The sequence below is a fragment of the Barbus barbus genome (assembly GCF_936440315.1).
Source record: "Barbus barbus genome assembly, chromosome: 4".
Lineage (NCBI taxonomy): Eukaryota > Metazoa > Chordata > Actinopteri > Cypriniformes > Cyprinidae > Barbus > Barbus barbus.
This window is the reverse complement of record NC_136732.1, coordinates 30,029,232-30,132,314: the sequence shown is the minus strand read 5'-3', so window position 1 is coordinate 30,132,314 and position 103,083 is coordinate 30,029,232. Positions and strand designations below refer to the sequence as shown.

Here is a 103,083-nt window from a genome sequence, read left to right as displayed (position 1 = left end):
TTAAAGCCTCTGATAATAAACTCCATGCACCTCAAAACGTTAGCCGTAAACTGATAATAGGCACAGCGGTAGCTTAGGTAATATTTCACAGTAAATATACTCTGTTGCCTACAATAGGTTCACTTCAGGCAAATTTCTGCAACACTAATATGGCTGGGATTTTATATCATATGTTGACGCTACACAGCAATATGCTCCAGCATTAATTGCATACTTCTGTCTCTAAAATACCCATTCATTTATGTCCTTTTAATCATTCCCTGCTGGTTCACAGTAGATCACATACTCAGGCTCAGTGGCCAAAGCCAGAACTCTTGTTTGCTCATTGTTCATTCCAGTGATCATGACACAGCTAATAGAGGCCGGATTAGTGTGCAGGAACAGAGTGGGCAAACACACAGAGACTAATGATGGAGACCAGCCAGTCTGCACCACTTTCTCATGCTCTAACACCACCTCGTATCATATTTGCCCATGACATTAGTTTGTGCATATTATGTTTACTAAGGTATTGGCATGCACTACATTTACACCCATCCTTCTTCCCCCACTGATAACCATAGCTTTGGATGAATGTATGCTTGTGAACAAAAACAAATGTCCTATATGCTATATTTTTCTTTTCTGAAAGTCTGAAATCACACTCCCCAATTCCCTGCTTCAGTAAATCTACTACCCTATATATTCCTGTCCCCTTCCTCTCTGTATCTGTCAGTGTGCTCTCCTCATCTGTCGTCTGCGCTTTGAATCCGGAGTGGTCCAGCACTGTACCAGACTAGAATTTTAAGCATGTCCTTTGGTCAGGAGAAGGGGCGGTAGAGTTGGTTGCTGTATGCATGAAACTTAAAAGGGTTTTAAAGGAGGCTCTAGCACGGTAAGGTGCTATATTATGCGGCGATGCATTCCTTTGCCTTTGCACAGGAGTCGATGCATATTAGGGAATAAGCCTTTTTCTCACTTTTGTTTTTCATAGACAAAGCTATTCTGATATAGTGTGTTATTTTCATCAGATAACTGATTTATTGTAAACCATTGAACTAACTGATGACATGAGAGACATGTATGCTTTATGAAGTGGGCAATGGGACGATGCATAAAGATGATATATTAATAGCATACAATCAATATGAATAGCAAATAAGCCAATAAAAATGTGTTGCTGGAGGTTCAGGAGGCGATAGCATCGAATAGAAATGGCTTATAATAATGCATTGTGCGAACTGCATTAAAAATGCTGGAAAAGCAAGGACGACCGTCTTTAAACTATAAATTTATGTCATTTCATGTCAATTTATTAGCTCAAAGGTTTCAGCAATTAAGTGCAAATACGTTAGATTGCAATATGTTAAAAGAGTGCGCTGACGCTCTGAGCTGGTAACCATGGCAACAGTACGGTTATAGAGCGCTTTTCGTTAAGATTAGAATCATTCAAAATAGAACTCCTACCATCATCTATATATTTTTTATATTAACAATTTTTGTTTAATAATTTGTTTCATATTATTTACAAATGACAAACAAATAACCAAAAAATGTGTTTTTAAAACGTCTTTATAATGGTTAATGATCAGCTACATGGTCGAGTGTAGATTTAAAATGTAGCGTAGACTATTATACTAATAAAAGGATCTTGATTTTTGTAAGGAAAGAAAAAAAAACCTGATTACATAATCCACATGACATGCAGTCTGCTACAACCCAGCATGTAAGCATCGTTTCAAAAGCACTATATTAATTCGAGAACGCGAGTTCATATCCGTATGTTTCGCTCTGTCCAAATAAGAGTTTTAACTGCACCCTTTCTGTCGCCGCACATCCCTTCTCTGTTGTATAATTTTCTCTCTCTCGTTCTCTCTCTCTCTCCCTCCCTCTTTCTGAGCCACAGCACGCACGCCTGCCTACATCCCTCTCCCAAATCTTCACTAGCACACAAGCAAAGGGGACAGAAGCAAACCCGTATCCTCCTTTCCCAGCACACCACGTTCCTCATTCTCAGGTCTTTTTGTCTTTTACATGGCGCAAGGGCTCTGCAAGCGGGACGGTTCTGGGTGCGAGAAAGCCAGCGCGGATCTGGATAAGCGAGCATCAGTGGCGGGTGTTAGTTCCGGCGCCTCCGCCTTCTCGGTCTCCTCTAGCCGGCTCTATGACTAGTAATGGTCGGCTCGTTCTGCTGGATGCTCCCTGCTCTAACCGGATCTTCGACGGCACCATATTCAACAGCAGATTGCCATTTTCGGAAGAGACCTTCAAAGAGCTAGGAGATACATATGGAAACTGGGGATCAGAATTTTAGGAAAAAGGATATATAGTAGTGATTTGTTTTATTATTCCATTTTGCTCATTTATGTTTCGTTCTCGGTGAATTCTCTCATTCCATCGTTGACTTGATTTGTCAAATTGATACGAGAGCGGCAGCAGATTTAGATTCGCCTGGACATTCTTTTTGTTGGTTTTGAACTGGACTATCCTGCCCATCCATCCATCTATCCTATATTTTTTCTGTATCTCCTGCACTTCAATAGAGCTTTCCCTGTCCTTTCTGGGGGGTTTTCTTCCTCTCTGCGTCTTTCCCTCTTGATTAGAATAGACTAGGATTTGCTCAGCCATATTAAGAGAGGACAGCGTGTTTGTTAAGCAGCTTCGTAGGTCAACAGTTGTTGTAACGCATCGAATTGTTTAGATATATTCCGATCCGAAGCCTTCCATTACTCCATCAACGCCAGTCTATACTCCACATCCTTCCTAAACCAGTATTTATCCTCAATTCCTAACACATCAAATCTACGCGCCTAAATTGACATAATTAAAACAGAGCATTGTCCAACATTGGCTTAATTGCTGTGGCGTTTGAATGACATGCTCAGGCCATTATTAAAGGCCTTGGCAATTAATTATTATCTTTGATTAGTGGCTTTGCAGCGTGAATGTTCGTGTAAGTTTAAGCTGTAGCACTAGCTGCTGCATATCTTTCCTGGTTTAGAAAAAAAAAGACAAGGACAAACGATAGTACGGTAAAATTGCTCTTTGTTGGAACAGTGCGGAAAGCGTACCGTTCCACTCCAAAAACAAACGAAAAAGCCAGAAAGGCTCACCTATTTCTTCCTTAATCGGTTCTCACCCAAACGCAACCATAAGGTTCCTACCGCATCCTCCCCCTTCCCCCTCCTTTCGCTCAAATATATCCCATTTTTTTAATTTGGTTTGGTCCCGTAAATTTTCAAATATTTATTTCCTATACATCAAAAGGAAAGGGGGTCCCCCTTTCATGGAATGCGGAAACATGGGTGTGTTTGACCGCGGAGTTCAGATGTTATTGACCACGGTGGGCGCGTTCGCCGCCTTCAGTCTCATGACCATCGCGGTGGGCACGGACTACTGGCTGTACTCGCGCGGCGTGTGTAAGGTCAAGAGCAACAACGAGAACGAGACCAGCAAGAAGAACGAAGAGGTGATGACCCACTCGGGACTGTGGAGGACATGTTGCTTGGAAGGTAAGACGACTCTCATCATGCTCTCGCTTATCCACCCGATGACGTTTAGCGGTCCCCCATTTGCATTAGAGGGTCCATCTCAGCATGTGTACACGTGTTCCTGTCGGTTGTTACGGAAACGCATCTTAGGCCTGCTTCTTTAGTGATGGTTTAACAGCTCCGTATTCAGAACCACGGACAGCGACAGCGGCGCTCAATACTAAAACTGATGCGTAAAGATGCTAAACAGGGTCTACCTTGCCAGATTGCCCAATGCTGTCCCTTAGTATGAGGTGTTGTAATAAGACAGAAGTTGTTAACTAGTTTCTTGTTGGTCTAAGATGGTCATGTTCTAAAAACCGGTTTGAACACGAATTATTATTATTAACTTGTGTAATATATTCTTGCTGCATCAGCTCATTACCAAATTGGACCAGCGAATGGCCACCTTAGGCCAGACACTTTTTTTTGTAAAAATGTTGCCATCATATGCTTACCCAAATGACTTTCTTTCATCCGTGGAACACAAAAGAAGATATTTTGAAAAATGTTTTGTCCATACAATGATAGCCCAAAGCAACACCATTGATGTTTATAGTATGGACAAAAAAAATAACTTTTTCCAAAATATCTTTTTTTTTTTGGTGTGTTCTACAGAAGAAAGTCAGTCATACCGGTTTAAAATGAAGACTTAAAAAAGGTTCTTTATTGGCAACTATGGTTCCATGAAAAATAATTTTCAAGGTTCTTTACAGTCTAAAAAGGTTCTAAAAGGTTCTAAGTGGAACCAGAAAAAACCCTCTTTTGGAACCATTATTTCTAAGAATGGATGAGAAAATTATGACAAAATTTACATTTTAGGGTTAACTATCCCTTTAAGATGGATTTTCCCACAGGGGAAAGTTATGGATGTAAAAGGAGATAAATGCATGTGTGCACTACTGGGACTTCCACTAGGTAACACCTGGAAAAGAAATCGCTACTCGCATGCACCATGTTTAGAAACGCTCTCTGTATGTCAGGTCAACATACACAGACTGTTGATTTCTTGTCGTGCTTCAGTGGCTGCACTGACTGCTGACTTTGGCCAAGCAATGTCACCTTGCGAGGTCACAGAGCATAACAAATCCTCATCCTCACCAGGGCTCAGAGGAGGCACAGAAGATGGCCTGGGTCTCTGATGCACATGGCCATATGCTATCTGTTCACATCCTCTGCTGCTTCTAAAGCACAGGAAGATCTGTCAAGGAAAATCCATGTAGCATTATATACAGTCAAATTAGTTAAATTACAAAGCATATTGACAGGGGAGACTGGATGTTGATCTTGATCATCATCATGACAGCATGAGTTCTCATAGCCATATGTTGTCTAAGGCAAGACGAGTGAATTTGACCACATCTGTGAGTGTGTCCTTAGCATCTGCTTTTTAAATTTGCCTGTCAGTTTAGCCTTAAGGTTCATCTGTCAAATGACCTGAAAGACTCAAGGCGTACAACCTTGATGTGTAGGAATCTCTTGGATCAAAAGATGCTTCATGAGAACCATCCAAGTGGGGCCTGATGAACATTTCAGTGTAAAATATTTCTTAATAGCTTCTTTTGTATTGCATCTTTGTGTCACTGGCACCACAAAATTCCACAAGGTAGTCAGTCAGTTGGAATTTGTGATTCATCTTAGTTCTCAGTTATACAGATATTGCACACCGAGGTCAAATTTTTTGGAATAGCAATCGCATTTGATTCGGTTCAGCTAATAAACTGCCAGCAGAATTGAACCCTGAAGAATGAAACATTTGCCTTTCTGTGTGTGTGTCACAAAATAAATCCTACAGTTTTTGAACAGGCAAAGTGATCACTGGATAAACAACACACTTAAATAGTTGAACATACACTTAAATTGTTGATTACAGTCAGCTCATTTGCAAAATTAGGTGTGGGTCTATGATAAGTCTTAATTAGAAGAGGATTGTGCTGCTTAAATGTGAAACGTCTCTATTCCTTCTGTTCTCAGTTCAGGCTCATACAGATCTCACGCTCAGACTATGACAAAAGCAATTAGCTGCAACAGTAAATAACACTTATCCCTCAACCTACACAGTTGTATCCATCAACCAGATGCTGCCTCTTAGACTGTGTGTAGGCAGGCCAGGATGTAAATCTCAGTGGTCAGTGCAGAAGATGATTTGCTGGGGAGGAATAGATTTACAGCATGCAGGTGGGCAAGTGTGTTAGTGTAATCTGTCCCTGGAGTGCTCCAAAGTGATGAGAGAGGGGAAACACCCTCACTGGACTGTCCTCAGCAATATTAGCATTGCTTCAGATATTTAACATCTACTCTCACACCCACCCACGTATGAAGTACACTACACTGTAAAAAATGATCGTGGTTTTAATGGTAAAAGACTGTAAAAATGCCACAGTAAAAACCTGTTAAATGATTAACAGTAAGTTTTCTTACTATATACGGTGAATAACTTTAATAGATCTAACCTTTGTTTTCGAGAAAATAGCCTCAGAGTTGACACTCATAGACTGTGTCTGAAACCACACCCTAAACCCTCATTCACTAGTTCCTACATTAGTTCACTATATAGTCCACTAGACAGAGTGATTGAGAACATATGAGTGAATTCAGACACTGATGAGCACCTGCTGTTTACAAACACAATCACTGAAGGAAAGAACAAGAAACCAAACTACAACTGACATACAGCCACAGCCTTAAATGAAATCAACTGAAATAAAACAGCAGAATATGATTAAACAACTCCACAAACAGCATCACCAGCTCCACCAGTTTGACCTCATTTCTCTCATATATCTACAAATTAACAGAGGTTTATATTTTATTTCAAATGTTTTGTTTGACCTCATAATTTTGGTGATCGGTGTTTGCTTTAGTTATGCTCTTGACCCTTAACTCTTCAATGGCAGTTTTTTGGCTGTTATAACTGTGTTTGTGATGCATATTTCTATGATGAGAAAAGCCAAGAGAAATTATTACGTAGTTTTGATTAACTGCTGATGGTCATCACCAACTAATGACCTGATTCACTGATCTTAGTTAGTGTCAAATGATATGGGTGATTTGTAATTAATTTCATATCATTTATGGTAGTATTACTCTACAAGATAAGTTGACAAACCATTATGAAAGAATTTTAAAAGATTTTATGCACAAAACCTTAAGAGCTACAGCACCATTTAGACACACAGACAATCAGCACATGAACCTCAACAATGGTGACTATTAATAATAAAAAAAAAACAATTCATGCCGCAAAGCATGCTGGGTGCCAGTACAAAACTCCCAGCATGCATTGCAGCATGAATAAATTATGCAGCTGAATGTTCTTACCATTTTCTTTATTTGCTTTTATTTTGGTGTTGTTTTGGTTGTGACTTCTCAATAGACTGTTTTGTGATGTTCAGAGTTGAACCAATTTTTTTGTTGTTGTTATAATTAGTTTTTTATCATTTTTGATTGTCACCAGTTTGGAGTTTGGAGATTCATACGCTGATTGTTGATGTCTGTGTGCGTCTCAATACATTTTTTTGTGCATATTGTGCTTAGAACCGTTTCACAACATTTGATTGCTGTAGTATCAGTGGTGCAATTTAAGTGTATTAACATATCACATATTTAATAACAGATTAAACACTGGGTAAGATCAGTGAACTAGATTAGATCACGATGGTTCTGACACCACAAACATCTGCATCATCTGACCATAGACTTAACTGTGTTTATTAAGTACAGTTTTTAAAGCAAGAAAATGCAATTAAAGCAACCAAATAAAAACTAACTTTAAAAAGTCACGGTTCAAGAGCCCAACTAAAGCAACCACTGATCGCCAATACGGTGACTTCAAATGAAAGTACAACACCTAAAAGAGCTAGACAGAAATAAAGTCAAAGTGTTTTGTAATAAGAAGCTGGTGATGCTGTTTGTGGAGTTGTTTAATCACTCTCTTCTGAGATCTTGAGAGATTTAATGTGCTTTATTTCAGTTGATTTAATCTTTGGCTTTGGCTGTAAGTTGTGTTTCTCTGCTCTTGTTTCTCTTTCCTTCAGTGATTCTACTTATTAACAGCAGCTGTTCATCACTAAATCTCAATCCTCATTTAATTAGTCACTTCTTTCTCTCATTAACTTCAGTGTTACTTCAACACTATGTAGTGTGGACATATAAGTGCTCTTTAAAACCGAGGATTTTGCTGCAGGAGTAAAGGGGTTAAATGTGTGAGATGAAAAAAAATAATACACAAATGTAATTTTAACAGAAATACACCGTGAATTAAAAAAAACAGTAGATTACTGGCAACCACAGCTGCCCGTATTTCACCGTAAAATCAAGAAAAAAAACAGCAAAATACTGTAAAACCTAACAGTCAACTTCCTGTTGTGTTTTGTGGGTCACCATTGTGTTGGAGAGTAGAACCTGTGTTTAAGTCAAGGACGGACAGAGAAACACTGATGTTATGCTGCATGTTGCTTTATTTAAAGGCAGTAACTGTGTTGTTACTGATGCAGTGAGAGTCTCTTTGTTAACTTTAAACACACATGCCACAGCCATATCACCCTGCAGCCCAAGACCAGTTGCTCACTGAAGCTAAGCAGGGTTGAGCCTGGTCAGTACCTGAATGGGAGACCTCCGGTGAAAAACTAGGTTGCTGTTGGAAGAGGTGTTAGTGAGGACAGCAGGGGGTGCTCACCCTGTGGTCTGTGTGGGTCCTAACGTCCCGGTATAGTGACGGGGACACTATACTGTCAAAAAGCACCATCTTTCGGATGAGACGTTAAACCGAGGTCCTGACTCTCTGTGGTCATTAAAAATCCCATGGCACTTCTCGTAAAGAGTAGGGGTGTAACCCCGGTGTCCTGGCCAAATTCCCTCCACTGGGCCTTGTCTATCATGGCCTCCTAATAATCCCCATACACTTGATTGGCTCTATGACTCTCTCTCCTCTCCACCTGTAGCTGGTGTGTGGTGAGCGCACTGGCGCCGTTGTGCTGTGGCTGCCGTCGCATCATCCAAGTGGATGCTGCACACTGGCGATGGTAGAGGAGAGACCCCCCCACATGATTGTAAAGTGCTTTGGGTGTATAGCAATACACAATAAAGCGCTATATAAATGCATCATTCATTCATTCATTCATTCATGTGTGCTGCTGTTATCTGCAAGATATTTGAGTTGAACTGATGCTTTTATTGACTTTGCATAAATTGGTAGGTTTTTCTTCATGTACTTAAGCAAAATAGTTCTCAGTACCTTTATGCTCACTTTACTTAAACATTATAAATAGTAGTTTATAAACAAATGGCAGTTGGACAATTTAAGTGAAGTCAGTTTCTGCAAATAAAATGAGTTAACTGAAAAGTTTGTATATTAACATTGTATCAGTTAATGAAATACGTTTTTTCACTGTAAATTTAAACAGTTCTGTAAATCCTAAAATGTTGCTACCGTATTTTTCACGGTAAAATTCTGGCAACCACAGCTGCAGGTATTTTACCGTAAATTTAACAGATTTTGTTTTACAGTGTATAGACCAATCCAGAGGATCACACCTACAAAAAGACTTGCATATCTTGTACAGCTTGGCACAATCAGATGGATTATAACTTCCTGAGCAACAGAAAAGAACCAATGTATATTACATTATCTACATGAAATGGATATTTTCAATTGGTGCCAGTATTTGGAAAGCATAAGCATCTTTATACTTACTGTACAGTAATTAAAAAAAAAATGGGGTAGGTAAGATTTTTTTAATGTTTTTGAAAAATGTCTCTTATGATCAATTGTGAATTATTACAATGTAAAACAACAGTTTTATATTTTAATTTATATGTTAAAATGTAAATTACTCCACAGTGTCACATGATCCTTTAAAAATCATTCTAATTTGCTGATTTTGGTGCTCAAGAAGCATTTCTTATTATCATTGCTGAAAACAGCTGTGCTGCTTAATATTTTTGTGGATAACCTTTTTTCAGGATTCTTTGATGAATGGAAAGTTAAAAAGAACAGCATTTATTTGAAATGAATTTTTAATAAATGTCACATTTTATAAATTTAATGCATGCTTGCTAAATAAAAGTAATACTTTCTTTTTCTTTTCTTTTTTTAATCTTAGTATTGTATATCCATTAGATTAATATCAAATTCTTACAATTCTTAAAATAAAGCTAGTGTCAATAATGGAGGTATACACCAGTCTGCTTTGAGCAAATAATTTATAGAGAGCCCTGTTTATAGAGAATCTTAAAGCTATACTTGTAACTGCATGAATACATTCACTTTTTATTCTCATATATTTCAGTACATTTGCATTTATTTCTAATGTCAGCAGATCTACTTTGTTCTTAATGAACTTGCAATGTTTCAACACCTTAAAGGCATACTTAAAAACATATGGATGTCATTAGACAAAAACCAAGAGGCATTTATTAAAATAAATAGTACTAGCACATTTTAAGAAAAAATATGTAGTTTGAGGTTTGTTTTAAATTATAATATAATAGACAAAAATGAGGACAAAATGTTAAAATTATCAGTACATTTTCTGTTACGTTTACAGGCATTTCCTTCAAGCCCAAAACACACTATGCACTGCATATTACAAACACAGGTAAAACACCAGTGAAACATCCATGCATACAATTCCTTTATAATAACACAGTACAATGGGCCTTTTCTTTTGAGTGTCAAAGTTTAGTTGTCAAACTACACCTGTGGTTAATCTTGAGCTAAACTGACTGAAAAATCATAAATGACCATGAAACCAGCTGATTAAAAGTCATTTTTATAGTAAGAAATGTGAAGTAACTTCTGCAAAAAAAAGTCTAGCAACTTTTGTTCGCAGATGCCACTTAGTTCAACATCTTATCTAATTCAAACATTTAAACTAGGCTTAAATGTCCAAATACTTTTAATGGCCACTGCACATTTTCAACTTATAACTTTTTTTATTTCCATCCTCAATCACAAAGCAAAAAGTGTCGAACCAGATAATTAGGGCAAAGTTACTATTTTTACAACACAAAAGCAAAGCACAATGCACTTTCTGTTAGCGCACCTCTCAGTGAAAGATGACAGCTTGTTAAGGTCTTGTTCTGGACACCCACGGAGCCATTATAGTGCCACTGCAGATTAGAATGTGTCCCTATAGTGAGTGGAAGCAAATATGAATCAGCATGACATTGCAGTGCATGCATGTACACATGAACAAACATTGCCATGATAGAACACAAGCCAGTATAAGGTGGGCCGCCATTACCGTAGTGATTCAGACCCAAGTGTACTTCAGCAGAACTACAGGTAATCTGCGTTATTAATCTTCATTACACTAACAATGGATGTGAGGGTACAGCACAGCGAGAGCACAGAAACAGCGCAGCAAACTACAATGACAGGATGCGCAGTTATATTCCTCGCATACCCAACACTTATCATTCCGAATCTCTGTGACAGCAACTTTCCCAAAAAGACAGATCATTCTCCTGAATGCTTCGAGTTGCTGTGAATATTTTCTGGGCCACGGGGGCTGCTGCTAATGAATGGACTTCATGCGCAAGTTGTCCAGCCAAAGCATGTGTTTGAAGAGATAACCAGCGCCGTATCAGCAGGAGGGGTAAAAAAATACTCATGCATTTTTCTCATCTCTCGCTAGTTCATACTCACAAATCTGCTCTTTGTAAGCAAGTGTGTGTGAGGTCTCATCCAGGTTGGCTGAACCAGTGTGACCGTATTGTGCTAGTATTTTTGAATCATGTGATAAAAATGGTCATGTGTAAGACTTTTTGGTTTCAAAAGGTCATATTTTTATGTATATGTGATATAGACAGACAAGCCGTGGGTCTTAGCCGTGCCTGGCACTGCTGTAGAGAGGGATTACGCTCATAAACTCATCAGATAAGGATTACCAGTCTGGCATGGATCTGCCCAGCTAATGACCCAGGTCCAGAGTGGCATTACACAGTATTACAACACTACTGCATGCTTCAGTTCACTCACACAGGCCACTTGCCCCAAAACAATCATCCCAGTTCAGCTTTACACTTACCAAAGGAAAAGTCCAACCATATTTTCTTTGGCATGCCTACTCACTATAACACTTCAATACTATGATCCACTTATCCTATAAACACCAGTGATGTGATGAACAGTAGGAGAAAAAAACCATCCTGGAAGAGCAGCATATATACTGCCAAAGCATCCTGTCATGTTAACCTGTACGAGAAGAGCTGTTTCATTCAATGCCTTTTCTCATTGCCTTGTCAAATGATCATTACAGTTTCGAGGTGTCATATTTCTAGCTTGATATATTCAGCTGTGACATTAAAGGGAGAACCAAAGTGAGTAAATGATGACAGTTGATAAAATGAAAAAAGTTATTACTGGAAGATCACAAAATTTCATTAGGTAGATAGATAGCAAGGATGCATTTAATTGAACAATGTGACAGTAAAGACATTTACATTGTTAAAAAAATTCTAGGATCACGTAACACTGAGGACTACAATAACGAAAATTGAGCTTTGTGGAAATGAATTGCATTTTAAAATATTACTATAGAAAACAGCTATTTTAAATGGTAATAATATTTCACAGCATTATTTCACTGTTTGTACTGTATTTTGTTGGTCAAATAAATGCATCTTTCAAAAACATAAAAAAATATCCTATGGACCCAATGTTTAAACAGTAGTGTATCTTTTTCTACATTTTAAAGGGGTAGTTCCAAATTGTGACATCATTTAGAAAGTCATTCTAAACCTGACTTTCAAAATAAAAAATAAATAAAAAAAATAACCAAAAGTTTCCAAATGTTCCAAGTTTTTTGAAGCCTTATGACAGTTTTTGAGGAACAGATTTACATTTGCAATTATTCACTAAGAAATTAGATAACTGTAGCTTAAACAGCTATAAATATATCTTTCTGAGTTTCACAGAAAAAAGAAAGTCATATGGGTGACATAAGGGTGAGTAAATGATGACAGAAATTTCATTTTTGGGTGCACTGTCCATTTAAACAATGACAGAAGCCATTTGTTTAGAAGAATAATGATCTAATTTAGAACTAATGTACTGCCAAGCCGGTCCTCATTGTGAACTTCTCAAATGCAGGAAACGCAGACGAAACAGCAGATCTTTATTTTTTTTGTGACATCTAGACAACCTCTGCCAATATCAGAGGACAAAATTCTCCTCTGCCGCTCAGACAGGAGGGAACATAATGAGGGTCTCAGGGGCATTATTAATATTGGATTGGGAGACGGCCCGGGTGGAATACCACTTGAATCATACTCATTCTGATTCAGCTCTGAAAGCAGGTTGAATGTGCCGGCAGTGATTAGAGTGCAACAGAACAGTCTGTTCCACATCTCATTTCTCGCCTTCTCTCTTCTCTATCGCTTGCTTTCTCTCTCCTGCTTTTGCTTCTTTCTACCTGATGGATGGCAGGTGCATGTGTAGGAGTACTCATGCTATTCTGGAACTTCTGTCTCCCCCACTTTGTAGACCCTCTACTGGGGAAGCACATCTGCATGAGCAAAATGTTGCTCATTGCATATGACGTTGCTAAAAAGAACATTATTTTGTGTATTTGGTACAATGCAATGTGTTTATGTGGTTTAGGGTTCAAAAAACACATTATTTTCCACACACTGTACATTATTGTTACTGCTCTATGCTCCGCCTTTCTGAAACGCGTCGATTTTTACAAAGAAAAGCGAGGTGTGCTCTGATTGGCCAGCTATCCAGTGCGTTGTGATTGGCCGAATACCTCAAGCGTGAGACGGAAATGTTACGCCCCTTACCATATTGTGATGCCGTGTCCCGGCACGATGACACAAAAACAATAAAACCCATTATAAACAAGCCATTCGTTGCATCCAGTGGGTGTCAGGGTTCTGTCACTTCGGTCTAGTTTATTCATGGTTTTGTGACGGAGCTCTGGCGCTCTCTCGTCTATGTGCTCTGCTTCATGTTGGGGCATGGTGTTCGGATCCCGGCACTCTTGTCTTGTTCAGACTCAGTTCTGGTTTCGTGTCGGGGTTCGGACACTCACGCTCCAGGTTTGTTCTTGCTGTAGGAGTGTGCGGTCTCGAGTTCGCTCGGGCTGTGCGCTCTTCTGTGAGTGTTGTGTGTTTTGTTCAGCACGCGGTTCAGTTTCGGCCTGCTTTTTCGTTGTGTTGTTGCATGCAGCTCGTTCTTCGGCTGCGTGCAACACAGAACAAGACAAAACAAGAGAAAGCACGCAGCCGAAGAACGAGCTGCATGCAACAATACAACGAAAAGAAACTGAACCGCGTGCTGAACAAAAAGCTTGTGTTTTTTTCACTGGCTGCGTGCTTTCATGATATCATGATTTGTGAACATGCAGCTTATGAGTCTCCTCATTAGCTGCATGTTCATGTCCTGTTTTGCACATGGCTAGTGATTTTGTTTTGCTGGCCATGTGCTTGTGTTTTTGTTTTGTGTGAGCACATGGCTTGTCTTGTTTGGTTCTATGTGCCATGTGCTCTCATGTCAATTGTCTTGACCCCACCCACCTTGTTTCCTGATTATTGATTAATTTGCCCCACCTGTGTTATCTCGTTACCCTCATCATTTGCTCCCTTTATAATCTCCTTGTGTTTGCAGTCCTGTGCCGGTTCGTCGTCGATGTTACCTTGTTTGAAGTCCTGTCCTACCTTGCCTTGCCTGTTTTTTTTGTTGTTGTTGTTTATTTCATTTTTTTGTATTAATAAAGCCCTTTTGCCTCCTGCAATTGAGTCTTTGCTCTATCCCTTCACCCACACCTGACAGTGGGGACATAATTACTGATGATAATAACTTATACTGTCTTTTTACGCTTTGAGTTGCATCTCGCCGTGTAAACATTACCATGTCTGCATTTGTGATCAGAGAAACGACAAACAACAAGTGCTACTCTACACAGCTCAAAACTCATATTTGAATAGTCAGTGCCAAATTTTTTAAATAAAAGAACGTACTTACAGGCTGTGAGTCAGAATCGCCAGACTGCCCTTGCAAAGTTGGAATTGCCCCACTTTATAGAAACAGCCTTTGTGCAAACCAGCTTTGTAGGCTACTCTTCCAGGTTCAGAAAACAGTCCTCCGTAAAATGCGCTGCACACACTCTAAAATCTGGGTTGAACTGTTCTGGAACAGTGTTGTAAATACAACTTAACCACTGATTTCTAGTTGTGTCCTCTTTTGGAAGCCCAAACAAAGTACTTTCGCTTTCACAACGAAACACACAGCATCTCCAGGACATGGCGCCGGCGGCAGCTACAATACTACAGCGAGAATAAAAATCACGCCCTCTTTCTTTGTGTATACATTTGGACGGTGTTTTGCAAATCTTCCCACACTGTGACGAAGACATGTGGGGGCGTGTTTGAATGAGCCGTTTTAGGAGGGCGTGGTGGAGTCTTAACTTCTATAAAGAATATCTCTTTGGTTTTGAGACTTTAGTCTTTGCAACTTCAGGGATCTTATCTATGCACAATCAGCTTGTAACACTCCAAAGAGAAAGGAAAACTTGAAATCGCATCATATGACCCCTTTAAGAGCTTTTCTGCATTCATTTTGCTTTGCTTCCTTTATTTTCAAACTATAAGGAAAGTGAAGTGACATACATAAGTGAAGTGAAGTGACATACGGCCAAGTATGGTGACCCATACTCAGAATTCGTGCTCTGCGTTTAACCCATCCAACGTGCAGACACACAGCAGTGAACACACACACACCGTGAACACACACCCGGAGCAGTGGGCAGCCATTTATGCTGCGGCACCCAGGGAGCAGTTGGGGGTTCGGTGCCTTGCTCAAGGGCACCTCAGTTGTGGTATTGAGGGTGGAGAGAGCGCTGGACATTCAATCCCCCCACCTACAAACCCTGCCGGCCCGAAACTCAAACCCACAACCTTTGGATTACGATTCTGACTCTCTAACCATTAGGCCAAGACTTCCCCTGGAAAGGAAAGGGTAAATGATCATAGAGTCCTTGTAATAAACTATACATCTCTCTTTCCTAGCGTTTATCCCGCACTGGTGTAGGGTCCGCTGTTTGGCACATCGCTCTCCACTTCTTCAGGTCTCGGGCATCCTCAGGGGCAGCATTGATCTGTTTCATGTCTTGCTTGATCCAGTCCATCCACCTCTTCTTCGGTCGACCTCGTGGACGTCGTCCATCAGGGCTCAGGTGCAATGCTCGTCTGGCAACTGATTCTTCTCCGCTGCGGACGACATTGGCCATACCAATGGATACGTGCTTCCCTCATCTTCTCACTGATTGGGGCCACTCCTAGAATTTTCTGTATGTCCTCATTCCGGACCCGATACAGTCAAGTCAACCAAGCATACGCATCTCCATGCTGTGGAGGGCCTGCTGGTGTTTGGTAGATGCAGGCCAACACTCCGCTCCATAGAGTGCAACTGGCCGCACGATGGTCTTATAGATCTTCACCTTGAGATGGATGGGTACTTGGCGCCACTTTAACCTGGTGACGCTGACACACGCACGTGTGTCTGGGAGGCTGTCACCATCTGCTGCCAAGAGAGTGGAGCCGAGGTATTTAAAACATTTCACTTTCTTCAGGTCTTGACCGTCTACTATAATGGTACCTATGGTTTGTAGGCTGCATTCCATATATTCGGTCTTTGTAAGATTGAGCCGCAGTCCCTTTTCATTCAGCTGATCTTTCCACTGTTGCACTTGGTCATTGAGAGTCTGACGCTCTTCATTTGCGAGTAGAACATCATCAGCATACAGTAGCGTCCACGGGTGTGTTGACTGGATATCTGCCATTGCTGTATCCATACACAGGATGAATAGAAAGGGCTGATCCTTGGTGAACTCCAACGCTAGCGCGGAAAGCTGGCGAGATTCCCACCAGGCAGTGGACTACGCTGACAGTGTCCTGGTAGAGGAGTTGGGTCCATCGGACATAGGCCTCAGGGATCTGATGTGATCAAAGGGCACTCCAGGTCAAATCATGGGGGACCCGATCAAACGCCTTCTCCAAGTCCAGGAACGTCATGTGGACTTTTTAATTTTTCTCTCGGTATTTCTCCACAAGTAGACGGGCAGCATGGATAGCATTGATCATTCCACATCCCTTGGCGAAACCACACTGATTTGGGGTGGTTCTGGCGATACTTTGGAGACGTCCATCAAGTATCCTTTCATAAATTTTCATTGCATGACACAGAAGACGGATAGGTCTATACTTGGTACAGTCACTGGTTGTCCAAGCTTTAGGTGGCTTTTTTTCTGCTATCATCTTATTATAGAGTAATGCCAAGATCTCAGCACCCCGCCGTCCCATTAATTTCCAGACTTCAGCTGGAATATCGTCTGGTCCCGTCGCTTTGCCATTCTTCATTTTCTTGATGGCTGCTAATACCTCAGCTACACTGATTGGTGGGACGGGTCCGGAAATTGGCTCACGGCTGGGAATTGGTGGATGTGGGAACTCTTCACTGGAGATCTGCGAAAAATAGTCACACCATCATTGTAGGATGGCTGGTGTGTCTCGAAGTAGCTGACGGTTTACATCCTTAACATGCACCACCCGGCTAATGGCTTGGGAGGACTTGTGGCAAAAACTAGCAAGGCGGTAGATCTTGTTAACCCCTTCCTGCGTATCCAGTTTGTCATACAGGTCATTGTAGTGTTTTGCCTTGGCTTTTGTTACTGCCAGCTTCGCCACTGATCTAAGATTCTTGTATTGTTGCAAATCCAATAGTTGATCTGTGTGGAGCACCCGCCACTGGAATAGGTCATGAGGTGAGAGGGTCGCTTCTTAAAAAAGGTGTTAGCGATGGCAAAGTTTAAGATGCGGCATCCATTGTCATTTCAGGCTCCAAAACCCTGCCCTCCGTGATACTGCTTGTATACATCCCTTGCTGAGCCAACATGCCCATTTAAATACCCGCCAATCAGGACATGCTCATCTGGTCCCAGTGTTCGGAGGTGGGCGTCAAGGGATTCCCAGAATTCATCTTTCACATCCTCTGGACTGCCAGTTTGGGGGGCATAGCATGATGTAATATAAATGGTGGTTAAACCCATGATTATCTTAACTGAGGTAAGGCGGTCAGAGATATTATCAACCTCAACGACATTGTCCCGGAATTGTTGGCTGATGACCACAGCTATACCATTTTGGGTTGTCTTGATGCCATAGTAGATGATCTTGTATCCCTCACCGATGTCCCTGGCTTTGGCTCCCTTCCATTTTGTCTCCTGAATACATGCAATGTCCACTCGCCGGTTCCTTAGGACGTCTGCTAGTTTGCGGCTGCGCCCCATGAGCGTACCGATGTTAAGTGTGGTCAGTCGGATCTTCTTATTTACTAATTTCTTTAACCTGCCCCGTCCTTGGGAACTATACATAAACTATACATGGTGTGGTGAAATTAGAAAAGGTCATAATAGTAACTGTTTGACAGTCCTGTCACGGGTAGGAGGAGCCCAGTAATGAATAACATTTAAATGCATTCAAATATGGTGCAGCAAAAGATGTTATGATGCTATTAGAATTAGACAGTGAGATTTGAGACCAAAGGAGGAAGAGACGATTTTTCTGTCTGTTCTTCATTGATCTCATCACTTCAGAAGACCTGGAATATAAATAATATAGATTATTTTAATGGTAATTTTTGTCTTTTTTTTTTAAGATTAAGAGTTCCATCTACTAATTTCATAGAATAGAGCATCAAAATTTACTTGGACTGACATGAGGATGAGTAAATAATTACAGAATTTTATTTTGGGGTGAACTATCCCTTTAAAGAGATTCTGTCTACAGCACATAATTCATTTAAAATAAAGAGAGGATTTGTTCGAAATGTTTGGTAAAGATGCAGAAGGGATTTGACTATACCGCAGCTCATTTCATGACTCCAATTACCACAAACCTCTTTTTGCCACACAGAACTCAACATGCACTTCTACACAAAGAGGTGTGTGGTAATTTAGAATTTCACTCTTTACTCTTGCGTGTAGTGCCAAAATCTCAGTGATACTAGACCAATTATATAGAATTGATCTCATTTCCACTGTTGTAGACTGCACAGTAGACATTAGGCCAATTCTGTGATAACGTTTAAAGGGGATCATTCATTTATCCCCCACCCACCCCTTCTCTGACGGCCATTTTGCAGTTTTAAAGCAGCGAGAGGAAATCCCGCCATAAATGCTGATTAATATCTGCTCCATTCATTATAAGTCAAAGTGTTTTGCTGTTTTTCCCCCAATAGCGGCGGTGGAATCTGCAGCCCTCTCAGGTGTGATGAATTGGTGGTGTCCTTGGCACAGTTCATTTGCAATCCATTACAGCGCATTAGCTTTGTGTCAGAGATGAACCCAAACACCATGCATCACTAAAGTGAGGGGATGCGATCAGATACCCCAACTTACACCCACATACCATCGACTTGCAAAGCACGTTTGAATTTCAATTGGTCTTTTATAAAGTATGCTGAAAATAGGCCAGAACTGTTTAAAGGAATTGTGAAATGTATAGAATAAAAACTGGGAAAAAAGTCACTAATTTATAGCTTAGATCTCAGTTATACTTTGTCTATCACCTTTGTCTTTAGGAAAAGTATGATATAATTTTTGACACAGAGAAAAGTATATAGTTTAGAGAGAGAGTACACCAAATATACTTTATACACTACCATCAGGGGTGTGAAGTAACGAATTATAAATACTCACGTTATAGTAATTAAGTAGTTTGTATCAGTAATTGTACTTTGAGTAGTTTAAAAATTGTACTTTTACTTGAGTACATTTTAAGTGATGTATCGGTACTTTTACTCCGCTATTTTCCTCCGTTTGTAGTCATTACATGCTTATTTTAATTTTATTTTTATACATTAACGTGACTGGATAGAGAGATAGTAATCGGTGTCGTGGCTTTTGTCAAATCAAATTGTGCATAGAAAACTTTATCATGGCTGCTGGAAGTGCATTCTTCAAGCATCAATTCAGTCGCAATTCATTCATTCATTCATTCATTCACTGTAAAACAATTTGTGGCGTTAATACACTGCATCTGTGTCAGCGCGTGATGTAATAAAACTGCAGCTCATTAACTTTTTTTTTTATCCACTTTATACAATCCGCCTTCATTTAGCAAGTGCACTTGCGCATAAACAATTTTCAAGTTCAACACTTTTTTTCCATTTAGTTGTGGATGCTGCTGATTCACCGAGACCGCCGCGGCTCAGCAAAGAGACGTGCGTTTGTGTTTCTTTTGAAAAAGTTTCCCCAGAAATAATTTTAATGCATTTTTCCTTACAAATAGTTTTATCAACATAACAATTCGAGTAAATGTGTAAAAGGTATGGCATTTATGTTAAAATTGTAACATAAATTATCAAGTTTAGTTCTTATTTCTTTATTGCAAAACGCTAAAACTGGCACCATTTTGGAGAGAAATGGGCTCTCATTTTAACCCATATCATGGTGTGTGATGCTGATCTATGAGTTTCTAATGGTGATTGTATTTGCACTATTACTTTACTTTTACTTACTTTTGTCATTTAGCAGACGCTTTTGTCCAAAGCGACTTACAAATAAGAAAAAGTAACTAAAACTAAAAAGTTACAACTCTATAAATACTATCTACCCACATATTTAAGAAAATAAAGAAATTAAATAAAATTAACACATGCATATAACAACAACATTTCACGGTAGAGTCGATGGTCTTTACACTCTTTGGTCTTCACACTAAGAGGGCTTCACACGACGACTGCCGCGACCGCTGCCGCGGTATAATAACCTTTATTATACCAAACCAACAAATGATCATTTCAATTCAGCTGGACCCACTTTCCTGTTTATCAACTACAAATGGCCAAGCATGTGCACACACTGACAAGATACACGATACAGTACGAGACCAAACGCGATTTCAGCAACTCTCATCCTAGTAAACAAAATAAGCGTTTCCTAGCAACGGCAAATGCGCTAAACACTGAGACAAGTAAATACACTTACAAGCTGATTTTAAACTTCCGCTGATAGACTGCTTCTCTTAAAGACCACTTCATTACACTGCCTTCTGCTGGCGCTTGAACCCACTTTCCTGTTTATCAACTACAAATGGCCAAGCAAGTGCACACACTGACAAGATACACGATACAGTACGAGACCAAACGCGATTTCAGCAACTCTCATCCTAGTAAACAAAATAAGCGTTATCAATTATCACTATTCTAAACATTAATATTTTATGTGCAACAACAACATACTGTCTCAGTGGCCTTACACATGATTTTAAATCTATTTTTTCAAACTTTATGATTTAAATGGGGATGATTATACTGAGAATAACTTTCCTCTTTTCTTCAACTGAATACAGTTTCCGTGCTATTTTGATGTGTTTTAAAGAGTTGGCAGTCAAAATTAAAACTGCTGGATGATAGATATTCTTCATTCTTTATGACAAACAAGATAATGTGAATTACAGAATGTACAAAAATTTTTAAATGTATAAATTGCAGTGTACAGCGTTTATTATGATGGGATAGAATCCACATCTCAGTACTCACTACTCAATACGCATGAGTACTTTTAAATAGGCTACTCTTTTACTCTTACTCAAGTAGTTTTTTGGACAAGTACTTTTACTGTACTCACACTACATTTTTTGGAAGGTAATGGTATTTAACTTGAGTATATTTTTTCAGTACTCTTTCCACCACTGATATACCATTCAAACATTTTGGGTCAGTTTTATTTTGTTTTGAAAATAGTATTTTATGCTCACCAAGGCTGCATTTATTTGATCAAAAACACAGGACTAACCATAGTAAAAACAGTAATATTTTTAGAATTAATTTTTTTTTATTAGATTTTTCCATTACTTTAGTCCTCAGTGTCACACGATCCTTTGGAAATCATTCTAATATGCTGATTCATGTATAAATAGTGCTCAGCAGATGCTGCTATACACATACATATTATATGTGTGTGTGTTTGTATAGCATCTGCTGAGCACTAGTTTTCTCAGTTTTTGTCTCGTTCATTCATCCATCCATCAATATATAGACAAAATAGTCTGCATATATACTGTTATTGCATTTAACAATTTGTTATATATATATATATTGTGTGTGTGTGTGTGTGTGTGTGTGTGACAATCTCAGCACAGTGTGTGAAATCTCTTGTGACACTCTAAAGGAGACACATGTGAGATTACTTGAGTCTTTTACTCAAGAGAGCAATTTAAGAAACAGAAGACTCCATTTGCTCTTATTGCTCTCATTTTTTATTATTGCCGTTAAATCTCATCGCTGTCAATGGAGAAATTAATGAGATCTTTTTTTCTATCCTATGGGTGAGTCTCACCTTGGAGAAGATCATATGTTAGCACACGCTGCTTAGCGTTTGTTTCGGTCCTGATGTATTACAGGCCTCAAGTGTAATGTTTCATATAGGACAACACTCAGACAGTCCATTAAGATGTCCCTAAACATTACCATGTGTAACATCATGTTCATTCATATATGATCTAATTTCGTGCCATGGGTACTCACATAATGAGTATGTGTCTACTCGTTCAGGCTCTGGCTCTGTGGAGGATGGACTGAGATGTTTCCACCTCTGCAGACTCGCGGTTAGCACCTAGCTGGCGAGGTGCTGACAGTCATGCTCCTCGGTCCAGGCAGGAGCATACAGCCAAATCCACCCCCCTTTGCGGCTGTGTGCTTGGGGGGAGGGAAAGACGCCGTACGGCATTTGCACAGGGAGAACTGTAGAAGAGAAGCAATAATGAAAGTGATTTCTGAAGTTGCACAGTACGTTCTTTAGCATCAATGAGATTACAAAGTGAGTTCATTCTCACAAAAAAAGGAAAAATTCCCAAAAGAAAACATTAGCTCAATCTGTATTTTAGTTTATTAGGTACAGAGCAGCAGGGCTCATTAACTACATTTTATTAGTTGGCTTTCAAGATATGTGCATTGAGCTACACACTGCATTTCCATCTCCCTCCTGAATCTGAAACCACATGACCATTTTAACTGCAGTTAGTTAAATTATGCGCTTGTTTAGCATGAATTACCGAAACTACAATAGGCGCACTATAGTATCTGGTTTCATATAAATATATAGTCATCTTACTCATATTTCCTTTCCTTCTCTAAGTGGGGATCAGGTATAACGGTCCACATTGTGTCTGTATTGATTCCAGCTCTGCTAGGGACTTTGAAGACTATTGATGGGAAGTAAATGGTGCCCTGTGTCTCATTCTGATGGTACGAGTATCTCCTCCCTCCTCGTTTTTTGAGTGTGTGTGTGTGTCCCACATTGTCTTTTTCTCTCGGGTAATAGCACCCAATTCAGTGCTGAAAATTCACACCCAATTTTAGTAGCAATTCTCAAAGCCATTGTATGGTAGTTTGGGTCCAAAGGGGCCAAGCAGTGCTGTGGTTGAGCAGAGCTGCTCAGATGGCTGTGTTTACATCAGGCACCAGTGCTGGCAAAGCCTCCAGTCACAGCAAATGGTGCTGTTGGCTAAACATACTGCTGTCAGGAGACTGCCACTGTCAACTTCATCTGGGAGAATTCAACAAGACCGGCTATCTCAGGGAAGCCAAAGTCTTGCGGTGCACTGTATATTTCAATGTTCAGCATAAAAATCAAGCTTGTATCTTTAGACTGAAGGTTTTCAGAAGAATATCCAAGTGCAGTTTGACCGTACATGACCACCATGATGCCAGGCTGTTGCTGTGTAGTTTCGAAGGCGTTGTGAAGGGTTTTAATGTGATGGTATGAAGATTATCTGAGTGCTTTTGCCTGTTTCTATGTGGTTGCTAATTTCTTAAGGATGTGATTTTTTACAGGTTGTGATTGCTATGGTAGTTTGAGCTTGAACATTTTGTTATTGTAGTATATAAGAGCTCTGAGTGACTTTATTGCATTTTTGTGTGGTTGTAAAAACTTTAGGGTGTTTTTTATGTAGTTGCTAAGCCATTCTAAGTGATTTTAGTGCATTTATGCATTGTTTGTAAGGCTTTTTGGGTGTTTCTGGCATGTTTTAGTGTGGTTTCTTAGGTGTTGCTTGTAGTTATTTTAAAATAATAAACTGACAGAAAAGAATAAGAAACTCATTCATTAATTTGATTGGATGATTGGATAGTAAAATGTGAGTTTTGCATACAAAAATGGAGGCAGAATGTGGTGGTGTAGATTTGTATACATCATCATAACAAAAAAAAGTTTATATTTTACATATGTTTGTGTTTGTGTTATAAGACTATAAGTCCAACAACATGCAATCAGGAGATAAACAGGGTTAATTGGTATGAAGGACACTGATTCAAGTCACTCTGAAAGTAGAAGCAGTTCTGAGTTCATAGAAGGAAATGATGTGCACCTGTTATCATAATTTTGCAGACATGAAATAATTAATGTGTAAAAAGCATTCAGGGCTCCGTATGTGCCAGGACACAAACTTCACAAAACCGCTGACGAGAAGCTTCTCATCTGATGATAACTTCAGGAACAGGTTGCACAAGGTGTCAAAAGAGATTGCTGCTATCACCTCTTTGTGCAGATGTGCCCATAGATAAGTATGCGGTTTGGGTCATGGAGGATGATGATGATGAACTTTCTGTCAGCTGTGTCATTTGTGCCCTCTATTCCCACTTTCCTCTACCCATCTCGGATCTCTGCTGGGTTCTGAACTTGGAATAGGCCATTGTGTGTGTGTGTGTGTGCCTGTGTCTTTTTCTTAGAGTAATAAGGAACAATATGAATTTTTAATGAAGAGCAGCATGGCTCCTCTTTACTCTCTCAGATCGCTTTCCAGGACAAGGAGTCTCTAATCTTCACATTGCCTGTATGTATGTGTATGCATGTGTGAATGCATTCACACGCTAAGGAATCAACACAGACTCGAGCTTAAATTTTAAGTGTGCCATTATACTTTCTCCTATCCCGGTTCAATGCACAGAGTCAGCTATAAGTAAGCCATTCGTATACTGATTTCCTGAAAAGTATAAACACAGTGGCTTAGATGTATAGAGCACAACAAGGTATTTTTCTCCATAGGCAAACACCACAACATTTGCAAATTTGAGAAGTATTTTAAAATTGTAAATGAAAGACAAAAGATATTCAACAAGCACGTAGCGAGAACTGCACATCCCATCATAATGTTATTTCTGTAATGGCAAAGCTGAAACATTCAGTTTTCAGTGTCACATGATCCTTCAGAAATCATTCTAATATGCAGATTTTCTGCTCAAGAAACATTTCTTATTATTATCAATGTTAAAAACAGCTGCGGTAATACATTTTTTCACAAATTTTTAATAAATATAAAGTTCAAAAGATCAGCATTTAGAAATCTTTTGTTATATTATAAATGTCTTTACTGTCACTTTTGATCAATTTAATGCATCCTTGCTGAATCAAAGTATTTAAAAAAAAATCTTACTGACCAAAACTTTTTAACAGGTCACATTTGAAGAGGTCATTGTGCTATAAAAACATCCTGTAAGTTTCAGAACTCAAATCTTTGTTGTTTCTCTAAAAACAGCTTATATTGAAGCCAATCTGCCAAAATGATAGGTTGTGGAATGTGCCACATTATGATGTAATAGTGTGGCTAAACTCCGCCTCCACAGAAGATGATCAATGTCTGCTTCTACATCACTGCCTGTTTAGCCCCGCTCACCGATTCATGCATGTAGTAGGTAAATAATGAGAGTAAATGCAGGACTACGCAGAAATCAAACGATAAACTTTATTTGATGAACTTTATTTTTAATGAAGTTCCAGACCGTGTCAGAAAGAACTTGTTCCTTTGTTCACTTCATTTTACCGCGGGTTCATTTACAAACAAGACACAGTTCGACGTAGGATTTTCAGAAAGATTAAAACAAGGAGATGCTGTGTTGACTATATTGGATCTGACAGTAATGTCGCGACACACAAGTGTGAGTAACTGTTTTTATTACGTAGTCACTATTGCTTTGTCTGTTATTACAGATCTTTTGATATGTATTAAGTTATTTATGAGTTCTTAACCTAAATTACAGCAGCGTCCATCTGAATGTAGGATGGCAAACACAACTATTAGCCATTTATAGCAGTTGGCGTTTACTTCCGAGTCTACAATCCATCACGCCTATTCAAATAGCGTTCTGATGAGAGGGGTTAAAACAGTATAGAAAATAGCCTATTACTTCAAAATTATGATTTTTTGATGTAAAAATCTTGATAACATTATAAATGGACCTCAGAAAACAGTACAAAATAAAAAACAAAGGCAGTTCATGACCTTTTAAAAAAAAATAAAGCAGAAACCAACACTAACGTGTTGCTTCTACTCCCGGTTAGTCAAGCTTTGTCCAGAAGGCTTTATTCATTTTCTCTATAGATTTTTTTTTAACCATTAAGTTTTTTTACCCCACTCTGTTTATTTGAGTTGGACACACATGTCATTATCTGACTCAATGAATACCGATGTGTTAGAACAATTGACTGGGAAACCTGTTTGGAAACAGTCATTATTATTGTTTTAGTGGTGCAGAATCTAGATACTTCCGAAAGGCTTCTGTCAAATCTGTGCTGGGAGATGGATAGGAAGTCAGAGGCAGAAGTAAGAGGGGTCCAGGGACATTGACCTCTGACTGTCCAAAGTGCTTCTACACGCAATGCATCCCTGCTAAGCCCTGCATGAGCCTAATTAAAGCAATTAATCAGCTGAATTAGGCTGAGTTCACACACCGCTCCACCAGCCGCTCCCTTGGGGGCTCTAGTGACCACAGCTAGCGTGGATGCTAAAGCTAAGTGAACTGCTGCTTTTTGGGGTTAAAAGTAATGAGGCACTTTGAGCTAATTTTTTGCAAATCGAACACGAACACATCCGTAGAAATGCCAGGCAGTGTAGTGAAGTGTAGAGCATTGAGTGACAGGCAGCCATCTTGGTTTCATATCTTGCTTTGCTCTCATATTTGCTCATTCTCTCGCAGCCCCACAGCCGTACACACAAACACAGACATGCAACATGCTCTGAGGGTCACAGTGGCGGTGCTAGCAAAACACATTCCCATCTCAATACTCCGTTTGTGTGCGCGTGTGTCTCTGCGTGGCTTAGACATTGTGTCTCTGTGTTTGGAGGGGACCAATGGCAGATGCACTACGTCAAGCTGCTTTGTGTCACTATCAGGAAGTGATCAGATGAGAGGACAGCGTCACGAGTCACAATCTCATAGCAACAGCAAGAAAAGGGACAGAAAGAGGAGGAGTAAGAGGAGGGAGGGGAGAGAGGGAGTGAGGAAGATAGTGTGAGGATGAATTAACACCTTTAACAGCAGCAGCCTATTAAGGCTGCAGAAAAGCAGACAAGCACGAAGAAAGAGAGAGGGAGATTGAGACACAGCGTAATGAAGGAAGAAACATGCATATTGATAGTAGTGAATAAAAAATTCAACGTATTGAAATGCAGCATACATACAGCAGATGTGGGGTGGCTTTTTGCAATGCAACACAGAAATGGCTGAATAATCAGTGTTGTGTCATGTCTTTGCTGCAAAATCAGTACTTTTTTTCTTGGTTTCCAGCAAAAATATGCCTAAAACAAGGTCAATTTAGATTAAATGTTTTAAAGCATTACTATTATTATGTATTAAGATACTAAACTTTTATAAAAATAGTTAAATATTATAAAAAATTATTAAACTCTTATAAAAATAGTTCAATATCATAAGAATTTTAATAATTGTAAGATAATTAAAGTTAAACAAGTTAGAACGTAAAAGGTAACACTTTACAAAAAGGTCCTATTAATTTAATTTGGTTCATGCTTTAATGTTAACAATAAGTAATCGATGTGTTATAGTATTGTTTTATGTTAACTTTGGTTCATGTAAATTTAAGTTTATTGTTAGTTCATACTAGCTCAGGTGTGTAAATATTATTAATAGATACAACTTTTTAATTTAATAAACTATTAGGAAATGTTTAAATTAACATTAACGATAATTAATAAATACTTCAGAAGTTAATTACTTCACTAATGTTAACAAATTACACCTTATTGTAAAGTATTACCACATTAAAACTATTGCATTGTATGATATTGAACTTCTAAAAAAAGTCTAGTATCTTATCTAATATTAAAAGTATTAGAATTATATAAATATAACATTACAGTAGTATAAATATGTACAATTAATACATTAAGATATATTTTTTTAAATCCGAGATTATCATAAAACTTAAACCACTTTTATTTCTTGTATTCATCATAAATCCAACCAAATGTAGTGAGGTTTATTGTTAAAATTAATTGATGTAGGCTTAAAAAAAAACTATTTGCCAATGATTTTAGCAGTATTCATGTAGAAGATTATATGAAATCTAATAATTTCCAGTAAACAAAGAAGGGAAAGAGAGAGTGCAAAAGGGAAACAGGTATGGATAAAAGGAAGTAGGAGAAAGTGGAGTGGAAGAGAGAAAGTGAGGCAGAGGGGAGGTGGTTTGACGCATCCAGACTGCAACCATTGGCTTTTTTCTTCATTAGGGATCAGAGGAAAGAAAAAAACTGCAGCGAAGCAATGCACTGAATCCTGGATGCATTCATCTCTCTGTCCTCCTATTCGTTCTTCACATCCATCCATGCACATCCATCTAGTGTCATGACTAACATTTCCATTTCTTTGTCTCTGTTTTTGTCTCATTCTTTCAGCCCCGTCTTTCTCGTTACACACTCCTTAAAGGGATAGTTCATCAAAAAAATGAAAATTCTGTCATCATTTACACACCCTTATGTCATTCCAAACCTGTCTCTCTATTGCTCTTTTTGAAATCCTAGTGAGCTGCCTAAATATGCAGGTTCGTAAGATAGCTTGTTTAGACCAATTTCTAAAGCATAATCGAAACTCATCATGCAGAATGCAATGCTAGAGTGGATTGCAATGCATTCCTTCATTTAAAAACTTAAGTGAAAGGTGTGAATGAAACTTCAGTGTAATTAAAACTGTTACCCAATGTTCATGTGTGCACTGTGTAGTTTTAGGCATAATAATCATATTTTATAGCCTAGAAACATAACACCAAACTATACCAAAATCAGTTGTGGCACACAGAGTTGGTGCCTATGTAGAGTGTTCCAAATGTCACTTATGAAGTTCTATGATGGCCATTCACACAGAACATGATACACAGGGGAATGTAATGGGGGGAAAAAATATTATTGCAAATGCAAAAATGTCCTATTTTTTTAAAAGCTGAAGTTCTTTGAGAGCCGTATGTTTTGGAACGCCATGTCCTTTGTGAGACACTGCAACAGTTTGAGCACAACGGTCAAATATGCTAATACAGCACATGTTTGCATACTGTAGAAAAACAATGGAAGCAGTGTATTGCAATGCAAAAACTAGTTCTGTTTGAATGTACCTGTAGAACTGAACTGCCTATAGGCAGCGAAGTAGCACACTAGGTTTTGTAACTTTCTTCTCCAATTACCTTACAAGTGGATGGGGATCAGGGACAGTCACTGTGGTGAAAGTGGTCACTTTTATTGCATGAAAAACAGCCACTGGAACATATTACTGCAGTAAATAATTCATTTTGTTTTCCAAAGAAACACAAAAGAAAGTGATATGGGTTTGGAATGACATTCAGCTGATGAACTATCCCTTTAACGTCTCCATTGTCTTCTCATACCTGTACATATCATACACAATATGTTTTTAACTTGTCCGTCATTCTCAAGTCACTCTCTGTTCCTCTGCCTCTCTCACATACATGCAAACACACTCTATGTGCCCTCTTGGTCGCTCTCTCGGCTCAGGAAGAAAAATCAATAGCAACAAATTAATCATTCTGCCTAAGGCAATCCAGTAGAAAGGGGGAGGGTTGGAGAGGTGTGCATGTGAGTGTGTGTGTGTGTTGCCGAGGAAGAATTGGCAGTAGTACATGTTCTGACATTTGATTTAAGCTCTCCTTATGGCTAAACCAACATTCTTTCATATTGGGGGTGGAACTGATATCGTTATGTTCAGATCATGTCAGTCAGCATTATTTTAAAATATAGGAAAGGAGATCAGGATACTTTTGCATTTTGACTTGAAATTGTACACCTTTACGTTGCTGCTGGTTTAAAAACGAATACAAATACAGTTTGACAGCTTGTCACTTGCGAGTAGTGTATCTCATTTTACTCTAGTCAAGTTTCAGTCAACTAAAAGTCTGAGCATTTTAGTCTTATTTTAGTCAGAATTATCCGTGACATTTAGTCTAGTTTTCGTCAATGAAAATTGTATTTTAGTATTTTAATACAATTCTATTTAACCCAGTCAATATAGTATAAGTACCTAGTAGTATAGACGAAACCAAAATTTTCTTTTAGCCAAACCCATTTCAAACAAGGTTATCTTATTATATTATTGTTACCTTATAGACTCAAGAATACATTAATTTCAGACACGGAAGATGCTCTGATTTGAATTTACAACATGTATTTTACCAACAAAGCATGTTAGAAGTACACGCACATCTCCCAAAGACGAACCCCGGGTGGCCGACCATCGGTCCCTTTCTCTGTGTCAGACTTAACTTTGTTGTCGTCTTCTAAATAATGTCGCGAGTGGGGCTTGAGGAAGTGACGTCGCCTGCGTCTGCACAGTGTGACCTGAAGTTAGACACAGGAAACAGAAATACTGCAAAATAATAATAACGCGACTAAACGAGATGAAATAACATTATAACATTTCGTTTCGTCTCGTTTTGGTCAACGAAAATGAAGAGACCTTTTAGCATAGTTTTTATTTTGTAAACCACATTTAGTCTCATTTTTATTCGTCAACAATATTGCATTTTACATTTAATTATAGTCATCATCACATGACCAGCATTTACGTTGCGTCTCGTCTCGTCTCCGTCACGTGATAAAGGTTCGTTGACGATGATATTTACGAAAGATGATATTACGTTGACGAAAGCAACACTACTTGCGAGTACCCATAATAGGAGAACTTGCACCTTATCTAAAAGGTGTAGATTTGTACCTTAATGTACACAATTAAAAAAAAAAAGTGAGAAGTAAACTATAACATCTAAATTATGAAAGTCAGTTTCCACCACGGAATAAACGAGACGAGAAGATGATATAAACTCAAAATCCTGAGGAAAAAAAAAAAGTCGCAATTGTGAAATAAAATGCCACAATTACTTATATACATAAACTGTAAATATATATTCCATTCCATAATAATTAAAAAAAGAACTGTGAAATGTAAACTCAGAATTCTGAGGAAAAAAACTGAATTGCAAGTAAAAAAAAAATCTCATAGTTCTGAGGGGAAAAAATTTAATTGTGAGGTAAAAAGGTGCAAATACCTTTTAATTTTTTTTATTCTGTGGTGGAAACTGGTTTTAATGATTTTCATTTTAAAATTCCTAGTAAATTTCATAAATACAAAGAAGCTGCAAGTAAAACACTGAATTAAAAATGAAATTTTGAAGTAGAATGACTGAAGTAATATTTTCTTGTAAAATATACTCCAATAATCGGTTTTTATTTACAACTTCAATAAATATATTTATAGTGTAGAAATATTTACCCTTAGGTACATTTTAGTGGTAAATAAGGAACAAGGATTTCCCTTTAAGGAAACAGCCCCAGTGACAAGCTATTGCACCCCTAACAATATCATATTTATTATATACAGTATAATATAATAAAATGGTATAATATACTTTTTTTCCTAAGAGTGTAGTGTGGGACCATTCTAAAGCAACAAACCAACCTGTCATCATGACATGGGATGTCATACAGGGAGAAATAAGAGTATTATATAAGTATGGCAGGTAAGGTTTGCACGACTAATCATTTTTACTAGTCATCCATAAAAGAGTCTGACTAAGAGGTGGCTCAATATTTACCTTATGTAAATGACTCATCATACGCCATTCAACATCAGTGGACTTTGCTGTTTCTGGCAAGTCTGTTAATGGAGATCGTGTGAGCGGAGAGAATGAGATGAGAAACGGAAACACTCATATCTTCACTGCCAGATTCATTCTGCTTCCACTGTCACAAACAGTAAAAAGTCATATCCCACTTATAGTTTCTGTCAGCCTGTGGGCGACGCTTGATTAGTTTCAGAGCAGTTTGCTAGAATTTTGGCTTGTATGTGAATGTGAACACTTTAACTTCTGTCCGCAACCCACATAGTGCAGGCGCTCATAAGGTGCTTTGTGAACTCAGAGCATCGCTGGTTGACTTTTTCACTTCTGCATAACTCCAAACATAACTACAACAAGTGCATTACTGTCATCATTATTATTATTAGCATCATCATCATCATCATCATCGGGTTATGAGTTATGCAAACTACTACTACTATTATTCTTACAATAATCATTTATTTTTATTATTATAGAGCTAATTGTCCAGTCAGTACAACACTAGAAGCGTGCATAACTCATCATTATCTCTTTTTTGATCCCAGTGTGTAAACCCATCAACTATATATTTTCACTGGAATACTAGATACAAAAAAAAATATATACATTATATATTAATTTTACTTTATATTTATGGGTCTTACTAATTGAGTGACATCTTACTACACTCATATCTGTGTGTAGACCCTGTAAAATGTTTGTAATTTTAACGATAAAAGACTGTAAAAATACTATGGTGAAAAACGTAATTGGTTAAAAGTAAGTTCCTTTACTATATACAGTGAAATACTGTAATAGATCTAGAACACTGCTTGTCCACTGACTCTTCATTTGTGTCGCCGCTTCACTGATAGTGGTCCTGTCCTGTCCACTATAATGACATACACAGTCATGCTATTCAGAAGGTTTCAGCAACTGCATGTGACACAAAGTTAAACACTCCACTTTAAAAGCACTGCGGTGTAAAAGTGAAAGACGGCAAATGAGCTATTCTACCTGTGAGACAGAGAAAATTACATAGGAGGCATAAGAGCAGATGTTATTGATCCACCCCCTCAACCCAGCACCTGGTTAGCAGCGAAGCCGTCCTGCAGCCCACACGCACCACAGGGCGCGGAAGGCAGTACCTGGGGCCAGCGCACAGAATCGGGGATGTTTACACACACATGCACAAAGGAGGTGAAGCAATGCACTCGCACATTTAACAATACATGGCTCTGACAAATCGAAGAACGGAGAGAGAAAATGCCCTTGGATGCTGAGAGAGTAAAACGCTAATCTGGTTCATAATGTGGTCTGTGGTAGTGTTTTCTTTTTTCTCTGTGGTTTGCATGTGTGCACAGATGTATCACAATACACTCTAATGAAGTCATTATATTGGTGTGCCAGTCTTTTGTCTTGGTGATGAGTTTTTGTTGGTGAGCTTCTTGTGTGAGTATTAATATGTCAACGTCAAAATAGGGATGATAGGGCAATTACTGTTCAAAAGTGTGGGGTCTAAATGTCTTTGGAAGAAGACTTTTCTGATTGCCAGGGCTGCATTTATTTAAACAAAAATACAATACTACTGTGAACTATTATTACAATTTAAAATAACTTTTCTATTTGAATAGATTTTAATAGTAATTTATTTATGTGATGGCAAAGCTGAATTTTCAGCATCATTACTCCAGTCTATAGTAGTCAACATTTGAAGTGGATCAAAAAACGTCAAAGTTGTCCTAAGACAAGAACGCATTTTGGTTTTAGGTTTTAGGACAACTTTGATGAAAGGTTTTGATCCACTTTAAATGCTGTATTGTGTGTGTGTGTGTGTGTGTGTGATATACACACTTGCATAACGTCTCCTTTCTTTCCCTCTACTCCTCTTGTTCTCTGGGCGGCTGCTTTTACAGTAATCTTTATAATCTAGGGGCACAGCAACATCGATTGCCTTTGATTTGTGATCTTTTATGGTCACTAATAAAAGCAGTCCAGCAGATCCATGTTCTAGCCTATACCTGCTGCTATTAAAGGAAGCTGGAGATCCAGCTGATTTACATACGAGTAGAGCCCTCAATGTGATCCAAGGCTGGCTGTTTTAAATGGCAATTTATGGGACTCGGTAGGTGCTTGCGCTAACTGTGCACATTTTTAACGATGGTAGCTCAAGCTATTCCTCACCAACATGATGTATATCAATATTTGTAGGGGCCGCAGCGGATCCCAATGCTTCCAGCACTGTATGGGAACGCTTTCAGAGGCTGAAGTTACTGAATTGTACTCAATAACCTCCTCCACTGCATGACAATCAGTGTTAGTGTACTAAAAAAAAATACAAACTAGGAGAAACTAAACCAAACTAAAATGGATCCGCAATACTGTTCAAAAATTTGGGGTCGGTAAGAATTTTTTATATTTTTGATGTTTATGTACATGAATGTTACATTTGTGTGACAAAAAAATACAGTAAAACAGTAATATTGTGAAATATTATAGTTTTCTATTTGAATATATTTTAAAATGTTATTTATTCATGTGATGGCAAAGCAGAATCTTCAGTGTCACATGATCCATGTAGAAAACAGTTCTACTTTATTGTTGTGGAAAAAAAAAAGATAAAACTTTTCAGGATTCTTTGATGAATAGCAAGTTGAAAAGAACAGCATTTATTTGAAATAGGAGTCTTTTGTAACATTATAAATATTTGTACTGTAAGGTTTTATCAATTTATTTCATTCTTGCTGAATATAAGTCTTACTGACCACAAAGTTTTGAAAGGTAGCGAATTTAATTTAATTAAAAATAAAACACTAAAAGCTAAAATCTAAGTCATTTTAAATGCTACAAGTAAATCTAGACATCACAACATTATAATGAAAAATAGATGTTCAGATTTTTCAGAATAGAACATTTAAAAGAACAGCATTTATTTGAAATAAAAAAATTCAAATAAATATATAACAATTATAATACCGTAAAAGTCTTTTGAATGGTACCGTACATAACACCCAAATTAACTCAAATTAAATGTAAATTTCTACAAATTAATTTTACTTTTGTTTTATTTTTGATGCATGGGATATTATAAAACATGAGTAAATGCTTTTAACTGATACAGATGCATTACTAGTTAACTAATAGAATAAAGGAATGAATGAACGAACGGGGGAAAACTACATCTAAACTAACAATGAATAGAAGATTAAAGATAAGAGATGGTACTTCTATGGAACATATCCCAAAAAAAAAAAAAACAATTTGATTACCATTGTACATGTAAAAAGAAAAATAGTATTGCCATGGTACTTTCTTGTTAGAGAAAGTTCAATTAGGATGCCATAATAATAGGTGTTATTTATTCATGTCTGTAAATGTTTAAGCATATATTATATGGCCTGTGCATTTGTGATATTAGAATAGAGGAGCAGGTTTGACGGGCTGTGTCTCAGTGGTAGAGGAATGGCCGCTGTGAGCTAAATCAAATTAGCACCTGGTCGGTGAGGGTTCTTGGCTGGCCAGTGGCTGTGTTAATGAGAGTCACTCGGTGTGTTTTACAAAGCATGCACTGCAGTGAGTCTACACACACGCGTACACACGCTGTGCAACGGAAGTGTGAACACACCCCCTATGAACCATGTGTTTTCAGAGTTAAGCATGTGTGTTTTTCCTTTGACCACCTCACATCTGCATGACAAAAAAAAGTCATATTACACACATTTCTGTAGAATTAGAATAGTTATTTATAAATATTGTTTACAATAAGTGCAAGATAACACTGTATTAATATCCCTCATACATTCTGGTAAGAGTTTGTGTTAAAGTGCGAAGTGTTTAACTTCTAACTAATTCAGGCCATACTGCTTAACCTTTTGAATTTACAAATAGTTGTCTTTTTTCTGTTTTTATTTTTCCTTACATTTTATACTATTTCAAGTAGATGTGTTGACAGAATATTTATAATAGACATTCAAAATATAGACAACAGAGTTGATATCATCATAATATTGTCATACTGAATTCCAGTTGTTGTTGTTTTCTGCAGCTGTTTGCAATATAGAAGCTTGTTTCTGCATAAATTTAAATAAATAAATAAATAAAAGGTAATTGCAACTTTTCACAATTCTGACTTTTTTCCAGTTATTCTACTAACTTTTTTATTCTAACTTTTTTTAACTTGCAGAAATGTAAGATATAGTCAAATTACATTTTTTTTTATTCCCTGGTGAGGTGAACTCAGAAATCCAAAGAAATAAGTAAATAAAAAAATAAATAGGTAATTGCAACTTTATATTTCACAATTCTGACTTTATATCTGGCACTATACCTTTATTTAGTTATTTATATCCCTTGGCAGAAACAGGCTTCCAAATTAAAGGGATAGTGCTGACAAAAATGAAAATTTCATGAGAAATTCATCATTTAGCCTTGTTCAGACTGTCAGTCCAATCATATTTAGCAAGTCTGAACAGAAAAAAAAAAAATCATGTGAAATCTGATTTTTACAAATCAATTTCAAATCCCATTTAAATCTCATTTCTGGAAATATGTTTCAGTCTGACCGCTCAGATCAGATTTTGATCATTATATTTTGCGTAGCTTTTTTTGCCAATGTCACTTTCTCACGGCATGTAAAATATAAACACATCAGACGTCTTTGAATGTCTTTGCAGAAACAAGGTTGGGTTGCGAAGTGAAAGTCAAGCGTAAAATGACAATATACTGCTGCGCTACACACCTCTTTGAGTTCTGAGACCAGTGGAGACGGCAGCATGGAATAAAACCGTACATTCCAGCTGCCCATGTTTCTGCTACTGCATCATAAAACTAAATATAATCTAGAGCAATATCAAAATGTTGTCAGAACATCTGTTTTGCAAACTGTATTGCTGTTATTGCTTTTAGCATAGGCATAAGTTGGTAAACTGTATTGCTGTTATTGCTTTTAGCATAGGCATAAGTTGGTAAACTGTATTGCTGTTATTGCTTTTAGCATAGGCATAAGTTGCCATTGAAACACAAATCGGATCTGAACAGATACGATACATAGTGTGGACAGTCAAATATTTAAACCAGATCCCAATCGAATATGAACAGAATATGAATCGGATTTGGACTGACAGTCTGAACAAGGCCTATATTATTTTCCTTTTTCTGTGAAAAAAAAATTTGGTTTGGTCTGGTCTGGTCTGGTCCAACAAATATTCTTTTGCGTTTTTAGAAGACAGTAAGTGCTACAGGTTTGGAATATGAGTAAATGATGCAGAACCAGAGTATGGTATTCTCTCAAGGAAATGTAAAATTAATTTGTTTATTTATATTTTTGTATATGATTTTCATAGACCTGTGTCATTTATCAAGTGTAGACTTAAAGTTTTGTAAATAAACACCTACAAGACTCGCCATATCAGGTGTTAACTGTCAAAATTCATATATGTGATGAATCAGGACTTGTGCTGCAAAAAAAAAAAAAAAAAAACATATTCCTAATCAGCATCAGAAGCAAAGCTACATGACATATTTGCATACATTTGCATAAATCTAACAAAATTAATGTGGTTTAATCTTAAAAAAAATAAAAATAAAAAAAACTGCCTTTGGAGCAAGAAAAATTAATTTAGCTCAATATTTTGTTTCAAGTGTGTATTTTGTTTTAAGTGGGCATGGATGCGTTTACAGGAAAACAAGACAAAAATACAAATTAAGAAATGATTGTTTTCCTAGTGTATATGTGGGATTAAACACCTTTCAGGCGACATGAACACGGTGTGCCGCAGCCTGATAAAGATACTGAGAGAAAGAGATAGAGAAGAGAGAGGCGAGAAAAGAACAGCACATGCAGATCTTTGACCAGCTGTTTTTAGAACGCCCTCCAGTCCCCATTGGCTGTACGCCCTTTTCCTCTTCTCTCCTTTCCTCTCAATCCTCCTTTTCCTTTCTCTCTCCATGAGCTCATTCACATGTTTTAACCCCATCACCCCTCACCAGGTTTTACTGTGTTTTTTCTTTCCCATAGTTTGGTGAAGAAACATGCAAATACTCCACATCTATACTGGCCTCTCAAAGGTTTCTTCCTTGATGGCACATCTTGACCTTTTATTCGGTCTCATTCACATGTGGGTCCTGCGGTCCTTTGTTTAATGAATCTGTCCATATCATTCATTCAGAGTTCTGTTCTGTTCTCTGTGCTTTTCTTGAAGGTGAAAAATTAATTGAGGATGACCCAAAAAAAGTTTGCCTGGAAACTAGGATAAGAGCAACTGTTGTCCTACTAGCGACACCATGTGCGGTAAATAGACAGGGCGACATCTGAAGTCTAAGCTCTTCATGCTTCCCTCTTCCATCATTTATATGCATGTTCAGGAGAAATAGAAAGGAATAAGCTGGCTTAGGAGTCACTGACCAGTGACGCGGTTCGCACACCTATTTTTGGGGGCCACCAGTGACCGTCCTGGCTCACTTGGTACCCTACATGAGATGAGACATGGGAAAAAAATACTTTTTGAATATTCTGAACAAGAGTTTGGAAATAACTACTGTTTATATTTTGCATGCAAGCAGACCCAGATTCAATTTTCTGATTTTCAGCTTAAATCTTATTTTTATAATTAATGTGTGACCCTGGACCACAAAACCAGTCATGAGTAGTACAGGAATTTGTAGCAATAGCCAACAATACATTAGGATATTAAGTAAAGGTCATGTTCCATGAAGATATTTTGTACATTTCCTACCTAAAAATATTAAAACCTAATATTTGATTAGTAATATGCATTGCTAAGAACTTCATTTGGACAACTTTAAAGGCTATTTTCTCAGTATTTAGATTTTTTTGCACCCTCAGATTCCAAATTTTAAAATAGTTGTATCTCAAGTTACATATGGTTATATCCAAATATTTTCCTATCCTAACAAACCATTGTCATGGTTCGGTGTGTGGGAAGAGGCAGGACGATGAAGACGAATAAGTTCAAACACACTTTAATAATTCCACGAGGTATTCTCCAGAGAGGGCAGGAACACATACACACACACACAAGGTAACATTCACAGTACTGGACGAAGACAGAATGAACAGACTTGACTATAAGTAGGGGTGCTAATTAGGGACAGACAGGTGAGGAGTATCAACTAATAATGACACAACGAGAACAGGAACGACCAAATATGGGCACATGCGGGAGAACACATCACAAACAGTCCATAACTGTGACAGTTACAGCCCCTCTCCCGGAAGGCGCGTCCTCGCACTGCAGAAAAGAGAAGGGTCAAGAGAGGGCAAAGGGCTGGCAGGAAGGCAGGTAGACAAGACAGGTGGAGGCTCCGGCAGAGGACGGACGCCCGGGAGGAGGACAACAACCAAAGTCCAGGGTGGATCAGATGGAGGGAGGAGCCAGGGAGAGGACATGAGGGACTTGGAGCAGGAGGAGCCAGGCGGGACCCAGGCCGCAGCCATGATGGTGACCCACAGTGGAGCCAACGGGGGGAGGAGCCATGATGGAGGAAGGGCTGACAATTCCAGGGGGCCGAAAGACGGCGGCGGAGCAGGGGGAGGTGGAACCCGAGGTGGAGAGCTGATGAGCCAGGGCGACGTGGAGGATCCGGAGGGTCAAAGAGGAGCAGATGGCTCAGGCGACCGAGGTGAAGGCGGGGATCCAGAAGGCTGTGGTGGAGCCGGAGGGAAGGAGGAGCCTGACAGAGTCGGAGGGACGGAGGGACCAGGTGTAGCCGGAGGAGTGGAGTCCCGAGGCGGCAGATGGTCAAAGTTAGTCCAAGGCGGAGCCGGAGGGACGAGGGAGCCCGGCAGAGCTGGTGGATTGACGGGTCACGGTGAAGAGGAGAGAGCTAGGAGCCATGGTGGAGCCACTGGGTTGAAAGGCTGAGGTGGAGTCCAGGACCTAGAGGCTGGAGGCGGAGACAAGGGATCCTCCAGCCACATTGGAGACTGGCAGACCCGCGGTGATCCCACCGCACAGATGGTGGGCTGAGGGTGAGTAGAGGGGCTGCCAGGAGACAGCGGTGGCGATGGTGATGGCTGGTGCAGAGGTGGTGGGAGAGGGAGGCAGGGCGGGAGTTCTGAATGCTCAGGGGGTTTTGAAATGGTGTGTGCTGCCCACACACACCATAAGGCCACTCCCAGTACCGGGAGCGCCACTGACAGGGGAACGACCTCAGCGGTTGAGACAGGACTGACGGACAGTTCAGGATGGGCAGATAGTTCAGACACAACCTCTGTGGTCGTGACGGACAGACAGACAGACAGTTCGGGGCAGTTAGAGAGTTCAGACGAAGGCGGGAGAAGAGGTGGCATGTCTGCATATATCTCCAGGTAATAGTCCACTGAGCTCGGCTCACCCTCAGCCATGGTACAGTGGGCGGAGCTTCCTTCCACGCTCTCGCTGTCCATAGCGCTCTCCCCCGTGGCGAGCTCTGTAGCCGGCTCTCGCACCTGGTTTGACGTCAAGGCTATGGCTCCAGGGTGCTCTTCAACTCTGTCGCTCCATTAGGCAATGGCTCGTTGGTCGAGGCGGGCTCTGGCTCTCCATCAGCGGTGGGCTAAGGCTCTTGCTCCGCACAGCGGGGTGATGGTGGGCTGGGCCCTGGGTCCAGAGTGGGGCTGGTGTCGTCGTCCGCAATGTCCACAGTGAGCTGTGATTTGCAGAACACCAGCACCCACTGAATGAATGTGGCAAGCCTCTCGAGGACCGTCCCCTGACAACTGTGCTTGTGTGTCGACGTTAAGTCCAGCTTGATAGAATGAGCAGAGGCAGTTGTCCGGGTCGTGTGTGAGGTTGGCGAGGAACACAAAGTCTTTAGTGTGGTCCTCGAGAGAGCGATCCCCCTGCTCCAGCAGGGTCACCCATAACAAAAAAAAAGAAAAACTTTCAAAACAGATAATAAAACATGAGGGGAGGACACCGCTTACTTTTCTTTTTTTGTGTCGGTCTGGTATTCTGTCACGGTTCGGTGTATGGGAAGAGGCAGGACGATGAAGACGAATAAGTTCTAACACACTTTAATAATTCCACGACAGGTAATCTCCAGACATGGCAGGAACACACACACTCACACAAGGTAACATTCACAATACTAGATGAAGACAGAATGAATAGACGACTTTAAAGGAGACATATTATGCCCCTTTTTTACAATATGTAATATAAGTCTCTGGCGTCCCCAGAATGTGGCTGTGAAGTTTCAGCTCAAAATACCCCACAGATCATTTATTATATCATTTTGAAAATGCCTATTTTGAGTGGAAGTAGAAACACTCTGATTTTCTTTAAATTCTTTAAATTAGCTGCTGCTCCCGCCCCCTTTCCAGAATAGAGCTGTGCCATTTCAGCTCGTACCTAATAAAAACATCTGTTTTGGTTTTGATTATCATGTTTATAGTACTGAAATGCATTTTAAACCATATTAGTTTAAACTTCTGATATATGGTTCTCAGAGTGCACACATCCGAAGCACATGGACAGAAAGCAGCTGTCACAGCATGTGAGTAAACTAAGTTCTCATTCACACACAAGTTTACGTTAAAAACACAAGTTACAAAAACAGTCAGTTATGTCTGTGAAGGTAAACAGCTGAGAAATAAAATGCATGATTATTTTAGATCTGCGTGGCAGCAGCATACAGTAAATAAATCCAATGCTCTCTTGCCTCCTCTGAGTCTGGGACTAAATAATGTTCTGTGCTCGTCTGTGCAGCCAAAGACAGAACAGTTAGCATGTTTTGCTCAAACTTTCACCATGGCATTAGAACAGTACACCGTTGTCGCTTGCGAAATCAAAATGACGGGGGAGCGGGTGGAAATTTACAGATTAAGGGGCGGTAATATTATAATGAGATCCCTTTGCCACGTCACCAAGGGAGCGAAATCAGCCGCGCTCGTTTTTTCAGAAGCTTGCAGAAAAAGGCTTACTAAAACAAAGTTACTTAATCTTTTTCACGTTTCCTTGGTTGGTAGATGCACTGGGAATTATGCACTGCATTATAGCACTTAAAACCTGGAAAAGTCAGATTTTCATGATATGCCACCTTTAAGAAGGGGTGCTAATTAGGGACAGACAAGTGAGGAGGATCAAAAAAATAACGACACAACGACAACAACCAAATATGGGTTCATGAGGGAAAAAACATCACAAACTGTCCATAACTGTCACAACCATACATCAATGGAAAGCTTATTTAGCTTTCAGATTATGTATAAATCTCAATGTCAAAAAATCAACCCTTATGAGTGGCTATGTGGTCCAGGCTCACATGTAATAAAAATAAACATTTATATTACTGTTAATATAATAATATATGTAAATATATTATATGAATAACAAATGTACTATATAATTTGTTTAATATGTTATATATATTAGTGGTAGCACGGTACACAGATGTCACGGTTCGGTACGTACCTCGGTTCAGGGGTCACGGTTCGATACGATTTCGGTACAACAGGAAAAAAAAACACAAATCTACTATGCTCGGTTTCTTTTCATTTATTTTGAACAGAGAGTAGTACAGTAACACTAAACATTATATTACATTTTATATATATAATCTGCAGGACATCTATACATACAAGGAATAAATTCTTGAAATATATTTGATTTAGTTAAGGGGAAAAAACAGTGTGACACGTAACAGCCTATATATGCTGAGTTTCAGTTAATTTTTGTGACACACTTAATTTGTTCACAGAAAGGAAACTCAAATGGCAGAAAGCAACCTATTTGTATTCTTTATTTTATAAAACCACAGTGATGCATTATTAAGAGGATAAGTGTTTAAAGTTGATTCTGCTGGTATAAGGAAACGGTTGAAGTGATCGCGTCACACACACACACACACACACACAAAACACAGCAGTTCCAGCATTGCTAAAGTTGGTACTTTATCAAAGTAAAATACAAACTTCAGCGCGTGTGCCTCTGTGTCACCGTTGGAATGCGATTGAAGTACAAAGCCTATAATTGGACAGCAGTCCAAAACAGTTAATATAAAAGCCCACATTCAGGAATGAACTACAGCAACAGCAGAGTAACCTATTCTTTCAGAATCATCCTGGGTCCAATTCAATGAATATTAAAATAAAGTGATGTGTGATTAAAGGGATAGTTCACCCACAAATGAAAATTCTATCATTTACTCACCCTCAAGTAGTTCCAAACCTGTATGAATTTCTTTGTTCTGCCGAACACAAAGGAATATATTTTGAAGAAAGTTTGTAACCAGAACTGCTCTGTTTCCCACATTCTTCAGAATATCTTCCTTTGTGTTTTAATGATGACAATTTTCATTCTTGGGTGAACTATCCCCTTAAGACACCCAGCGCTCTGATGCTGATGTTGTTGGTTCACAAAATCATAATTGTGTAATTATTGTCTGTTAAACATGCTATTAAAAAAAAAGAAAAAAAAGAAAAAGAAACTCTAAGCTATATGAATTATAGCTTTGATTTTGTCTTTTGCTCTCTGCCATCCAATCTAGCATACTCTTCTCCTAATCATTCTTTCCATCTCTCCTTCACTTGCCACCATTGCTTTTCCTCTTCCTCTCTTTCTTTACTTGAGCATCCTGTCAGTTCTGATGACCTGGTTCTTGGTAACCGGCCTGGAGTCTTAGATTAGCTCTCCAGTGGAGGGAAAGAGTGAAGGATCATCTCTATAGCTTTGATGTGAATTTCAGCTGGGTCAGATACTCTTGACTGCAGTCCCAGAGTAGCCCATTTTGTATTTGCTACACAGCGGTACCAAAGGCATAACATTTTAGGAATTGATAAGCTTTGGTTGAGAACATCAGCAATTCACACACTTCACATGCTGTCACCAACGTGAGGGGCAGGTGGAGACGTGAGCGGGGAGGGTGGGGTTAAAAATGTACAAGAGACGAAGCTGATATAAATGACATAACTGAAAAGGAAAAGAGATAATATGAGAAAGGGCAGGAAAAAGAGCTTAAAATCAAGTTTGGAAGACAAAGGAGGTCCGCCAGGGGAAGGGGGGATGGGCAGACGGAGAAAGAGGTGATGTGTGTGTGGAGATAGAGAGAACACCGTGGTGATGGAGTGATAGAAAAATGACTGTGGGGTGCAGGCCTCTTTTAGCGAAGCATCAAAGCTAATGCCCAGGGATCTCTGATACTCAAAAGGTCAACATAAATACTGACAGGATGTGTGTGTGGTGTGTGTTTGTATGCTTGTGCTAGCACTGCAAATCACTGTCTAAACCTTCCAAAGACGCATTTGTTTCGGAACTTAAAGGCTAACAGTTCAGGAGGAGCACATAAGGGACCATTTCATCCAAAAGGGTTGCAGCCCATTTCTTCTTATCTTCACCTACTTTCCACACTAACTCTTCCCTTTCTCTCTATAGTTAAATCTATGAAGGAATTTAGTCAGTTGTATACTTTTATGAAAACAAACCAAACCAAACCGGTTTAGCATTTACAATTAATATATGATCAGCCAATTTAAATTATCAGAAGTAAATGGGGGGGGGGGGGGGGGGGAAACTAAATGAATAAAAATAAAAATGTCCTGAGCTGTGTAAAATAACTATTGTACAACTACTGTACCTCAGAAATTCAGCAGATAATGACTAAAAAGACTGCCTGTTAAAACTTGGTTGCATTCAAATATGGTGCATAAAGAAATGAGGGGGGGGGGGCTTTTTAACAAGAACAGTTAAACCAAAAAGCATGAAACATGATGCAGTGGCATCGTACATAGATTAACAATTTATTTAAAAAAATAAAGGAATACAACATGGTGTCCTGTGTGAACAGTCTAACAGTAACCAATTAGATTGCAAAACGAATAGCTGTGATAAACATGTTCAGTGATCTACAAATAAAACAAATGCTATGACTTCTAAATACACTTTTTTTATGTCTGTTCAATGCTTTCACAATTTAGGGGCTTTCCCAGCAATTTTGATATATACTTATTTAATCAAATCGACAGCACTAATGATTATATAAATTTGCCTGAATCCTTAAAAGAATCTAACCTGTATATACCACTAAAATTATGTTTCACACATATGATTCATATGAAAAACTGCATGCAAGATCATATAAGTAAGCCTGCTGGGGGAAAAAAATAAATAAATCAGGCCATACCTGTTTAAGGAAGTTAACTGGTCAAACAGTTTAAACTGTGTATAACCAGGTTGATCCCAGCCCTACTGGTTGGTAATCCACCTAATCAACCACCAAAATCAAGTTGGACAGTCTAATAAATGACCAAAGCTTTCCAGCGAGTCCATCCGAAGCTGGTTTCAGCTGTTTTTACACCAGGAAAATGGCTACAGCATTTACTGAGCATCCATTTTTTTGAAGCCGTTACACCTTACCTGGTATGGTCCAAAACACACACCACCTTTACACCAATCCAGCATCATTATTTATGCCAGGGCACATGCACACACAGACGGAGCACCTGCTGGGACTGGTGCGAGCAGAACTCTCCTGGCGATGTACTCCAGCGCGCACCTCACCAGCAGGATTATTGAGATTAATAACCGGTGATTATTAAAATGAATACACCGATTATGTCTGTTGTGCCTTATGCTGCCACTGTCGTAAATTAAGGCCATATCGTTAGCACACCACCAGCAGATATCAACCCCATATCCATCCATCCCCATCACCGAGGGCAAGAGTAACCATGGCGTGCTTGCTACACCTTGCTGTGGTTTTGGTATAAAGTCTGTGGTTATTAAGATATAGTACAAACATTAGAGGCTCTTTAGTCAAAGCGAGGCAATATTCATATTGTTCAGTAGATTTCCTGCCAAAAAAAAACAGTATAAGAAGGTTATATGCCTGAGCATGCTGGTTAGTCTGGTCTGTTTTGATGGTTTTAAACTGGTTGAGGGTGGGCTAAACCTGCTAAATACCAGTTTGTCAGAATAACCCCAGCTTGGCCTGTGTAGGAGACAGTGCCGGGTAGTAACTGATTACATGCAATCTGGATTATAATCAGATTCCAAACATTTTAATACTTGTAATTATATAATATTACATTTTATAATGTAATATTACATTAAGTACTCATCAGAGTACAGTTACTTTTTTTTATTACATGATTACATATTATTCACGCAATGGATTAATATTGATTCTCCCCAATTCTAATTATTCTTTTTCATCTTTTAGGTTTTTTTTTTAAAACAGCCAACCGTTTACAGTATATATATATTCAGAAATCCTTCCAGTTTTGTGGACATTCACATTGGAAATTTCAAATATTTATGTTGCTAATATAATTTAATATTTGTTTACCTTCACACAGAGTTCAGTCATTAGTCAGGTGGCTACAAAGCAGGTTTAAGAAGTGTTTTAACATTGCATCAACTACTGATGAACATTCATTTTTATTTGAATTATCACTCAGTCGGTTATTTTACCATGTATTACTTTAGAAGCCGTTTGTCTTTCAAACACATTAAAATGCACAAATTCATATTACGTTTAATGCACTTCATGTTGTTGATAACAAATGGAATATATTTTCATACTCTTTGTATTTTTATATCAATATGGTAACAAGATTATCCTATTTAAATCAATGTGAAAAATAAGATATGTCAAAAGTAACCTAAAAGTAGTCTGATTATATTACCTAAAATGTGTAATGTAATGGATTACATTACGAACTACAACTTGTAATGTAATTTTGAATCAGTAACGGATTACAATTTATATTTTTTCCCAAATATATGGGACATCTGTTTTTTTTCTCATGTTAGGCTTAGATATCCATTTGATATAACCATCTAAAAAGGCCTAAACTGTAACCATGGAAACTCAGACTAATATTGCATGGCTCACGAGGCTGCTGGTAAACTTTCTGAAACTATTACTCCCACCTGCAGCAGGCCAGTAAAAAAGATGAGATGGGGTGGAGTCCTCTGGAAAAGCCAAGCTTTCCCTCTCACAAAGACAAAAAACAATCTGGCCTACTCCTCCACCGAGCTGAACTGAGCTGATTGACACCCCCTACACACACAAACACATCAAATACATACACACGAACCCTCTTCAGCTCTGTCTTTAACTGTGTGGGCAATGGCATTGATTTTCTCTTGAGCTGAAGGGATGACATCACTGTTCAAGGGGAGCAGCATGTGGGCGGCTCTTCTGCATGCCTGTCTTTAGTTGAGCAGACGATGATAGGACAGCGGCTGCAGAGGGGTCGGTGACAGGCGAGGGACTGTGTAAATATCGTTCTCCAGCAATGGAGAAAAAGAGCTGTGAAAGGGGTCAGTTATTGTTTTCCGACCATTACGCAGCTTTTCCGACCATTTCCGACCATACACGCTCACAAAGTGAGTGAGAGGGGCTGTGTAGTGACACTGACTTAATAGGGAAGGTGACTTCAGATATCTAATGAGCTGCATGAAGGGTGGAGATGAGAAGGGAGGAGGACTGCAGGAGAATGCTTCCAATTATCTTTAATAATCCTTCTGTAATCTTTCACACTGAATGGAAATTGTGCGGAAGGGAAAAGCATGGGAAGATAAAGATTACAATTAAAGTAAAAATCACATTTTTTTCCATGCAGTAATCTGCCATCGTTGGGCAATGAGCTTTATGGTTTTTCAGCGGTCATTCATCTCTAAGCTGGAAAGGAATAAAAATGGAGAATGACGTCCTGCTGAAAACACCATCTTAAATCTAGTTTATACTGGTTAGTGTTGGTCATACTAGGTCATACCAGACTTGCAAAACTGCCTATCAATGGCCACATTGGCAATTGCCATTTCACCAAACTAAATATTTTTAAGCAATCTATAAACCTTCATTTTGAACTGAATTGAACTCGGGGCTTGTTTTGAATTAAATGAGCATACTTGAGAGAAAGGGGGAGGAAAAAGTAAAGAGATGAATAGCGAGGAGTTTCAGCAGGGAGAAATTGTCCCACTTTAACCAGCAGTAAATCCCACGCAGCACAGCCTTACAATCCAGCACTTACTCAGAGAGACGGATGAGAGAAGACCAGGGGGAAGGTGCGTAAATGCTCCAATGGCTTAAGCACAGAATGAAAACATTGCTGTAGGGAGAGTGTGCAGGAACTGACTTCACATCTCAACATCAACTGCATTCATTAATAAAATGCATAATCTCTCAAAAAACAGGGTTCATCTCTTTTTTGACATTTAAAACTAATTTCATTTATTTGTAGGTTTTTTTCAGCTTTGACTTTTTCTTTCAACTTTTGGACCTGTGATCCCTTAAAACATTTTTGCGCCCTCACTAGTTCAATTTGTCCACTGTCAATATCCAACAATGGACATGTGTGTGCATCAAAGGAGATGTTCACATTTTCGTCATTTTTTTGTAAAATTTTGATGTGGTTGTTTTAGATTTTGGACTTCAATGGCAAAGGTTTTTTCTTGCTAAGGTTCTTTTCATGGCTAGCATCTCATATATTCTGAATACACTATATAATATTTTCACAGTATTGGAAATACTTTTGTTTAGATCATCATAGCATTAAAAATATATTGATGTAGTGCTTTTCATAAAATAAATAATTTCTATATATAAAATAAATGTAAAGAATAATAGAAAATAAATGCATGCTAAAGTTTTCAAGACGGTTACTGCCATAAGAAATCTGATATTTTGATGAAAATCCACCTCTGGGACATAAAAGTGCATGTAGTTGAAGAAACGCCCACATACTTGTGATTGTACCCAAACAGCCTCAGTTCTCAGGCAGTGTCTATGGAAACCGAATATCCACTGACGTGAACAGAGAGAAATAGCTAGGAAATGGAGAACACAAGAGATGGAGGTTCATCGACTGATGGTGACTGGGAAAGCCTGGTGCGTGGGCTGACCGGGGGTTTCTGCCACACAAGCACTCATAAATTTGCTGTCTTCCCTCCATACCAATCCCTCTCTCTCTTTCTCTTCATTCCTGACCCCCTCCCTTTAAGCATAATGATAATTGCATGCTTTATGAGGAACTGAAGCAGGAGGGCAATGCATAGCTCATCTACACGTCACGAGATGGGATGGGTACGACGACCCCTCTCAGCCATTATAGTGATTAAATAAGAAGGAATCTGTCCCTATATCTGTGATGCAGATCATGGGCTTCTTGAGCCCTTAGTACAGGAAGGTGAACAGATTCAACTTTGCAAGTGATAGACGTTTAATTCATGACTGTGATGTCGGTATCATTTTATGGAGTCTTCATGAAGTCTTTGAAATACATGCTAAAGCATGGCTGTCCTCCATTTGATAGGGGTTGGTATAGATAGATGGATAGATGCATAGATAGATAGAGATTTAGGCCTAGAAAAGTAAGGCTCTGTCATTCTACAATGAGTTTAAACTGTTTTTATCTAATGTTAAGGCATCTGAATTAGGTCTTGAAAATGTCAAGTGTGCTTGACTGTATTGCACGTCTGCATATATGTCCATTTGATAATTATTTGATCAGTAACTGCTACAATAATCAGTAAACATGCACAAAACAGTTTTCAGCATGCAATATTAATTGCACCAGGCAAATAGCAAATATATTGTTTTTAATAACTTACCCCCATGTCGTTCCAAACCCGTAAAAGCTTCGTTCATCTTCTGAACACAATTCAAATTTCAAATAAAAGTGTAAATAAACGTAGAAAACATATCCGTGTGGTGCGGCTGACACAGAAGAGCGTACGCTGCTTGCGTCCAGCGGATACTCTCCAAAATGGTGCTACGGTGACTCTGAGGAGACGCAGAGGAGATGAATTGTTGAAAAAAGTCGTAATTTTTATATTCTTTGCGTACAAAAAGTATTCTCGTCGCTTCATAAAATTCAGATTGAACCACTGATGGCAGATGGACTATTTTGACGATAACTTTCCTAGCTTTCTGGGCCTTGACAGTGTTATTTGCTTGGCAGTCAATGGGAGAGTCACAAGCCTCCCGGTTTTCATCCAAAATATCTTAAATTGTGTTCCGAAGACGAACAAAGCTTTTACGGGTTTGGAACGACATGGGGTAAGTGATTGATGACAAAATTGTCATTTTGGGGTGGAGTAACCCTTTAAGCTTAAAATTGTACACAATACAAGATCTTCTGTCATTTTGGTTCTCAAAGATATCTTGATTTAGGAAACGTGATTCAAGTACTGGAAAACAAGTCAAAACAACTTTTGGAAGTGAACATTTGTCTATATGTGAAAGACATAAGCATAGCTGAATTAGAAAAGATGAAAATATTTTAAAACTGTGATTGACAGTCATATTTTCATGTTTATCTTCTGATATTAAAGAAATGAAATTTGAAGATACTAAAACTATATTATTATATGTATTTTGACACAAAGAGCCTATAGTACATAACATTGCAGACATGAGAAGATTTGTACTTTTGAGATATAGCTGTTTACAGTATCAGTACGCGCTGAATCTTATTCTCTGTTTTACCTCAAGGATACCTTTTCCCTTTCATTTTATGTTTGTAATCTTTGTTCGGTTCTTCCTTCTCTGTTCTGTTCTTCCCTTTCATCTTCACCTTCTCTCTCTCTCTCTCTCCTTTCTCCCACTCCTGCTCCAGCTAATTGCCGCAGAGCTCACTGATAGAAATCAATGTGCAATGTTAGATTGTGAGCCAAAGCACAGGAAGGTGAAGCAGAGCAATAAACATCACAAATACACAAACATACACACTCAGCACTTGCATATCTGATCTTCAGATGTTTAAGCGGTGTCTCACACAACACTGTGTTTGTGTTGGGCTTCCCACAGAACCCCAGACTAAAGCCTTGAATCAGTCTAACCATAATGCCATTTACTATATTTGAGCATGCATATTATTCATTTATTGCATTAAAGTCAACCTCAAATCGCTTTGAGCTGCGTAAAATGCAATAACTGACAAATTCAACAGAGTAAAAGGCTGGTACTGCTATAAAAATCTATCAGCAAACCTTTTCAGCTTTTTACATTGAGACTCCTGAGACGGGACAGTTAAAGGGATAGTTCACCTGAAAATGATCATTCTGTTGTCATTTTCTTGAATTCATTACATACTTCCAAACCGGTATGAGTTTCTTTATTCTCTGGAACACAAAAGAAAGATGCTTAAATCAGTGAGGAGGCAGAGGTTCACGAGGGGGCCTCAGTTAACTTCCAAGGGGCCTGCAGAATGATGTATACATTTTTAAAATAATTAATTACTAAATTCATTACTAATTCAAATAAATTAGCTATTTATAAATTAAATGATTTATAAATTACATTTATATTGCTATTCATAAATGAAAATAACCTCAATTGCCAAAATTCCAATATCTATTCTGCCAAACTGAAAAAAACACACAAAAAAAGAGCAGTTTGGCAGTTTTCACATAATTATAGCAGAAATACTGAAGGAAATGTCTTACCTTATATAGCCTAGGGAAATTGTTTTAGCTATTGGGCGGCTTTTGAGTCAAAAAGGAAAAGAACAAACTGGCTTACATGTTCTCTTACTGCATTGCATTGAATGCTACTGAAAAGTAGCTATGTATTCTAACAAAATAGATCACAATTATTTCATTATAATAAAGTCAGTGTTTTACCAGTGACCAATTCTTTTTGAAGGACTCTCAAAAACAACACCACCACCACTCAGGACAGTCACTAGTTAAGCGTTTCTGATGTGTGATTGTGTGCATATTCTTGTAGTGCCATCAGCCAATCAGCATTGCCATGAAGTTATTTTTCAGTCCTAGTGTGATTAGTCACATGACATTTTACAACTCAAGGGATTGCTCATGCCTCCTCAGTTCTGGACGCAATTGTTTTTGCACATTTTAAATCATGCACTCCAGTTAATAAGCAGCCATTGAAATGAACAGGAATGCTAACAGATAGCTCTCTCCAGGTATTACAGATCTGATTGTTTTGACTACAGTCATTATGCTTGGCACAGAAATTGCACACTTCACCTCTAAGTATTCTTTTAAAATGCATTCTCTTTAAGTAAAAGCTGTCATCTTGAAAACCAAAACAGAAACTAAAAATGACAGCTAGAAAAAAACCCTCGACCCCTAATATAGTAACCCTGCGAAAGCAGAAGGTACTGCTCAACCTGCTATCTTTCTTCTCGACCTGAAAGCCTAGTGAAACAGACTGTATGGAGCAGAGAGACTAGTGTAAATCTGTCTCCTACATGAAAGCGTCTTTGACAGGCCTCTACTCTCATCTCATCTCCACAAGCACGCCACTAATGTTCTGCCTCCCAGCCAAAATATCCCCAGCAACACCTGGCACCATGAAGAAGAAAAAAACTGATTAAATCATTAGAGAAACACATGGGAGGATGGGAAAGAGAGAGTGGGAGATGAAGGAGGGAGAGCGGAGAGGTAACGGGGGGAGGGATGAACAACTTCATAAGCTTGGCACTGCGTTCCTGGTGCCGTGCCCGTTGTTTATGTCCACACACATCAAAGGCTGCGGTAATAGCTGCTGTTTGCGGGCCCACATCTCCAGTTCACCTTGACTGGCCTGTTATATGCTACAGGCCAGAGCAGTGCTCAGAGACGGCTGGTTCCTCACTGAGCAGGCCAAGAAGTGTCTGAACCTGGGCGCTGGAATGCCAGTACGCCTAATGAAAGAATATTAGGAGATGAGCGTCCCATAGCACAGCGGCTGGAGCAGCTTCAGGTCTTCATCAGCTGTGCTGCTCTTGTTTACAAGCTGCCACCTGCTGCTGGAGCTGCCTCGCGACAGGCCTCTGCTCTCAGCCGCATCCTTGAGCTCGCTTGAGCAGTCGGGCCCAACCCGAGTGCATGTGCGCTGGGTCTAAACGCAAGCGTAAAGCCATTCAGAAACGCTGTTGAGAAGAATGTGGAAAGGTGGTGTTTGAATTCGCAAACCTAACTCTGCAACTATGTTTCTCTGTTACAGGAAACTTCAAAGGATTGTGTAAGCAGATAGATCACTTTCCAGAAGACACAGATTATGAAGCAGATGCCTCAGAGTACTTCTTACGTGAGTGCCTCCTTAGTGTTTCTGTGACAGTATTCATGTTCTCACCATCTTGTTCTTTCTCGTTCAATCTGTGAGGCATTTTAAGTAGTACCAGATATGCTATTTTTGCACAAGTGCTGTTACTGCTGAAACAAAAGGGAAAAAAAATTAACCTACATGTACAATCTTTGAAAAAGAAGGTTATTACCAGGCCCGCAGAACTGCAGATTTCCCATTATTTGCAAAGTTATACGTATTGTTTGCTAATAATTAAATAAAATATTACAATTGTTTTATTATTGAAATAAAAATATGAAATATGCTAGATAGTTTCACCTTTCAGTAACAAATAAGAATGTAGTACTATAACCACCGTTTAAAAAAATAGTTATTTTTTGTTATTTTCTAATTAAAAACGTAAACTAAAGCACCATTAAGCACCATTTATCTTGTTGAACTTGTTCATTTTGTCATAAAATATTGTGGATTCTTTTAGCAACCAATAAGATTGTAGTACTCTGAAAAAATATTTGCTGTGTAATAAATAATTAAAATGTTATTAATAATGAAAAATATGAAATATTGTGGATTATTTTAGCTTTCATTTACAAATAGGAATGTAATACTCTAACCACTGTTTAAATTAATAATTATTCTTAATATTAAAATATTAAATATTAAAATTGTAATAATAATTAAAAATGCTAAAAAATTATATTAGCTATACATTAATTTTTTTAGATTTCAACTACCAATAAAAATGTAGTACTATAACTGCTGTTTATAAACATATATTCTTTATTTTGTAGTGAAAAATGTACTATAAATATTTAATCAACAGTTGAAAAATAGAAGAAAAAGAAAGAATGAGATCTTATAACACATTTTTACTGTAAATTGTTTTCAGAAAATGCAGCCGATTTTCTCAAAAAAAGGAGAGAATGCAAAAAATCATTAAAAAAATTCATTCAATAAAGCTGTGCTTCAAGTAATCTCCTAGTTTTTAACTTTGTTCCACCTATCTTTGGTTTTCCCTTGCTGTTCAGCCGTGCAAGGATGGTCTGTTGTCTCTGCGGGAGAGTGTGAATGTTTCCTCACTCTGTTTAGACTTTCAGCAGCGGCAGACTCTCTAGCTCGTACAGTACGGCTCAACTAGGCCTGATTACTGTACACTGGCTCCCTCGTAAACACAGAGCATTGATTTCCACTCTTTTTTCGTCTGCGCAAGCAGACCCGGGAAGTGAGTGTCAAACAAGCCACATGCATCAATCCTAAACTCACAAGCAGGACTATCAGTTACTGTCATCAAAACAAGGGCCTGAATTGACCAGACACAACATGGTAACAACCAAGAGTAATTAAAGATTCTGGAAGCGTTGTGCAGGAAAACAATGGCAGACTACTGGAGAGAGAATGAAAATTGGCCTAAGGGTCCATTTATATAGGGTACATCCTGTTTTTGGATTGTTTGAAAACTTACTAAAGCAGAGTTAATGTGATCAGTGAAATTACTGACAAGCAATAATGAAGACAAAAAATACTAAATGTTTTTGAATAAAACATACTGTTCAGAAGTTTGCTTTAGTAAGATTTTTTAAATGCTTTAGTCTCTTACACTCACCATTTATTTGATCAAAAATACCATTAAAAACAGCAATATTCTGAAATATTATTACAGTTTAATATATAATTTATTCCTGTGATACAAAGCTGAATTTTCAGCATCATTACTCCAGTCTTTAGTGTCACATGATCCTTCAGAAATCATTCTAATATTGCTGCTCAAGAAATATTTCTTCTTATTATTATAATTAATGTTGAAAACAGTTGTGCTGCTCAGTATTTTTGTGAAAACCCTGATACATATTTTTAGGTTTATAAAGTTAAAAAGATTATTTTGTGACAATTTAAAAGACTTTTGATCAATTTAAGTGTTAATTTCTGCAAAAAATAAATCATACTAATCACAAACTTTTGAATGGTAGTCTAAATAGCATTGGACTAACAAGTTAGCAATTTCTGAAAAAAAAACAAAGATATAACTATTTTGAATAATCTAATCATAGTTAAAATGCACATTAAAGTAAACTTTATGCAGAATGTGTAAGTCACTCTGTAACAACAAACTAAAACACGGACAATGAATAACTAAACATGGCTGTTGTTTTTGAAATGCTGTGTCAGTTAAAAGCTTGATATACCTGCACTTTGTACTATTTTCTTGTGCTCTGTCTCACTGAATGACCACTCGCTGATCCAAATCAGCATACAACACAACATTTTTATTTAAATTAGCTCAGACTGTAACATTTATCAATAATAATAATAACAACAACTTGTCAGAATGTTACGTTCAGCCAAAAGCCTTAGAATCACATCTAAGGAATCAGGCTTATCCTTCACAGCGTTTGCCCATCCAGTCAGAACCGTTTAACCTACTTAACCAAGCACCCATTGGTAAGATGATGATATCAGATAAAAGACCATACAATTATCCCAGTACAGATCCTTCTTCAATATCGAAGCTTCATGCATCACCCCAAACAGGTGGCTGACCTGCTGTAATTGACTCTTCACTGAGCCTGTGATTATAGCTCATGCAGTTAAACAGCGCAGGTTATGCAGTTATGCGGCAGCATTGACCCCATTACGGTTCATCCTTAATTGACACTGTCGTAATAATGCATTCGCTTTCTGAGCGCCCAGGCCTCAGTCTGCACGTCTGAGTCGGATCTTTCCAAGCGTGACTTACGCTTTGGGCTGCCAGGTGGGTGCCGAGCCGGTCACATTGCATGCAAAATCCACAGATAAAGCCTTGCCAGTGAGTCTTGGTGCTTTGAGCACTTGTGCTGTCCCATATGCAGCAATAAAAACAGTTATGATAACAAGTTTAAAGAACGACACCCAGAAAAAGGCTCCCACATTGGGACTAGTGGACCAGGAGTGATCAAAACGACACGGGACAGAGAACTACTGTAGACCTCGTGCTCTCTAAGTGTGTGTGAGCACGTATATGAATGCATATGTGTGTTTGTCCTTTTCCTTAGCTGCAATTGGACGAATAGGCCGCAACGCTCCCAGTGGCTTGTGAATTAGGACACTCACTTCCATAAATATTTCAGCCTCTTTCTTATATAGGTCAGCTTTCTGTCTCTCTCACTTTCTCTCTTCTTCTTCCTACTTCTCTTCTCCTTGCACATCTTATCCTCTCAGACATCTGTTCTGTAGTACCCAACTGTGGGTTAAAGTAGAGTGATGGGAGATCAACGGAGTGAGAAGATACAGCGGCATAGGTTTCAACAGGATGTCATGCATCAATAAATAAATGAATGTTTTCTCATTTTTAACAGTACATTATGAGTGAAAAATAGGTGTTGAAGCTAACCTTAATACCAAGTTGTTCTGAATCCTTCAAGAGCAGTGCAGTCACTCAAGGATAGCCTATATGCATTGCTGCGAGAACTGTCTAGCTGAATTTTAGCATTTATATTACTTGTAGAAAGAGTGTGTTGTAATAAAGAGAGTTTGTTAATATAGGCCTGCAAAGTGGTTATCTACACTACTGTTCAAAAGTTTGGGGTCTGTAAGACTTTATTGTTTTTGAAAGAAGTCTCTAATGATTAAAAATACAGTAATATTTAAAATATTACAATTTAAAATAACTGTTTTCTGTTATTATTATTATTATTATTATTACTTATTATTATAAAATGTAATTTATTCCTGTGATGTCAAAACTGTTTTCAGCATCATTACTCCAGTCTTCGGTGTCACGTGATCCTTCAGAAATCATTCTTATGTTGATATATGCTCATTCTAATTCTAATATGCTCAAGAAACATTTCTTATCATCAAAGTTCAAAACAGCTGTGTTTCTAAATATTTTTGTGAAAACCTTTATGTAATATGGATTCTTTCATAAATAGAATTTTTAAAAGACATCATGTATTTGAAATAGAAATTTGTGTAACATTGTAAATGTCTGTACTGTCACTTTTGATCAATTTAATATATCTTTGCTGAATAAAATTATTTTCATTCTTTCAAAAAAGTACTCACCTCAAACTATTGAATGATATGTTGACATTCAGTTCAAATGCTGATGTTTATTTATATGGTGTGATGCAATGAAGATATTTGATTGACGCAGTTATTGATTTCATTCATATTTGCGTGGGTTATTTATTCATTTTTATTTATTTTAAGCTTGCACTCAGCACATAAAATAAATGTCCAATATCATCTACTGTATATGCCTTACAGGAACCCTTTAACTAAATACTTAATTTTACAGTGTCATGCAAGATCCTATGCTCTTCTCTCTATGCCTGTTCAAAAAATTAAAAATGTAAGCAAAATATCATGTTATCGTTTAGGATATTCAGTTAGCGCTATACTACACACATAGAATAAGCTGTTAGCTTACTAACTTAACCTTCCTAACTGAACACACAAAGGAAAATGTTAAATTTGGTCATTTTTAGTTTTTGCAATATGATATGATATGTCATTTTTAAAGACATTAAAGGGATAGTTCACTAAAAAATGAAAATGCTGTCATTAATTGTTCACACTCATTTCGTTCCAAACCCGTAAGACCTTTATTCATCTTCAGAACATAAATTAAGATATTTTTGAGGAAATCTGAGAGTTTTCTGACCCTCCATAGACCGCATCGCAACTTCGTAGCTTTACATTACAGTTGAACCATTGATGTCACATGGACTATTATAACAATGTCTATACTACCTTTCTGGGCCATAAAACATTTCAGTTGCGTTGCTGTCTATGCAGGGTCAGAAAGCTCTCAGATTTCATCAAAAATATCTTAATTTGTGTTCCGAAGATGAACAAAGGTCTTACGGGTTTGGGACGTCATGAGAGTGCGTAATCAATGACACAATTTTCATTTTTGGGTGAACTATCCTTTAATAATTACCATACTCCTGATTTATTTGAATAATTACCTGATTTAAGACTAAGGCTGAATTTGGAATAGCGCACTGCCACACTACTCTTACTGATTCTGCAATATTTACATTTACATTTAGTAGACACTTTTATCCAAAGTGACATACAAATGAGAAACATCACAAGCAATTTGTCATAAGATCCAGCAATATTTGAAAAGTTCATTTGCAAAAACAGATAACTGCAGTTGAGTTATTTTGATTAAGTAAAAATAACAAAAAAAAATACAGCTAACTAACACAATAAAAACATAATAAAAAAAACATGATTTTTTAACATTTTTAAAAACTGAGTTATATTAAACTCTTCTTCTGCAGTACACGACACAATAGGAGAAATAGTAAGAGTAGTACACAAGTGTGCTATTCAGCCTGAATACATGTTAAAGCATTTTTCTATCATTTCTAATTAGGCACCAAAGCAAGTATCCATAAAAAGTTGCCTTAGCCAATAGACAAAAGGGAATATGCTTCTGATGCGGAAAGCACCATAAAAAAGTATTTTCAACAGTTCACCCTCTTCCAAACAATTGGAGATCTACAGTATGCCTATGAGCAAATATACAAAGAAAGGCTGGAGCTTCCAAACTAATTCTGAATAGGAGGGTTTTAGATACACCTCACATTTACGCTAGTATCATGTGCTTTAGTAGACACTGTGGTTTGGATGCTCTCATCTCCACCACTCGTTGAAACAGTTACAGTATGTAAGAAATCTGAGCCTCGACCGAGGAGCCACATTAGTGAAGTGACACATAAGTGATGTCAGAGAGAGCGTCATACAATTCAGTGATACAACAAAGAATTGAAATTGATTGAAAATACACACTGCGCTTATGAAGGGGAAACCGGGGGAAATAAAAACAGGTCAGCGTTCACATCCGTTCTAATGCTGCACATAAAAGTGCATGTATATTCATGCCTATATTTTTAGACCCAAACATTTGCATACTTACATGCAAAATTACTGTATGGATTCATGCACATTTGATTATGAGGGAATTGCATGCTGCTTCTCAAGCACCCGCTGGCATACGCTCAGAGGGTTATCATGAAAGAAATATCTACGACGTAGTAACAGCGCATCATCTGCATATGCATTTACAGCATGCGCAAAACACACTGGCACGCACACACATTCGCACAGGCCCTATCAGTGGCAGGCTTCTCTTTGCTGGAGTGATCACGGGTGTGCAGCCTAGGCAGTGGAATCAGGCAGTTCACACATCCACACACAGTTATATAAGAGCGCTGAAGCATTCTGAAGCGCCAGTGGGTTTTTAGATCATGCCGTGTCAGAGCTGCAATCTTCCACAGAGCTACCGAGGACCAAACGTCGCTGGGAGAGGGGGAGGGGAGTACGAAAAAGCAGGAATAAGAGGGACTGAGAGGGAAATTTTGAGAAAGAGAGCCAGCTGACAGAAGGAACAGTTTTGTTTTGCCTTCATCCAGCTAATGGGAGCCACAGCATTAGCAATTAGCTTTAGCATGTTTCTGTTTAAAATACACAATTAACAAACACTGATCCTTAAATGTGGGATGTCGTGCTTTTATTTAAAAAAAATTTTGCAATGTAAAATAAAGCAATAAGCCCCAAAAAGCCATGGTTTACAGTGAATTTATAACAGCTAAGGGGCATTGTTAGGCACGTGGAGTCTAAAACACCCTTTGCTGTTATAAATTCACTGTAAACCACGGCTTCTTGGGGCTTATTGCTTTTTTTAGACCTACTAAAGGTAACATGCAAATTTCTTACATAGACCTTCACCAAATTTGCAAATATATTAGATTTTCATTTGCTTTCTCAACAATAGTCTTTAACAGCCCTATTTTTATGGATTATTTTTTATTTATTTATTTATTTTACGGTGCAGCCTTGGTGAGCATACAAGATTTTTTCAAAAATATAAAAAAGTTACCGACCTTAATGTGTGTGTGTGTGTGATAGAGATATATATATATATATATATATATATATATATATATATATATATATATATATATATATATATATATATATATAGAGATATATAAATACAGTATCTCACAGAAGTGAGTACACCCCTCATATTTTTGTAAATATTTTATTACATCTTTTCATGTGGCAACACTGAAGAAATGGCACTTTGCTACAATGTAAAGTAGTGAGTGTACAGCTTGTATAACAGTGTAAATTTGCTGTCCCCTCAAAATAATAAACAGCCATTAATGTCTAAACCGCTGGCTACAAAAGTGAGTACACCCCTAAGTGAAAATGTCCAAATTGGGCCCAATTAGCCATTTTCTCTTCCCGGTGTCATGTGACTCGTTAGTGTTACAAGGTCACAGGTGTGAATGGGGAGCATGTGTGTTAAATTTGGTGTTATCGCTCTCACTCTCTCATACTGGTCACTGGAAGTTCAACATGGCACCTCATGGCAAAGAACTCTCTGAGGATCTGAAAAAAAGAATTGTTGCTCTACATAAAGATGGCGTAGGCTATAAGAAGATTGCCAAGACCCTGAAACTGAGCTGCAGCACGGTGGCCAAGACCATACAGCAGTTTAACAGGACAGGTTCCACTCGGAACAGGCCTCACCATGGTCGACCAAAGAAGTTGAGTGCACGTGCTCATAAACGTGCATATCCAGAAGTTGTGTTTGGGAAATAGACGTATGAGTGCTGTCAGCATTGCTGCAGAGGTTGAAGGGGTGGGGGGTCAGCCTGTCAGTGCTCAGACCATACGCCGCACACTGCATCAAATTGGTCTGCATGGCTGTTGTCCCAGAAGGAAGCCTCTTCTAAAGATGATGCACAAGAAAGCCCGCAAACAGTTTGCTAAAGACAAGCAGACTAAGGACATGGATTACTGGAACCATGTCCTGTGGTCTGATGAGACCAAGATAAACTTATTTGGTTCAGATGGTGTCAAGCGTGTGTGGCGGCAACCAGGTGAGGAGTACAAAGACAAGTGTGTCTTGCCTACAGTCAGGCATGGTGGTGGGAGTGTCATGGTCTGGGGCTGCATGAGTGCTGCTGGCACTGGGGAGCTACAGTTCATTGAGGGAACCATGAATGCCAACATGTACTGTGACATACCGAAGCAGAGACTGGGCCGCAGGGCAGTATTACTGTTAGCTTTCGTTATTTAACAAAAGTGTCATGTTTTGTTGTTATTGTGAGTGCACACAAATAAATGTAGTCTTTACAGATTCTAAAGATGTATTACTCTTATCTTTATGAGCAGTGACCGCATTGACCGCTACTGTTCAGCTTCACACTCCACAAAGACACTTCAATAGCACACATTTTTCTAGGTTAACATCAGATTGAACGGCCAAGTTGCTAATACTTACATATTTCAGATGATTTAAAGAATGATAGGCGAGCATTTGGATGTCCTGCCTGATGTACTGTAGCTACCATAGACCAGCCGTTAACGATCTGTCCTTCATGGATTGCGTGACTTCGCCTGTGGATTTTTTTTTTCCTGCGACTAATATAATTTTGGTCGACCAAGCCTCTGCTGGTCGACTAACGGTTAGTCGACTATTAGGGGGCTGCTCTAATATAAAGTGTTCATCTCAGATATCAGATACACACTTTTAAAGTTTGAAAACCCCTGCTCTGGCATTATCAAAACAGAATGTTAGAATTATATGTACATATTCAAATCCACTCAAAAAGTGCCTCAAAACGTCTCTGCAGTTTGAATGAGAATTTCACTTTTTCAATTTTCAATTTCAATTTTCACCAAACTCATAAGACCTTCGGTCATCTTTGGAACACAAATTAAGACATTTTTGATGAAATCTGAGAATTTACTGACCCTGCATAGAGAGAAACACAACTGAAATGTTCCCAGACCCAGAAAGGTAGTAAGGACATTGTTAAAATAGTCCATGTGACATGGACATGTTATGAAGCTACAAGAATACAAAAATAATTACTTAATTTCTTCTCTTCTGTGTCAGTCTTCGATGCGCGTTCACGACAGTACCATGACACATGCGTGTGCATTCCTCTGCTCCTGCGACACAGAAGAGAACAATTGTTGAATGAAGTCATTATTTTTGTTTTCTTTGTGCACAAAAGTATTCTCGTAGCTTCATAAAATTAAGGTTGAACCACTGATGCCACATGGACTATTTTAACAATGTCCTTACTACATTCCTGGCCTTGAAGTTTTCAGTTGCATTGCTGTCTATGGAGGGTCAGCTCTTGGATTTCATCAAAAATATCTTAATTTGTGTTCTGAAGATGAACGAAGGTCTTACGGGTTTGCAACAACATGAGTGTGAGTAATTACAGACCGAATATTCATTTTTGGGTGAACTATGCCTTTAAAATACACTGAATAAAATATTGTATTGTATCACAACAACAGTACACTACAGAATTTCACAAAAAGTTTCATTAAGACAAAGTGTTTGTAAGTTTTAGAAACAAAGTGTTTTGTAGTTAGGGTTAGGGTCATAGATGGTGTAGACAGCGGAACCTACATGTCGACTATCAGCAGGCGCTCTGGAGTATCAGTGTCTGTATGGCTCTCACCCTCACGGGCACACGGTGTGGCCAAAACTGGCTGTGACTGGATGACCCAGACACACACACACAGACTCACACATGCCGAAACGCTGGCCGATAAAATCAATGAGGCTGGCCGAACAGCAATGGCTTTGCATGTGCGGAGGCTGCAGTAGGTTAGCTCAAGGCAGAGGATGGACTGGTGCGATAGTAGATGGCAATAAAAGAGGAAGACACCGTCCAGCATCACAGCGAATGGCCTGATTGCTGGGGCAAGCGGGGATTTAATGGATCCTCATTCCCTCGCCACCTCTTGTTCAACCCGTTCTCTCTTTCAGTCACTTATCTCTCTCTCATTTTCTTACTCCAAACATGACAATCCATCATAGGGCTGGCAGGGGGGATGGGGCACATGCTACTGAAGCCTGAGGCACTGGGCATAGAGCACACACACAAATACACACATGCACACACACACATGAGAGTCCAGGCCACTTGCCTGTGTCACCTGATATGACATCTCTTAGCCTATAGAGAGGCCACGCACCCAGCCGAATGGCCCATGATCATAATAGCAAGGCCATGCTCTGCACTATTGATATATTTAGACCAGAGTTGTCCTGTAGGTCATGAGAATTGCATCACTGTGTACTGTACCAGATTCTCATTACTGGGACCGCAGCAGCCGCTCATTGAGCTAGAGAGGGGCGAAATACAGGATGATCCTGCATATTGTGATAGAGATCAGTGGAGCTCAGTGGAAATAGGTGAAGGATTTTGTAATCATTTTGTAAAAGAGACTTAAAGAAAGTAGGCACATTGAGCAATCTGTAATTATATGGGTGTTTTAAGGCATTAGCGGATATGTAATGGTCTTGAATGGACAGATAAAATTCTTTATTGTAACTGAAAGAGGTAAATACTGGATATGATTGTGACGGGGGCTTGGAGTAAATCCAAGTTTATCTATTAATTTAATGATTTCTAGGCTAGTATTACTAACTTAGTAAAAAAAGTTGTGATGCTGTAAGGCCCGTTTCACACTAGCCACGTAAGCAGTGCATTTTTTCAGCTCAGAATCTATTTTTGCTGGGCTGTTCATGCTGAATTAAAGTGACAGTGCATTGTTCATTGTCAAAATAAACATGGGTTGACACAAAAAAGGAGCAATTTCACCATAAAAGCATGTAAGGGAAGTCTACTGTGTTGCAGTCACCATGACTTGGAAAAAAAAAACGTAAATGAAAAGGCACTATTGTACCCACAAAAGCATGTTTAAATGATTTAAACTACAAGTATAGTTTAAACTGAAGACTTATAATCTCATACAAACTACATTACGCAGCATGTTGTGGTTTAACATGTTATGCAGAGTATGTCGACGATCGTAAACAAAAGCATGTGGATCGAGGACTACACGTTCAGCAGCGGTTCATTTGTGTAGTAGAAACAGTGACAATGTGAAAGCACAAAGTTCATGTGCTGCTTCCGCTCTGTATATGCATCTAGTGTGAAATGAGCATCAACAAAAAAAAAAAAAAAGAAAACAGCATTTACATTAATGGTTCTCAATTGGTGGGCTGCGAAATGGGTCACAGCGCTTTTTTATGCAAATAACACAAATATGTTTTCAAAAGGAAGGAAAAACTGCTTAATATCATTGGCAATGCATCAAATCAAACTCTGGTATTTTGCTGAAAATTGTCATTGCCATTTTGCATTTACATGTCACTTGATAAAACAAGCCGGATAGGTTGTGTGACATCCACTTATCCTTAAAAAAACATTATTTTCAAATTTGAGTGATTTTTGTTGACCCTTAAGGTTTTCAACGATTTTCATACTTCTCATGTTTGGTCACCCCTTCACACATTTCAACCAAAAATGACATTTCTGTCGTCATTTACTCACCCTCCTCTTGCTCCAGTTTCTTTTTTCTGCTAAACACAAAAGAAGTTATTTTGAATAATGTTGGTATCCAAACAGTTGATGGTAGCCATTGACTTCCATAGTATTTTTTTTCCATACTATGGAAGTCAGTGGCTACCATCAACTGTTTGGTTACCAACATTCTTCAAAATACCTCCTTTTGTGTCAGCTGAAGGAAATTTTAAGGAAATTAGTCCATTAAAAGTAGCGTGATGACAGCTCATTGTTAGCCATTTGTGTCTGAAAATTTTATATATAATATATAATTGCTGCTCCGGGTGTGTGTTCACGGTGTGTGTGTGTTCACTGCTGTGTGTGTGCACGTTGGATGGGTTAAATGCAGAGCACGAATTCCGAGTATGGGTTACCATACTTGGCAATATGTCACTTCACTCACTAAAATTACATACCTATACATATATATATATATATGTAATTTTGATTTCAAAAATCATTTAGTATGTTATATATATATAACATACTAAATTATTTTTGAAATCATTTTATTGGGGCACATTACAAAGAGTAAAAAAATCTATCAAGTAACGTGAAAATTGGGTAACGATTAATCATATTAGTAATAATTAATGATGACACTGATGGGGCACAAATAGCACAGTTTCCTGAAAATGACAATGAAGCACATTTTATAGCATTTATTGATGTTTTTGGCATTACTAGCAGGGGCTAGTAGATTGTGGACCAGTAAAGCTGGGTGATGTCATCATGCAGGGACTACAGATGCACATCAGCTTCTGGAGCTTTTACCCTTGTGTGCTGTATGTAGTGGGTTGTTTTGCATGCTTATAACTGAGGTACTTCCAAAGAATTTTCACTATAATTGTGTTTTTTTGAGTGCAATACTCACCACTTTCTTAAAACAAACTCAAGTGTGGACTGCTTTCACACTTACTCAGAAATAACTGACAAGAAGAGCTTAAACTGTGCTCAGAAAAATTGCACTTTCACTGACAAGAGCTTTTTTAAATTTATAACTATTGCACATATATTGGAGTGGACTCAGTACGATTTCTCTCTTTTTTATTATTATTATTCAGCAAGAATGCATTACATTGATCAATAGTGACAGTAAAAACTTTTACATTGTAACATTAAATGTATATATAGTAGAGCTATAAAGAGAGAAAATAGTGTGTTGGGTTGGTGCAGGGAATCAAATATAGTTCACATTTACTGAAAGATTTAAAGACTTTTCTAATAGAGTTTTATGTGCAAAGTGTGTAAAAGCTAAAGCACCATATGCGAATTAAATATAGCACAGCTAAAATATCAAAATAGACTAACACGACATGACCCATCTACTATCTAAACCTCTCTAACTGTACAAGCAAACAAATCTTACACTTTTTTTTAATTTATTTTTTATTTTTTTACACTGAGTGTCCCTGTCGCAAACATTGCAGACTATTGCAAGTTAAAAATAGTCCAACTTTTAAAAACCAGTCACAAAATCCTTGCTTTATGTTCTCTTCTACTGCAACCTGTCTAGATGTTTTTGAATCCTAGAACACATCTTGTGTGAACACCCCTTGAAAAACCATTCAGGTCCATTTAGGTTCAGACCAGTGTTGGGTGTAACGCGTTACTAAGTAACGCGTTACTGTAATTAAATTACTTATCCACTGAAAAAGTAAAGTAAGGGATTACTGTTCATTTTTAGGTAATTTAATTACAGTTACTTATAAAGTACTTGCGTTACATACAGTAAATAATTTCAACAGTTCTAAAAGCAATATTGAATTTGAAATCTAAATTTACCGTCTAAAGATATTGAATGCAGCGGCTTTAACCCTCTGCGTGCGGGTGCGTTCACTTTCAGATTTTCCTGATTCACAGAGAAACCTTAAATACTCAAATCAGGGCCAGCACCAAGAGGGGGCATTCGCGGGCAGAGTTACGGTGCCCCCCACTTTCCATCCTCTCCTCTTCTTGCTGAACGTGATCGTTTCGAAAGCGAAAGTGAAACCGGTAAAACAGCGCACATAAGAAAGCGATTGCACGCTTTAGCGAGCGTCAGAAACTGCACGCAATCACAGATTGCAAGCTTCCCATCCCACCCCGTACCCCCACCCCACACACACACCACCACCCACCACACACACAAAACGTGATTTGTGCCCCCCCCAGAAATTCAAATGCCCCTGATGGAGGTGCCCTGGCGCCGGCTCTGACTCAGATACATATAAGACTAAAATCAATAGAATCTAAAAATCTTGAAGTGTCTACTTGACACTTGAACGAATTCAAATTAAAAACTAATGTTTCTGATTATGCAATCCGTATGAAACTAAAGCAAGGTACAGTCTTTCCCGTGTCTGAGCTCATTCTATGCAGTCACCTGCGCGCATATGCCCTCACCTAGATACAAAAAAAAAAAGTAAAATATTAAGAAAAAAAAAATCATCTAATATTCATCATTTTTGAAAGAAGACCTGCTATGAGAAATTTACCTCATAAGAACAGCGCGATCTGACATTATGCAGCAGAGAAGATCATTTCTGTAATTTATTCTTTCCTACATTAGTTAACGTGTTATTTTGACATAAACCTGTACAGATTTTACTAGTTGGGCTTTTCCTGAACATCTTGCCAAACTGAAATGTATTGTTTAACTTTTAAGCCTTTTTTTTATTCAGATATTTTGCAGAGTATTTCTATTTGTTAACCAAAGGTGGTTACATTTTTTTCATAAAAATGTTTAAGTATTACAGTTGTTTTAAAGCTAAAAGGCTAAACTATTCTATGTTTGACTCGAATTGAAAGAATATAGAGTTTAATTTCTATTAAGGTTTATAGGGATTTTAAGATGTAGCCTAATTAGCGATTTGAATAATTACGTTACTTATTGAGTAACTAAGTTACTTTTCAGACAGAGTAATTAGTAAAGTAATTTAAATACAATATTGATGAAGTAATTAGTAACTGTAATTAATTACTTTTTGAAAGTAACTTACCCAACACTGGTTCAGACAAACCCAAAATCAACTTAAACAGTGCTGCCTTGAGACGGAGTTATTGACTAGTTTTCAGACAACCCACAGACTAGTTGGTTTTGAAAAATATGTAATTTTGCACATCCTTAATAGGTAGATGGGTGATGATAGAGCTGCAGTGTGTGTGTGTTTGTGGTGAGAGGGCAAGATGCTGGGGCAGGGCTAGATTAATAAGTGTTTGTAGTATTCAATCAATGTGCCTGCAAGCTAAAGCACCTGATAAGCATGACCCTGTCCTGCACATCAGCACATTCAAGCCTGTGGGAGGCTGATTAAGTGTGAATGCTAATTTTCTTCCACAATGCTGTCAATGAGCGTGAGAGAGAGAGAGTGAAGGAAAGACTGAGAGCAACGGATAGAACGAAAGTTCAAAGACAGCCACTGTCAGGAAGAAAGTGTGTGCATTCATGTCAGTGTGTGAGAGAGCATTATATATGCCCCGTGTTTAGCAGCTCAAGCAGTTGGTCACATATTTCATGCATGCAGCATTATGAGGGCATATCTGTGAGTTAAGCTGCAATCAAAGTTTGGTTGGTTAGCATAGCCCAGGTACCCCCTGTAAAGTATCAGAACTTGAGGTGAATGAGAATGCTATAAGATAGCTTTCCGAACAGACAGCTAAACCTGAAGTTGCTGCTTTAAAAAAAAAAAAAAAAGCTAATGATCATCATGTGTACTTCACTCTCAAGGCTCTGCCCAGGCCGGCAGCATTTTGACCTCTGTGTAAATAACCATGACCTGATCAGATCTCCCACCCTCTTGTCTGCGATGGGACAAGGACCTCCGGTCACACAGTCTCATCCTCGCTTGCCATTAGCAGGGCGAGAGGTGAGAGTGCTAAGTTGGCCCAGGTCATTGTTAGACTCTGCGAGTGACAGGACATTCTCACTATGCGCACTATGGTCTCACTGCTGCGAGAATGAGGGATGTCTTTTTGAAAAAGGGCCACTTAAAGGACTTTTTCTTGGATTTTTAACGGAGTTGTGTGACATTTCGAAATTGGATTGAGAAAGACTTTTAAATTTGAAATGCATTTGAATTGGGTAGCAATTCAAAATTGCAATTCACATTTGAACGTAAGGAAGTAAAATGAAAAGTAATTGGAAATCAAAGAAAGTGTAATCACTGTAATGTAATTTATTTACTAAAGCCAAACTTTGAATGCTGGCATGACAAAGCCTTGTTTGAACGTTTTAAAAAGTGTTTAAAGCTGATTTGATGGTTTATTAGATGGACAGACAGATGGATATATGAACAGAAAGACACATGGATAAAAAGAAGGAGAGTCTTTCATAAGGAGTGTCCATGACATTATTTGAAATACCATGGTCCATAAACAGGATAATTATTCAGCACTGTGGTATGTGTGTGCGTGTGTGTGTGTGTGTGTATGTATGTATATATATTATATATATATATATATATATATATGGTATTATCTGTGTATCTGCGAACTATGGTATTATCTGATAGCACACAGCCCAGGCCCAGTACTTTTTTATAAGTTTTTATAAGGGTAGATTAATTTTTACAGTGACCTCTTTGAAAAGCATAAATGAAAGAATGGACTGGTAATATAACTTAAGCAATAGCCCCCGCTGTGTGCAGCTCTGAGACTGAGAACAGCCTCTGATAAAAGCCCTGGTTCACCAGCACAGAGCGCTTTAATAGAAGGCGGCATAACAAAAAACATTGCTGCTTTGCTCCTCTCTTTTCCTTGCTTTAGGCTTGACTTGCCCCTGACTCCTCTCTCCTCTTTGCCTATGCCACCATGTTAATAACAACCCCGCAGGCAGTGTTTCTGCCCCTGAAAAACCCTCAAACGCTACACAGGGCTTGGGTGAAAATTTCCCTGTGCTCCGTGCCAGTGTCATGCCTGGGGAGTCTGGGCAGACTGCCGAAATTGCTTACCCTGGGGCATCATTATCAGTCCAGCTCCTCAAGAAACCTCCATCCTCAAGCCCTCGGTCCACAATAGCATCACTTGCAGAGCGAAAGAAAATGTACATATTCACACATATTGTAAACTGAGAAGCCTATGGAACCAAAGCCACAACAAATAGAATATATTTATTTGATCAACAGTAAAAACAGTAATATTGTAAAAATGATTACAATTTAAAATAACTTCTAATTGTAATATATTTTAAAACGTAATTTATTCCTGTGATGCAAAGCTGAATTTTCTGCATACTCCAGTCTTCAGTGTCACATGATCCTTCAGAAATAAATTGAATATGTTGATTTGGAGCTCAGGAACATTAATTATTATTATCAATGTTAAAATCAGTTGTGTTGGTTAATATATTTATGGGAACCGTGATACATTTTACCAGGATTTGATGAATAGAAAATTCAAGAACAATATTGATTTGCAGTATAATGTTTTTGTAACCATATAGTTATGAAGTCTTTACTGTCACTTTTGATCAATTTAATAGTCAATTTTTGCATCTATTATAATTTTCAAAAAAATTACTGCCTGGTAGTGTACATTAGCAAACTTTGAAAAGAGACCAGGTTTACAAAGCGTTCATGAAATCCATCAAAAAATCAACTGCAACTGCTATAGATCAAAAGCTCATATCTCACTGGTCAGTCAGTTTTTTTTTAATGGGCTAAAAAAAAATAGTTTGATGAAAGACTAATGTTTGTGCATGATGTAGAATAGAAACCCATTATATCTATTCAAAATCTTGTTTGCAATGAAAATATGCCAACAATTGTTCGTTCTCTGTGTGAAAAAGCCCTCAGGCTGGTCAGTCTCCGGCTGTGATCAGTGCAGAGCCTGGGGAGAATCTGCTAAACTCTCTTCCTCCTCCAGAGCCTCTGCAGCCATGGATACAGCGCTGCGGCCTGATCTGAGAAGTCAAAGCCAAGGTCACAGAGCTGCGAGTTTGCCAGCTGGAGATTTTTATGAGTGAAAGCATGTATCTATGAGCCCACGTGTGTCCACAGGGCTGATTAGGAATGTATGAAGTGTGTGTTTGAGATTCACACCATTTCTAGGAATGTCCACAACCTGGCCAACTCATCCTCTCACTGACCATATAGAAGTTTTACTCTAAGAACGTATTATGCGTATTCTGGTATTTTTGTAAAGCATATTCTGTTTAATGGAAATTATTCGCTACTTCAAAGGGGTCATATGATACGATTTCAAGTTTTCCTTTCTCTGTGGAGTGTTACAAGCTGATTGTGCATAGATGAGATCCCTAAAGTTGCAAAGACTAAAGTTTCAAAACCAAAGAGATATTCTTCATAAAAGTTAAGACTCATTCAAACACACCCCCACATATCTTCGTCACAGTGTGGGAAGATTTGCAAAACACCGTCCAAATGTATACGCAAAGAAAGAGGGCGTGATTTTTATTCTCGCTGTAGTATTGTAGCTGCCGCCGGCGCCATGTCCTGGAGATGCTGTGTGTTTCGTTGTGAAAGTACTTTGTTTGGGCTTCCAAAAGAGGACGCAACTAGAAATCAGTGGTTAAGTTGTATTTACAACACTGTTCCAGAATAGCTCAACCCAAATATTAGAGTGTGTGCAGCGCATTTTATGGAACCTGGAAGAGTAGCCTACAATGCTGGCTTGCACAAAGGCTGTTTCTATAAAGTGGGGCAATTCCAACTTTGCAAGGACAGTCTGGCGCTTCTGACTCACAGCTTGTAAGTACGTTTTCTTATTTAAAGAATTTGCCACTGACAATTCAAACGCGAGTTTTGAGCTGTGTAGAGTAGTGCTTGTTGTTTGTCATTTCTCTGATCACAAATGCAGACATGGTAATGTTTGCACAGCGCGATGCAACGCAACGTTTTTGTGTCGTCGTGCATGGACACGGCATCACAATATGGCAAGGGGGCGTGACATTTCCATCTCACGCTTGAGGTATTCGGCCAATCACAACGCACTTGATAGCTGGCTAATCAGAGAACGCCTCCCTTCGCAGAACGATGAGCTTTGGAAAAATTGACGCGTTTCAGAAAGGCGGAGCATAGAGGAGCAACAATAATGGGGTTTTTTAAACCGCATAAACATTTCATTACACAAAATAATGTTCTTTTTAGCAATGTCATATGACCCCTTTAAAGCATGAAAACGTTAGCTGAGACTCCCATTCACAGTAGCTGAAAATCAAGATGGCATCCTCGTCTCTGAGGACACTTCTGTCACCTTCAAGCCCGTTGTTTTAAACGCTTGTGTCAACAATCAATAGATTTAGGTTATTATCTTTTCCTTTCCCACTTTCACATCCCACCTCACATCCTTTCCCACCCCTTCCCTCTTGCCTTGTGGTGTCTTTGTGAATGAGGCTGATGGATGAAAAGGAGTGGAGTGTCCTCTCTGTGCTGTGACAGGTCATATCAATATCCCTGGGTTAATGTGAGATTGGGGAGTGTGTGTGTGTGTGTGTGTGTGTGTGTGTGTGTGTGTAAGAGAGAGAGTGTGATTTGGGAGAAAGTTGTTACAGGGCAAGGGGACCGGGGTCAGCACCCAGCACACCTTAATATTTAATCAGACCATTCCCAGCAACTCTACACCCTACAGAGAGAAGGATGAGAAAAAGAGAGGAAGACAGGATAAAAAAGAACTCGCAAGGACATCCATCTAAAAAAAAAAAATCCACCTTTATTTAGTTGCATACAGCGTCCAAATTTAACCTTTCTGCCAAAGGCAGAGGAATAGAGAAAATGTACAGGGCATGAAATGCTAATGCGGTCAACTGATTAAAATTTTAATCAATGCAGCTGAATTAGTAAAATAATATCCTGATGAATACATCAAAACCAATCATAGTTAATTGGAAATAGTAATATTTGCTAACCCTAAGCTTCCAAATAAGCCCATTTAAAAGCATTACATTATTTTGGCATACAAGTCAAATCTGCAATAAATATTTCAGAGCCTTCATATTAAAGAGACTTTATAATGAATATAAAGTTTATACACTCAACGTATATTTATATTAATAAAAAAGGTACACAGCTGTCACTTGGGTGATACTTTATATGGTACAAAAGCTGAAAGTTACTAAGATGTACCTTTAAGGAGCTAATTTGCAAGGCTGTAACCATGTACATTTACATGCATTTAGCAGACGCTTTTATCCAAAGCGACTTACATTGAATTCAAGTTACAGTTTTTACATTTTATCAGCTCTTGCTTTCCCTGGGAATCGAACCCATGACCTTGGCGTTGCTAGCGCCATGCTCAACTATTTGAGCTACAGGGGTTAGGACTATTTAAATAATTAAACGATTATTTAAGTGAAAAAGAAATTCTAAATTCTAGTCTAATTTTATTTAAGAAGTAATCCATTTAAACTATTTGCAAACACTATTTAATTTTAAAATATGCAGACATTCACTATTGTTATTTGTATACCTAATATTTCAAAAACGCAAAACAGTCATTGCTGAACACCAGAGTTTTGTTTTGACTGAATTCTTTGTGTAAGCCTGGGCAAGGCTTTGCTTTCTTCTGGTCAAAGGTCAGGAATTATATATATATATATCTTATTATTGAAAATAATCATTAGATTCTGCTGAGTTTGTCAATCTGTCTATATTCACTATTCTTTCTTGTTTATTGTTACAAACAAATCATTCTCAGAATAGACCTTTGCCTTGGTTGCAAATTAAGTGAATACAAACAGATTTAGATGTTCCACTAGTAAAACCATATGAGGCCAGAATTGCCATTTGTACATCACGGTGGGAAAAGATAGCACAAGACACTGAGAATTGTTAGGGACTCAGATTGAGTGGATAGAGAGTAAAACAGAGGGAAAGAGACAGATAGGAGAGGACGGAACAAAGCGCACGAAAATTAAAATGCTGTTCATCACTTCAAGTGAAGTCTCATTTAGGTTTCTCAGAGAGGGAGAGAAGAACTGCGGCAAGTGCACTAGAAAAATCTCACCTTATATAACACATGCAGCAAATGAGATATGGCCATTTAGCGAAGCACATATTCAATATATTCACATAGTGAACTATTCATAAATTAACAGTGTAGGATCTTCTATCTTGTGGCATTTTGTTAAACACTGAAATGAGCTTTAGCAGCCATAGTTGCTTTAGCAGTGAAACAAACACACTTATCTGGTAGCTGAGTTTGGCCTCTTGTGTGATCTGCAGCAAATGGCACAAGTGCAGTGGCTTTAGGGTGGAGGTGAGGGCAGGACATGAGGGACAGGAGGGCAAATGACCCTCTCAGGGGGAACTTCAGTCCCCACTTTAGCCAGCAAGAATTCACAGTACTGTCATGCTGTCCACACATCAGCATTTACACAAGAGCAGGGAGGGACAGAGAGAAAGAGAGAGAGAAACTGCTGAGCTTGCAGAATAGATGGAGTGGTGAAAATTTAACTAGCCTGATGAAAGCAGAACTTTGCATGTCAAGTATTTTAAGAGACAGAGAGAGAGAGAGATAAAGGAGGAGAGGTAAGAGATGAGCAAGCAGCAAGAATTGAGCAAGACTGGTGAAAGGAAATTGACAAGAGAAAAGGACAACACTATATGATGAAAGCAGAGTAAAGTTTAAAGTATACTTCAGTTTTGACATGAACACAGTATGCCTACAGCCAGATGCATAGCCTTTCAAAATATACTCCATTTAATAACATGTGGAAATACAAGCACTCGACACATGGAAAATGTCATATTTGTCCAGTATCTGCACTATTTCTCTCCAGAAGTTATAAATGATAAATGTTTTTGTTCTTGTTTAAACTTCAGTTGCCAGAATCTCTTAACCCCTTGCATCAATGCAGGTGTCTGTTGTTGTTGCCATTTCCTGTAGATTGTTGTTCTTTCCACAGGTTTGTTTGCACACGTACAGTATGAAATATGGCTGGGCGATTTTTCCGATTTAATCCATTAATTCAAATGTAATGTTTTCCCATGATTTTTGTTTTTTTTTAAATCGAGGAATCACAATTTTAAATAGAAATATTACCAAATGCTAGAATTAAACACTTTAACAATATGCCAATGATAACAGTAAAGAGAAAAGAACGATCCAACCGCTTGTCGGCGCACGTGATTAACCGCTCACGTGTGATGCTCTCATATCGCTAGGCACCAATCACACAGAATGTGCTTTTGTGTTGACAAAGATGCAACGCAGGCAGTGGAATAGAAAAAAACTATAACTACTTCTGTTATACATTGAGTCATTACCTTGACTTTTGAGATTTTTTTTCCTCATATTATTTCTGAACATATAATATTTATAAGACAAGTTTGTACAAGATGTAGTTGTAGTTCATGCATCTTTTCTGCAAAGATATTTAACAAGTGTTTAACAATTACATCATGTTGACAACTTCATGTGTGCTGCAATTGGAATAGAACTTTCTTTAACTAGAGGGTTAATTAAGAAAAAGTTACTTGAATCATGTTGTAGTTACATTTTCAAGTTGACAAGTTAAAAATCGTTAAAAAAATAATAAAAAAAATTGAGAATTTAATTTTTTATTAAAAATCATCCTGCCCGAGTATGAAATTATGTCACTTGCACTTTAGGCTTGAAGTGATGGTTGGAAAATCATTTCCTGCTTTGAAACAAGAGGTAGGAGGCCAAAGTTTTAGCGACTATGAAAAATGTTCCTCTAATCATCTCAAACAACCAATAATAATAATAATACATCGCAGCCAAGAATATAGAGATGGTCCTCACTGCAGAACACAAGATCCAGGGGGGCGTGGTTGGATCTAGATCCAACTCCTCCCATCTTACATATACCTGAACCGACCCATCTCCACCCCCTGATCCCTAAACCCACCCATCCCCACCCCTAAACCTACCAATCTCCACCCCCTAGCTCCAACCCCGCCCCCTGGATCTTTGTTCTGCAGTGAGGGGCTACTGAGAATATAGGCAAAATTCTTCACATAAACCCATGAATGAATTAAGAGAACTGTAAAGTGACATCCCCAAGTCATTGTGCTTTCATTGTATGGGAAAGAGCAGCATTAATATTCTGCAAAATATCTCCTTTTGTGTTCCACGGAAGAAGGAAAAGATGAGAAAATTATGACAGAATTGTCATGTTTGTGTGAACTGTCCCTTTAAGCTGCACAAACATCGAGTTGAAGAACTAATTGGTGAGTTGAAGGCTTGGCAGTCTGTCCTAAAAACATTCATTAACACGTTCACTTGTCATTTCATGGCTCGAATGAAGCCAACTCTTGTTGAAGTCTCACTACAAACATATTTTGTTAATGCGCGTGAATAGCAGCATCTGTAAATGTCTCTGGTTCTGTTCAGTCTTGGAGTACAAGAGTGTTTGTGTTAGGCACAAGTGTTTGGTGAGACTCTTGACCTCAGATTGCTCTTCCACAAGAATATTAAAGGGTGTGTGAGCTGTTTACTCTACTGCCAAAGTGTTGATTGGCTGTACTCTATGTGTTCAGAGGAGCTGCTAAACAGCTTTCTTCATCCGTCTCATTCCCTCTCTCACTGCCTTTTACACGGATTCGTTCAACAAGTAACAGTCTGGAATTCAAGACATCTTATACTCATCCCACCTTCTTCTTCCTCTCTCTCTCCATCTGTAGGAGCTGTACGAGCATCTAGTATCTTCCCCATCCTCAGCGTCATCCTGCTCTTCATGGGTGGCCTGTGTATAGCTGCCAGCGAGTTCTACAAGTCCCGTCACAATATCATCCTCAGTGCAGGAATCCTCTTTGTGTCTGCAGGTGAGTCTATGGAATGAACCAAGGACGAGATAAAAAAGTCAGTGTAAACATATACTTGTAAGACCCAGATTCTTTTGCATTTTGATTTGTTTTCATTTCTGAGCAGTATTTGACCATTTTAAAACTTTGTTGAGCCCCTGTACGTCACTGATAAGCATCACACACACACTCTTTAGAAATAAATTATGCATCATGCTCACATACTACAACTCCTACAACACCTGCACATCTCAAATATTCCATTTTTCACAAAGGTTTTCAGCATAATGCATAAAGCTCAATCAGGGCTCAAGGACTTTTTCTGTTTGCCCACTCATGCCAGCAAATTTCTACTTGCCTGCCATTTAATTTTATTAAAACTTAATATTATAAGCTAATCCATAATTTAATATCTACAATTTTTATATGTATTATGTTAAATGTATACATTTTAGATTTTAACATACCCTAACATTCAAACGTTTGGGTTTGGTAAGATTTGTTAAATGTTTTTGAAAGAAGTCTGCATTAATTTGATCAAACAATTTAGTAAAAACAGTAATTATTACTATTTTAAATAGTTTTATATATATATATATATATATATATATATATATATATATATATATATATTAAAATGTAATTTATTCTTGTGATGGCAAAACTGAATTTTTAGCATCATTACTTCAGTCACATGATCCTTCAGAAATCATTATAATATGCTGATATGGTGCTCATTTTCTATTATTATAAACTTTATATATTATTATAAAGTTGTGCTGCTTAATATTTTTCACCCATATAATGTCTTTTCATCAAATGTTTAGTTTTCTTTAAAGATAAAGTTTGCATTAGTAGCTGGAAATTATATGGTTACACAAAAACCCCAAGATGAGTTCATAAACATTTGTCAGAAAATAATGGCATGCATGGAAAACCATAAATAATTACTTTGTCTTTTTTAACCGCGTCTTCCTCATAATTCCACAAATTATTTTCAACCTTAACTTAGTCAATTTTACCAAGGTTTAATAGAAAGTTTAATAGAAAACCTGATGTTTAAGTTTGGAAGACATACATATTATCAAACTGTGTAAGGCTGACCCAATAGGGTAAGTGACAGTTCAATCAACTAATACAAAGCTCTCGCACAGGCCCTCAATGCTGTTTAGCTGTGCAATTCAGTAAAACAAACATTTTCTGAAACCAACAGCTTTGGCCTTAATGCCCAGATCAGCACAGTATCCCTTAGACACAAAGTCTTGCGCTAGACGTTTTCGAACAAGCTGCCTCAGTGCTATACAGTAGCCAGTTAGCAAGTCGATTTCTTTTCTCTGACTCCCTTTGGTCCTGATTCTGTTGCTAGGCTTAGAGAGGCCATTTGGGATTAAACTCTAAAAATATGGTGTCCCTGACACACTTTCCCAGTGATCCATCATGGTGGTTTCACTCTGTCACAGACAACTCCACCAGAGTGTGACTGAAGTCAGCAGTGAGAGCCACAGATCATGTTCCTGTGAGGTCACCCACTCCAGTCTCTGTTATAAGCTCACTGATCTCCTCATTCACTTGCTCACTCTGACAAATTAAGTCACTTAGAATTTAGTTTATGGCTAAGGGGTTAAGGATTTTGTGAAACCGGCTGTGTTAACCTTACCATTTAGAGGACAGTTACACTTTATTTTGTAAGGCACAGAGATGACAGTAAGGTTACATCCAGGGTCTAAAATTAACATTTTGCTATAGTCAACAGACAAAATGTATCAGCTGTGAAATTCTATTTTCAACTATTATTAAAATGTTATATTTAAGCCATTTCATCCTGTGTTTCATCCACAGTGCAGTTCACAGGAATTATTAAACATCAAAGATAAACTTCTGATGATAAACTTTCCTCTGAGGTTTATTCTGTTTATGACAAACAATGTATTTTAATTTTTTCTTTAAAAAACAATTTGTATATCTTCATATGACTCAAACCATGTATAATCTCAAACATCCATACAAACAATAACTTTAATAAACCTCTTGTATAATTGTGTTTCTGAATCAAAATTCATTTTGAGGTTTTTTTTATGTGGTCATAAAAAAGTTTTCAGGTGGTATAACTGTCTGACAACTCAATTTGTGCCTGGGTGAAAATGTCACAGTGGCTGCTGCTGCTGTCCATGTAATCAAGCCTATGGCCTCCTAGCATTAGCATTAAATAAATAGCTTTATTGAATACAGTTTATTTCTATGTGAAGGGGTGGATATGCTGTCCTGGACAAAAGTTCTCAAACATTAAAACCACAGCAAACTGCAACTGTTGAAGGAGAGTCAAACTTACCAGCTTTTAAAAATGGCTCCTCTGAAGACTGATGTCACTTCCTTCTACCCGTATCATAAAAGTCACTGTTAAAATAAGGATACATATTTGAAGAGTTCAGATGCAAAAGCCTCTAAGTGCCGCCTGAAATTTTCTTCTAAAATTAGCATTTTTAATCACTCTCCTATATTTATGTTCAGTTATTTCACTTTATTTGCATAGAAAATGACTTATACATTGCAATTAGAGGAAAATAACTGAACCTAAACATAGGAGCCTGATAAAAATGCTAATTTTAGATAAAAATTTCAGATGGCATTTAGAGGCTTTTGCATGTGAACTCTTCTTCATTTGGTGTTGCATCAGAACTCACAGACACAGGTACATTCATTCAAATGTTTTAAAAACATTTATTTAGTATGCCTGATCTATTTTGAATGGAAAAACTAATACAAATTTAATGATAATGTTTTGCTGGCATTAATTTTTTTTATTTTGAAATAATTTGTACTATGACTGGCTAAGCTCAGGTAAATTGCATATACTATTTTTTAATATATATATATAAAACATTTACCACCAACACATAAATATAATATTTTACATGATACGTTTTATTAGTTTTTGGATATTACTTGTTTTTAAGCTTGCAAAATATTTAATAACAAATATGAAAGAAAAAGCATGTTTTCAAATGTAAACAAAATGTTTATGCGTCATTGACCCGTATATCACTGCACAGCACCCATTAACCTTAGTCTGGGACTTTATAGTGTAGCAAAAGGATAGCACTATAAGCAATTTTGATAAAAGGCACATCACTAGCTGAAAAAAAAAATATATATATAAAAGCTGTCACTGTCAAAGTGTTGCCCTTTCAAGAGGTGTTAACACAATATGTGCCATTTAGGTACTTTCGCAACAGAGGAACTTTTCCATAGTTCCTAGAACTATTAGTGGAAGTTCCCGCTTTTTGGCGTGTTCACACCACAGGAACTAGGAACATATTTAGGAATGCCATTTGGGGGAATTAAATTAGCTCCTACTTCAGCGTAGGGTCTAAAACAAGTTCTATAGGATCTACCAGTGACGTAAGTATATGCTGATTGGCCTAACGCACACAGAACACCGGCTACCCGGCATTTTTAAAAAGCTGTGTAAAAATATTTACTCAACAAACATGGAAAACAGCGATAATGGCATTTACCTGTTGTCTGCAGTGTTGTGTTCTTTTCTCAGCCTCAATGATGTAACACTGCAAGTTGTTATAAGAGATTTAGTCAGATTTTCATGCTCTTTCAATCATGCAAATTGTGCATTTACATTTCATCTCTATTATCACGAAACCCACAACACAACACAAACAGCTCTGAACGCGGCATCTTCTATTCACCGGTTGTTGCTGTTTGTAAATACCGTGAATAAAGACGTCGCTGTCAGCCGCTTCAGAGTTCCTGCAACCAGGAAAACGGCCCGAGGAAGAAATTGTTTTTTAGGAACGACCCTGCTGGCTAGTTCCTAGAACTGAGTTCTTAAAACTACGCAGTGCGAAAGCATATATATATGTACTTTAGGTACTTAATGTGTACCTTTTAGGGGCAAATATGGTAGACAGCTTTTGTACCTTTTTTCTGAGAATGTAGATTGTGAATAAGCATTTTAGCCATGTCTATGGGGTTAAAATATCTCCTCTCTTCCCCACAGGCCTCAGTAACATCATTGGCATGATCGTGTACATATCAGCCAATGCGGGGGATCCCTCAAAGAGCGACTCCAAGAAGAACAGCTACTCGTATGGCTGGAGTTTCTACTTTGGTGCTTTGTCCTTTATCATGGCTGAAATGGTGGGCGTGCTGGCCGTGCACATGTTCATCGACCGGCACCGGGAGCTGCGGGCGGGCACGCGGGCCGCAGATTACCTGCAGGGCTCAGCCATCACGCGCATCCCCAGCTACCGGTACCGCTACCGGCGCCGCTCCCGCTCCTCATCCCGCTCCACAGACCCCTCACACTCCCGCGACACCTCGCCGGTGGGCTTGAAGGGTTTCGGGGCTCTGCCCTCCACTGAGATCTCCATGTACACACTCACCCGCGGGGGCGACACCCTAAAGGGCAGCCACGGCACTCCCACCGCCACCTACAATTCGGAGAGGGACCACAATTTCCTGCAGGTCCACAACTGCATCCAGAAGGACCTGAAAGACTCATCCCACACTAACACAGCCAACCGACGTACTACCCCCGTATGAGGCACAACCTCCCCCCATATAGATAGCTGGGCGAGGGAGACGGGAGCAGGGCAGAGAGGGGGGGCGGAGGCCCCAAATATTACAGATCAAACTTTGTGTACCATGCGTTTTCACGATTTGGAGGAACCAGGAGGATTTTTGCATTTCGATCAAAGATTACACAAGTATGCATGATTTTGCCATTTGCCATTGACAAAATGAGGCTGGTTTGAAATGGAGAGAGGCTATAAGAGATATGCAGAGGGGTACTTTCGGCCCGTGACACGGGGGCTGTAGCTTGTGGTATTGATTTGACATGTTTTTGTTAAGGAAGCATTTCACCACCCATCGGTCTACATGGATCAGCAAGCTACTGCTCCCTCATAAGTCTTCTTCCCTTCTCCACTATATTCATCATATTTATTTATTTGCTCATTTGTTATTTACATTTAAAAACAAAAACTGTGAACCACTGCAGTAAGGTATTCAGTAAGAAATAGCAATCTGCAATCTCTTACAAAAGGTACAATATATATACATATAGTATATATATGTATATATACATTTTATAAATAAATTAACATAATAATCAAGACTTTTCTAAGGCAAAAAAAAAAGTCAAACTGCTGTTTGCTGGGTCATGATCTGTTGGAAAAGAGACTCTGTGTCCCTGAGCTACGACTGTAGCCGGACGACGGACTAAATCACAGAGAATCTTCACTGCAAAGCTGCTGTAACACGAGACTGACAAAGACGTTCAACCTTAGACAAAATTCTATTCTTTTAAAAGAACCTTCTCATCTTTTTCTCAGTCCCTGTTTGCTTCCTTTTTTTCTCTACTCTCGCATTCGGACGTCATGGGAGCAAACGACAGAAAAACATACGCAAACCCCTTCGCTGACACGAGCGACAAGAAGGGGTCAGAGTTCGCTGAAAGACTCCAGAAACGACTGCTAAGACGAAAAAAAGGAAGGAGGAAGGGGGAGGAAAAGAAGAGGATGCTGAACTTTTAATAAATACTTGCAAGAACGCAAGCGAATAAAGTACGAAATATTACGAGAAACGAAGCTAAGTGACTCATGAATACAAAGATTAAATGCATGCTATAAATTTACAGCAAACCTGCTCTTGAAACTTAAGTTTTAAAGGATAATGATAATTATAAAGGGAAAAGCAATGTTAAAAAAGTTAAATATTAATGTTTTGTGTACTCTTTCTGTTTTGGTTTTTATTATTATTAATTATATTATTATTATAATTAATCATTATAATAATATACTTTGGTGATAAACCAAGCAAACAAATTATGACAAAACTGCTTTTTTAATTCTGAGTTGTTTCTTTGTATCCACACGTATTTCTTTTACTAATTTCTTTCTTCTCAGAATCACACGCCTTAGTCATTTCGTATTTCTTTGGATTCATTTTAAATGTCATTTTCTTTGAAATGAAATCTAAAGGTGCCAAAACAGAATGATCCTAAACTTGGATGCATCAAGTCCTGACGAATAAACAGACAAACCCAAGGGGGAACAAACTCACTGCTTCTCTGTGTTTGCAAACCCTCACCCACCTGAAGAAGTCTCAAGCGCCATTCAAACCAGCAGGAAAGCAGGCCGTGTTGTGAGCGAGCACGAGGCTTTCCAAATGAGTCAGACGTGAGTAAGTAACAGTAGGGAAGTGAAGTAACAGGCCACGTAATTACTCATCTGTTCCAGGCTCATCTATATGTGGGAAATGGTCTCTTAAGTATGTAATGTATCTGTTGCGCTAATAATGAGTGTGAATGATTCGGCATGTTTTGCTTTGCTCTGATGGAGCGAACCCAGAAAAATGGAGGGAAAAAAAGTGTGCCATGTTCCAGTGAGACCGAACACAGGTTTGTAATAAAGCATGTGACCTACTCAAGCATTCTAGCATGCTAAAATCATCACTTTCATTCCCGAAAACCTTCGCGTAACAGGTTCGGATTTACACGTAGGACAGAATCGCTTCAGAGAGCAGCAGAGGGCTTGAGTTTTACTTTCAGAATTAGTTCATATAAGCATGAATTCATGCTTGATAAGAGAATATGTCAATCCAGACAACAAGCTTTCCTGTGAGGAATGAATCTTCTCAGACAGGGAATTTTTTTTGCTGCTATACATATTGGATTCATGCCGCCTTAATATATGCTGAAATCTGACCTGCCGTCTATAAGCAACAGCCATTTTGTGAGTCTTCCCTCGACCAAGGAGGCAGAGAGAGTGTGAAATTACAACCACACGCAAGCAGTGTTTTATGCCTTTTTCAGTTCTCTGAATTAAAATGCTTCCCTCATTCTCCCACTCCATGTATTTCCTCATCCATCTCCTTCCATCTTGTTGGGCCAACATGCTTGTCCTTAATTTGCCTCCCATCTCTCATTTTTCCCTCCCTCCGTGAATCTTCTACTTGCATACTACACCCCCTCCCCCATCTATTGCTCTTGCTCCTTTCTTTTCCTCTCGCTCTCTTTTACATCTATCCTCCTCTCTGTTACACATCCATCTCTCGCTCTGTCCTTTTTCTCCTTCGTCACATTCCGACGTCTCTCGCAACAACTTTCCCATTCTTCTCATCTGGCAAATCAAATTCTACCCCCCCAGCTCCCTCTCTCCTCATTACAATATTGTGGAGAAAGAGAAAAAAAATCTACAGATTTAAACAGACAAATCAATCATCAGGTAATAGCCTCTTCGTTCCCGAGATCAAGATTACCGGCTGATGAATGAACAAGCTCACTCTTTATTTTCCTCTAAATGAGCCGCTGTCTCTCAGACTATGGGATGGCGGTACATACTGAAGTAGCATGTTTGCTGCCTCCGCTCAGATTTCTCTGTGCTTTTGTGTTTAGACAGATTTTAGTTTTCAGTCAGGGGCCGGGGGGCCGTTAGTAAATCAGTAGCAAAACTCAAGAGCTTGTTGATTTAAATGTGATAACTTGTCCTATTTCTTTTTGTATTTTAAGCAGAAATTTACTCTCACTCTAATGTGAAAAGCTGAATCTTTCCATTTGCACACACAGACAACAATCAAAACACCCATGTTTTGCATTCAAAGTTGCAGACTGAGAGTTACAAATGTGTAAAATGACATTCACATAAACAAAATGACAGACACAAATGTGTACAACATATTTACTTTTGCACTTTACTTCAGTATCGCTGTAGAACCTCAAATCGGCACTTACAACCTCTCAGATCTTGCAGATCAAGTTCAGATCGTAGCACTTTTGAACTCCTTTTGCAATATTCCTGTAGTAAAACTCACTTGTGCACTTGAAAATGCAGATGTGGGAGAGCAGAACTGGGGGTGGGGCTGGAATGAAGCCATTTTATATGAATATGAATATTAATATGACAAGCTCTCACATTCAAATCAACAAGCTCTTGAGTTTTGCTACTGTTTTTCCAAGGTGGAAGCAGGATGACTTTAAGTTAAATAAATTTCAGTGAAACAAGCAGTAAAATATGCAAAAATAACTACTAATTGAGACATTTCTCATTTTTATTCATCCCCTGAACAACTGGGTAGAAAAAAAAAAAAAAAAAAAAAACATTTTAAATCCTCATCCTTATCTAGTAAACAATCGTAAAAGTCATGGGGCCATTGAATATAGGCAATCAGGGGCTTTGGAGTCAAAAAGTTTGAGAACCACTGAATTAATATCTATTACAGTTTATGTGAGTTATATTTTAGTGACATTACACTAGCAATAGAACTTCCTGTAAATCCCATAACAAAATTTTGACGAATAATTTTTGTCTCAGATTTTTCTCCCAAAATTCCTTAATGCAAATGAAACAAGAAACTAATGACACAATTTAGATAATAAATGTAGAAAAATAAATGTTGCATTTACAGTGACCAGAAGTCGTTCTTTTTCAATGATCATTTTCTAATTCATGTACGGTCCACCCTTTGAATGGAAATATATTTGCAAGTAAATTGCACATATTTCATAATAAGGGATATTCTCCAATTTTTGGATGGCTCTGAAAGAAACACTTCACCCAAAAATTGTAATTTTGTCATCCTTTCCTCATCCTCATGTTGTCCCAAACCTGTATGAGTTTCTTCTGTTGAACACAAAAGATATTTTGTAGAATGTTGGACACTTTTGGTTCCCATTGACTTCCACTGTATAGACAAAAAATACAATGGAAGTCAGTGGGAAACAAAACAGTTTAGAACAACATGAGGGTGAATAAAAGAACGGCAGAATTATTATTTTTTTGGTTCAGATATTCGGACTACCCTTTTAAAAACATTTCACTATTCTATATGATTAGTCTCTACATAGAAACCATGTCAGAAATTGTCAGCACTCTGAGTGATTTTTATTCATAAAATGATATTTGTTCAACTACTTGAAGATTTGATGCATTATTCACTGCTACAGTTTATATAAAATTCTTTTTTTCTGCAAAATGTTAATATTTGCAGCATCAATTTTTATTATGATCAGCAGTAAATTTCAATTTTGGTTCTCAAAAGCTATGCAGCCCTCCAGCAAGAAACAACAGTGACCTGATGACCTCCAGCAATAAAATCACTGTTAGTATAAATGAGGTTGAATCTTCAAATATTGTCTTTGCATTGGATCTCTCTTTTGGATCTGTCTCTCTCTTTTTCTTACCCGGAGTGTCAATATCTGCATCTTGCTGTGAGACATGATGTTGGGTATTAGCCCCTTGCTGTGTACCTGTCAGTGTCTGTCTACCCATCTCCAGCCTTCTCTTTCCTGCTACGTCTCCATTTGACACCTCGCTCTGTCTCTTCTCTCTCTCCATTCTTATTCCCCATCACTCTGTAGGTCTATCCATGCATATCTGTTTCCTTTCTCTCTCCCTCTACCTCTCTCTCTCCTGTTGTGGTGATCAAACGTGCCTTGTGTGTCTCTCTGCAGTGCTGTGTGATCAGAGTGGAGAGTGAGCACAAATGAGAGAGAGAGAGAGAGAGAGAGACTGTGTTTGTGGTTGGTTTCTCAGAGACCCGAGGAACATGCTGTCCCCTTCTGGCTGGGAATACTAAAGGCACAATCCCACAGCTGCTGCCTTTGTGTTTCCAGCCCCTGACCGCACTTATATAAGCCCAGACCACAAAGCCAACTGTCCAACAAGCCTAAAATTCAGTGTATCTCTATCATCCTTTCAAACTGTCAGGAACGAGACACGACACAGAGCTGTGTTGTGTCTGTTTTTTGGGGGGGTATCTCAAGCTTGTGATGCTCAGCTGGGATCTGAGCTCAGCTGAGTTCACCTGGGTCAGACTAAGTTTAGATGAGACTCAAATACTGAAACATGAGACTCAAATACTGAAACAGCAAAAAGAGTGGTATATTGTCTTGAGCTGTAATTTAACCTTTTTTTTAAGTTGTATGGAGATATGTATAAAGATAATATGAAGTAAAATATTACACATACGGTGTGGAGATCAAAGTCATTGCTTAGTCCTATTTGAAGTTATTCTAACAGGAGTAGAAGAACTGTTTTTAAGCATATTTCATGAGTTAAATATATTCTGAAGCACAGCATAAAAAACTTAAAAAAATAGATTTTTTCAGTTTTTTGAAAATTAGAGAACACTTTCAGATACCTCCCAGTTATTGGTGTTAACCTGGCATTTGATTCTAATGCCCTTAATTATACGATAACCCCTATTTAACCGGCAGCCTAACTTTCCAGTTGTCACTGACTTTGCAAGATGGTGAGCTGTTCTAAAGTGACTGAAACCCTCCAACAGCCAGTGGTGGACGAAGTACACAAATCAAGTACTTGAGTAAAAGTACAGATACGTACTATAAAATATTACTCCAGTAAAAGTAAAAGTACTGCTTTTTCAATTTTACTCGAGTGAAAGTACAAAAGTACTATATTTTTTATGTACTTAAGTAAAAAAGTACTGATAGATAGATTTATTTGCAATTTTATATAGACTACTTGATTTAATTTTATATTAGCGCATATTTTTATAATCCTGCTGCTCAAAATACCTGGTATTTTCCCAAAATAACAACTATATGGAGTCAAGAGATATATTTGGTTGTTGATATGGACTATGTTGACGAGAGTGATGTAGTCATGTGCACTGTGAAGCTTACATTGTGATGTACCTGAGAGAAAACAGATCTGACCATATAATTTTCCCCAGTAAGAAAAAAGTGTTTTAAAACTTGTTGTTTTGCAGAACGTCACAGTTACATATGACATGAGAATTAGGCCTGAAGTTAGGAAGAAAATTTTAAGGAAAATGTAATTATATTTTCATAATGATATTTTTTTCTTCTCAAACCTTGTCTGTGGTGTAAAAACAAAGGCCAAATGCCCCAGAGGGCATCACTTCCCACTTTGATAATTACTGTAGTTACCATGTTCTGAACATCCTTTCTTTTTCCCTCAGATGTAATCTATCTAGGTGGTTGGATAAAAATATTTGGACCTTATATCTAAAAATTTCCTCAATTTAGCACCAGCAAGCTTGTTAGCTAGACAGCATTAGCTAACAATATTTACTTATTTTCAGTATGGTTATGAATATACATTCATATCTGTCTACTCGGCTCGATGATCTAAAACAATATAAAAAAATATACTGTTGATAAACAATATAAAACATAGGGCTAGATGCGTAGCATTTTAATAAAACTGCTAACGTTACAGCAGCGAGGAATATGAACGTGCATGAGTTATTTTATTTAATCTGTGTTATTTTAATGTTTCATTTTTTGACCTAAAATAGAGACACTGTCATCGATCTGTTTGCATTCAAGCATTTCAGTGGGCTTAAATAGATCACCCTTTACAGCAGATTTGACCTAAATATGATTTTCAGTTACAATAATTAATCCTAAAATTCGACATAACTTACTTTTCGCAGCTTCATTTGCACTCACAAGATCTCCAGTGTGTACTTGTGAGTTCAGTTCACTGGAGACTCGCTCTAAACGGATCATTTGAATCAGTGAGTTGTCGACTCGAGAACAGCTGCAATCGGAACATTCCAATTCGTGAATGAATCGTTTGGTGTGATTTGCGAACCGATTTCACAGGTTCATTGAAAAGAATCAGTTTGTTCATGAATCAGACACCGCTTCCGCGTCTCGGAGCTCGTGATATATTTTAAGGAGTAACGATGTGTTTTATGAAATGTAGTTAAGTAAAAAGTACGATCTTATGCTTTGGAATGTAGTGAAGTAAAAGTAAAAGTTCCTCAAAATAAAACTAACGTTACTCCAGTAAAGTACAGATTCTTGAAAAATGTACTTAAGTAACTTACAGTAACAAAGTAAAGCTACTTCGTTACTGACCACCACTGCCAACAACAGGGTGTCCAGATGAAGATCAATAACAGCCATAGCACGAAAAATTGGTCATTCCAAATCTGAGATTTCTAGAATATTGCATCTTTACAATGTCACATACACATTCAAGTCCCCCAAACAGGCTGGTCATCGAAACAAATGCACAGGAGGACAGGATAATACAGAGAATCTCAGTGGGCAGTTGGTTCAACACTGCAGCTGGAATTGCTTGTCAGTTCAGTGCTGAACAGGCAAAGGATCTTTATTGGCATACAGTGTCTCAATGTTGGACTGAGAACCCACTCTCTCTCATCAGCAGAAAGAATCAAAAGGCCACTAGCGAACTGGTCCAAAGTTCACTTCAGTAATGAAAGCGAGGTTCATTTATTTGGGTCCGATGGGAAACATTATGTTCATCGTCAAACTGGGGAAAGACTGAACCCCGAGTGCATAAGGCAGTCAGTGAAAAGTGGAGGAAGAAGTGTCATGGTTTGGGGGATGTTTTGTGCAGTATGTGTTGGGCCTCTTATACAGATACAAGGCAGGGTGAATGCAGATGTCTATCAGAGCCTCCTGCAGCAACATGTAGATCCTTCTCTGCGTTCATCACCCAATCAGCCAGCAAATTTAATGCCAGACAATGCCCCCTGTCACACAGCAAAACATGTAAAGCAGTTCCTTGAAGCTGAAAACACTGAAATATTGAAAATGGCCGGCCCAGAGTCCTGATCTAAACCCGATCAAACATCTATGGAAAATACACTAACACACTAAAACTGTGGAAGAGAGTGGAAGAGGAGTGGACCAAGCTCACACCAGCGCAGTGTGAGAAACTAGTGATGGCCTGTGGCTGCAGATATGCTGAAGTCATTCAAAGTACACTTCCTACTAATGTTTGACTGCTGTATCCTTCAGAAATTTTAGTCGTAATCTTTCTTTGTGCTACAATCATTGTTGTTCTCTAATTTTAATCACTTGTTTTCCACAAAATAAAGTTGTTGTTTTTTTTTTTGTTTGTTTTTTTAAGTACCTTGGATATTTTGTAAAACACTGTTCTACTAGCATGATATAGCCACTACTACAATTCCTTCGAATTTTGAACAATGATGCAAGGGGCACTGGTTGCAACGTGTTCGTTGTCAAACTACAAAATTACTTTATTTTTAATACAAAAAGCTTTGAGCTTTTTATTTTATTGACAAAATATTTTAGTTTGTCTTGAATATTTTTTTCATTGAATCGTATTACATTTTAAGCTGTACGATTAATATACACTATATTGTCAAAAGTATAGGGCCACCCCCTTCTAATGAACAGGTTTGACTACTTTAGTAATTTCCATGAGAATCTTAATGTTTAAGCATATAATGATATTCTAGGGTTTTGTGTGCTTCTAATTTTATAGCAATAGTTTGGATAGGACCCTTTTCTATTCTAACATGACAATGCCTCTGTGTATAAGGCCAGGTGCAAAAAGTAATAATCGATTCAGTCCGTGTGGAAGAACTTCAGAAAGCCAAGTCCTAATCCCAGCTGAACACCTCTGGTGTGACTTTAAATGCAGACACCAATGACTTGTACATATGGGTACAGTCATTTTAGACACTCCCAAAACTGTTGAGATGGAAATACAATTTTTAAATACATTAATTATGTTTCCATCTTTGTTGCCACAGTTTTGGAAGTGCCTTTTTCTGTTCTAAAGAAGGGGGTGTCCCAACACTTTTGTCCATATAGTGTATTTTATTATTAATATTATTATTTTTAAGATTTATAAACTTCATATTAAGTATTTCGTCAGTATCCTATATCTTGCATAGCCTATCTATACACTATATACATATGCCACACATATTTATGTGAGTATAGGCCTATATAGCCTACCTATATAAAATTATACTCATACTCAAACTCATAATCAAGCCTCTTCTCGTTGACTGTTTTAACTAGAGCTTTTGTTTGTAGTTAAATAAATTAACCCATGTGCTGACTAAAGCAAACCATTCGGATGAAAGACGTAAAGCAAAGAAACTCTGCAAATGGCAACTCAACTGGCTGTCTGATCTAATGAGGGACTGCTCATGTGATAAAAGACTCTTTGACAATGTAACGAATGTAAATTATGACACAGCACCAACAAATTGAGCTCTCTCACTCACATAAATGGAGCAGATGAACAGCCCGTGGCTAATTAGTAGCTGTATCACCCATTGCTCAGCGCGATGACCAACCGATGTCCCTCCACATGCAGACAGGCGGTGGGATCGAGTGGGATGCACTGCTCCACCGCTCGCCCTCTAGTGGTTAGGTGAGAGTTCAGCGGGCCTGTCTTCTGCTCAGGAGTCTGGTGATGCTGTTGCTGGCTTTAAGAATGCTGTGTCCATAGGAACCAGCTCAGAATACAGATTCCACAGTGCAGCACTTGTGCATCAGGGCTGCAGTCAGGCAGATGCTAGCCAAGGACTACCTTAGTACCTCTACCACGTCTCTCCTCAGAAAATAAAACCAATGCATGTGGTTGATGATTGAAGATATGCTCTACTCATACTGTGGGGTTTCAATGCAGTCCATAAAGGATAAATAAAAAAGAAAAGAAAATAAATAAATATAGAAATGGCTGTCTTGAAACAAGTATTTGAATATAATTGCTAATTTTTCTTTACATTGTAGTTTTTCTCTGTTTTTTACTTTAACGAAGACCAAAAATAGTACACAGCAAATAAGAGTTGATACAACCAAATAATAAAGAAATAAAATCTTTTTATATAATTCTTCTAATAAAAAGTCCAGAGCATGTTTTCTTGATGTTGCACAGATGCTCTTGTACTTTATGAAACATCTGTGCACTTTATAACACTACTAGCAGACATATAGACCTATTAGAAGTGCATTTGGGCATTATATCCTCCTGACATGTAAAACAACATAACCAAAGACAAACATTTTTAAATATATATTTATATATTCATAATTTTATCATAAAAAAAACAAGCTATACCATATCCTTGTGCATGAATCATACACAGCAATGGTATCATTGAGTGCGCTAACTGAGTGTAACCAGCACGTTTAAAGAGCATAAACAATGTAATGAAGGGTAGTTATGATATGAGAGGTGTAGGAGGGGTGGAGAGCAGAAGATAGGACAGTTTGGGGAATAGCTGTATGCCCTGCCAGAGCTCCTTACATAAGTGCACAGAGCAGAGGGGAGACCAACACAGACTCACTCTTCGGCCACTATGACATACCGCTTCGGCCCTTACATCCCTGCACTTCTCTCTTTTACTGCACACTCCATTATTATACCTCCAAAAAAGGGCTATAGTACCAGAAAGACATCTAGTCCTCCTTCAAAATAGGGTTTCCATCAATTATAAGTTAATAGTATGTCCACACAAACAACATGAATTTAAAAATATATGTATATAGTTCATAAGAAAACAAACTGCTGGACATAATATAATTTCTATTACTTGATAAACTGTAAAAATATTAATAAACAAATAAATGAACAATGTCACGTTGTTCTTTTAATAACTGAAATATCATGTAATTTTAAAAATTTGTTGAAAATACATGTAGGGTAAGTGAAAGTTTATTAACTAAACTGCGATTAGTAGTCTCTCTCTATCTCCATGACCCTCCATAGACAGCAATGCAACTGCCACGTTCAAGGCCCAGAAAGGTAGTGAGGACATCATTAAAATAGTCCATGTGACATCAGTGGTTCAAACATAATGTTACGAAGCTACGAGAATACTTTTCGTGTGCAAATAAAATGAAAATACCAACTTTATTCAACAATTCTTCTCCTCCAAATCATTCTGTCATTATCTAGAGTACCTCTGCACATAAACAAGGCATGCGCATGGTGCTGCTGATGTAGAACATGCATGCACGGAGCCTTGTTTATGTGCAGAGGAATGTAAGTGCATACATTGTGGTACTCTCTATAATACAGAATACGTGAGGAGAAGAACTGTTAAGTAAAGTCATTATTTTGTTTTCTTTATGCAAAAAAATTATTCTCACATCTTCGTAAAATTACAGTTTTCACATGGACTATTTTACTGATGTCCTTAATATGTTTCTGGCCCCGGGAACATTTCAGTTGCATTGCTGTCTATGCAGGGTCTTTGAGTCAATGGGGATCGCTCCTGGAAACCCGTTTTCAAGGTAGGACCCGAATTGTCACAACACGGACAGAAAAATTTTTCTTTGCTAATGGAAACCACAGAACTGCGTTCCAAGTAAGACTACATACCTCAGATGCCACGTCATCAAGCTCCATCGAAGGCCGTCTCGATTTAAAAGATCCTTGGAAATTTTGAAGAATGTATCAAATGTATCCTTTGTGTCTAACGGTCACTCACAATTCTTTACACATATTCCAATTCATGAAAAACATTTGGTGGCAAATGAGGCAGCAATGAACATTATTGTTATAATATTATTATAATTTCATTATAAAATCAGTGTTTTCGGAGATGAAGGTATTATATTTTCTTAAGTTGTGTAAATTAATCACAACTGTCCATGATGTAAATCAATGGGAGACCACAGACGGCTGTCTTTCACTGGTTTAATAATACAGGTACATCTAAAAAAATTTGAATATCGTGAAAAGGTTCATTTTTTCTTGTAACTTATTTTTTTAAAAATTAAACTTTCATATATTTTAGATTCATTACATGTAAAGTAAAACATTTCAAATGTTTTTTGTTTTAATTTTGATGATTAGAGCTTACAGCTCATGAAAGTCAAAAATTTGTATCTCAAAATATTAGAATATTTACATTTGAGTTTCAATTAATGACCATCTCTACAGTATAAATTCCGCGTATTTATTGTTCTTTGAAACCACAATAATGGGGAAGACTGCTGACTTGGCAATGATCCAGAAGACGAACATAGACACCCTCCACAAAGAGGGTAAGTCACAGAGCGTCATTACTGAAAGGTGTGGCTGTGTACAGAGTGCTGTATCAAAGCATATTAAATGCAAAGTTGACTGGAAGGAAGGATTTGGGTAGGAAAAGGTGCATAAGCAACAGGGATGACCACACGCTTGAGAATACTGTCAAGGAAAGCTGATTCAAACACTTGGGAGAGTTTCACAAGGAGTGGACTGAAGCTGGAGTCAGCGCATCAAGAGTCACCAGCTCAGACGTCTTCAGGAAAAGGGCTACCAAGCCACTTCTGAAACAGAAACAACATCAGAAGCATCTTACCTGGGCTGTGGAGAAAAAGAACTGGACTGTTGCTTAGTGGTCCAAAGTCCTCTTTTCAGATGAAAGTAAATTTTGCATTTAATTTGGAAATCAAGGTCCCAGAGTCTGGAGGAAGAGTGGAGAGGCACAGAATCCATGTTGCTTGAAGTCCAGTGTGAAGTTTCCACAGTCAGTGATGATTTGGGCTGCCATGTCATCTGCTGGTGCTGGTCCACTGTGTTTTCTGAAGTCCACAGTCAACGCAGCCATCTACCAGGAAGTTTTAGAGCACTTCATGCTTCCTTCTGCTGACAAGCTTTATGGAGATGCTGATGTCATTTTCCAGCAGGACTTGGCACCTGCCCACACTGCCAAAGGTACCAAAAGCTGGTTCAGTGACCATGTTGTTACTGTGCTTGACTGGCCAGCAAACTCGCCTGACCTGAACCCCATAGAGAATCTATGGGGTATTGTCAAGAGGAAGATGAGAGACACCAGACCCAACAATGCAGATGACCTGAAGGCCGCTTTCAAAGCAAGCTGGGCTTCCATTACACCTGAGCAGTGCCACAGGCTGATTGCCTCCATGCCACGCAGCACTGATGCAGTAATTCATGCAAAAGGAGGCCCAACCAAGTATTGAGTGCATAGAAATTAACATACTTTTCAGAAGCCTGACATTTCTTTTTAAAATATCCTTTTTTATTGATCTTATGTAATATTCTAATTTTCTGAGACACTGAATTTTGGGTTTTCATTATCTGTAAGCCATAATCATCAAAATTTCAAGAAATAAAGGCTTGAAATATTTCACTCTATGTGTAATGAATCTATCTAATATATGGGTTTCACTTTCTGAAATGAGTGACAAAATATTGACCTTTTTCACCATATTCTAATTTTTTTAGATGTACCTGTATAAAGTTATTACCATGCATTTTTCCCAAATTAATTTTTAATAGTATTTTCGTGCTGTGACTCTTTGATCAATCACCACCGCAAATTCAATGTGATTACGTTAATATGCTAATCGGCCAAACCTTGACCCCTTGCTTTTTTTCTGAGTGAAGTCTAGGCCGATTCTAGGATTCATGCATTTTATAATCCAAAGTCTTTTCCCCCCACTATCTCTCACTGAATCTGGGTTAAAGCGGTCTGATAAATTCCAAGTAAGCCTTTCCCCTTGAAAAGGCACAAAAAAGACAAGCAGTGACAAAAGTGATGACTACACTCATCTAAGCTCATCAAAAAAAAAATTTTAAATGAAGGCGCCATTCTTGATAAATCCTTATGAATATTGCCAGAAGGGTGGTGAGTGAGGGGTGAAGCAATTCTTGCCAAGAAAGCAGAATATCTACCATGCGAGGAGAAAGGCCTAAACAGTGAAGAGCTTCCAGGGTTCTTATTACGCTGTGAAATGATGGGGGAAGCGGTTTTGCAACGAGTCAGTGAGGACAAAGTTTATTAGGTGTGCTCCCTTCGGACTGTTATAAACAAAAGCCTCAATCCGAACTTGACGCCCCCAATGCGCACACGGATGCTCCGTTCTCAAGGACAAAACCTAGAAGCATTGAAAGCTTAACCATTGCTGTTTGAGATTGCTACAGCAAAATTTACACTAAAACAGGCAGAGAGCACGAGGTTGCAAAGAAAGTCCTCAGCACTCAGCAGCCCTCTTCGCTCTATGATGTAATGGTGGGATGGGGTGGGAGGTCAGAGGGACTGGGGAAAGCCAGCTATTTCTTTGACGCTGTGCGGTGTTGCATTTGGACAGATGAACATGACAGGGTAGCATTCCTGACACTGCCCTCATCAGTCCCATCACCCCTCATTACAATGAGGCTGCTGTCAGCCTGGGAGCTAATTTGAGCTTTGTGAAGTAATTTAGCAGAATATTATACACATACTTTGAGACAAATGCTTGTCAAATATGGAGACTTATGGAATAAAAAAAATATCGGCAGTAAACTACAGAGGTTTTGATAAGGCTAGATTAGAGTGGACTTTCCCAACTGCGTTCGGAATCAACTTTTGTCCTTTAGAGGAGCCTTGTGAACATACAATACTAATTAAAGTATATAAAGCACTCATTAGCGACCAAGCACCTGAAGGCCAGAATTTTCACTGAGTCAGGGGGATCCACAAGGCTGCCATTGATCCACTTCCTGCTCTGCAGCATTGCTTTCCTGGAGTAACCTTTCACAGGTGTCATACATTGAAAAAAGTTAACTACATTTCTTTGCAAAAGCCATTTGGGTCAAGTTTTATATCCAAGATTAGGGTGACCATGATTTGGCTTCAGTGTTAAATGGACAGCATAACATTTAGATTTGTGTGAACAGTGTTGAGAAACAAGTTTAAAAACACAATTTAAAAATTCACCCTCACAAGAACTGTTCTGTTATCTTTGAAGAACCAGCATTCTCGGTCCTGAATTTAGAGTTAACTTAGTTCAAAGAAAAAAAAAAAAAAAGAACTTATGGAACCCTAAACATTTCAAAAACCCAGTGGGGATGGGCATGTCACAGAAGGTTGAGAACCACTACAATAAACCAAGTGGAGAATTGAGAAGAGTTAACCATTCTGACAAGTAAAAACACTATGGAGAGAGTTCATTGTTGATTTTATTAAACCACTGCAGTACTGCATAACAGAGCAGAGCACAATTATGACATCTCCTTGGCAAGGCGGTCTTTCTTGAGGGGTCCCTGTTAAAAGAAAAAGATTGTTACCAGCCAGTTTAAACTAATTTTAACAAAAAGGTACATTTGTATAACTAGTATAAATGTCGCCAGAGAGTGAACAGGGAGAAAGCACAAGAGAGGAACCACTCCCCTGCCTCACTGAGCTTTTATCTTGCACTGGAATGGAACCCAAATCTCAGACTGACCGGCTGAAACAGGTTACGAACAGTGCATTGATCTGCAGAGGACCATGGGCATGGAGGCAGTTAGGTGTGGTGCGCGTAAAATTAAAAGGGCAGAATCCACCAATGCCTTTGGACACTTGGGCCCAGCCTAATATCTTTAGACACCAGTCTGATTCTGGATGCTGGATAAAGTGCTGAGTAACCACTGCAGTCATGCACTCACCATGAAGTTTTTCTTTTCCTCGATGGTCTGGAAACGTCCATGACCAAACTTTGAGGTGGTGTCGATGAATTTGAGGTCAATCTTCTCCTGGGCACGGCGGCTGGTCTGGACCAGGAGAGACTTGCGCAGGGTCAAAACCCTCTTCTTGGTTCCAACCACACAGCCTTTCAGCATCAAGAAGTCGTTGGTCACCTCACCGTAGTGCACAAAGCCACCCTAAACGCAGAGAAAAAAAAAAAATTAAATTAAACCCAAACAGACTACACAACCTTAACTAACTGAAAACCCCATAAGGCAGACCTCTGCACACTCACCAGGGGGTTGATGCTCTTGTTGGACAGATCATAATCAGTAGAAGCGTTGCTCTTAACTACTTTTCCATCCTTTGTGTGAAAGCCCACACCAATCTTGTAGATCTTTAAAATTTTTTTTAAAAAAAACTCATGAGAAACAAGATTCCAGAGGAAAGATGTAAAACTGATCCTACAGGAAAGCTTGGGTCTAATTCTGAGGCCTCACCTTCTTGTTGATCTCAGTGCGGTGGTGGTAGCCCTTCTGACCAGCACGAGCCACAGAGAAAGCCACACGGGCAGGATGCCAGGCTCCAATACAGGCCACCTTACGCAGACCACGATGGGTCTTACGCGGCAGCTTCTTTGTGTGCCAGCGGCTTGTCACACCTACCAAAAAAAACAAAACAAAAACACTGATTAGAAAGTGTTCTTAGGAGCTCATTTGCTTAAAGTACAGCAAGTGTGCTGTCAGAAGGAAGGCAGCATGGGAAATTTCCTCATGCGTTTCGGGCGCCATGCCTGACGCGATTAATCCATGTCTTTCATCATTATGTGCACAATGCTTATCAAGTCAAAACTCATAGGATCAGACACAGATGCTGAACAAAGAGCCGTCCACCTACCCTTGTACCCGTGACCCTTGGTAACACCGATAACGTCAATCATCTCATCCTGACCAAAGACATTGTTAATGGGAATGGGCTGCTCAAGCTTTTCTCTGGCCCAGTCAATCTTATCAGCGATGGAGCCTCCATTCAGCTGGATCTCCATCAAGTGAGACTTCTTCTGTCGGTGGGGCAACAGGCGCATCTACAGAAAGCAGGATGTTTAGTAAAGCTCCATTTAAAAATAATTTAATTTGTATAAACTAGATACACAAGTCATACAACCAAAATTTATCAATAAATTATATAGAGTACACAATTTCTGTTGCACAACACCTTTGACAGAGCAATTCTGAGAAACAGTTACTGGCATACTTTCATAGAGAAAGTTTAATTTAGTTAAAACAGAAGGTAGTATTAAATTGTGTGGGGGTGTCTAGAAAGTAAATCAAGACATTTGTTTATCATTTGAAATAAAACATGACCCAAAATTAAGTTCACTTAAAAACAAATTTAAAATTCGTTCTTGTAATAGACGTGGAATAGCAACCAGTAGAGTGGCATTGAATAGTGATTTTTGGCCAGAATCTCTAGAGCCTCTTCAATAAGCGTCAAAGCTCACGGTGTTACTTTGTGCCGCAGCTTTTGAGCTCACCTGTGTGTGGGCAATGATGCGAATGACCTGGCAGTACTTCTTCATGGAGGCGAAGTCTTTCTCCAGCTGCTTCTTGCCCTCTTCATCTTGCCACCTCTTGCAGTACTTGGTAAAGGCCTTCTTCTTGCACTTGTACCTGAACGTGGCACAGAGAGAGGTTGGCACAGTTCCTTCATAGCCCAGCAGGCCAGTGGAAGGAGACTGCGCATGGCTGCTTGCCCATCCTCATGGTAAAGAGGGGGGGGCGTCGACAGCACTAGGTCATTTCGGCTCATGGCACGGTTTCTAAGGAGCCCTTTCCACCGGCCAGAGGAGCCCGGAGCTCATCAGGGCACTAGGCACCCGAGCGGAGCTGCACCATACCGATATGTTAGACTGGCTCAGAAAAACCATGACAAATGTTTACTCTGGCCAGCAACTATCTGCTCCAGACTAAACATAACAATCAGAAGCCTTACCAGTTCTTATAGAAGCGACGCTTGCACTCATCACTAATGTGCTCAGCAAAGATGGTCTTGATAGAGCGCAGGCCACGAGGGGTCATGACGTATCCAATAACACCCACTACAATCATGGGAGGAGTTTCCACAATGGTCACTGCCTCAACCACCTCCTTTTTGTTGACCTCTGAGAAGCACAAAAAGCACAAGTTAGTTTAACTGCAAGCCAGCATGCAGGTTTAGAACCAGGGTTTATGGAAACTGCTCAGAAATCGACATTCAGCAAGGCATCAAAGCCAAAATATGTCCGCCCGTCGAAATGATCATCACCGGCAGACAACCTAAAAGCAAAGTAGATTTTAAATTACAAGCAATAAAATCTGAAGCTTTAATTTACTTGAGCCGGGTCTGTCGACCTCACGGACAATGTGGGTCATGCCAGCCTTGTAGCCAAGGTAAGCAGTCAGGTGAACAGGCTTGCTGGGATCATCTTTAGGGAAACTCTTCACCTTGCCACGATGGCGTTTGCACCTCTTGCGGGGCAGGAAGCCCAGAGAGCCGTGGCGTGGGGCCGAAAACTTACGGTGAGACTACACAAAATAAAGTCAGAATTAATCTATTGAAATTCTGCAACAGTGTAGCATTGAGAAAGATACAAACTAGCGCTTTACACATTTTCACTTATAAACGTCCATATCTTTGTAACTTCAACTAGATAAGTTAAGTCCAATTTCTAAAACACAACGTTAAAGGCTAACCAAAAAAAAAAAAAAAAAAAAAAAAAAAATTATATATATACTCGAGTCTTGAAAACAAGAGACTCCTGAGTTGCACAGCGTTTTCTTGCACGAGTTAAGCCGAATCGGTAAATTAACAAAAGCTGATTTGACATTAAACGGGTCGGCAGCTGTGAATACCAGACAGTCTTAAGAAAATACAGACTGTTCCTTTATCCAGTGACTAAACTTCACTTGATAGGCCCTAAAACAAGCACAGAAACACCTAAGATAACAAGAATAAAGAAACACAGAAGAGGACCATTTGACAGCCACAATTGTTTATAATAATCACACTTTCATCTGTTTTCTCTAAAACATTTAAGTAGTTTATCTGTGGTAAGATTTCAAAGCAGACATTTTCCCCCTCGGTCAAACACACACCACGTGCTAAACACCCAGGCCCCGCGGTTACCATCCATACTCGCTGCAAAACATCCGTTTACCTTCTGTGTGTAATATACAGAATAGGATGTGTTTGAAATCAGACGGATGACTTTGATTTAGGATGGATTGTAAAGGAGAGTCGATCACTCACCATTCTGTCCCCGGTCCGATTGAAAGAGAGCGACTGAGAGGCGGTGCTTCCTTATAAAGCGAGACGCGCGCTCGACGTGTGTGCGTCACTGCACACGTCTCTCGTACGTAACGATTCTCCATCGGTTTATAGTTCTTCAATAAAACTGTTAAAAAACAAAAAGTCGAATGAAATGTTTAAAATGCTATGATACACTCTTCGATCCCCCTGGTACGTTGTAATATCCTTATTCGTTAAAATTTAATGTGAGCTATGCCTTTTATGTTTTGTTTTTTTTCTCTTATTTGTTTATATTTTGTATTGTTATTATTTTAATGTTACTTTTTCTCTGCCATTAAAAAAAATAAAAAGAAAGAAAGAAAGAAAGAAAGAAAGAAAGAAAGAAAGAAAGAAAGAAAGAAAGAAAGAAAGAAAGAAAGAAACGATCCTCCAGTGGCGTCGCCCTCTGTGGGCCAGTAATGCACTTTACTCCACATGTAGTTGAAGTACATATTAAATATGAAATTGTCCGCTCGCGCCGTGAATATTCATTCTGTTTCAAGAATAATATCAAATACATGTGTGAAATGCTTGTTTACAACTAAGGGTGTAATTTTAATCTTAATGTTTCGTTTCTTTGTACAATTTCTCTGTTGTTTTTATAATTTATAATAAATGACATGGACATGGCTGCAAAAGGGCTGGTAAAATCACTCTGGACCCCCCACATCCAGCACACTCCCTCTTTGAACTGTTACCATCTGGTCGACGCTACAGAGCTCTGAGCAACAGAACGACCAGACACAGGAACAGTTTCTTCCCTCAGGCAATCCATCTCATGAACGCTCAACAATAAACATGGAACACACAACTCTATTATATATTATTTATTCACCACACATACTTTTTTCATTTCAAATGTGCACATATCAGACCTGTACACACATAATTGTCTATATTATGTATTGTTTTTTTTTGCTGTTTTGTACATTGCCTATTTGTACATTATTTTTTTATTATCTGTGTCCTGTCCTGTTGCTGTCATTCTGTTGCACTGTGGAGCTACTGTCACTAAAACAAATCCCTCGTATGTGTAAGCATACCTGGCAATAAAGCTCATTCTGATTCTGGTCGTCCACAGAATCAGTAAGTAATATGTAAGTTTAAATACGCCATAAAATGTACACCACCAAACCCTGAATAAGAAATATGCATGTTGAAGTTTATAAAATATTAATTTAAATGTTTCCTAATTTTCAAGCACACTATAAAAATATGTATAAACAAATTAATCTTTTTTTATTTCTCCATACGATGAAAGTGATAGCTGTAATCCCCATTCACTCTCATGGTATAGAAGCAGTCATTCTGCCAGATAATCTCTCACACACACACACACACACACACACACTCTCTCTCTCTCTCTCTCTCACACACACACACACACACACACACACACACTTTTGTAGTATGCTTCATGTAGGCTATAGTGCAGTAATACACACTTAGTTTTTTAAAGGTATTTTATTAAAATCTGAGAACGGTCTAATCATTTCAAGTCAGCAGTACGTTTTACAGCAGTTTATATCTGAACTAAATGCAGTGAACAGGTGTAACAAACAGGACAAGACCAGAGACCCATCCACTACACCCTAAAACAATTCTTGCCTTAAAAAAAGGGTGCATTACATTCTCAATGCATGAAACAAAACTTTCAAAATGTTCTTGTGGCTATTCCCGAGTCCAGTGCCCATACAAAGGACAAGTCTTATACTTTAGCAGAATTAAATATTTGCAAAAAAAAGAAAACAAATGAAAATCATTTTTGATTTTTTTTTTTTTTTTTACTGAAAATGAAGACACTGTAAAGCTCAGTATTGAGTAGTTTATCCATTGAGATTTCTTCAACGTGAACAGCAGAGGGCAGCACTGTGTCTTTAATAAGAGGGATTAAAGTCATGCATTGCAGATACAACAACCTGGATGTCATGTTCAACCGGCGGCCATTTCAACAAGTTGGGTATTATGGGGAGGTAGTGCTTCTGCCAGCATGCTTTGGTCCGGTTCCTTAAGGCATCACAGGGTTTGTGGGGAAATTGTGCATTTATTGATGCATCATAATGCAAGTGTTTCATCTCAGTAGTGGTTTATGTCTCAGAGCTGTTATTTCTTGTGCCAGTCAGTAGGCAAAACAAAGTTTTTTTAGAGAACTCTCTCAACGCTTGGCTAAAGTCATCGGCGTTTGCAGTAGTTGGCAAGGAGGAGGAGTCTCTCTCAGCTTCCTCATCATCCTGGACAAACCTCTGGTCCTCTCGCTCAACTCAAAGTCCACACCTCGCCTGATTCAGATTACGCTCCTGAAAGAAGGTTTTCCCGAACTCATAAGTGCTGATCATGACTGCACAGGCGGGAGCAACTTTGATCACTCTTGGAAGAAAACCTGAAAAAAAGCAAAGTTGTTAATTGAATGTATACAACATTAATCACTGACTTTTTAAACAATAAATAAACAATTAAAAAAAAAACAAAAAAAAAAAACGGTAGTCTGTAGTTTCAGATTCAGTTTGGTCCTACCCAGAACTAACAATACTGTTCTATGCATAAAATACACTATAAACTATAGCATTATATTACAATAAACTATTGCATTATTAATCCTGCCTAGGGCTGCATGATATTAGAAAAAACTAACTTCTGCATAAAAACACACAACTGTACTATACAATTGCAATACTAATAGTTACATCTTAATTTCTTCATTTTCTTTCTTCTTTTTTTTTTTTAAAAGATTTAATTTTGGCTTTTTGCTTTATTATGATAGGACAGTTATTAGACAGGAAGCAAAGTGGGGGAAAGAGAGGGAGATGGGATCGGGGAAAGGTCTGTGAGCCAGGTCTCGAACTCAGGACGCCTGAGGATATTAGCGCCGAATTAATTTCTTCATTTTCAAATGGTAAACCATCCAGCTTTTATTTTGACAGGGGCAAACAAAAATATGCACTGCCAGTTTCAGAGCCAAGTGCTGCTAAACATGAAGTACATGAAACCGGCAGTGCATAAGCTTGCAGAACTAGCAGCCTGCATGATCTGACAATGGCACTGAGCCATTTCACGATATTGATTTTATTTCAATAATTCGTGCAGCCCTAATCCTGACTCTCACAAACAGGCCTATTTAAACTGATGTCAATCTCTAGTTTGGCTAGTAAAGTTATATAACTACTCTGACGTCAGTATCACTAGGTCATAGAGCTTACCTGCAAACAAACCCCTGTATCCCATGTCAATCCAGATATTCCTCATCATATTCCATGTGGAGGATGGTTTCTTCACAGTGACTGCTGCGAAAGGTCAAAATGTCAAGACATTTGATGCCTAATAAATGTAATTAAATCTATCTTAAGTAATCGGCTCCAAATTGCTTTTAAAAGCGAGTCGTCACCTAATGACATCATGTGTCACTCAGCATGCAGGATGCATTACTGCACTCTTTCTAACGTGTTAACAGGAGAAACTACAGAAGCTGCCATACCTCCGAGTGCCTCCATTTCACCTAACTGGATTTGCCTGCGTGTTTTCACCACGTCAAACGGCAGGGTCAGAATTGCAGCGATCTGTGTCAAAAGAAATGAACAAAAAAATTCTGATAAGCCAGGAGGGGAATGAGACATCATTTTTTATTAATAAAGGTTTAAAACCAGATTTAAAATGGCATGCATAATGTTATATAAAAACATTAAAAATTATTTATTTAAAAAAACTTTCTATTCATCAAAGAAAAATATCAGTTTCCACAAAAATAAACAAATATTAATTTCAACATAGATAATACTAATAATAATGCAATCTTTCTTGATCTCTGAAGGATCATGTGACACTGAAGACTGGAGAAATGATGCTGAAAATTCAGCTTTGCATCACAGGAATAAGTCACATTGTACAGTATATTCAAACATAAAACAGTTCATTTAGATTGTAATAATATTTCACAATATTACACATTTTTTCTGTATTTTGATCAAATAAAAGGTGAACAGAAGAGACTTATTTGAGAGAAAAACATACAAACAGAAAACTTAAATCTTAATCTTTCTATATATTATTAATTTCATACCAAATGATTATTCTATTTTCACTGCAAAAACATGTTTTTTAATGT

At 38.4% G+C, this 103,083-nt stretch overlaps 3 protein-coding genes across 4 annotated transcripts in view; 1 reads left to right on the top strand and 2 right to left on the bottom strand.

Moving 5' to 3' along the window:
- Positions 1–3,265: 3,265 nt before the first annotated feature.
- LOC306865144 (voltage-dependent calcium channel gamma-2 subunit-like) lies at positions 3,266–80,033 on the top strand (the record flags this gene model as incomplete). Its single annotated transcript, XM_079409552.1, has 4 exons — positions 3,266–3,491; positions 52,313–52,396; positions 75,357–75,497; positions 79,489–80,033. The coding sequence occupies 4 exons, from the start codon at positions 3,266–3,268 to the stop codon at positions 80,031–80,033; spliced, it is 996 nt and encodes a 331-aa protein (XP_079265678.1).
- A 15,119-nt stretch (positions 80,034–95,152) lies between these two features.
- LOC306868918 (large ribosomal subunit protein uL3-like) lies at positions 95,153–99,035 on the bottom strand. The gene is made up of 9 exons (XM_079415391.1): positions 98,946–99,035; positions 98,029–98,221; positions 97,650–97,818; positions 97,192–97,327; positions 96,555–96,741; positions 96,158–96,318; positions 95,953–96,054; positions 95,639–95,854; positions 95,153–95,254 (listed from the first exon to the last, which is right to left on the bottom strand). Exons 1-9 carry the CDS (start codon positions 98,946–98,948, stop codon positions 95,213–95,215), a joined length of 1,209 nt encoding a protein of 402 aa, XP_079271517.1. The 5' UTR covers positions 98,949–99,035; the 3' UTR covers positions 95,153–95,212.
- A 762-nt stretch (positions 99,036–99,797) lies between these two features.
- Positions 99,798–103,083, bottom strand: part of LOC306868738 (mitochondrial glutathione transporter SLC25A39-like) — a 10,677-nt gene continuing 7,391 nt past the window's right edge. The window contains exons 10-12 of one of the 2 annotated variants that reach the window (XM_079415055.1): positions 102,457–102,538; positions 102,182–102,265; positions 99,798–101,364 (exon numbers count right to left, since the gene is read on the bottom strand). In XM_079415055.1, coding sequence (XP_079271181.1) covers positions 101,246–101,364; positions 102,182–102,265; positions 102,457–102,538 — 285 coding nt within the window. In that variant the 3' untranslated portion in view covers positions 99,798–101,245. The remainder of the gene's footprint in view (positions 101,365–102,181; positions 102,266–102,456; positions 102,539–103,083) is intronic. The other variant, XM_079415056.1, reaches the window with a different exon arrangement.

Bases quoted from the DNA above. Each gene is read 5' to 3' on its own strand.
- LOC306868918 (XM_079415391.1), bottom strand. The intron at 96,742-97,191 runs GTGAGCTCAAAA...TGCTTTCTGTAG, and splicing joins GCATCATTGCCCACACACAG to ATGCGCCTGTTGCCCCACCG. The intron at 95,255-95,638 runs GTGAGTGCATGA...TTCTTTTAACAG, and splicing joins AGGAAAAGAAAAACTTCATG to GGACCCCTCAAGAAAGACCG.